Source organism: Somniosus microcephalus, chromosome 11, assembly GCF_052327205.1.
Source record: "Somniosus microcephalus isolate GS21.2 chromosome 11, FLI_Smic_1.0, whole genome shotgun sequence".
NCBI lineage: Eukaryota > Metazoa > Chordata > Chondrichthyes > Squaliformes > Somniosidae > Somniosus > Somniosus microcephalus.
This window is the reverse complement of record NC_140997.1, coordinates 64,676,329-64,820,507: the sequence shown is the minus strand read 5'-3', so window position 1 is coordinate 64,820,507 and position 144,179 is coordinate 64,676,329.

Here is a 144,179-nt window from a genome sequence, read left to right as displayed (position 1 = left end):
ACCAAGGCCCTGTATAACTGTAGTAAGACATCCTTGCTCCTGTACTCAAATCCTCTTGCAATGAAGGCCAACATACCATTTGCCTTCCTAACTGTTTGCTGCACCTGCATGTTTGCTTTCAGTGACTGGTGTACAAGAACACCCAGGTCCCACTGTACATCAACATTTCCCAATTATCACCATTTAAATAATACTCTGCCTTTCTGTTTTTCCTACCGAAGTGGATAACTTCACATTTATCCACGTTATACTGCGTCTGCCATGTATTTGCCCACTCACTCAACTTGTCTAAATCGCCTTGAAGCCTCTTTGCATCTTTCTCATGACTCACAATCCCACCTAGTTTCATGTCGTCAGCAAACTTGGAAATATTACATTTGTTCCCTCATCCAAATCATTGTGCATAGCTGGGGCCCAAGCACTGATCCCTGCGGTACTCCACTAATCACCGCCTGCCACCCCAAAAAAGACCCATTTATCCCTACTCTCTGTTTCCTGTCTGTTAACCAATTTTCAATCCATGCCAGTATATTACCCCCAATCCCATGTGCTTTAATTTTGCACACTAACCTCTTATGTGGGACTTTATCAAAGGCCTTCTGAAAATCCAAATACACCACATCCACTGGTTCTCCCTTATCTATTCTACCAGTTACATCTTCAAAATACTCCAGTAGGCTTGTCAAACACGATTTCCCTTTCATAAATCCATGTTGACTTTGTCTAATCCCGTTGATATATTCTAAGTGTCCTGTTATCACATCCTTTATAATAGACTCTAGCATTTTCCCTACTAATGATGTTAGACTAACTGTAGTTCCCCGTTTTCTCTCTCCCTCCTTTTTTAAATAGCGGGGTTACATTTGCCACCCTCCAATCTGCAGGAACTGTTCCATAATCTATAGAATTTTGGAAGATGACAACCAATGGCTACCTCTTTTAGTACTCTGTGATGCGGATTATCAGGCCCTGGGGATTTATTGGCTTTCAGTCCCATTAATTTCAGCAGCACTATTTTTTTTACTAATACTAATTTCCTTTAATTCCTCCTTCTCACTAGATCCTTGGTTCCCTAGTATTTCTGGGAAGTTATTTGTGTCCTCTTCCGTGAAGACAGAACCAAAGTATTGTTTAATTGCTCTGCCATTTCCTTGTTCCCCATTATAAATTCTCCCGTTTCTGACTGTAAGGGACCTACATATGTCTTCACTAATCTTTTTCTTTTTACATACTTGTAGAAGCTTTTACAGTTCACTTTTATGTTCCTTGCAAATTTACTCTCATACTCTATTTTTCCCCTCTTAATCAATCTCTTGGTCCTTTTTTGCTGAACTCTAAACTGCTCCCAATCCTCAGGCTTGCAACTTTTTCTGGCAACTTTATATGACTCCTCTTTGGATCTAATACTATCCTTAATTTCTTTTGTTAGCCATGGTTGGGCTGCTTTTCCTTTTGTGTTTTTGCGCCAGAAAGAAATGTATAACCGTTGCAATTCATGCATTCGTTCCTTAAATGATAGCCATTGCCTATCCACCATCATGCCTTTTAATGAAGCTCCCCAATCTATCATAGCCAACTCACTCCTCATACATTCATAGTTTCTTTTGTTTAGATTTAGGACCCTAGTTTTGGATTGGACTTCTTCACTTTCCATCTTAATGAAGAATTCTATAATGTTATGATCACTGTTCCCTAAAGAAACAACGAAACATTCTAGGAACAACAAAATATTTTTTTAAATTAATCAAAGAATGTTATTGATAAAGAAGAACTTTAAAGTGCATTCCCTCTTATCGTCACCTTAAATTATAATTTAACTTAAGCAAAACTTGAGAAACTTTAATGAAATGCATGCAACATATGATTGGAAGCATCATATCAGTGATGAGCATTTCTGGTTTTGCCTTTCACAACCTCAGGATGTCCCAAGGCACTTCATAGCCAATAAATTATCTTTCAAGTGTAGTCACTTATTTTATTCGTTCCTGGGATCTGGGCGTCACTGGCAAGGTCAGCATTTATTGCCCATCCCTAATTGCCCTTGAGAAGATGGTGGTGAGCCACTTTCTTGAACCGCTGCAGTCCGTGTGGTGAAGGTACTCCCACAGTGCTGTTAGGGAGGGAGTTCCAGGATTTTGACCCAGCGACGATGAAGGAACGGCGATATACTTCCAAGTCAGGATGGTGTGTGACTTGGAGGGGAACTTGCAGGTGATGGTGTTCCCATGTACCTGCTGCCCTTGTCCTTCTAGGTGGTAGAGGTAGTGGGTTTGGGAGATGCTGTCAAAGAAGCTTTGGCAAGTTGCTGCAGTGCATCTTGCAGATGGTACACACTGCAGCCACGGTACGCCAGTGGTGGAGCTAGTGAATGTTTAATGTGGTGGATGGGGTGTCAATCAAACGGGCTGCTTTGTCCTGGATGGTGTCGAGCTTCTTGAGTGTTGTTGAATTGCACTCATGCAGGCAAGTGGAGAGTATTCCATCACACTCCTTACTTGTGCCTTGTAGATGTGGAAAGGCTTTGGGGAGTTAGGAGGTGAGATACTCGCCGCAGAATACCCAGCCTCTGACCTGTTCTTGTAGCCACAGTATTTATGTGGCTGGTCCAGTTGAGTTTCTGGTCAATGGTGACCCTCAGGATGTTGATGGTGGGGGATTCGGCAATGGTAATGCCATTGAATGTCAAGGGGCGGTGGTTAAACTCTCGCTTGTTGGAAATAGTCTTTGCCTGGCACTTGTGTGGCGCAAATGTTCCTGCCACATAACTTCCCAAGCCTGAATGTCATCCAGGTCTTGCTGCATGCGAGCATCGACTGTTTCATTATCTGAGGAGTTGCGAATGGAACTGCACACTGAGCAGCCATCAGCGAACATCCCCGCTTCTGACCTTATGATGGAGGGAAAGTCATTGATGAAGCAGCTGAAGATGGTTGGGCCTAGGACACTGCCCTGAGGAACTCCAGCAGCGATGTCCTGGGGCTGAGATGATTGGCCTCCAAAAACCACAACCATTTCCCTTTGTGCTAGGTATGACTCCAGCCAGTGGAGAGTTTTCCCCCTGATTCCCATTAACTTCAGTTTTACTAGGGCTTCCTGATGCCACACTCAGGCAAATGCTGTCTTGACATTAAGGGCAGTCATTCTCACCTCACCTCTGGAATTCAACTCTTTCATCCATGTTTGGACCAAGGCTGTAATGAGGTCGGGAGCCAAGTGGTCCTGGCGGAACCCAAACTGAGCATTGCTGAGAAGGTTATTGTTGATTGATTGCCATTTGCTAGCACTGTTGATGACAGCTTCCATCACTTTGCTGATGATTGAGAGTAGACTGATGGGGTGGTAATTGGCTGGGTTGGATTTGTCATGCTTTTTGTGGACAGGACATACCTGGGCAGTTTTCCACATAGTCGGCTAGATGCCAGTGTTGTAGCTATACTGGAACAGCTTGGCTAGAGGCACGGCTAGTTCTGGAGCACAAGTCTTCAGCACGATAGCTGGGATGTTGTCAGGGCTCATACCCTTTGCTGTATCCAGTGCGCTCAGCCGCTTCTTGATATCACGTGGAGTGAATCGAATTGGCTGAAGACTGGCTTCTGTGCTGGTGGGGACCTCAGGAGGAGGCCGAGATGGATCATCCACTTGGCATTTCTGACTGAAGATGGTTGCAAACGCTTCAGCCTTGTCTTTTGCACTCACGTGCTGGGCTTCACCATCATTGAATATGGGGATGATCATGGAGCCTCCTCCTCCCGTTAGTTGTTTAATGGTTAACCACCATTCAAGACTGGATGTGGCAGGACTGCAGAGCTTTGATCTGATCCGTTGATTGTGGGATCGCTTAGTTCGGTCTATAGCATGCTGCTTCCTCTTTTTAGCATGCATGTAGTCCTGTGTTGCAGCTTCCCCAGGTTGGCACCTCATTTTTAGGTATGCCTAGTGCTGCTCCTGGCATGCTCTTCTACACTCCTCATTGAACATTGTAATGTAGGAAACGCAGCAGCCAATTTCACAGAGCAAGGTTCCACAAACTGCAATGTGATAATGACCAGATAATCTGTTTTAGTGATGTTGGTTGAGGATAAATATTTACCTGGCAATGAGGGAGAACCCCTCTGCTCCTTTTTGAAATAGTGCCTTGGGAACCTTTTACATCCACCTGAGAGAGAAGATTGGTTTAACATCTCATCCAAAAGTTGGCACCTCCAACAGTGCAGCACTCCCTCAGAACTGCACTGGCGTGTCAGCATAGACTTTGTGCTCAAGTCTCTGGAGTGGGACTTGAACCCACAACCTTCTGACCCAGAGGTGTGAGTGCTACCAACTGAACCACGGCTAACACCTTTGTTATACATAAGGTGGCGTAGGACAATGGGGCAGATTTTAACCTTGCTGTCCAGGTGTTAAATTGGTATTGCAGATCAGCCGCCCCTTATAGAAGCTGCTTGATTGGGCAATTTCAGTAATGGGCAGCTGATTCGTAGCGTCAATTTTACACACGAGAGGCAAGTTGAAAATCCATCCCGTCGTGTCCAGGCACAGACTGTATCAAGGTGAAACCCTTATGTTGCTAGGGGTAACAGACTCCCGTAATCTCTTGCATGCTCCAGCAGCCCTGGATAAGAAGTAATGGTTAATCCTGCAGGAACAGCAGTGGCTGAAGCTTTGCTGCAGGCATTTCATGTTGATACTTTGCTTTTTACTAAATAAAACTGCATTACTAAAAAGATACTCACTCACACATTTGTTCAAAATATTTACCCTTCGGCCGTAATAAAAATTAGCACCAAGAATACACATTCAGTTTTGAAGGAATGTTCTTAATGCCATTCTGTAACATTGAAATGTTGTTAACATCCTTCTTTGTCATCTGAAAGAACATATAGAAGAATTAGAGTGACAAATGGAGGCAATCATTTGAGTGAGAATTAGTTGGTTTACAAATAGGTGATAAAGAAAAATTGGAACAGTCTCGGAAACAGCACAAGAACTGCTAACCTCAGGTCCTGAAGAGCAGAGATAATCACATGAAAACAGATAAAGTATAATAAATCACAGCCTCACTTCTTGGAGCTGTAGACCTTGCTACTCGGCCAATTAATCTTTTCTTTGTGTTGTTTAAACACTGCTTAGAAACTCTGCACTGTAAGCAAGTACTCTGATAAATTATGCGAATTAAATAAATTCAGAAGTGTGAACATTATTCTTGTAGGGACCAAAGCTGTTTTGCATTTATTAGCATCGTGTGAGAGTGTTTAGTACATCATTAAGAGCAGCAACTCCGAACAAGTGAATGCTTTAGACTTTCGCAAAGTGAGCAGAATATAAAGAGAATTTGTTAAGAGAGTTTTGGAAATGTCGGATAGCTTGGGGTTTTTATAGAACCTTCTTTGCTTTCAACAGAATCATAGAAGTTTCCAGATGCCAACCTTGTAATGTCTCTGCTCTGCTCCTTTATCAGGTCGTCCATGATACAGAAGAGGGGAATGCCCAGTGAACAGGCCTTTGAAATCCTTCCACCTTTTTCACACATAGAAAGAGGTGAGGGCTCCTCAGAGTGTTGGCTTCAGATACTCACAGGACTCTGGATGGCAAAACTGTAAGGAAAAGAAAGCCGAAACTGAGAGAACTAGAAAAGAAAAAATAGGAGTGCAAATTCCAAACTGCTGGGGTGAGGTTCCACAGCTTTAATGGTCTCTGTGTTGGCCTCCCAGGTTGAGAGTTATGTGTGGGCTGTAAATCACATCAATGCCAGGTCACCTGCATCAGTATTTTTCAGTCCCAGTTGCTGTGGTGATAAGACTGGCAAAAATACAGGATATTCACAATAGGTGAGGGTGTTGGCGCAATGCCAGGAAATTATGGCGCAGCGTAAATAATGGTGTCACTCATTTAGGCCAATAGTTCCAGGAACTTTTCATTTGGAATAAAGTTGCGTGCCGTAATGGCGCAAGTTTTCAGCAAACTCCGGCCCGATATTTAAAGTAAATTAAACTCGTAGCACAAACTTTGCTTTACTGGATCAGGGACATGATATGAGAGTTCCTGTCACTGCGATTGGATATAACGCAGTGAAAAACTTTCATTCTTCAGCACTGTCGTGCCTCATCTTATTGAGTAAAGCAAAGAAGGAAGGGATTGATTAATCATACTGTCAGTCAAGAAATTTTAGTGTAATCCTTAAAACAATATGAATTCAGTGGTTTAAACAGTAAATTTCAGCTTTGACATGCGAGCATTGACAATTTCAGCTGAATAAAATCAACATGATACACTACTAAAATAAGCAGCTGAACATTGACTTGGAGTGTGCAGTGTCCTGTACACTTCCTTGTCCTTTATAGTTGAGTCATATGAGTTCAGTGGTTTAAACTTACTCTTTTTCCCCTCACAAGAAGTAACACTTGGTGTGATTTTAAACCAGCCCCCTCAGTGGAAACCAGGCAGGTAGGGAGTTAAAATTACTGGTGGGACTCACCCAGTGACGTCCCGCACCGATCCTGTAGGTTCCGAGAGGGACACCCGCCAGACACCAATAGGGTCCTTCTTTAAAGGTGCAGATTGGGCTTCAATGATGTCCTCGGGGCTCCGCTGCTATTTTAGCCATAGGTCTGCACAGGGAGGCTATTGTAACTATCCAGCCAGGCCAAGGGAAGGAAATAAAGTTTTTCTGCAGACTAGCAGCCTTCCCTTTAATTACCGCTCCCCAAGTGCCCAGCCTTCTGAACAACGCCTCCTGCAAGCTGTCAGTGTTATCGCCCGGCGATGCTGCAGGTGGTGGAACTGAATTTCGGGCCCGGGGGCGCTGCGTAGCTGGATGACGTCACGATCTCTGGGCGCAGGAAATCATGGTGCTAGGGGTTACCGTCGCCGCAAACTTCTGGGTGAATTTCGCCGGCGGCAGTACTATCGCCGCACCTGGGCTGTAAGTCGTTAGCACTCCATTATCGCCCCCCCCAAAGGCGCTAACGGGAGGCACTAAGGTACTGAATTTCTCCCCCATAGTTTCTGAAAAACCTTTCTTTTGAACACTTTTGTTCATTAGTTATAAAAATATCGGACATGGGGAAAAAAGACTGATAGTCAAGAGTCATCCAATAAGATAAAGAAAAGTCTGCTCGCTTTCCAATTGGTGTAGGAAGGCGGGACACCGCAGGTATGTGCATGTTGGGCGACCGATGAAAGAAAGAAAGACTTGCATTTATATAGCGCCTTTCACGACCACCAGACATCTCAAAGCGCTTTACAGCCAATGGAGTACTTTTGGAGTGGAGTCACTGTTGTAATGTGGGAGAAGTGTGGGGGCGGGGCGGTTGGAGGCAGGGCCTCCAGGAATATGTCTAACCTGAGTTGGCAAGCCTACAGAGACCAGGTGTAATGGGGTCCGTGCCTTTTTCTGGTGGGTACTGCCTGTCACCCACTGGGGTAACAGCAGGAGACTGGCGGAATGCCAGCGTAGGGCCTTTGTGGCCTCTGACTGCACCAGCTAATTTTATTGTATGGCGTCACTGTCCCAATTCACTGTTGTGAATTGAAACCGTTAGGCCATGCAATTCAGCAAAGATTGGAATTCAGTCTTCGAGTTAGTCTTTTGAGTTTTGGTGGACACTAGGACCATGAAGATATCGGCACTGTATGGCTTAAAGACTATTTAATGTTTTTGTCTTTCCTGCTGGGTACAGCACACTGGGGGATGAGGATGATCATAATATTGCTCGTTTATGAGAAAAATGTAATTAAGAATATTTAAGTGTAAATTAAAAGAAGAAATGATTCGTACTTAAAAATCAAGCCTTTTACTCAAATGAGGCTTGTCTCAAGTTCTTCCAATTTCTAACTCATCAATGATGAGCAGAACTAGATGCAGATTTGAATGTGTTGAGCCGTCACTACCAAAGACAATCTGTAAACACAGTGTGAAAATACTTTTGAAATGTGACAATTTAATACACTTCTTAATCAAAAATCAAAATATCAGGGTGAGTTTTTTTGGGCCAATTTGAATGTAGTTACACCCAGATCTTGGCCGGTTTGTAGCTCAGGGGATGGTGACTGAACAATAATTTGAGCCCTCATACACAGCAAAGCGAGATAAGAGCCTCAAGTCAAAAGTGACACAAAGTCAAGCTTGAAAAGTGTAAAAGAAGCAAACAGTGTAGGGGCGATTCTAATGGAGTAATCCAGCCCCCCTTGAGATAAAGGCCAACATTCCATTGGCCCCTTTGATTGTCTTTTGTCTACTGGCTTTTAATGATTTGTGTACTTGGACTCCCAGATCTCGTTGCTCCTCTACAGTTCCTAATTTCTCACCATTTAGAAATTAGTCCAATTTATCTTTCTCAGGTCCAAAGTGGATGACCTCACATTTGCTCACATTAAACTATTTTGCCCACTCATTTAATGGCCCACTCACTCTCATCACTGGAGATTGGGATTGGGGGAGGGAGGCTGGAGATTAGGGCTGGGGGAGGGAGGCTGGAGATTAGGGCTGGGGAGGGAGGCTGGAGATTAGGGCTGGGGGAGGGAAGCTGGAGATTGGGATTGGGGCAGGGAGGTTGGAGATTAGGGCTGGGGGAGGGAGGCTGGAGATTAGGGCTGGGGGAGGGAGGTTGGAGATTAGGGCTGGGGGAGGGAGGCTGGAGATTAGGGCTGGGGGAGGGAGGCTGGAGATTAGGGCTGGGGGAGGGAGGCTGGAGATTAGGGCTGGGGGAGGGAGGCTGCAGATTAGGGCTGGGGGAGGGAGGCTGGAGATTAGGGCTGGGGGAGGGAGGCTGGAGATTAGGGCTGGGGGAGGGAGGCTGGAGATTAGGGCTGGGGAGGGAGGCTGGAGATTAGGGCTGGGGGAGGGAGGCTGGAGATTAGGGCTGGGGGAGTGAGGCTGGAGATTAGGGCTGGGGGAGGGAGGCTGGGGATTAGGGCTGGGGAGGGAGGCTGGAGATTAGGGCTGGGGGAGGGAGGCTGGAGATTAGGGCTGGGGGAGGGAGGCTGGAGATTAGGGCTGGGGGAGGGAGGGTGGAGATTAGGGCTGGGGGAGAGTGGCTGGAGATTAGGGCTGGGGGAGGGAGGCTGGAGATTAGGGCTGGGGGAGGGAGGCTGGAGATTAGGGCTGGGGGAGGGAGGCTGGAGATTAGGGCTGGGGAGGGAGGCTGGAGATTAGGGCTGGGGAGGGAGGCTGGAGATTAGGGCTGGGGGAGGGAGGCTGGAGATTAGGGCTGGGGAGGGAGGCTGGAGATTAGGGCTGGGGGAGGGAGGCTGGAGATTATGGCTGGGGAGTGAGGCTGGAGATTAGGGCTGGGGAGGGAGGCTGGAGATTAGGGCTGGGGGAGGGAGGCTGGAGATTAGGGCTGGGGGAGGGAGGCTGAAGATCGGGGCTGGGGGAGGGAGGCTGAAGATCGGGGCTGGGGGAGGGAGGCTGAAGATTAGGGCTGGGGGAGGGAGGCTGGAGATTAGGGCTGGGGGAGGGAGGCTGGAGATTAGGGCTGGGGGAGGGAGGCTGAAGATCGGGGCTGGGAGAGGCCGAAGGCTTCCTTGAGGGGCCTGGGGGAGCACCCTTGCTCCTCCTAGCCCAGAAGGAGTGCTAAAAGAGCCACTTACTTTGGGGAGATGGCAGCTCCTGCCTCGGTTCTGGTTTCGGGAATCCCAGCAGCTCGGGCTTCCCCCTCACTTTCTGTTAAATTTAAGTTGTGGTGCCGATGATGTTATCAGGCTGCGACTTTGGTATGTTAATTAGGCCCCTGCCTGCCTTTCGTGAGAACCTTGTCCTTGGCCTGATTCCTGCACTTTAAATTTAAAGGGGCGGGAATGGGGTTGGGTTGTGGTCGGGTTGCCCGGTCCTGATATTTTAACCGCCCTCTATCCTAGATGCTCTCCTGCCCTTTGCAGAGGGGTGGGTTAAAATCGAGGCTATTATACCTAATTTCCTCACTAGAATCTGCTAACAAACAGCATTGTTTCAAGCTGATTTGGTATGGGCAAAATATTGCTTCTCCAGCTGGTTTGTCTGGATCTGATCGGGCATTCCCAAAGTCTTGTGTGCTCTGCGTATTTAACCCCACGTGTGCTGAATTCAAATGAATAAAAATGACCCAATTTCTCCTCGGTCAAATAGCCGGAAATTCCAAAATGTGACAGTTACCAACATTTACTTTTAGCCCAGCAATTCTCAAGATAAAATCAGAAAATTAGTCTATAAACGTTAATCTATCTTTTCACTTTCAGACACCGACAGAATTGCTGCAGAATTCCAGCGTCTTCTGCCAGGACTTACGGTTTTCTTTTTCATCGAGCGCCCTCTATTCCTAAAGCAATGGTTTTAGCATTAATAGCCTAGTAAACGAGCCTGGCGCAAGGAATGGGTTAACTCATCTTTTTAAATACTTTTCATGCCTTGATTTGGAATTTGTGCTCAGTGTTTTCCTTTGCAAATTGCTGGGCTTTTGCTCTTAGTTGCTTTCCCTGATGCTGTTTATTTTTCTAAGACAGCTAAGTGCCTGGCCTCTTCATGTCTTTTATACTTCGTGCTCCTTTTGGTGTTTGCACTGGCGGTTGCTATTTAAAGTGCATTAATGAATATTCTCCAGTTTTATAAAGCACACAGAGACACGGACAGATCTCTCTGAGCCTGCTGAGTGTCCTTATTGATGTGAAAGTCTCATAGAGATCTCTTATCATTGAAGCTATTCAATCAGTTATTATGTATCATCTGTTTTAGTGGCTCTAGAATTCCATCGCTATACAACATACAGACAAGAAAAATGTGATTACTGTAGCTTCTCGTGGTATATAAGTACACACCGGCCCAGAATTTCCTGGACCTTTTCGATGTAACTATGTCCGCCGAAAACCACTGCTGCTCATTTACATAGCCCCGCCCCATGCAAAAAAAAACCCAGCTCACGCGAGTTTCCTGCATTTACGCCAGGAATGCATGGCGTAGATTTATGCTCAAAAGTTTAGGCGCAGCGCAGCCCAAAGTCACCTGAGATCGGCATAACTTGAGGAGTAACTGCAGTTCTCAGGTCTGAAGCTTTCATTTATTTAGGAAGGAGACACTGTTATAACCATCAATGCTTTCTTGTTCAGAAATACCGGCCTGGGCCTGGGCGTTCGCCATCATTGCCCCTCTGAAACTGACCGCAACTTCGGGATGTCGTGCATGCGCATCTAAATGTGGAAATCCCGAAGTTGAGGTCAGTCATTCACTGCTCTGACACTGGTTTCACTGTGCTCCCCTGCCCCCCGCACGCCCCCCCCACCCCGCCCTATAGCCGGCAATCAGTGTAATCAGTAAAATCAGTGGAACTGATGGAAACTTGGGCTTTTCCACGCTGCTATTGCTGTTAAATACCCCATTAAATGTTAAGCCATGTTAGAATAGGTGTAACTGGGGGTTTTAACAGCATATTGACTCCTAAACAACTGTTCTGTCCCTGAAAAACTAATTTTTATATTTGTGTAATGTCAAATTTCTTCATTATGACAAAAATTACAATTTTTAAAAAACATCTTTTTTAAAGTTTGTTCATGATATTTCAGCTTCTTCCTTATCCCCATTGTAATTCTCGCAAAATACAGGCAGTTCCCCCCCCCCAAAAATTACTTAATTAAAAGAGACCCTGGTTGGACTGATTTAAAAAATCCAGGGGCACACAAAATGGCTGCGGTCAACCTCGTGACCAAAAGCCTGTAAGTTCCAATTGTGGACTCTGTGACAAGCTAACAGCTTGGGTATTTTTGATGTCTGTGAGATTACGAAACCAGACAGAACTTTTACATTTATGTATTGGGAGCAAACTCAGTTACATTCAGGCCCCCGTTTACAGGCCATCAAGCTTGTTTACTCAAATGATCCAAATGATCAGCGGAGCCATCCAGGTTAGGCTGGCCCCATCAAGGAATCTGTTGAACAGTTATGGGACCGTTAGAAGCTATTACTGGCCATCTAAGTCGATGGGCCAAAATCAACACCTTTTGTTCAATTCCAACCCGCTCAAATCAGACAAAGGATGAGCTGATTTAGCGAGTGAGATAAGGGCTACCGAGAGGAGTATAACTATAGCCCCTCAGGAAGCCATGCTCTCTCTCTCTCCTCACCTCCCATGCCCTGCCTGCCACCACCCCAGGAAGAGGACCTACGAAGAAGAGCCCATCCCGAGAGGTGAAATACCCTGCCAGAGACTATTTTATTACTGGGGTATTTTCACCTGGACGGTACCCTGTGCAGCATTGAAACCACGTGGCATCGAAAGGCAGCAGGGCAAAGAAGCAAGATTCTCATCTGTTTAAATGACTTGGACTGGTGAGCATGGAATTCTGACCCCTCATAAGATAGCCTAGTGAGGTTTAGGGGGCGGGAGTTAAGGGGATTGCTAAAATTGTCATTTTAGTCATTTTCCCTCGATGTGCCGTTTATTTCCCATCCCTGTTAAGTGTAAGTGTACTGCATCCATATTATCCTTTGTATAGAATCGTTCTCTGGTAATAAAATCTTGGTTTTTCTTTGCACCAAACCACTGGTCTGCTCGTTTTCTATATCGCTACCTGCAAATAAGTCCGGTGGTCAGAACTCAAAGGGGCGAGCGATTCGAACCGCTCAAAGGGGGTAGTCGGAGGCATAACTGACGAACCCAAGACACTGTAAGGGGTTTTAGATCACAGAGGTTTCTCTCTCTAGAGGCCTCTCTCTCTTGCACAGTAAAACCTTGAGTGGTTCGACCCACTCGCCCCTTAGATTCTATACTCTGGACTTTGGGACAGGAACTACTATGTAGAGAAAACTCTTGTAGACCAAGTTTGATGAAACGAAATGAAATTTTATTGCATATGGAAAAATAAATCAAATGCAAACAGATAAGAGAGTATATGGGAGGGAAAAAAACACAAACAAATCATAACGACAATATACTAACTAAGGCAAATACAGGCATCCTATACTCTACAAAGATCATCATGAAATAAGGAAACACACGGAACATCGAGGGACAACAACTCATGTTAATTGTGCCCTTAAATCCACCCCCTTAAACCTATCTAGATCTGATTGTGAAGGGCCAGAAACATGCTCACCAATCCAACGAGGAAGTGCAATGTTTTGAACCAGTCTGCGTTTGATCCTTTCAGGCGTTCCGTCTCCACGTGGATCGTGGAGCCCCAGCGAGCTGCGCCACACCTCTCTCCTGAGGTGGGGGTCGCAGGCGGCTGGACACCGGCTGGTTCTGGATGTCGGCGGGGTCGGGGATCGTCGGCTCGACCCCGGTCAGAGGAGCCTTGGGCTGGCTCCCATCGTTTCTTTTGTTTATTTTTGTCTCTTCTCCCAAGTTGGCTCGATGGCCTCTCGTTTCGGCAACGGCCCGGGGATGGTCGATGATCTCCCAATGTTTTTCCCCGGGGCGGGACGCCGGCTTCGAACGGCCTTCTTGATGTTGGCTTAATTCTTCTTCCTCCTCCGATGGTGGAGAGGAGTTCGTTGATCTTCTCCCAAACCAACTCCTCTTGTTCCACTGCCACTCGGTCGTGTGTCTCTCTCCTCCGAGTGTGTGTCTGTCAGAGTGTGTCTCGTACAACTCCAACTCCTCCAGTTATACTTTTCCCCCAGAAGCTTCCACTTCCCGCCCAAAATCAGGTTAATCTTTGTTTAACTTTTGGCGGGCTGGGAGCACAGCGGGGTAGTTATTATATTTTTTAATATTTTAAATGGCCGGTAAAGGCCCATCTCTGGTCTGGAATGACCTTCATTGTTTTTAATGTCCTGCTGATCTCGTTATCTAGTCCTGGGTGCTGTTCTCATGAATATGAAATTGTCCCCTTTTGTCTGGGTCAACATTTAGATGGCCTCTGTCTCCAGGCCGATCTTGACTGGATCTGCATCTAATCCATATGTATATGTGTGGGTCTGGTTTCGTTCTCTCAGAAACGGCTTCCAGAACTTACTGTGGGTTGAATCCACAAAGTTGTCTGAGGTTTCGCAGGAACCATTTTAAAGTGTCCCAATAAGCCGGTCACGTGGTATGGCAGCCATTTTGTATGCCCCTTTTTCTGGGCTTCTTTTGAAACAGTCTTTAAAATCATGGCCTCTTCTGCCATTTGACCCTTATTAATACAAAGTCCAATTTTGCGAATCCTACTCTCCCTCCTGATGATACTGTAACTTGCTTGAAGTATCATAATTCTGGGTGAGCAAAATGTTCTGTCTTTCCACAATCTAACCATTCCCAGTATTTACCTATCTATGACCCATGCATTTCCCATTTCAGAAAAATCTAGTGTACATTGAGCCTCTACAGATGGCAATACCTTGGAGTTAAAATCTAACAACTTACTTCCAGGCGTGAAGGGGGTCCTTATACCCGTACATCACCTAGTGCATACACATTACCCTTTTAATAACAACAACACATCTAATTCAAATGCAATAAGAAAGTAAAATGCACACACGAAAATCAAAATGCACATGGATACATATCAAAATAATACAGAGGAGGGAGGGAAAGTTTTAACTTTATACAGAGCAACAAAAACCAAAACGGGTGTCTCTTCTTCTACCCGCACATAATGCTCCCTCCATTCCCCTCTATTCTCGTACTTTTGTGAATGCTTGACCTTTTTACATTGTACAAACAGTAAATAAACTATAATGACAACCTGGCACACTGCAAGAATGTGGGAGGCTATCCTAATCCAAGAAGGGACTTCTATATTAGTGAACAGGTCCCACCGCAGTGGGGTCACTATGTCCAATATGTCTGCCCCTATCTCTAAAGTCTTCTGCTCCAGTGTGTAGAAGTGTTTCTGTGAAACAACAACGGCTTTTAATATCTTGGTGAGGTGTTCAGGGAGAGGGGGAATGATATATCCAAAATGTGCAATGAATCGCTGCAGATCGGTGAAATTCTCTTTTACAGTGATGTGAACAGTGGAAGGTTCAGGAATGGGGACAATTTGCTCTTGGGCCACTTGAACTTCTGCCCTGGGCTTGAAACAGAAGCTGCTGTCACTAACCGGACACCAACCGTGCTGTCCATGCTGGTAGTGGGGCGCTGCAATGGTGACACAGTATGTCCCACCTCCTATATATGCCACCTGCGGGGGCGCATGGCCTTGTGCCATTGCTTCCATGGTGCAATTTATAGGCTTCGCGCCAGCAGTTCTGAACCCACATTGTGGTTTTGAATGGGCATTCAAGTGCTGGGGACACAGGATGATGTGTGCTCCCCGGCTCCGGCACCCCGAGAGGTTGGTACCCATCATTGCATGCTCCCATCGAATGACGTAAGGTGGGACCCCTGTGTAGCGAATGTGCGCACCCCCCTGAATGACTCCAATGTTCTCCACCCTGTATACCGGGGCGGGTTTAGCTGTCTTTCCCATCACTGGCATTCTTACTACTATACCCATAATGGTGTGATTAGACCATCCACAGTCCACTGGGACTGGGTAGGCCTCTGAAGCTAGTCTGAGCTGGCACGGACTCAATGCATTCTCAAAAGGGTGGAGGGCTGCGAGGTGCTTGTTGCTGATCCAGGAGGGGACTAAACCTTGCTTTAAATCCTCCAGATTACTGCGGCCCTCGCTCAGTAACCACACCCCGTATAGCACACAAGCTTCGTTCTGCGCAGCCTGATCGGACGCGTTCCGATCCTCCCTGATGAGAGCATTTACCGTTCTGGCGTGTTTTTCCAGCTCAGCTATAATTTCTTTTAAGTGTAGTGTCATGGCCTGGTCCTCATGTAACTCAGAACCCACTACCTTATTCTCGTCAGTCAGTATCTTTCTCAACTGTGTTTTCAAACCATTGATCTGGATTTGCAACTCCACGTCGTCCAGTGTGTTGATGACGGAAGTTCCTGTATTAAAAGCTGTGAAAATATCATTTACTGCGCCCCTTCTTTGTTTCCCTATTCTGTCCAAGACCTCATGTGATGTGGTGTACAATTCGGCTCTGTCGACATTGGAAAGTCGAATTCGTAAAACTGTTTAAACATGTTTGATAACAGGACCTAGTACAATTGCTCCGTTTCCCTGGGGCACCACTCTGGCAGTCGTACCTCGGTGAGGTTTAAAATCACCGAAGCCACCGTGTAGTGTACGCCTTGGTACAGCACCTGACCTGTGGGTACCAATACCAATCCGTTCCCGGGTCCCTTTGTTGTGGTGGGCCACCCTTCCTTGAGGGCTTTTGCTACCGGAACTGTGGGCAGGGGCTTGTGGGGTCGGGTGATGAGCTCAGTGGCGTTTACTGGGATCTGAGAGTATGGGACTCCGCACGCCCGTGTGCTGGCGTCCCACCTCATTCCTTGTCCAGCATCCTGCCACTGTCTTTGGAAAAAGATGGAGATGCTTGTGGGGCAAGCGCGTTCTGAACCCCACATACAGATGTAGATCCCCTCATCTGGTTCCCACCATTTGTCCCAACAGACACTCAACCCCCCATGAGTTCCCGTAATCATCCGATGGGTGTTGTTACCCAGTCTCTCCCAGTCCACAGTGGAGTTCTTCATGGTGCTGCTCAACTTGCGCAGCCACCACCAACGATCCAAAGGTACATGTCCCAAACAGTTCAAACAAATCTTCCTTCCCACGGTGACGCTGATCCTGGGTGCAATGATCCGCACCCTGGGGCACATCAGAGACATTTCTCTGTATGCAAACCCCGTCTGGCTGGAGTATTCAGTAGAGTTCGACCCCAGCCAGCCTGGCCATCTTCCTTCATGGAAGTAGACAGCAGTCTCTTCAGCGTCCCGTGGGCCAGTTCCGTCAGTCGCGATAGGGCCTCTGTTGCTAGAGCACCCGTAAATGGTGGAGTCCTTGGTGCGGCCCCGATAGGCCCAGCTCCATCCGATCAGCATGAATGCGATGAGGACCTCTCTCATCTTTCTCCTGGTTCCTGCAACAAATCACACAATATAGCCAGGCTCCCGAGAGATTCTGGCTTAGGTGACGGCATGATCGGATCTTTCGACCTCGATCCAAAACTACACACATACTGGGCAGATTTCAAAACTACTTAAACTTTAATCCCCTTAATATTTACACACCTTAAACTTAAACTTAACTTGTGTGCAGCACCGCCCATCCCCGGGCGGCTTGCCTAATCCCTGATTGGACTGCAGCTCGCCGCTCCCTGTGGCGGGGCTGCAGTGACCTGTGGCTTGGGTTCCCCGCAGCCTTTTGCTGTTAATCGGGGACTGCGTTTTGTCAAGGATTTCTCAAGTCGGCGTTTACTGGGAGCGGGGGACTCGGGCCAAGGTTTTACTGGCTGAGGCGTTCGAGTTGACCTGCGAAAAGGTATTTTGGGCGTGGCTCCCTTAGCGAGTGGTCCTTCGGGTGGGACCTTAGCTCTCACAGCCCGTGGCTCTTCCACGACTGTGGGCTTCGGCTCCCTCCCCTCAGGCTCCGCCCCTTTGGGATTCGGGCAGGCTCCCTTGGCGAGTGGACCTTCGGGTGGGACTTTAGCTCTCACAGCCCATGGCTCTTCCACGACTGTGGGCTTCGGCTCCCTCCCCTCAGGCTCCGCCCCTTTGGGATTTGGGTCTGTGGCGGACGACTCCTCCTCACTTGTCCCTACAGGTGGAGGATCTCCGCCCCCAATTTCTACCTCCCCCACGCTCGAGTCGAGGGCGGGACCTCCGTCCTCCGACTCCTCCTCCTCCAGAATCGTGTCGAGGGCGGGACCTTGTTGTTCGGGCCCCTCCTCATCCGAGTCCCAGGCCATAGGGGAAGCCTCCCCCCAGGTGGGCGGGACAGCTTCTCCTTCCAAGCAGGCTACAACGCCAGCTTGTGTGGTCTGTGACTCATCGCACGCCTCAGGCTGAGGATCTTTACCCTCAGACCTGGCTTCGGTTGCTGATGCTCTTGCACCCGGTTTAAACAGTTTGCACCGTATTATGTGAAACCACTTGTTGCGTCGGGACACCTCTACTGCGCGACTGGCGTGGACCGGTGGATTTTTCACCGATTCCGGTCTATCCTCCCGGCCTACGGCTCTCTCGCCAGCGCATAGGGTTAGACCCAAGAATTTTACTTCTCGCCAGCCAACCTGCGCCTTCGTTGGGTTTTTCTTAACACTCTCTATCTCTTCCACATTCGTACCCACTCCCCAGAGGCAATGATTTCTCAGGTCCATGTGGATCCCGTGGGCCACCAAGAAATCAGACCCCAGGACTCCCGTTCCACCTCCCACCTCCCACTTCATTAGTGTACACTTCCACGTGGTGCGGAGTGGTCCTAAACGAATGGCAAGGGGAAGGGAATGTGCGCCAGCCTGTTCTTTGCCTGTGAAGCCCGACAGGAGGTATGGGACCCCGGTGGACAGAGGCGAGGCGGTGGGGTTATCTGCGTGGATTACGGTGCACGATGCTCCCGTATCCAACAGATAGGTCCCTTTTACCTCCTCCACCTCCATCTCCACGAGGGGTCGTCTCCATACATCATATCGCAGCGCACACAGGTAGATGGGCTGCGCCGACTCTAGTCATTTGGGCACAACAGTCAGGGTTTCGGGCATGACAAGACCAGTGGTGACAGCTATTTTCCCTTGTGAAATCATCAGAGACCGCATTGTCTCTATGATCGATTCAATCGCAGCGGGATCCATAACTGCACCAGCTCCTTGTGCTGGGGCAGGAGCTATGGCTTGGGTTTGGGCTGGTGCTGGGGTGGTGGTCTGGGCTTGGGCTTGGGCTGCAGGAAATTTCCCTTTATTTTCCTTCCACGGATTTCTACAGTCCTTGCGCCAATGTCCATCCTTCCCACACCCGTAGCAATTGAGCTTGGCTTGGACAGGGCGATTCCCCTCCTGATGCCACTCCTTGCTTGGGGCTGCGGGTTTTGCCTCATGCACCTTTCCTTTCTGGGGAGGTGTTTCCTGACCCCTACAATTCTTGTACACCACATTTTGCTGACGGAGCACCGTCTCCTCCGTGACACCGGGACCTTGGGGATCAAACCAAGATCTGGCTAGGGCCCGTATCTCTGGCAAGCTGTTGGTGACCAAGCAACGGAGCCAATGAACCCACTGTTCGTCGCTCATTGCAGCCCGTTCAGGCATACCCAGACAGCTGCGTCGATACACCAGCCACAGCCTTTCTGTGAAATCCCGTGGGGGTTCTCCAGATAGCTGCACGGTCCCTTCTACATGGTCGAACGGACTACCGTCGTCCACTCCCATTACTTCTAAAACTTCCTCCCTGAGATCCGTATACCCTTTCCGTCCCCTCTTACTCTCATCTGAGAGGCACTGAAGGATTGTGCAATCCAAGGAGAAAAGCAACAGTTTCACCTGTTCCTGTTCATCACAGTCATTAATAGCTGCTGTTTCCTCTATCTCCCTGAAATGAATCGAGGGATCTCCCTTTACTGTGAGTCGTGTGAGGTGGCTCACCATGGACCTTAATTGCGGGGCAGCGTAGGGCACCACGAGCTGGTTCTGGTGGGGTCCGACATCGCCATTGGTGGCGTTGGGACCAAACCTCTGGTGCCGAGCGGGACACATTGGTGCCGGTCCCGGCTTTGCTACCAGTGGTTGTTCTTTCTCACATTCCACCTCGGCTACCTCGTCTTTTACCAACCCCTGTTTCTCCGGCCAAGTCTCACTATAGCTCGGCGGTGCTGAGGGCTCGGTGGCTGGCACCACAACTACCTCAGCTGGAATCGGCTGTTTTGATTCCATCAAAAAGTCCATGTGACTGGCTTTCGGGCTGACGAGACACACCATGCCTTTTGCCTTAACCAGGGCCGTTCTTAGGTCCTCTATGGTCTTTTGGCAGGGGCCGTGGTCTGTGCTCTCGAACCCGTGCTCGAGGGCTAGCTTGTAAGCTGCCTTAACCTCCACTACTCTCTCCTCCTGCGCTCTTAGCTGTTGTGCGAGGCAGGTGTTTTTCTCCCGGATCTTCATTCCATTGATCTTTGCCTCAGTAACCTGGCACTCCAGGTACTCTATCCTAGCCTGATGTTGACTAGCTACCACTTGGCATTCCTGATTTAGCGCTTGCAGCGCTGTGATGAGTTTTTCCCCACCCATGGCTTTTCCTCTATCTCTGCTGCCTGGGTTGTGATCCTGGCTGCCTGTGCTGCAATGACCCGATCCAAGATCTGGACCTGCTTCTTGTAACACATCAACCACACTGCCTTCTCCACTGACTTCTTATGCTCTTTGCTCTCTGTCCACCTGATGGCTGCGTCCACTGGATGCCCATCCAGTAAGAGATCGGAAATCCACTGCTTAGTGAGATTTACCTTGCCAAAGACATAATCCGCTATCCTCTTATCCATTGCATTTCGGCCATTCAAACTTGGATCTACTACATTGCAATCCTGCTGCCAGAGTCCTGCTGCGGTCACCATTTTCTGTAAGGGGTTTTAGATCGCAGAGGTTTCTCTCTCTAGAGGCCTCTCTCTCTTGCACAGTAAAACCTTGAGTGGTTCGACCCACTCGCCCCTTAGATTCTATACTCTGGACTTTGGGACAGGAACTACAATGTAGAGAAAACTCTTGTAGACCAAGTTTGATGAAACAAAATGAAATTTTATTGCATATGGAAAAATAAATCAAATGCAAACAGATAAGAGAGTACATGGGAGGGAAAAAAACACAAACAAATTGTAACAACACAATACTAACTAAGGCAAATACAGGCATCCTATACTCTACAAAGATCATCATGAAATAAGGAAACACACGGAATATCGAGGGACAACAACTCATGTTAATTGTACCCTTAAATCCACCCCCTTAAACCTATCTAGATCTGATTGTGAAGGGCCAGAAACATGCTCACCAATCCAACTAGGAAGTGCAAGGTTTTGAACCAGTCTGCGTTTGATCCTTTCAGGCGTTCCGTCTCCACGTGGATCGTGGAGCCCCAGTGAGCTGCGCCACACCTCTCTCCTGAGGTGGGGGTCGGGGGCGGCTGGACACCGGCTGGTTCTGGATGTCGGCGGGGTCGGGGATCGTCGGCTCGACCCCGGTCAGAGGAGCCTTGGGCTGGCTCCCATCGTTTCTTTTGTTTATTTTTGTCTCTTCTCCCAAGTTGGCTCGATGGCCTTTCGTTTCGGCAACGGCCCGGGGGTGGTTGATGATCTCCCAATGTTTTTCCCCAGGGCGGAACGCCGGCTTTGAACGGCCTTCTTGATGTTGGCTTAATTCTTCTTCCTCCTCCGATGGTGGAGAGGAGTTCGTTGATCTTCTCCCAAACCAACTCCTCTTGTTCCACTGCCACTCGGTCGTGTGTCTCTCTCCGAGTGTGTGTCTGTCAGAGTGTGTCTCGTACAACTCCAACTCCTCCAGTTATACTTTTCCCCCAGAAGCTTCCACTTCCCGCCCAAAATCAGGTTAGTCTTTGTTTAACTTTTGGCGGGCTGGGAGCACAGCGGGGTAGTTATTATATTTTTTAATATTTTAAATGGCCGGTAAAGGCCCATCTCTGGTCTGGAATGACCTTCATTGTTTTTAATGTCCTGCTGATCTCGTTATCTAGTCCTGGGTGCTGTTCTCATGAATATGAAATTGTCCCCTTTTGTCTGGGTCAACATTTAGATGGCCTCTGTCTCCAGGTCGATCTTGGCTGGATCTGCATCTAATCCATATGTATATGTGTGGGTCTGGTTTCGTTCTCTCAGAAACGGCTTCCAGAACTTACTGTGGGTTGAATCCACAAAGCTGTCTGAGGTTTCGCAGGAACCATTTTAAAGTGTCCCAATAAGCCGGTCACGTGATATGGCAGCCATTTTGTATGCCCCTTTTTCTGGGCTTCTTTTGAAACAGTCTTTAAAATCATGGCCTCTTCTGCCATTTGACCCTTATTAATACAAAGTCCAATTTTGCGAATCCTACAACACCCACACAGTAAAGCCCCTTACAGAATGGCGACCGCAGCAGGACCATCAGCAGCAGTAAGCGATATAGCAGACAGTGGTGCGGAGGAAGGAACAGCTATGGAAGAGAGGTTGTCCGATTATGTTTTTAGAAAGGTGAATATCACCAAGAAGTGGATAAGCACTCTGTTAAAGGCTGAGCGTCCGATAGATGCTGCCGCCCAGTGGACAGAGAGTAAGAAACATAAAAGGTCAATAAAGAAACCAGTGTGGCTAATGTGCTACAAGAAGCAGATCCTACTGTTGGATGGAGTTGTAGTGGCACAGGCTGCTAAGCTTAAGGAAGCAGCCCTGGAAGTCCAGGATAAGGAAATAGAGATTCAGGATAAGGCCCTTGCAGAGGAGAAATTGTTAATTGCCCTTAAGACGCTAAATCAGGAACGAGCGCAGACGGCAAGGGAACACCAGGCCAAAATAGAGCACCTGGAGCGCCAGATTAGTGAGGGCAAAAGTAACACGAGGCACAAGCTGGAGTATCTGGAGTGCCAAGTTACCGAGGCCAAGAATAGTGAGATAGGGTTGTGGGAGAAGAACGCTCGCCTTACTCAAGAAATACGAGAGCAGGAGGAGAAGGTTAGGGAGGTAAAGGCAGCGTATAAGCTAGCCTGCGACCGAGGGTTCGAGGTTTTGGTCCATCCCCTTAAGGAGGGAGGACCAGTACAAGTTTGCCTTTACTTTTAAAGGGCAACAGTACACCTGGAACTGCTTGCCGCAGGGCTTTCACAACAGCCCCAGCATCTTCCACCAGTGTATGACAAATAGCTTAAAGGAATTTAGTCAGCCCACCCAGTTGGTGCAGTATGTGGATGACCTGCTCCTGTTTACCGACTCAGTCGGGGAGCATGGCCCGCTACTGGCCGAACTGCTGGAGCTGCTTCAGAATAAGGGTTTTAAGGTAAACCCGAAGAAGGCGCAGATCGGCCAGCGGGAAGTTAAATTCCTGGGCCTGACCGTCCGCGCAGGAGAGAGAGCCATAGATAAGGCTAGGAGGGAAGTGGTCCAAGAGTTACCGGTCCCCAACACAGTGAGAGGTGTGAGGTCGTTCCTAGGGTTAACGGGGTACTGCAGAGACTTCATTGAAGACTATGCAGCCACAGCAGCCCCTCTGCTCCGACTCCTACACAAGGGAGTGGAGTGGTTTTGGGATGAAGGTTGCCAGGCAGCATTTGTCAAGCTCAAGGGAGACTTGCAGACCGCACCAGCCCTAGGAGCCATAGATGGGGGAAAGAGTTCTTTCTGGAGGAAGCGGCTAGCGGGGATAGCCTGAGTGCTGTGCTGCTCCAAGAGCAGCACGGCAGGCTAAGACCGGTGGTCTACTCCTCCAGAGTGCTCACCGATGTAGAGAGAGGCTATTCCAATTGCAAACGGCACCTTCTGGCCACGCATTGGGCTGTGAAAAGATCCTCGATCTTCACAGGCACCTCTCCCATCACCCTCCTCACCCACCACACACCCACCCAGGTGCTTCTGGATGGGCGGATTAAAGATGGGATGGTCAGCAGTGCCTGTATTGCGCGCTGGACCCTCCTCCTCTCGCAGATGGATCTGAAGGTGAAGGGTCTTTGCGAGCCAAAGCTCGCGGCCAATATGGTATATCCTGGAACAGCCCATCGGTATTCCATAGAAGGGGTATGGGAGGTGAACGTAGGTTTACAGGCCGGGATACATCCCACAGGCCGCGAAATCTATGTAGACGGTTCCAGCATGGTATCTGCTGGCGAGCAACTCACGGGGTGTGGAGTTTATGACCCAACGGCAAACATTGCCCTGGCGATCAAGCTCCCCAGCACCATGAGTGCCCAACAGGCTGAACTGTCCGCGGTGGTGTACGTGGTTACCCACCCCGAAATCTTCCCCACCTCGTATATGATTTGTTCGGACAGCATGTTCACCTGCAATTCATGTACGGAATACCTGGCCATATGGTCCCGCCGCGGGTATACCTCCGCCGACAGGAGACCCTTAACCGTAAAGCCCCTGCTGGAGAAAATCCTGGCAGCTGTGGGGGAGGAAGGTGAGGTCTTTATCCACAAGGTGAAGGCCCATTCCTCCACAGAACCCCGCGGCCAGGGCAACCAGCAAGCCGACACGCTGGCCAAGGAGGGTGCACACGTAGGCACTTTCTGGGACGCATATGAGTCCGGGCCCGTGGCAGCAGTTAGAGGCAGGGATGGGACCCAAAGGAGCTAAGAAGTAGTATTAGCCCCAGATCTTAAAACGGTCCAAGCCCAGGACCCTGTCCTGAAAACCGTCATCAGTTCAGTAATAGAGGGTAGGAAGATAGAAGGCCATTACAGTGCAGCGGCCCTCTCCATAAGGGAAGGCATGCTGTTTAAGGAGGGACAGTGGGTAATACCCCAGGAGCACTGGAGGGAATTCCTTCAACTGGCCCATGAGGGACCAGGAGCGGGACACCCAGGGCCTGAGACCACCTGGCAACGGGTGGAATAGGTGGGATGGTGGCCGGGTCTCCGGGAAGACGTCCATGAGTTCTGTGCCGGCTGTCTTGTATGCGCTGCAAACAACCCTGACCCCCACAAAAGGAAGGTGCCCATGGGACACGTTAGGAGGGTGGAGGGATCATGGCAGTCAATCCAGGTCGACTACATCGGGCCCCTGCCCACCGCCCAGGGAGGCTACAGATACTGCCTCGACCTGGTAGACGTGTTTACCAAATGGGTAGAAGCCTTCCCCTGTGAAACAGCTACGGCAATGGGTACTGCAAGGATCTTGGTACGGGAGGTGTTCTCGCGGTGGGGATTACCCCAGCTTGTGGAGTCCGACCAGGGAAGTCACTTCACCGGCCAGGTGATGCAGAACACCCTTATGCTGCTAGGCATTCAGGGGAAGTGGCACGTGGCCCACAATCCAGTCATCCAGGATTGTGGAAAGGATGAACCGCACATTAAAAGAAAGACTGAGGAAGGAGGTAGTGGACTCGCCCCAAAAATGGGCGGAGGTCCTACCTTTAGTCCTTACGGGGTGTAGGGATTTCGCAATAATTTCGAGATTTCCTACAGTTCTGAAGATTAATTTTGATTAAAAGAATACCTGGGTAATATACCTTTAAAAATCCAGGGATCAAAATGGCCGTCAGACCGCATGGCAGAAGATAAAGGCCTTGAAAAGGCAGCTTGTATGTGTCTGTGAGAAAGGTTCAATGGAGCAGTCAATCTGCCAATCAAAGGGGTGGTTCCCTCCCTGCAGAGACAATCGATGTGTTTACAGAAACTGCTACACAAAGGATTGACTGCAGTTTCAGTTGACCACAGGACAATGACTTTCTGTTTACAATACCTTCAAGGCTATTTACTCAAGCAATCAAGGAAATGGACACATGCAAACCACTGCAGCTTTATTCGAAAGCCCATTCACAGACAACGAGGACACATTTAAACTGAAAAGAGGAACAGTTTAAACGAATGGGTAATTCATCCAAACCCATTCTAGACAATGGGACAGTTTGGATCCCTTTTCTTTAGCCCAGATACATCCGGATCTGGGCGGGAAGATTTCGGGCCCCAAATGGGGTATAAAAGATAGCTTCTCAGAAGCTCTCTCTCTCTCTGTGGCCTCGCCTCCGTGCTCTCTACAACGTGGGAGCCTGCCTAAAGGAATGGAAAACCAGCAGTTTACTTTTAAAATACTGGGGTGTTTGTACTTCGGGGCAGTGCAGATCAAAGATCGCAGGGCACGGAGAAAGCGTTTTCATTGGTGAGCATATATTTTTCTGGCCCATTACAAGGCAACTTAGGATAGGTATAGGGGTGGGAATTAAGTGGGAATTTTGTTAGAACTGTGATTTTAGTCGATTTTCCCTCATTGTGTCTGTTTCTCCTCCCCTATTTAAGTAAGACGGTGTTGCACTAGCGGAAAAGTGCTATAGTGAACACTGAGTTCTATATTTAAAGTGCTATTATAAAGGGTGTTGCACGAAGCAGAGAAGTGCTTCAGTGGACACTAAGGGTTCTGTATTAAAGTGCTATTTTTAAGTAAAAGCCACTAAGCAAAGGTGCTGTAGTGAGCAAGGTGTTTCTATATTAAAAGTGCTATTAAAAAGGGTGTTGCACGAAGCAGAGAAGTGCTTCAGTGGACACTAAGGGTTCTGTATTAAAGTGCTGTTTTTAAGTAAAAGCCACTAAGCAAAGGTGCTGTAGTGAGCAAGGTGTTTCTATATAAAAAGCACTATTAAAAGGGTGTTGCACTAAGCAGAGAAGTGCTTCAGTGGACACTAAGGGTTCTGTATTAAAGTGCTGTTTTTAAGTAAAAGCCACTAAGCAAAGGTGCTGTAGTGAGCAAGGTGTTTCTATATTAAAAGTGCTATTAAAAAGGGTGTTGCACGAAGCAGAGAAGTGCTTCAGTGGACACTAAGGGTTCTGTATTAAAGTGCTGTTTTTAAGTAAAAGCCACTAAGCAAAGGTGCTGTAGTGAGCAAGGTGTTTCTATATAAAAAGTGCTATTAAAAGGGTGTTGCACTAAGCAGAGAAGTGCTTCAGTGGACACTAAGGGTTCTGTATTAAAGTGCTGTTTTTAAGTAAAAGCCACTAAGCAAAGGTGCTGTAGTGAGCAAGGTGTTTCTATATTTAAAAGTGCTGTATTTAAATAAAGGAGTGTTGCACTGAGCAAAGAGCGCTCAAGTGGACACCATGGCCTAGAAATTCGGTTGTTTGCGCCAGCGGTTAGCGCCTAAAGAGACCGAGAATTGGGGCGTTACCTAATGTTGGGGCGGGCGCAATGAAGATAGCGACAACTCCCATATTGACTATACATTTAACGCCTGCACTAAGTGTTTGCGCGCGCCCATGAGCGCAAGCAGATCATGATGTCATTTCATTGTGCAACGCCTTTTAGGGGCGACTGAGCGGATATTGGGTGGCGCCGGAGCCTTTACGCCTAGCGCTATTAGTGACAGTTCAAAGGAGCGTTAGCAGGCCCTTCTCGGAGACGGGGGGTGCTATTTAAAGGGGACAGCTCTAGTACAGAAGCTTCAGCCACTTGGCCTGTTCATTGCGATCATTGGTGGAGAGAGTTGGTGAGCTACTGTGGAGCAGAGTTTTTGGAATTTAGCATTAGAGTACTTGGGACCCTCAAACCTGTCCAGAGCAGTTGGAGCACTAGACCTAACAGCCTTTTGACCAACTGGCATTGGAATGGGAGATGCTTTGGAGGGCGACGGCCTCATGGCCGAACACTATGAAGGGGCAGAGAGACGGCGGGAGAGAGGGCCGGGATTGGCCAGAAGGAGGAGGGGCAATGGAGGTCGGCCAATCCGAGGGTATGCTGCGAGGGTCTTTAGGCAGCAGGTGTCATACCTTGACATGTTGGAGGAGCAGTGTGTGCGAAGGCTCCGATTCGGGATGGACGTTGTTACTGAGCTGTGCCACCTGCTTACTGAGGATCTGCAGCCACGTCTACGGTGCATGACCTCTCTGTTGGTGGCCGCTAAACTGACTGTTGGCCTCAATTTTTATGGCAACGGATCCTTTCAGTCAGCCATTGGGGACATCGCGAATATCTCTCAGGTTGCAGTCCACTGCTGCATCCAGCAAGTTACAGCTGCCCTTTATAGGCGAAGGCGCCAATTCATCACCTACCCTCTGACCCTGGAGAAGCAGGCGGAGGAGGAGGAGGAGGAGGAGCATGCGGACGAGGAGGAGGAGGAGGAGGAAGATGGAAGGGCTCCTGAAAGTGGAAGGGCCATCCGTCACAGGCTCATGAGGACTCGTATCGAGGCCCCTCTGGCTGAATGATGAGTGTCTTAACTGCTGCGCACTTTGGATGTTTGAAAGCCTCTGAAGGCCAGCATCACTGTAATTAGTCACGTACACCATAGCACATTTAAACCTCTTTATTGTCACAAAAGTCTTTCATTACAGCAAAACAACGTCATGTCAACAGAAACCATAACTAACAAAATAACAGTTAACTCTTCGGCAAAGCCGCAAAACTAAACAAACTATTTCCAACAATTCCAACAGGTGAGGGTCTCCTTGATTTAGGCCAAAGAAACGTCTCAGCACCTCCCTCTACTGCTGGCCCCTTGATGGAGAACGACTTCTCTTTCGCGCTCGGGCCCTTCCCTCCCTGCTGCTCCTACGTAATTGAACCCCAGTGGCGGGGTGAAGGCTTTGGGACGCCTGCTGACTGTCTGGAAGCGCAGAAGCCCTTGAGGGACGGCCTGGCCGACCTCTGGGCTTGGAGGGTGCGGACGCAGGATGCTTGATCTGAGCATGGCTGGAAGCAGTGTGCCCTGCAGGTGGTGGCAGCTGCACTGCAGACGTACCAGCAGTGGCATGTGGAATGGTCACCTGCCGAGAGAGGACACCTGCACCATTGTCGGACGACACACTGGCTCTCTGAGGGGACCGGCTCGGCTCATCCGCCACAATCGCATGCTCCACTGATTCCTGGCCTTGTATGGGACTGGAAGGGCCCGGGGTGATCCTAGCTGATGCAGATAGGGTGGCTGCAGTGAGAGTTCACGTTGCCTCAATCTGGGTGTGGACGAGGCCGGCAAGTGACTGCGTGGCAGCAGTGAGGACCTGTGAGCCAGGTGCCAGTGCTTCGGAGAAGCCCTGGACAGTTCTTTCCATTGCTTCAGGCAAGGCCGGTGCCGACCGCGCCACTGCCTCGGACAAGCCCTGGACAGACCTTTCCAGGGATTGTCCGAAGCCCTGAACAGTCCTTTCCATAGCGGCCTCGAAGCCCTGGACAGTCCTCTCCATTGTTGGGCCAAAGCCCTCGACAGACCTCTCCATTGTTGCCCCGAAGCCCTGGAGAGTCCTGTCCATTGTTGCCCCGAAGCCCTGGAGAGTCCTGTCCATTGTTGCCCCGAAGCCCTGGTGAGTCCTCTCCATTGTTGCCCCGAAGTCCAACACACTCTTTGCCAGTGTATCTATTGACTGAGGCATCCTCCCCACTGCAGCCATCAGCTCAGTGTGCCTGAGCCGGGCCTGGGTGCTCATTTCAGCCAGGCGACGCACCTCCTCTGCACTCTGTGCAGCAGTCATCACTACCTGCCTTGCCCTCCGGGGAGACGGTGGCCGAACTTGCCTACCCCCCTTGCGTTGCTGCATGCCGCTTGTTCCGGCAACTGCCTGATCCTCAGAGCCCCCCCACTCCCCTCCAGGGAACTACTATCCCCAGTCTGTACATGTGTATGCTCCCCTGAGATTGGAACGGATGGTCCGGCTTCCTCCTGATCCTCGCCTCCGGAGGCACTGGCACTGGCAGCTTCAGGGCGTGGAGCCCCAGTTGGTGATGCATCATCTGAAAGCAGGGAGGTGGAAGAGTGGCTTTAGCAAAAGGACAGGCTGGCGGAAAGGCATGGCAGATTGCGGCACACTGAGGAAGCATGCTGGCGGGGGGACCAAGTGGAAGGAGACAGCTGCAAAAGGTGAGAGCCTTACCCTCGCTGTCGAGAATGGGGTCGGCAGCTGCAGTGGTAACAGGACCAGACAGACGTCCTCCAAGAATCTGGTGCACTCTCTCCTCGAGATCCGTCAGAGTGACCACTTGTGGAGGTCCGCCACCGGTTCGACGCTGCTCCTTTCGCATCGTCGCCAGCTTGGACTGCAGGGGAAAGAAGGGGAAATTCTGTAACATGATGCCTTGAGAGATCATCTCATGCCCCCCATGGTGCAAGAGCCATTACATGATGCCTTGAGAGATCATCTCATGCCCCCCATGGTGCAAGAGCCATTACATGATGCCTTGAGAGATCATCTCATGCCCCCCATGGTGCAAGAGCCCTTACATGAGGCCTTGAGAGATCATCTCATGCCCCCCATGGTGCAAGGGCCCTTACATGTGGCCTTGAGAGATCATCTCATGCCCCCCATGGTGCAAGGGCCCTTACATGTGGCCTTGAGTGAAATGTCCATGTGTGTGCCCAGAAAGGACCATGGGTGCTTGCTGACAGATGGCCATTGGGGCATCATGGCAACAGAGTGCTCGAAGTCAGGTGCAGGTGGAGGGAATCAGAAGTTTGCATAACCAACACTCACCCTAATGACCCGAGTGAGGTCGTTGAATTTCTTTCTGCACTGAACAGGGGTCCTGGTCGCCATGCTGTTGGAGTTGACCCTCTGAGAAACCTCCCTCCAAGATTGCCTGTAAGCCTTTTGATTCGGCCTCTTGCCATTGTCAGGATACAGACCATCTCGACGGCGCTCAACTGCAGACACCAACTGGTCCAGAGCCTCAGTGCTGAAGCGCTCTGCTCTCTGTCTCACCTTCTCCATCCTCACCAAGTTTATTGCGCCAGAGAAGGGCGAGCGCCGATTCTGAGGCCTACAGGGCGTTGAGCGTAGCAGCTCAGGCTGACTGACCCACCCCTTTAAGAGCCGGCCGGCGCCTGGAAGTCTCGTGGTTTCCGGTAATTGAGATCACCTGCGCTGCGCCCGTCCACGCCGATATTGGGTAGCGCCTGAACTTTTGCGCCTTAGGAGCCCCGTGCAACGTCTGAGTTCGCGCCTCAATCCCCTTTGGGGGCGATGCAACCCAATATCTCGCCAGGCAGCGATAAGTTTCGTCTGGCTATAAACTTTGCGCAGCGCCAGTTCTAACGCCTCAAGCGGGGCTGTACCCAATTTCCAGGCCTAAGTGTACTGCGGTAAGCAAAAGTGCTGTACCAGGCATAGCTGTGCTGTATCGATTTTTAAGTTGTTTCTTTCTTTTTGTAACAATAAATACTGATCTGTTTTGCACCCAAACCACGTGTCACGTTTTTCTGTCTACATCGCTACCGAATAAGTCCGGCGGTCAGAACCAGGAATAGGGGAGCACTTCGAAGCCGCACGGGGGTCCCTGGAGCAGCTCAGAGGCTTCTGACTGGCCAGAGACAAATAACCCCAACCCCGCTGTTAATTCCTACAGGGGATCCGGGCCAGCCAGTCCAAAAGTACAGGATATTCCCCGTACGAGCTAATGACTATGCGGACCCCCACCCATGTCCTAGCCCCGGTTCTCACTGAAGGGCAGTTTCGGGAAGTAAATCGGGACAAATTCGCCCAAACCCTCCTGGAGCGCCTGAAGCAGGCCTACGAGCAGGCCGCAGGGAGCATGGGGAAGCAGCATCGGAATAACCGATTGCTGCTCATAACTAACAAAAGTCACCAGTGGGAGGTAGGGGACCAGGTAATGGTGAGGAACTACGCCCGAGTGGGGGGTTTAGAGCCACTGTACATGGGGCCCTATAGCATAGTGGATAAAGCCAGCCCCATGGTGTATGCAGTAAAATTGCCCTGGCGCACAAAATGGTTTCATGTAAACCAGTGCAAGCTGTTCAGGCCGGAGGCAAAGAAACAGGCAGCCGGGGTCCAACCCGAGGTTAAAAATCCCCAGCCTGCAGCAAGTTCAAGTACACAGGCTGTGCAAGCAGGCGCAGTCGCGGGCGTCAGGGGAGGAGTCACCCAACCCCCTGTTCAGACCACTCCCCCCATCTTCTGGGATTCAGGTGGGGAGGAGGAGGAGCCCGAGCCAGATGACCCCGCCTATAACACAGGTTTTGAACCTGAAGGCGGAGACCCTCAGCCACCGGCAGCCGGCAGCGAGGGATTACCTGTCCCCAGCTTAGGTTTGGGAGGGGTGGGACTCAAGGGAGAGGACCCTCAGCCAGCGGTCGTGGGGAACCCACAGGCCGCGCCCACAAAGGCTGGGGTCAGAGCAAAAGGTTCACTCACCAAGGTGGCCCCATCAGTCGCCCTCCCTAGAAGGTCCCCTCAGACACCCCAGCCCAGAAAGGTATGATCACCGGTTCCCCAGCTTAAAACGACAGCCTCCCAAGCCAGGGAGAAGCCGAAAGACAAAGGTCCCCAGCTAGCAGCTACAGACTGCAAGGGACCGGAAGTGCAGATCAGTGCAGCCACGCCACAGGGAGCAGCCTGCAACAGCCCAGACAGGAATTAGAATGGCCGCTCGGAGACGGGCGGCAGATGTATATAGCTTTAGTAGTTTAAGTTTATAGTGTTAAGTTAGGCTATTTTAATTTAATTCTAAGTAAGGAAAAGTTAGTTTCAATTTAAGTATGAAGCCGTCTCAGAGTATTGTCCATGTGAGTCGAGGTCACGGGACCCGACCATACGTCACCCGAGCCAGCAAGTCTCCAGGGAACCTGGCTAGATGCCTTTATGTCTATTACAGGAAATTTCGGAATGTACAGAGGCGTAATCCTGCTCGCCCTGCTCGGGCTGAGCATCGGTAGGAGAGGGGACGTTGAGGACCAACACATCTTCGGGTGCTCAGGGAACAGGGCGCCGGTGGCGGTCGACGGTAGCGGCGTATGGGAGGCAGAGGAGACCACCGCTTACTTCCACAAGGGAACGTGGCCGGGGTGGCTGGGATCCAATTCGTCCCATACTCCAGCCAGACTGGGTTCACCTACAGGGAGGCCTCCCTCCTGTGCCCCAGGATACGGATCGTTACTCCCAGGATTAGCGTCACCGTGGGCAAAAGGATATGTTTAACATGCAAGGCACACGTTCCCCTGGATAGGTGGTGGTGGCTCAGGAAATTAAGTAAAGGCATGGGGAACCCCAGAGTTGAGTGGGAACGGTTGGGGAACGACACACACCGGACTATCACAGGGACCCACGGGGGGTTAAGTGTGTGCTGGGATAAATGGTGGGAACCGGATCAGGGGATCTATGTCTGTATGTGGGGATCAGAGAAAGCCTGCCCCACAGGCATTTCCATCATTTTCTGCAGCCAGTGGCAAGATAACGGGAGGGGGATGGACTGGGAGTCTCGCCTGGATGCATGCGCGATCCCATACTCCCCAATCTCAGTTAATGCCACTGAACTAGTGACCCGCCCCCGACAGCCCCTGCCCACGACCGCGACATCACAGACGAGAGTAGAGAGATACCCCGCCACCACCAAGGGACCAGGGAACGGCTTGGTGCTAGTACCTACAGACCAGGTGCTGTATCAAGGGGTGCACTACGCGGTAGCCTCCGTGATTTTAAACCTCACCGAGGTACACCTACCCGTGTGGTGCCCCACAGAGACCGCGCAGTTGTATCAAGCCCTCGTAAAAGATATGTTCCGTAAATTTCATGAGTTTGATTTTTCAGATGTTGACAGAACCGGACTATACACCCACGAGCTTTTGGACGGGATTGGGAGACAAAGAAGGGCTGCTTTTAACGATGTTTTAACTGGTTTTAACACGGGGTCTTCTGTCATCAACAGCTTAGAAGACATCGAGCTGCAGACCCAATTAATGGTTTAAAAACGCAATTAAAGAAAATATTAACTGATGAGAATGAGGTGGTGGGTTCCGAGTTGCATGAGGACCAGGCCATGACACTCCACTTAAAGGAGATCATAGTGGAGCTGGAGAAACATGCCAAAATGGTTAATGCTCTCATTAGGGAGGACAGAAACACTTCTGACCAAGCTGCGCAGAATGAGGTGTGCGTGCTGTATGGGGCATGGTTGCTGGGCGAGGGCCGCAGCAATCTGGAGGATTTAAAGCAAGGTTTAGTCCCCTCCTGGATCAGCAGCAAACACCTCGCAGCCCTCCACCCTTTTGAGAATGCATTAAGCCCGTGCCAGCTCTGGCTAGCTTCGGAGGCCTACCCAGTCCCAGTGGACTGTGGGCGGTCCAACCACACCGTCATGGGTATAGTAGTTAGGATGCCGGTCATGGGCGAGATGGCCTGACCCGCACTGGTATACAGGGTGGAGAACATTGGAGTCATTCAAGGGGGTGCACACATTCGTTTTACAGCGGTCCCACCATACGTCATAAAATTGGAGCATGCTATGATGGGTACCAACCTCTCAGGGTGCCGTAGCCAGGGACCACACATCATCCTGTGTCCCCAGCACTTGAACGCCTATTCCAAACCACAGTGCGGGTTCAGAGCTGCTGGCGCGAAACCTATAAATTGCACCATGGAAGCAATGGCACAAGGCCATGTTCCCCCACAGGTAGCATATATAGGAGGTGGGATATATTGTGTCACCACAGGAGCGCCTCACTACCAGTACGGACAGCATAGCTGGTGTGCGGTGAGTGACAGCAGTTTCTGTTTCAAACCCGAGGCAGAAGTTCAAGTGGCACAACTACGAATTGTCCCCATTCCTGAACCCTCCATTGTTCACCTCACTTTGAAAGAGAATTTCACCCACCTGCAGAAATATGTTGCGCATTTCGGTTACCAGAATCCCTCTCTCCCAGAACACCTCACCAAATTGCTGAAAGCCGTTTTAGTGTCACAAAAACACTTCTATACTCTGGAACAGAAGACTGTCCAGATAGGGGCCAACATTTTAGATATTATGACCCCACCCTGGTGGGACGTTTTTGAAAATATAGAGGTCCAATCCTGGATCTGTATGGCATCCCACATCCTGGTGGTGTGTCAGTTAGGGATAGTTCTCTACCTGGTGTGCATCCAGTGTAGGAGAAAGGGTCCTAGATTAGAGTTTAAAACTCAAATGGTGTGGAAGGAACATTATGCATGGGTGGAAGAAGAGACATCCATTTGAGTTTTGCATTGCATCACTTAAACGTGATGGTCGTTATTTGTTATTTTTAATAAAGATTGTTTCTTCGTTTTATTGCATTATTTTAATAAAGACTGTGACTGTTTGATACTACAGAATAAAAAATTTGTAATGTACCAAGTGGTGCAGGGGTGTTGGACCCTCCGCACTTGGATTTTGTAATGAACCGTATTTTCATCTATAGATGCCTATCGCACACTGCGCTTTCTCTAAGTACGGGAAATACATGTGTCGAGGGATTATGGATAGGTAAATACAGGGGAAGTTTGTTTATGGAGGGTCAGAAAATTTTGCTCATTTTTGGAACATGGATACTGCAAGCAAGTTTTAGTATCCTAGGGAGGACTGTAAGTCTTGCAAAATTCAGGCAGTTCCCCCCACCCCCCCGAAGATTATTTAATTAAAAGAGACCCTGGTTGGACTGGTTTTAAAAATCCAGGAGCACACAAAATGGCTGCAGTCAACCTCGTGACCAAAAGCCTGTAAGTTCCAATTGTGGACTCTGTGACAAGCTAACAGCTTGGGTATTTTTGATGTCTGCGAGATCACGAAACCAGACAGAACGTTTACATTTATGTATTGGGAGCAAACTCAGTTACATTCAGGCCCCCGTTTACAGGCCATCAAGCTTGTTTACTCAAACGATCCAAACGATCAGCGGAGCCATCCAGGTTAGGCTGGCCCCATCAAGGAATCTGTTGAACAAAGGAGAACAGTTATGGGACCGTTAGAAGCTATTACTGGCCATCTAAGTCGATGGGCCAAGATCAACACCTTTTGTTCAATTCCAACCCGCTCAAATCAGACAAAGGATGAGCTGATTTAGCGAGTGAGATAAGGGCTACCGAGAGGAGTATAACTATAGCCCCTCAGGAAGCCATGCTCTCTCTCTCTCCTCGCCTCCCACGCCCTGCCTGCCACCACCCCAGGAAGAGGACCTATGAAGAAGAGCCCGTCCCGAGAGGTGAAATACCCTGCCAGAGATTATTTTATTACTGGGGTATTTCCACCTGGACGGTACCCTGTGCAGCATTGAAACCACGTGGCATCGAAGGGCAGCAGGGCAAAGAAGCAAGATTCTCGTCTGTTTAAACGACTCGGACTGGTGAGCATGGAATTCTGACCCCTCATAAGATAGCCTAGCGAGGTTTAGAGGGTGGGAGTTAAGGGGATTGCTAAAATTGTCATTTTAGTCATTTTCCCTCGATGTGCCATTTATTTCCCATCCCTGTTAAGTGTAAGTGTACTGCATCCATATTATCCTTTGTATAGAATCGTTCTCTGGTAATAAAATCTTGGTTTTTCTTTGCACCAAACCACTGGTCTGCTCGTTTTCTATATCGCTACCTGCAAATAAGTCCGGTGGTCAGAACTCAAAGGGGCGAGCGATTTGAACTGCTCAAAGGCGGCATAACTGACAAACCCAAGACACCCACACAGTAAAACCTCTTACACCATGTGTATGTCCCAATCTTTATTTTGATCTCTGTAACATTTTTTAAAAGTGCATTTAATCAGTGCTTTTCATTTCCTGGTTTGCTGTCTGAAAATTATTCAAAGTGATTGACTGCTTAGATAGATGATGTATTGCTGCATCGTGCTAGGAGTCCCCTATTGACAGTGCTACAATTAATTACACGTTGAGAAACTTAAGGTTTTCACCACAGAGATCACTGTGGGCAGCTTTCTTTGAGGTCAGCGGTGATCGCCGTAGCTTCACTGCTGACTGCAAATTACGGGCCACCATTTTTATTTCCTTCTATGTAAATAATTTTAACTGTTGATTGAAACTGCAGTGTCTGCCCTAGAGAGTTCATGACTTTTTCAAGTTCCCCTCCAGTGTGGCATCAACTTATTTAAATGGACATTCAACCAGAATGCAGAAATTGTAAGATTCAGAGGATTTTCCATTGAATTGTATTAGTGCACATGTGCCATTTCTAAAGAACTGTGGTCATTGTACCACTTCTGTTTTGTAAATATCCAAAGCATAACTGCAGAGTTCTTAGGATCACTTACTTCTTTGTTATTATGTAATTTGCTGAAATAGAGATTGATGCATCAGATTTCACTAGTATATATCAAGATAAATAAATACTGGTCCAGTTCAGCAAAACAATTATAAAGATGATTGTATGAAACCACGTGATCTAGTTGCAACTATTATTCTTCAGCCTGGCGCAAAAGCCAAGGAGGATTCCCCTCAGGCCCCAGTTAAAATGTAATCGGACCCTGATTTGTATAAATCCGTGAGGCCCCCGCTTTAGGCAGACGTCTCATCCGCCTGATGAACCCTGTAGGTTAAAATCAGCAATGTCAGGAAAGAGTAATTTTACAAGTTGGTAAGTAACCCTCTCGTTTTTAACAGCCTATCTGCCTAGTTAGCCAGGAAGGGCTGAAATTAACCCCACAGATTAGTGAAGAACAGAGTTTAGTCTATTAGCAAGTTTGATCATTTACAGAAATATACAATGGAGCATACAGGGCACAGTTTTGATCAACTTAATTTGGACATGACTATAACAATCATTAATTTCAGCCTTTGTCCAGCCAATTAGAATATAGAAATTAAACCGCAAGATGATACCGCTGAATTTCCGCTTGTTTTATGCCAGTTTTTACATTCCCAAATGAGCTCTACAGGGAATTTGGACGTAATTTCCAGTCAGCAAAATTGGCACAGAAACCAATGTAAATTTCAGTGTAATTTTGGCGTAAGTACGATTTCAGGAAATTCCAGACCATTGTGCCTGAATTGCTCAGTCATGGTTAGCCATGAGGTATAAATGATATTATAATTCAGCAAACGTTTTAGTAATTTATTTTGCTACATTATGATCCAAGTTCAAACTATGTTTTACACAGCTGGCATTCCACTTGTGATGTGAACAACAAACAGGAGAACATCCATGAAATGGAATGGCGAGTGCAGCTGTACAGATAGACCTGGGGTGCAGAGACTACTCTAGACATTCCAAGGGACTACATACAGAACAACAGATAGTGAGGAGCCTGTTATAAACCATTAAATATTGAAGAGTTCAGATGGTGCCATAAAGCACAATTACAGCTTGGCTTCTTCATGAATAATATCTGGACATCCTGATGTACTACTGACTTTGAACAGCCTCGTACCGATTTATTTTCCTTTATCGTGCAGGGAACAGATATGGTTTGGGGAATAAATCTAGATATGGAAGGACCAATGGAATTGCGCCTAGCTTCGTCCCGAATGAGCAGTGAAAATTCATTGTGGATACACCGTCACTCAAACTAAAGTTTTAGTGTACAGTTTGACACAGGAAAATAAAGGACTTTCTATGAATTATACAGAAAATGAGTTCTTGTTTATCGTGTATCCAGTTCATGTGTGCTTATTAATATTTAGTTTTAGGGCCCGCTTCTGTGCCAGCAGTGACTGACTGTGTGATTTCCCTGCCAATACAGCGTGCTGTTTGTTGTACTCTTCACACTGGAAGATTAATAGTTATCATGACTTGAAGTTTATTGAGAAATAAGTCAATGTTGGTTATCAGGAACCCTTATGGCTCATGTATAACATGAATGAAGCATATTATTGGAGGTAAATGGCTTAACCAATAGTTTGTATCTGATTTGTTTGAAAGCAAATCTTGGAAGTATAGTGAACAGTGAGGAGGACAGTGATAGACTTCAAGAAGACATAGACAGGCTGGTGAAATGGGCGAAGTATTGCGTCCAGTTCTGGTCACCACACTTTAGGACGGATGTGAAGGCCCTTGAGAGGGTGCAAAGGAGATTTACCAGAATGGTTCCGTGGATGGGGGATCTTAGCTACAAGGATAGGTTGGAGAAGCTGGAATTGTTTTCATTAGAGCAAAGGAGGTTGAGGGGTGGTTTGATAGAGGTGTACAAGATTATGACGGGCTTGGATAGGTTAGATGGGGAAAGGCTGTTCCCACTCGTTGATGGTACAAGGACTAGGGGACACAGATTTAAGGTTTTGGGCAAGAGATACATGGGGGATGTGAGGAAAAACGTATTTACGCAGCGAGTGGTGAGGACCTGGAATTCGCTGCCAACGGAAGTGGTGGAAGCGGAGACACTCAATGTTTTCAAGGGGAGACTGGATAGGCACTTGAGGTAAATAAACTTGCAGGGCTATGGGGATAGAGCGGGGGAATGGGACTGACTAGATTGCTCTACAGAGAGCTGGCACAGACTCGATGAGCTGATTGGCCCCCTTCTGTGCCATATGACTCTATGGGGGAAAAATACAGTATCGCGCCGTTTGGGGCGCGATTATCGGCCGTGCGCAAAGTTTAGCGCCTGCCGCTAATTATCACCTCCAACTGCAAACTTGGCTTTTATCACCCCTGGAGGTGATTGGAGCACTAAATCAGGTGCTACACACCTGTCTTAAGGCGCAAAGGCCGAGGAGCGAGGCGCTAACTCAGAGCACGGGAGCAGGCAGGTGATGTTAGCGATGGAACACAGACACACTGGCGCCGGACAGTTCTTAAAGGGGAAGGTCAATCTTGCTCTCCAGCCACACCCTGCTCATTGGAGCCTTGAATCTCGGCCTGGAGAGACCTGTGACTACATTCCCAGCCAAGGACTATGGAGAGGGTGAGAGAACGAGCTCAGCGCTTCAGCGAGCAGGCCTTGGAGGATCTGGTTGGTGCAGTGGAGTGCAGAAGATCTATACTCTACCCTGAGAGTGGCAGGAGGCCTTTGCCGCATGACTACAGAAGAGTGTGGAGGGAGGTGGCTCAGAACGTCTCCTCCAGGAGCATGGTGCCCAGGACCCATACTCAATGTCGCAAAAAGTTCAACAACCTCACTCGGGTCGTCAGGGTGAGTGGCTTTTTTTCAATACCTCTCCATCCCTCCATCTCAACCTCACTCTATGGCCAGCGGGTCTTAAAACCCCAATGCCCAACACTCATCCAACACCTCTCATAAAAAACACATGCGCATTCCACACTTTGCATACAGTAAGGGCTATTCAATTATGGGAGGCACATCAGGCAAGACCATGGCTGTATATTTACTCATATGTACACCAAAGCCTGGTGACATTGGCTGGGTCCTGAGGATTGCCAGTTTATGCAGCATGCAGCACACAACTATGAAGAGGGAGACTCGCTCAGGCGAGTACTGCAGGGCTCCTCCTGAGTGGTCCAGACAGCGGAACCATTGTTTGAGCACGCCGATCATCTGCTCAACGATGTTCCTGGTGGCGAGATGGCTCTCGTTATACCGCAACTCAGCAGGTGTGTTGGGGTTACGGAACGATGTCATCAGCCAGGTGCACAGTGGATAACCCTTGTCCCCGAGGAGCCAACCACTTGGGTGATGTGGTGCCTGGAAAAGTTCTGCCACAGCAGTCTGGCACAGGATGAATGCATCGTGGCTGTTGCCAGGATAGCGGGCATTGACAGCGAGTATCAGCACCCCCTGACTTACCACCGAACGTTATGTCCGATGGGGTTAGGGGGGCCTACCTGCGGCCGGGGAGGCGCTATTAAAAGGCGAGGTGTGGGGCGGCCATTTTTGTTGCTGGCCGCCTGCCAGCACCTGCCGGCGCTCCCGTCCCAGGCCTCCTGAACCGCCCCCCCGCGGAGTGCCAGCTGCACTCCAAGAGCCCGGCACTTTTCTGGAGTGCCGGGCTCTTTTGCTGCTCCTCCCGATCCCCGAGGGCCCAGCTGGGCCCCGGGTTGCGCTGCACTGGGCCCTTGGTCGTGCATCGCATGGTCCCTCCCCTTTAAGAAGGGGAGGAAGGCCTGCAATACCGCGGTGCACTGCGGCACGTAGCAACGCGATATTTGCTCGCAGCGCCCCAAGAGGGATGCAGGGCACTTCCAGTAGCACCCCTCCTCCCTCTTGGGGCGCTTGCACTCAATTTCCGTCGCGGGGGCGCTAATTTTTCCGGGGCGAAGTTAGTGCCCCAAAGGGGGCACTTCTCAATTTTTAGCCCTATGACTCTATGACACGTGGCAGATGAAATTTAACGTAGAAAAGTGCAAAATTATACATTTTGTTAGGAAGAACGAGGAGAGGCAATATAAACTAAAGGTTGCAATACTAAATGAGGTGCATGAACAGAGAGACCTGGGGGTATATGTGCACAAATTGTTGAAGGTGGCAGGGCAGGTTGAGAAAGCAGTTAAGAAAGCATACAGGATCCTGGGCTCCATAAATAGAGGCATTGAGTACAAAAGCAAGGAAATTATGATGAACCTGTATAAAACACTGGTTCGGCCTCAACTGGAGTATTGTGTCCAATTCTGGGCACTGCACTTTAGGAAGGATGGGAAGGCCTTAGAGAGGGTGCAGAAAAGATTTACGAGAATGATTCCAGGTATGAGGGACTTCAGTTACATGGATAGACTAGAGAGGCTGGGGTTGTTCAACCTTAGATCAGAGAAGGTTGAGAGGAGATTTGATAGAGGTGTTCAAAATCATGAGAGTATATAGAGAGAAACTGTTCCCATTGGCAGAAGGGTCGAGAACCAGAGGACACAGATTTGAGGTGGTTGGCAAAAGAACCAAAGGCGACATGAGGAAACGAGTGGTTAGGATCTGGAGTGCATTGCCTGAAAGGATGGTAGAGGCAGACTCAATCATGTCTTTCAAAAGGGAATTGGATAAGTACCTGAAGGAAAAAAATTTGCAGGGCTATGGAGAAAGGGCGGGGAAATGGGACTAGCTGAAGTGCTCTTGCAGAGAGCCGGCACGGGCTCGCTGGGCCGAATGGCCTCCTTCTGTGTTGTAACCATTCTATGATTCTATGATAAGTAGAGTGCTCTGGTGACACTTCAGATACAGCGTCTTTCCCTGGGGTTAACTTTTCCCTTGATTGCTTAGGCGGTAAACTGTTGGAGCAGATTGCCCGTCCATTATAGAATCGGTCCAATTGGAAATGAAAATCAGATGGGTTCTTTAATGGGCGGGCGATCTGCTCCACTAGTTTACAGCCCAAGTGGTGAAGGTGACAATTACACATATTTGCAATGCACTATGTTTATAATCTCTCACTGAGAGACAATAAGAATGGTTGTTGTTGGCCACACTGGTTGGGCACTGTTCTGTGATTGGAGTTCACAATTTTGTTTTACTCATGTTTACTTTTTCCTCAATTAGCAAAGCCAGGAATTGGGCCTTAATTCCATGAATGATACTGAAATAGCTAAAGTCTTAAGGGGGAGAAATTGTTTGGGGCGCTAACTTTTGAAATCTTGAAAAATTAGCGCCAGGCGCGAATGATTGTGAGCTTCCAGTAAATTGGCTGTTAGCATTCCAGGATGGAAGTGGAGCATTAGATCAAGTGCTACCACTTCCCTTGGAGCGCTAAAGCCGGCAAGAGGGGCGGTAGCGGTGTAGCGCTGCCCAATGTCGCGGGCAACGCTGCCGGGAACGGAGGCTCCTATCCTCCCTTAAAGGGAAGGGCCATCGCTGCAGGCTCTGCATTGAAACAAGATCCCTCATCGCCAATGGCAGTTGCAATCCGACACGAGCAGCCCCAAGCGCTCTAGCAGAATGAAGGGCTGATCGATCATGGCCGAGAAAAATGCTGAAAAATGGACATAAGACATTAAGAACATTTTAGTTTCATGCAACAATCATCACCGTTAAATACCCAAGTGGCCGATCTCCCTGACAACTCCTCCTGCAGCTGTCGGTGTTGTCGCCCAGCAAAGCTGCAGGGGGCGGAACCGAATTTTGGGTCCGGGGGCACCACTGGGGCGATGCGCAGCACGATGACGTCACGATCTCTGGGCGCAGGAGATCGTGGCGCTACGTGTTACTGTCGCTGCAAACCGCGACGGGAATTTTGCGGGCGTCGATACTCTCGCTGCACCCGGTTGCAAAGCCGGTAGCGCCTTGTTATTGCCCCCGGAGGCTCTAAAGGGAGGCGCAAAGGAGGTGAATTTCTAGCCCTTAGTAGATGCTAAGCTAAATATGTCCAACCAGTGCAGAGCAGCAATGAACAAAGCGAATATCATGCCTGATTTCACACCCAAAACAGTAGAAGTCAGACAAACACCTGTAATATGTGGCAGGTTTGCTAACTTCACTCATGAGGTCCAAATTAAACAAAAGCTCCAGCCAGTTGAAAAATGAAATCATTTGTCAGTGTGCAACCTCTGCTTTCTTGCTGTGGTCTGCTGCAGTCCTTTCATATCCATTGATTTAGCTCAGGCAATTGTTTATTGTTATAAAAAACATGAAGGAGTGAGCAACTTCAGTAGTACCTTCACCACACGGACTGCAGCGGTTCAAGAAGGCAACTCACCACCACCTTCTCAAGGGCAATTAGGGATGGGGAATAAATGCTGGCCTTGCCAGCGACGCCCACATCCCAGGAACGAATAAAAGAAAACTACCGGACAAGAGCATAACATAAACAAGCCTCAAACAAGATTTAAGATTAGGAGGATTATCCCACCCTCCCCCGCCACAGAGTAGTGGATCTATGGAGCAGATTCCCAATGACGGCAGTTATTGCCATATCAATTATCATATTAAAAAAAACTCTAGTTCGGAACAGGATTGAGGACTATAATGAGAAGTACAAGATAATTAAATGTTCAGTAGAATGTAATGGTTGCTGAGCTACTGCGATAATTGGAATACTTTGCCAAGAAAGGCATCTGGGAAAGAATGAGCGATGTAGGATGTAAGGTTAGATAATCTAAAACTGAAACAAGAAAAAAGAGAGGCAATTTGATTTAACTGAGGTGAGAATTTAAAGAACTCAAACTAAAAGAAATCAGTATTGAACAGATGAATTAACCTTTATATAAACAGAAAATGCTGGAAATACTCAGCAGGTCAGGCAGCATCAGCGGAGAGAGAAACTGAGTTAACGTTTCAGGTCATTAACTCTGTTTCTCTCTCCACAGATGCTGTCTGACCTGCTGAATATTTCCAGAATTTTCTGTTTCCATTTCAGATTTCCAGCAGCCTCAGTATGTTGCTTTTAAATTAGCCTTTATAAGTGGTCCCAAACAGCAGAGCCAGCTAAATCATAGAATCAAAGAAACTTACAGCACAGAAGGAGGCCATTCGGCCCATGGTGCCTGTGCCGGCTCTTAGAAAGAGCAGTCATGCTTAGTCCCACACCCCCGCTTTTTGTCTGTAACCCTGTAAATTCCTCATCCTCAAGTACCCGTCCAACACCCTTTTAAAATTATTTATGGAATCAGCTTCCACCATCTTTTCAGATCGAGCGTTCCAGATCCCGACAACTCTCTGAATGAAAACATTTCTCCTCCTCTCCCCTCTAGATCGTTTGCCAATGATTTTGAATCTATGACCTCTGGTTATTGACCCACTCACCAGAGGGAATAGTTTTTCTCTATCTACTCTATCAAAACCTCTCATCATCTTGAAAACCTCTATTAGGTCACCTCTTAACCTTCTCTGTTCCAAGGAGAACAGTCCTAGCTTTCCCAACCTCTCCTCAGAAGTGAGGTCTCTCATCCCTGGTAACATCCTGGTAAACCTCCTCTGCACCCTTTCTAAGGCCTTTATATCTTTCCTGAAGTGTGGTGCCCAGAATGATCCACAATACTCCAGCTGAGGCCTAATCAGTGATTTATAAAGTTCTAGCATGATCTCTTTGGGCCAGAAGGCTTTTACTCATTCCCAATCTCTCATATCCTTGTGTCCAAGTGAGTCAGTTTCATTGGAATGGTCTTGCTGGAGATAATACTACACCCTTTTCATATTGACAGCTGTATGGTTATTTGTGGTGTTATTCTTATTTCTGATATAATTACTACAAACTGCTGTCTTGCAGCAAATTCAATGCATTAGTGCACAACAGATAGAAACAGGAAAAAAAAACTGACATTTACATGGCACTGTAACATGTTCTCAGGATGTCTCAAAGCTCTTGACAGCCAATTGTGGGCTGAAGTGCAGTCATTGTTGTTATATCATCAAATATGGCTGCCAATTTGTGCACAGCAAGAGCCCAAACAAAAAGTAAGTGAACAAATGCTCTAATAATTAGTTTCTTGATGGTGTTTGTTGAGGGAGGAATGATGGCCAGGAACTCTGGGATCTTCTTCGAATAGCGCCATGGGATCTTTCTTGTCCACCTGGGTCTCAAAGTAACATGCCATCTGAAAGTCGGCGCCTCTGACAATGCAGCACCTCCTCGATACTGCCCTAAAGTGACAGCCAAGGCTGTCTGTTTAGGTCTGTAGTGGGGCTTGAAACCACCAGCACTGACTAAAGTACAAATAAACCAACCAGTTATTTTCTCTATCGTATAACAGTGTAATACACATAGGACACTGTTATTATGAGGAAATTATTTCTTCACAACAGGTTCCTTTAGCAGTGTCATTTACAGCAGCCTCATATTATGTGTCAGCATCCATCTTACAGCAGCAGAGAGCTAACAAAGGCATGAGGAGAAGCTAGAGGATGAGGTATTATGCTTTTGAGAAGAATTTGAAAGCAAAAAATGAAACCTTTGCCTTTAGAAGAACAGCAGTTTATATATATCAGCTTCACCTCAGTAGAGGTAGGCTTGCTGTTATGTTCCTTTGGCAGGGCTAGTATTTTATAGTGACTGAATAAGTCAGTCAATTTTTATTACATAGGATTCCAATATCTTGGGGATTGCATTTCATGATTCTGTCCATTTACATCAGGAACACTGGCTTATGATGACTAAATGAATTAAATTCCATTTTTATTACTTGAGATTATGGGATTTACTGATGTTTGGGGATTATTATCCATGATTTCATCCATTTTTTAGTAAAAACCTCAAAACATTGTCCTTGGTTAATGGTTCTACAGACCTGAATTGCCTTTTTTGATACATCTGTACTGCATGGTGCTGAGACGGTCACTGGCTCAAGGGATGAGGTACTTCAAATAATACAACTCATTTTCTGTTAGTAAGATAAAATGTTCTTAATGATTTGAGTTTTCACAAATGTGGCTTGTTGGTATGAAAATCTCTTCCTACAAGTGCAGTCTGTATAATTTGTGTCAAATGTGTACAACGAAGTGGAAACAGTCATATTTAGTGCAATTGTCGTTTATCAAGAACACAAGAAAAGGGCATTTAGCCACAGACCATGTGCGTCTAGAACTCCAGCTCACCCAGCCTAGCATCCAACTGCATCATGAACCCCCCTAATATCTTTGATTCCACCACCTTATCTGGGTAAATCATTTCAAACATTAATCACTCTTTGAGTAATTTTTTAAGCTCTTTTTTAAATTTACTTTTCACTAATTAATGTTTGTGCTGTCTTGCTCTACTGACCTCAGAGTAATGGGCCACATCTTCCTAGAAAAATAACAGCACGTTAACGACGCACGCCGTTATTAATGTGCAAATCAGCCAACAAGTTCAGGGGAAGAAGAGATGCGGCGTGAGTTGCGAATCTCCAGACTCGCTGATGATATACGCCACTCCGCTGTTTGCCTCGCATAAACGGCATCTCGCCCTTAGCATCCCTGTTAGTTGTAAGAACTTGCTGGATTTGCACATTACTTGCCCATTAAACTCTCTGGAGAAAGTTAGGCATCATAATTAATAGCATAAGTAAGTACCCTTTTAACAATGTGATAATTGTTAATGCAATGCTAATCAATCTCTGTGACCCAGAAAGGGAACAATTTAAACTGTTGAGTCTCATTCTTGCATGTAGTAAATTGTGGTTAGAGATTTTTAAAATGTCAAATTTAAATTTTAAAATGTTTTTCTTACTTTTTCTTTCTGTCTCATTGGCCGGAATTTTCTGTACCTGGGCGGGTCGGGTGCGGGCAGTCGCTGTGGTGGGTTGCAACCCCGTTCTTCATATCATACCGCTCCTGGGATCGACTTTCCGTTAATGGGGCCTATTAAGTCTGCCCTGCACATTATCCAGCCCAATTAAATGATGCAGGTCTGATGACGTCAACGATGATGCGTTTTCAGCTGGGATATTTAAAGGGCCATGGCCACATTGCATTTGAAGGTTTGTCTAGGAGTGTGCAGGCAGCACACTGCACCATTGGACTGGTACAACGAGTGCCAAACATCATTGCACTGAGACAGAGGGCTGCAGGTTCTCTGATGACTCCCTCCATATGCTTGTGGAGGGAGTGAGAGCACATAAGGAGGTCCTCTTCTCTTCTAATGGGTGGAAGAGACCTCCACATGAGACAAAAGGAGCCTGGCTCCAAATAGCCGAGGAGGTCAACAGCAGGGATGTGTTCAGGAGGACCTGGTTGCAGGGCTGGAAGCGTTTCAATGATCTCATTAGATCAGAAAAGGTGAGTACAAAACCACACTCAACTTCATCCTGCTGCGCCTCCCATCATATCCCCATCACTCTGCCTTCCCAAACCTACTCCTGCACATCCTCACTCACACCAACATACCTTGCACGTCCACCCATCCCTCTCTCTTTTTCTACATTCTCACATCCCCATCTGACTAGCCACTCCTAACACTCACCCTCATCCTAGTGTAATCATACCAACTAACAACACTCAAGGAGGCCACTTGGCATTGCCACCCCATTGCATCATAGTCACCCTCTGCAGATGTAACCCATCCATTCCTTACACTCATTCCATCACTCTCACTCAACCTTCTCTTCTTTCCCTCCTTGCAGGAAAAGAGAGCCCACAATAAGAGGGAGATGGAGAGAACAGGAGGTGGCCCTCCATCATTGGCCACCTTAACATCAGCAGAGGAGGCTGCCTTGGAAGTGTCTGGAGTTGCCGAGCAGCTGGAGGTGGGAGACAGAGAGAGGGGGATATCTCAGCAACCTGGTGACAGAATGACATATCATACAGCTACATGGCACATAGCAGTCACTCATATGGGCACTGATGTCATCAGCCACTGAATGGTCATCATGTGCATAATGGTATCTGTACCCATTCTTCATACGGCATATCTAACTCATCGCTTTACTCTCCCACATGTCCATCAAGAGCCTCCCAGAACTGTCCAGGCAGAGGAGGAAGACAACTCCTCAGAGCATCCTCCAGCCTCTGAGGGTGCAGCATCACCAGACATAAGCGCACCCAGCACCAGCGCAGATACGCACACCTGGGTGGGTCCCACGCGAGATCGAGTAGTGTTGTCACCTGGTGTCTCACGAGTCACAGGTGAGCAAGAGCAGATGGTATGGAGACAGGGACAGCAGTGGAGACTCCTCGCCAGAGGGCGCAGGGAGCTCCCAGTTCTGCTCAGCTGCATGCAGACGCCGAGCCTCGGGGGCCATCCAGAAAGAAGGCGATCCTGGAGGTGCAGCAAGAAGTGCAGGAGGCTTCGACAGGTTTTGCGACCATGATGTCTGCAAATGTCCAGAGAATGGAGGAGTTCATCTCCAACATGAGCACCACCATGTCGCAGGTGATGGTGACTGTAGGCTATTTCAAATTTCCCACCCGACCCACCTCCAATTGCGCCTGCACGGACCCCAGAAAATTCCGGCCAATTCCAATCTTTCTTCCCCTCTCTTTATTTCTCTTTCTTTACCTGATTTGACTCTATTTCACCCCGTTGGTCCCATCGTGCACCAAGGTCCCAGATGCCCCGATGCCCCGTTATCAGCTCGCACTTCCAGCAAGTTATGGTGCAAAGAAGTTTTGGTGCAGGAAAATGTCTAACTAACGCCGCACAAGTGGGGCACCCGTTGTGGCCTTCCCGCTGAGTGACGATAACGAGCAGAGGATCTGGAATCAGAAGAGGCCATTTTAAGGGGAGTTTAGGCCTCCCTTGCCCCGGACTCCACCCCCTCCCTCTTGTGAGACTGTCCTGAAACACCGTCCTGGTGACTTACCTTCTTCCCGGTGAGTCTTCCTTCAGTGGTGGCTAGTGGCCTCCTGCCACCTGAACCTTCGCTCATGCCCGCCTGCCAACTGCCACTTTCCGCCTGATTTAGTTAGGTGACACAGTACCACTGACAGATACCTCTACCTCCATAACACTTGTGTCCTCCATCATCTCAGTGGAGGGTATACTCGCTTTGGTCCTCAGTTCAACAAATGTGACAGAGTAGCCAAAGGACACCCGTTGGCCGATCACCCCTCATCCTGGCTAAGATGTTCTGAGCATTTCTATAACACGCTCTGAACAGCTTCTTGGAACCCATATATCTGACTGAGGCCAGTCTGGATGACATCCTGAATTTTTACTAATCCCACTCACAGCAAAGGCGAGAAGTCATATTTCATGTGGAATAAACGAGCAACATGTTGAACAGACTGTAGACCACCCATGTCAGTTAAACCAACACTCAAATGAACTAACGTTCTGCAAAACTGGATTCCAAGCTACCTCTGTGATGCCTTTACATCATACCTTACACAGTGGCCATAGTGTGTCAGGTCTGCTTAGTTGGCAACACTTCTGCCTCTGAATTTGAAGATTGTGGGTTCAAGACTCATAACAAGGCTTGAGTACATAAACTAGACTGACACTCCAGTGCAATACTGACAGAGTACTACATTGTCCGAGGTACTGTCAGAGGAATGGATTATGAGACCTGCTAAACAATGTAATTGTTGGACATCAGACTGAATCAAATAGAACCAAATAAATTTGTGGTGCTTCATTTAGGAGGAAGATTCTTATTTCCTTTTCCAGAACTGGATTGAATTCAAATCTCCGCAGATGAAGGAGAATCATGACAATATATAGGTAACACTCAAAGTACAGTATTTGCTTTAACACAAAGGGGGAAAAATTCAGTTGGTAGCGCCACCCGTTAGCGCCTTAAGAGGGCGGTAAGTGGGGCGCAAACCAACAAGCGCCCGGGCGCGGCGATATCTGCACCGCTTGTGAAATTGACCGGACATTTTGCGGCGGCGCTAAACAAGACCGCCCGCTCTCCTGCGCACGCAGATCTTGACGTCATTCCAGAGTGCAACGCCCTTGGGGCGCCCCGGACTGGAAATTCAGTGGCGCCCCCCTCCTTTCCGCCTGGCGCTACCAACGACAGGTTGACTGGAACGCATCCCAGTCGCTGTGGGGCTGGGGGCGGGGCGCTATTTAAAGGGGGCCTCGTCCTGGCTTTTGTGTGGTAGCCATTTTTGCACCACTCGTTCTGAGAGAGAGAGAGAGATTTGCAGAGAGACAAAGAGAGAAAGAGAGACTTCTGCATTGAGTCAACGCGGTCTGAGGTAGTTAGGGCTTCTGACCATAACTTTGCAGGTACTTTGCTTTTTGACGTTCATAACTTTGATTGCCCAGATACTATGTGGGCTGCAATGGATGGGAACGTCGTCCTTCTCCATCACATTTGGAGGGCACAGAGACACAGAGAGAGAGTGGCAATCATGGCCAGACGGAGGAGGGCCAACATGCCTCGGTACAGGAGACCTTACCCTCCCAGGGTTTTTCACCAACAGTTCTCCTACGTTAATATGTCTGAGGAGCACTGTTTGTGAAGGCTGCAATTCAGCAAGGAGCTGGTCACTGAGCTCTGCCACCTGCTTCAGCCAGATCTGCAGCCTCAACTGAGGAGCAAGACGTCGCTGTCAGTGGCAGTGAAGATAACAGTGGCTCTCAACTTTTATGCCATCGGCTCATTTCAATCAGCTACTGGTGACATCGCCAATATCTCCCAGTTCGCGGTGCATTGCTGCATCCGTCAGGTAACAAATGCCCTCTTTAAAAGGAGACGAGAGTACATCTCTTTCCCCATGACCCCGGACAAGCAGCAAGAACGCACAACGGGCTTTGCTAGGATATCGGGCTTCCCCATGGTGCAGGGCGCCATTGACTGCACGCATGTGGCTTTGCGGGCGTCGCAAGAGAATGTCGAGGATTTCCACAACCGAAAGGGCTTCCATTCCTTAAACGTCCAGTTGGTCTGTGACCAGAGATAGCTGATACTCGCTGTCAATGCCCACTTTCCAGGCAGCAGCCACGATGCCTTCATCCTGCGCCAGACTTCCGTGGCAGACCTTTTCCAAACACTGCATCACCCAGGAGGTTGGCTTCTCGGGGACAAGGGATATCCTCTGTGCACCGGGCTGATGACACTGCTCTGTACGCCCAGCACCCCTGCTGAACTGCGATACAATGAGAGACATCAAGCTACCAGGAACATCATTGAGCACACAATCGGCGTGCTCAAGCAACGGTCCCGCTGTCTGGACCATTCTGGAGGAGCCCTGCAGTACTCGCCTGAGCGAGTCTCCCACTTCGTTGTTGTGTGCTGCATGCTGCATAACCTTGCAATCCTCAGGACCCAGCCAATGCCACCAGACATTGGAGCACCACCAGAGGAGGAGGAGGAGGAGGAGGAAGATGAGGAGGATGATCATCAGCAGCACCAAGGCGGGAGGGAGGCACAAAGTGGAAGGGCCGTCCGTCAAAGGCTCATAGCAAGTCGCTTCTAGGCCCCTCTGAGGGAATGGCTTCTGCCATTCAAACAACCTGAATGAAAGCATCCCGCAACCCCTAAGCTGGTCAAGGCAACAATGAGTGCAAAGACCAAACATGTACATTTTGAATACAGACACTTCTTTATTTCACAAACTCTGTATGTCTCATTTCTGCATGACAAAGTAATAGAAAGAAACACAAAAAAAAGCAGTCATTCACATAACTGGCTCTCACAACCTGGAGACAATGTCCAAAACAGTAACAAAAATTTGACCACAAACCTCGGACTTCAATAAAACAATGAAAAACATTTTGCCACACCTCCTACTCTTTTTGCCCTTCGAGGGTGATCTGCTTCTCTTGCGAAATTGCCCCCTTCCCACCCTGCAGCTCCTCTGTAATGGGACCCCAGTGGCTGGAGCAAGGCTGGGGGAAGGCTGCTGAGTGTCAGAAACTGAGAGTGCAGATGCCCTTGAGGGATGGCCTGGACCAGCTCTGGGCCTGGAGGGCCTGGCTGCTGACTGCACCAACTCTGCATGGGTGGCAGCAGTCTCTCCTACAGGTGGTGGCAACTGCAGTGGAGAAGTGCCAGTGGTGGCAGCAGGAATGCTGTCATCTTGAGAGAGGACAGCAACTCCCTGCTCGACCGACACACTGGCACTCCCATGGGGCAGCACTTCAGCATCCAGAGTAGTCTGATGGAGCACAGATTGCTGGCCTGCTGCGGCGCGGAGAGAGCCCCGGGGAAATCTGCCCAATCCAGCGAGGGTGGCAGCAGTCAGTGCTCACGTGGCCTCAATCTGCATCTGCATGAGACCAGCCACTGACTGCATTGCAGCACTTAGCATTTGCGTGGCAGCCGCCTGTGCTACAGCGAAGTGCTCCACACTCCTTGCCAATGATTCAATGGATTCGGGCACCCTTGTCACTGCAGCCATGAGCTCAGTGTGCCTGTGCTCCGCCTGGGCGCTCATTTCAGCGAGGACCCGTTCCTTGTCTGCGTCCAATGCAGCAGGACTCGAAGCCATACTCTCCCTCCGGGGAGAAGGCCCCTGAGCTTCCCTACCCCCATCGCGTTGCTGCAGCCTGCTGGGTCCTGGAGCTTCACCCTCATCAGACCATTCCCCCCTGCTCCCCTCCAGGGAAGGCATGTCCCCAGTATGGACATGGGCTGCCTCGGTTGAGGGTGGTGCTGATGGTCCGGCTTCCTCTTCAGCCTTGCCTTCAGCTTCACTCTCACTGGCAGCTTAAGGGCCCGTCTCCTCACCTGGCGAATCACCATCTGAAAGCAGGGAGGTACAAGAGTGGCTTTAGAGTGAGGACTGGGTGGCAGCAAGGGAGGCATGAGTGCAGCGATTTAGTGATTTGGATTGAAAGTGTCAAAGGCTGCTGTAGTGAGGAACAAGTGGAAGGAGAGAGGACAAAAAGGTGATGACCTTACCATTGCTGTCCAGAACGTGGTCGGCGTCACCAGTGGTGACGGGACCAATCACCCGGCTTGCCACAATCCTGTGGACGCGCTCCTCAAGATCGCTGAGGGGTTGAAACTGAGGCCGCCCTCCACCGGTGTGTTGCTGCTGTCTCCTATTATGAGACAGCCTGGCCTGCAAGAAAAAGGACGGTGTCTGAGTACATATACAGCCATGGTCTTGCCTGATATGCCTCCCATAGTTGAATAGCCCTTACTGTATGCAGCCATGGTCTTGCCTGATATGCCTCCCATAGTTGAATAGCCCTTACTGTATGCAAAGTGTGGAATGTGCATGTGTGTTTGATGAAAGAGCCATAGGTGTTGGATGAGTGTCGGGCATTGGGGCTTTCAAGACCCTCTGGCCATAAAGTGAGGTTGAGATGGAGGGATGAAGAGGTTTTGACGAGTGAGGTCGTTGAACTTTTTCCTACATTACACATGGGTCCTAGGCACCATGCTGCTTGAGGAAACGCTTTGAGCCACCTCCCTCCACACTCTTCTGTACTCGCGTGGCAAAGGCCTCCTGCCACTCTTTGGGTACAGAATGGATCTTCTGAGCTCCGCCCCGCGAACCAGAGCCTCCAAAGCCCGCTCGCAGAAGCGCTGTGCTCGCTCCCTGGCCCTTTCCATAGTGTCTGGCTGCTAGATTTAGCCGCAGGTCTGCCCAGGCCGAGATTCAAGGCTCCAGTGAGCAGGGTGTGGCTGCAGGGCAAGATCGATCCTCCCCTTTAAGAACTGACTGGCGCCAGTGTGTCTGTGTTCAATCGATAACTGACAGCACCTGCGCTGCGCCCACCCTCTGAGGTAGCGCCTCGCTCCTCGGCATTAGCGCCTTAATAGAGTTGTGTAGCACCTGATTTAGCGCTCCAATCACCTCCAGGGATGATAAAAGCCAAGTTTGCAGTCGGAGGTGATAATTAGCGCCAGGCGCTAATCTTTGCACCCAGCCAATAACTGCACCCCAAATGGGACGATACCGAATTTCTCCCCCAAAGGCTTTAAATTTGGGCTAGAAATTCGTTATAGCCAAGGAATGGGTGGTGTCAGTAGAAAAGTTGGAGAATTAGCGCCAGGCGCAAATGCTTTAGACTGCACGCAAAATTCATGCTCACTGCTCAATAAAATGATTGGAGTCCTAAATCAAATCTTAAAACCCAAGGGCCTAGAAATTGGGTTTTGGCTTAGCCAGGGCTTTAGCGCCGGAAGTTAGTGCCGGCGCTAAGTCCCCCTGCGCGCGCCAAAAATTCAGTTGCGCCGCGCCCAAACGGCTGCCGGCGCTACTGAAGGGTCTTAGCGCCTGGAAAAGGGCGCTAACTGCCGTTTAGCGCCGCAATTCCGGCGCTGCGGCACCCGATGCGGTGCGGCAGGCTGGGGAAGTGCAGGCCTCCTCCTTCCGTTAAGGAGGAGCTGCCTGCACCCGGCCGCGGCCCGCGCAAATCTGTTTAAAAATGAGCCCGGCACCTCGGACAAGTGCCGGGCTTGCATCTGTTCCGGGGGGGGGGGGGGGGGGAGAAGTCCGGGGAGGGAGCTGCGGGCAGGCGGCCGGCGGGAAAGCGGCTGGCCGCCACGGGGCCTTTAATGCGCCTGGCCGCCACGGGGCCTTTAATGCGCCGGCGCAAACACATGTTGGACTCTGTTGCCAGAGTCTTAGTTGCGGCTGCCACGGGCGAGGCGGCCGCAACTGAATGTCGGCGCTGGGGCCCGTCGGCATGGCAACCGGGACGTTGTGCACACCGGTGACGTCATCGGTGCCGGCGCAGCGCTACCGGTGCAACGCCGCTTTAGGGCCCCAGGGAATTTTTCAACTGGCCATAACTCTGGCGCTAGTCCCTCTAGCGCCTCAAAAGCGGCGCTAAGGCTAGTGAATTTCTAGCCCAAGCTCATTGGCGTTACACTTAAAGGGTGGACCAATATCAGGTGCAGTCTAATTGCAATTCATCATTGCCACAGGCTTTTTTCACTACTTAAAGGGGAGGTTCATTGATGCTGCAGCACTCCATTCTCAGCATTGCTGGCTGTGCAGTTGCCTCAGCAAGCAGAAGCAGAACAAGGAGAAGGAGCTGGAGGACTGAACCAGGTGTGCTCATGGCAGGTCCACGCCCCAGGGAGAGAGCCCGCAGATTTTCCGATGAAGCATTGGAGGCATTGGTGTTTGCTGTGGAGAGACGGTGGACGATGCTCTACCCGGCAAGTGGCACAAGTCTTCCACACCATGTGAAGGGAGGTAGCGCAGCACGTCTGAGGCAGCACTATGGTCCCCAGGACCCATACCCAGTGCAGGAAGAAATTTAACAACCTCACTTGGGTGGTCAGGGTGAGTGAATGCGTCAACAAATACTACATACCACCATCTGTACCACAATCTTCATACACTGCCCAAAGATCCACTCCCCCAGCACTCACTCACCAACAATCTTTACCTAGCAACACTTACACCCACATCTCACACCTTGCACGCAACGACAGCTATTCAACTATGGCAGGCACAAGGTTCATTAGTTATTAGAATTCATGTGTGATATGTTTATAGATTAATTTATTAATTGTGTTTGGAACATCTTGTGGTCTCTCTCATTTCACCTTTGCACCCAGGAGGATGCTGTGATATGCCACAAGACAGGGATTGTATGATGGGGATGTGGTGAGCTACGGGGATCTGGGGTGTCATGCATGTGAATCGGAGTCTGATGAGCTGGTCATGGACAGCCCATCCAGAAGGCCAATTGTCTCACTGCCTCCTCCCTCCCTCCATTTCCTCCTCATTCTCCTCTGCCTCTTCCTCCTCCTGAGGTGGTCGCGCAATCCCTGCTGGCAAGGGCTGCACCCTCATGATGGCCAAGTTGTAGAGCATGCAGCAGACCACCACGAAATGGGACAGCTGCTCTTGCGAGTACTGGAGGGCTCCTCCTGTGTGGCCAAAGCAGCAGAGCCAGGTGGAGAGCAGATAACCCTTGTCTCCGAGCAGCCACCCTCGAGCTTGGCGTGGTCGCTGGAAGAGTGCTGGCACACCGGTCTGGCGCAGGATGAAGGCATCGTGGCTGCTGCCCGGATAGCGGGCATTGGCAATAAGGATTCATACAATGGTTACAGCACAGAAGAAGGCTATTCGACCCATTGAGCCCATGCTGGCTCTCTGCAAGAGCACTTCAGCTAGTCCCACTCCCCCGCCCTTTCCCCGTAGCCCAGCAAATTTCTTTCCTTCAGATACTTATCCAACTCCCTTTTGAAAGCCGTTATTGAATCTGCCTCCTCCACCCTTTCAGGCAGTGCATTCCAGATCCTATCCACTTGCTGCGTCGCCTTTGGTTCTTTTGCCAATCACCTTAAATCGGTGTCCTCTGAATCTCGACCCTTCTGCCAATGGGAACAGCTTCCCTCCATCTACTCTGTCCAGACCCCTCATGATTTTGAACACCTCTATCGAATCTCCTCTCAATCTTCTCTGCTCTTACGAGAACAATCCCAGCTTCTCCAGTTTATCCACGTAACTGAAGTCCCTCATTTCTGGAATCATTCTCGTAAATCTTTCCTGCTCCTTCTCTAAGGCCTTAACATCCTTCCCAAAGTGTGGTGCCCAGAATTGGACACAGTACTCCAGTTGGGGCCGAACCAGTGTTTTATACAGGTACATCATAATTTCTACACTTTGCCCTGCCACCTTCAATGATTTGTGCACACATACCCTCAGGTCTCTCTGTTCGTGCACCCCCTCTGGGCACATGTTCCTGTATTTCTCGCTGCCTACGTTCCCTCTGCCATAGATCCTGTACAGCCCCCATTAATGTTGCCAAATGCAGTGATTTGAATCTTTGAAGAATAAATGTAACTATTTTTTAGTTGCCCAAAGTCTCCTGATACAAAAGAACCTTGAAATTACTGAATTAAACTGTTGCAGTGGGTGAAACTTAGAAAAATCCATTGCAACTATACTAACCTGACAGCTGCGAGTGATTACTGATGATCCCTTTAAATAACATCCCTGGAGCTGGCTTCCTGGTGCTGAATGCCAGCTCTCCCTGTCGGTGTTTACTCATGGTGGTGAGGTAAGTGGTGAGAATCAATTTTGCAAGTCGGGCAGTCAGTGAGCGTTGCACACTCACTGATGTCATGATCTACTTGGTATTGACGTTCCTGGTGATACCTCTTACTGGCTGCGCTATGGAGGGTGGATTTGGCATGTGGCCCTGGATTCGCCTCGTCCCGGCGATACTGGTCTAGTGCCCCATTAACAGCATCTACTGGCACTAACGGGAGGTGCTAAGCGGCCGAATTTGTCCCCAGGCGGTTTTAAAATTGATTCATTCCACTTAAGTAATATTTATAGGTGTAACTCTTAAACATTTTCACTGTGCAGATGTAGTTATTCCCCATATATCAATGATTGTGTAGTGAATGGGTTAATATAGACAGGTTCTACAAAATGGGTTGTCTTTACATCTAAATTGCCTTATAAACTGCGCTTGAAATCATATATTCTGAATTCAAGATGCATTGCTCCTCTCTGATTCAACACTCCTATGTAGTTCAAATATCCTTATAATAATTGTAAGTAAATGTTCAATACCATTTTCATTTCTCCAATTATCAGATCAAACAGCCTCACTTTCTCTCAAGGGTACAGTTTTAATCAACTAAATCAGTGGGAACCCATTTTAATCACTCTGAAAGTAGAAGGAAGGGCATCAGTAGCAGCAGAATTGTATACTGTCACAATCTGTAACCTCATGGCCCGGCATATCCCTCACTCTGCCATTACCATCAATCTAGGCGACCAACCCTGGTTCAATGAGGAGTGTAGAAGAGCATGCCAGGAGCAGCACCAGATGTACCAAAAAATGAGGTGCCAACCTGGTGAAGCTGCAACACAGGATTACATTTATGCTAAACAGCGGAAGCAGCATGCTATAGACAGAGCTAAGCGATCCCATGACCAATGGATCAGATCAAAGCTCTGCAGTCCTGTCACATCCAGTCGTGAATGGTGGTGGACCATTAAACAACTAACAGGAGGAGGAGGCTCCATGAACATCCCCATCCTCAATGATGGCAGAGCCCAGCACGTGAGTGCAAAAGACAAGGCTGAAGCATTTGCAACCATCTGCAGCCAGAAGTGCCAAGTGGGTGATTCATCCGGCCTCCTCCTGAGGTCCCCACCATCACAGAAGCCAGTCTTCAGCCAATTCAATTCACTCCACATGATATCATGAAATGACTGAGCGCACTGGATATAGCAAAGGCTATGGACCCCAACAACATCTCGGCTATCGTGCTGAAGACTTGTGCTCCAAAACTAGCCGCGCCTATAGCCAAGCTGTTCTAGTACAGCTACAACACTGGCATCTACCCGGCAATGTGGAAAACTGCCCAGGTATGTCCTGTCCACAAAAAGCAGGGCAAATCCAATCTGACCAATTACCGTCCCATTAGCCTACTCTCAATAATGAGCAAAGTGATGGGAGGTGTCATAGACAGTGCTATCAAGCGGCACTTACTCACCAATAACCTGCTCACCGATGCTCAGTTTGGCTTCCACCAGGACCACTCGGCTCCAGACCTCATTACAGCCTTGGTTCAAATATGGACAAAAGAGCTAAATTCCTGAGGTGAGGTCAGAGTGACCGCCCTTAATATCAAGGCAGCATTTAACCGAGTATGGCACCAAGGAGCCCTAGTAAAATTGAAGTCAATTGGGGATCAGGGGGAAAACTCTCCATTGGTTGTAGCCATACCTAGCACAAAGGAAGATGGTTGTGGTGGTTGAAGACCAATCAGTACAGCCCCAGAACATCACTGCAGGAATTCCTCAGGGAAGTCCTAGGCCCAACCATCTTCAGCTGCTTCATCAATGACCTTCCCTCCATCATAAGGTCATAAGGGGATGTTCGCTGATGATTGCACAGTGTTCAGCGCCATTCAGAATTCCTCAGATAATGAAGCAGTCCATGCCTGGACGAAATTCAGGCTTGGGATGATAAGTGGCAAGTAACATTCATGCCACACAAGTGCCAGGCAATTACTATCTCCAACAAGAGAGCATCTAAACACCACCCCTTGACATTCAATGGCAATACCACCATTAAATCCCCCACCATTAATATCCTGGGGGGTCACCATTGGCCAGAAACTTAATTGGACCAGCCACATATATACTGCGGCTACAAGAGCAGCTCAGAGGCTGGGTATTCCGTGGCGAGTGTCTCATTTCTTGACTCTCCAAAGTCTTTCCACCATCTACAAGGCACAAGTCCGGAGTGTGATGGAATACTCTCCATTTGCCTGGATGAATGCAGCTCCAACAACACTCAAGAAGCTCGACACCATCCAGGACAAAGCAGCCCGCTTGACTGGCACCCCATCCACCACCTTAAACATTCACTCCCTCCACCGCCGGTGGTCCTCGAGAAGGTTTCAGGGGGTCCACTATAGATAACCTCCGGGATTTAAAAAAAAAGAAAAATACACAGTCACATAAAGGTGGGATCGAGCTGAGCAAACTGGTAGCTCCGGCCCCGACTCAGACCTCTGTTTCCCCCCTCCCGAACGTCTGTGTGAGGACAGCGGCAGCTGCCACTGAGCTCAGGCCCCCGCTCACTGAGAAAGAAGCGAGGTGGCGGTCGTTGGTCGCTGAGCACAAATCCCCGGGCTCCAACTCTCCGTCCTCTGCTCTCCTCTCCTGAGGTCCCGCTGTATATTTTGTTCCCCCCACACTTGTCCTAACACCACCATGCGTGGGTTGTTAATCCCCCTCCCCTGGGCTAATTGGGGCAGTTGCTCTTCTACTTTCACCCCTCGCTCCCTGAATCCTCTCACTGCCATATGTCACCAGCGGCAACTGTAACCCATTCAGTTCAAGTATCCCATGGCTATTGACATCAGCCAATGGCAGCTCCATGCGTGCGTACGCGGTTCCGTTTCAGATTTGATTTTTTTTGTCCTATTGGCCCAGAACTTGGTGTCGGGGGCTTGCCGCGCGTGCAAGCCCCCGATGTGCACTTACCCGGCGCGCTGACATCTGAAACCTGGCCCGCAGTGGGTTTCCTGTCAGTGGCCCGGTTCTGATGTCGGCGCGCTGTGCTAACCTGACCCAGCGGCGTAGTTAGTGCGATGTGCCGGCTGGGATCAGGTGAGCACTGTTCAGCCAATCAGGGGAGGGGAAACTTCATTCATAAGTTTGAGAGTAAGAACTGTCAAACTCATGAGAAGTACTGCACCCCAAAACACTACTTAAACTTTAAATAAAATTTTAAAAAACATCCCTGTGATGAAATATTCCATTCACCACTGCCTGTGACTGAGATCGGTTTCAGTGTCATTTCCCTTCCCCCAGACCTCATTGTATTGTGTACTGGAATGTGCTGTATTGTATACTGGAATGTGCTGTGTGTAGGGCTCCGCCCATACCTGGCCCCGTTTGTAAGCTAGCTTCAGTCTGGCCTCAGTCTCCAGAAGGAAGACATCTCTCTCTCTTACGTGTTACTTTCTAAGTTAATAAAAGCCTTGTTTTTGTTCTGTTAACTTCGAGTCTCGGAATTATTGAGGCACATCAATCCCAATCATTAAATTAAGTATGAATAAGTTTTAAAAAATAATTTAAACAATATTTTCTTTTCAAAAAAATGCTCCCTACAGCGCACGCGCTAGCCTCTTCACCTCTTGGGTTAGAGGAGAGGAAATGCCGGTTTTCAGCGCATGCGCTGTGCATGCTGAAGACCGGCATTTCCTCCGGCCAGACGCGTGAGTACCCCTTCCGTACTCACGCGTTTGGGGAGGAATTACTGCCCCATTGTTGTTATTCGCGCGGTCGCGATTGTCAACCAAATGACGAAGGGGCAAGGAAATAGGCGGCAGCTGCAAGGAGGAAAGGAGCTGCTGGGGTCAAAAAGTGAGTCGCTGTCTTCGTGGAGGAAGAAGAGCGGAATATGTCAACATTAGGAAACTATGAGGATTGACACTTATTACCAGCTAAACTGAAACAGTTTGGAAACTCATTTAAATATTCCGCACTGTCTAATTTTCCCCCTATTTTCTCTCCGGCTATCTTCAAAGTGTTGACTCGCCCTGTAGTATAGTTACAAGGGTGCTGGCTGCCCTTTGGTGCCGAACCTCATTCATTCTTCACCTGCGAGCCGATACCTTGAGTGTTAGCAGTCTTGTTCTACCAAGGAGAGCTTCACAGGCGGGCCTGATTGTTCACTCCCAGTGTTGGTCTCCAGCTCGGATTTCAACCTTCCAGGACTGTCCTGGAATCACCAGGAATAAAACATTAATCTGGACACCGCTGAGAGCAACTGGGGGGAAAAATCGTACCGGACTTAAAAAAAATGTTTTTTTCATTTTCATTGTACAGTTCTGTTTATAATTGATAAAAATATTGGCAACGGGGGAAAAAAGTGCTGTTTGACTGCCTGAAAGGGTGGTGGAGGCAGATTCAATTGTGGCTTTCAAAAGGGAATTGGATAAGTACCTGAAGGAAAATTCTTTGCAGGGTTACAGGGAAAGGGCAGGGGATTGGGACTAGCTGAAGTGTTCGTGCAGAGAGGTGGCACGGGCTCGATGGGCTGAATGGCCTCCTTCTATGCTGGAACCATTCTATGATTCTATGACTGACAATCAAGCAGAGCACCGGAATTGGCTGATGTGCCAGGAACAGTTAGTGAGGGAGTCGGGGGTTGCGGGGAAAAGACAGAGCCTGGGGTTCAGGAGGGAAAGAGGGAGTGGGATGGGTGTGGGGGACCAGTATTCTCTGCAGTGCCGGGATAGCAGCAGCAGCAACATGGTGAATGGGAGCAGCGCTGAGAGAAGTTTCATACAGAAAAAATACTTCTGTTGTGTTCCATGGGATTTTTATAACACGGGGTGGGGGCCTCAGAAGCAAAGAGGTTGAGAACCCCTGACCTACAAGATGCACTGCAGCAACTCGCCAAGGCTTCTTCGGCAGCACCTCCCAAACCCGTGACCTCTAGCACCTAGAAGGACAAGGGCAGCAGGCGCATGGGAACACCACCACCTCCAAGTTCCCCTCCAAGTCACACACCATCCTGACTTGGAAGTATGTCATCGATCCTTCATCGTCGCTGGGACAAAATCCTGGAACTCCCTCCCTAACAGCACTGTGGGAGTACCTTCACCACACGGACTGCAGCAGTTCAAGAAGGTGGCTCACCACCACCTTCTCAGGGGCAATTAGGGATGGGCAATAAATGCTGGCCTTGCCAGTGACACCCACATCCTGTGAATGAATCAAACAAAAATTAAAACAATGTTTGTTTCTGGGTATGAGTTTGTGATAAAAGAGGATAAAAGGGCTTTTATATTTGTGCAACTTAAAAATGCAAAGTACTTCTTTCTTCATCATGATAATTGTCCAACTTCAATCGATTTATGATAAAGTATTTAATGTGCTACATGAAAGACAATCTGATGCAAAAATACCACAGTGCGCGATATATAACTCATAAATGTATCTTTCTCTAAATTAATTATATATTTAAGGGAGATTAGATAAAAATGTCCATTTTGTGCTGCAAGTGATCTGACCTGGAGGATTCAGCTTGAGGCACTTTTGTTGCTCAATGCAACAATGGCTGTATGGATCAGGTTAAATCCATTTTACTATGGGAACCCATGCCTTGATGGTGCTGAGTAGCCACAGGTAGGTGCAATAGGATCATCGTGGGTTTGGTTGTAGAAGCTACCAAATTGCACAGTCTTGAACTTTTTCTAAAATATTGTTGAGAACACCACACTCACGAAGTAACTTTAAAAAAATAAATCCTCTTCCACTGCACGCAGCCAGAGTCCTGCCCTCAATCAGCTAGGGTCCAAGTATCTGGTCATCCACTTTAACAGTGCAAGGTGGGTGCATCGAGGGGAGATAATGGTGTGGTCTTTGCTGCTGGCCTGAATAACTGGGCTGTTTAAAATGGCCGAGTATCACCAGCAGAGTAATTAAATATGACAGTGGTTCAAGTTGAAGGTGTGCATTAGCACTGGCAGCAACTGCAGGCAGTTATATGATGGCCATGATTAGCCATTTTACTCTCTGACTGCTGAAGTTTCTGATGACAGCTGGGGAAGGCATGGGCTGGGGAAATGATAGTCAGGTTGTGGCCTCCATAAGCACCATCAAAAACTGTCTCTAACGTGGGTTCTGTCGCCTCTGCAGGTAGCATTGCTGCTCATTTACCTTAAAGAAGTTGGGCTGTTGTTGGCAAATTATTTTCTGCTTCCATTAAATGCCTAATCCCTCATCTTTTGAAGCTAACCAAGATTATTTTGCACACTAAACAAATTTAAAACAGGTCTATGCAGGTTACAGTGATTGTTTATAAGTTTTGGCAATAAATGGCCAGGATCTGATGCAGTACTGCAAACCTACTCAGCTTCTCTACTGAAGCTACACAACATACAGTGCATTCGAATTGCAATTTAACATGAGCCAATTAATTTGAACCAACACTGAATACTACATTAAAACTTGCATTGTTTGGTGCTGATCCAGTAAGTAACTTTTTTTTGTATTCGTTTTTATGAGATGTGGGCATCGCTGGCAAAGCCAGCATTTATTGCCCATCCCTAGGTGCCCTTGAGAAGGTGGTGGTGAACCGCCTTCTTGAACTGCTGCAGTCCGTGTGGTCAAGGTACTCCCCACCGAGGGCCCAAGTTTCAGTCCCCAGCTTGTGCTAAGTTCCCATTCAGAATAGTGCCTGGGATGGACTACATTTGACCTCCGCCCCACTGGGTCAGGGGAAGGAAAAATTGGCCAAGGTTTCCACTTTTGATTGATATCCAGCGACCTCTGCTAAAAGAGTGTGCTGACATCAAGCGAGAATAGGAACGGGCTCAGTTGTGATGCCCTCTGTGTTTGAATCACTAGCTGACACTAGCAAGGCTCGCACATGAATAATAACCACTAGGGTAAGGGACTGCAGACCACATTGGGGCCTTGAAATTATAGGATAAATTTACCCCTAGTATGGAACTTCACCTGCTTGGAGCACAAATGGTAATTTAGATGGATAATCCTGAGGGCCCAGGCCTGAGTTCTTGCTATGTGCTCAGCAGAACTATCCCTTATATTCCAGCAAGATGTGAATCAGGCACAGCTGCAGAAACTTAAATGGCTACAGCAACCATGTGGATGGTTCAGGAGACAAGCTGGACCAGGCAGCCAACATGACAGCAGATGTGGCAGGAATGTTAGTAGGCTCATCTCATGACAAGGAGGCACGGGATCATGAAATCTCTGCAGGCACACAGCAGTCAGCTACCTCACTTACCCCTTGCACTGGGGAAGTTCCTAGAAGGATCACAATAATAGGAGCCAGAAGACACACAGCATCACCAAGGGCAAGCACTAGGGTAAAAATTACTTGGCATACATGCGCTGCATTGAACACATGCAGGGAAATAAATTGGGTTAACGTTATTACCACTTTATTGATGCAGAGTCAATATAGCAGTAAATGCAAGGTTGGGCTTCCATGGATTTTGATGAAGTGTAGAGGTCAAAGTTGGGGATGGTGTTTAGAGCCACTGCTTAGTACTGTTAGTGAAAAGGCCGGCTCAGGCACACTGGGGGTGAAATTAGCACAAAACGGGTTCATAGTGAATTGGCAGCTCGTTTTACACTGCTCCCGATCTGCCTTTCCATTGAAGTCAATCGGACGTGGGTAAAACAGACTGCCGAGTTTCTGGGAGCCCATTCCACACTACTGGTGTAGACCAATTTACCCCCATAGGTACTTTCTGAATGAAGATCTGAAGCCATGCTCATCTGCCAGCACTGCTCCATCTGCTGCTCCATCTACCACTTCCCTCAACCTTTGCAGCTCAGACAGGGGGGATCTCTGTAACATAAGCCAGGGATCAGTAAGGGCCCTGCACACGCCAGTTCGCTGATACCCTGTACAGCAGAGTTGCTCACTTCATTAACTTTGGCATCATAGCCAGGCAGCAGAGAGAAAGGGGCCATACAGTTCTACAGGCCAGACATTTTTCTAAAAGGTGCAGCAGTAAATCACATTCAGGAATTTCTGGGCCATTGTCTATTTCTGGTTTTCTTCCTCAAGAGGACGATCGTGAAATGGGGATGCTTCAAAGCTCACTGGTCAACTCCTCTTTTCTAACATTGATGACAACTATGTTATAAACTTTGCCTGTGTGTTGAATTGGAATTATTCTGAAGGATTTCCAGAGATTCTGCCCAGGTAATCAGAGATAGGATTCCTGGAAACGCTTCATCTTGGGATAGTTTAAAAATTGTTGGTTGGAATATTGGCCTGTATATTCCGATCCCTATGGGTGTGTTCGCGCTGTGTACACACCCGTAGGGATATCGGAAATGCCGATTTCAGGCATGCAAAGCGCATGCGCTGAAAACCGGTATTTCCGATCTGTCCAGAGGAAAAGGGCCTCTGCGGGTGGATAGTTCTGCTTTCTGCAGAAACTCCGCCCACTGAAAACACTTCAAAATCTTACGCCTGGTAAAAGCAGCCATAAGGCCTGCTTTTACCAGCATAAGAGTTTAAGGGGGGATTATTCAGTTGGTTTGTGCCTCCCATTAGCGCCCTAACTAGAGTTTTTGCGGCGGCACAAAGTTTAGCGCCCCGATCTCCTGCACCCGCAGATCATGACGTCAGTCGAGCGTGCAATGCCCTGGCTACGCACCGGACCGGATATTGAGTGGCGCCCCCTTCCTTTCCGCCTGGCACAAGCAATGACACGGAGACTGGAACGTTTCCCAGTGGTGAGGGGCTGGGGGGGGGGGGGCGCTATTTAAAGGCGCCGTCTTCCTGCCTTTTCCTGTGGTAGACATTTTTGTACCACTCATTCTGACAGAGAGAGAGAGAGAGAGAGAGACTTCTGCATAGAGTCAACGCTGTGTGAAGTAGTTTTGGCTACTGAGCAGCACTTTGAAGGTTCTTTTGGATTTGACCTTCATTACTTCGATTATCAAGAGACTATGGGGGCTGCACTGATTTGGGGCGTCGTCCTGTGCCTGCCGAATCGGAGGCAACAGAGCCGCAGAGAGAGAGTGGCAATCATGGCCAGACAGAGGAGGGCCAACAGGCCTCTGCACAGGAGACCTTACCCTCCCAGGGTATTCCGGGAACAATTCTCCTACATTCATTTGTCTGAGGAGCAGTGTTTGCGCAGGCTGTGCTTCAGCAAGGAGGTAGTCACTGAGCTCTGCCACCTGCTGCAGCCAGATCTGCAGCCTCAACTGAGGACCAGGACGTCTCTGTCAGTGGCAGTGAAGGTCACAGTGGCTCTGAATTTTTATGCCACCAGCTCCTTTCAAGCAGCTACTGGGGACATTGCCAATGTCTCCCAGTTCGCGGTCCATTGCTGCATCCGTCAGGTCACAAATGTCCTCTATAAAAGGAGACGCCAGTACATCTCTTTCCCGATGACCTGGGCCAAACAGCATGAACACGCACTTGGCTTTGCGAGGATAGCGGGCTTCCTCATGGTGCAGGGCGCCATTGACTGCACGCATGTGGCATTGCAGGCACCGCATGAGAATGCAAAGGTTTTCCAAAACTGCAAGGGGTTCCACTCCTTAAACGTCCAGTTGGTCTGTGACCACAGACAGCTGATACTCACTGTCACTGTCCGCTATCCTGGCAGCAGCTACGATGCTTCCATCCTGCGCCAGACTGCTGTGCCAGAACTTTTCCAGGCGCCGCATCAGCCAAGTGGTTGGCTCCTCGGGGACAAGGGTTATCCACTCTGCACCTGGCTGATGACACCGCTCCGTAACTGCAACACCTCTGCTGAGCTGCGGTACAATGAGAGCCATCTCGCCACCAGGAACATCAGAAGAATAGGGAGGTCACTTATCACTTGGAGGATGCGAGTCTAGGTGGGGTAGAGGAACAAAGGGATCTCGGAGTACAAATACACAAATCACTAAAAGTTGTGACACAGGTTAGCAAGGCCATAAAAAAAGCAAACCAAGCACTAGGGTTTCTTTCTAGAGGGATAGAATTGAAAAGTATGGAAGTTATGCTAAACCTGTATCGAACCTTGGTTAGACCACATTTAGAGTACGGCATACAGTTCTGGTCGCCATATTATAAAAAGGATAGAGAGGCACTGGAGAGGGTGCAGAGAAGATTTACAAGGATGATACCAGAAATGCGAGGGTATACATATCAGGAAAGGATGAACAGGCTGGGTTTCTTTTCTCTTGAAAACAGAAGGCTGAGGGGTGACCTAATAGAGGTCTTTAAAATTATGAAAGGTTTTGATAGAGTGGATAGAGAGAGAATGTTTCCATTGTGGGGAAGAGCATAACTAGAGGCCAATAAGATAGTCACCAAGAAATCGAATAGGGAATTCAGAAGAAAGTTCTTTACCCAAAGAGTGGTGAGAATGTGGAACTCGCTACCACAGGGAATGGTTGAAGCGAATAGTATATAATAGCATTTAAGGGGAGGCTGGACAAGCATATGAGGGAGAAGGGAATAGAGGGTTATGCTGATAGATTTAGATGAGGAAAGATGGGAGGAGGCTCGAGTGGAGCATAAAAGCCGGCATGGACTGGTTGGGCCGAATGGCCTGTTTCTGTGCCGTATATCCTATGTAATACTACGTGATGTGCCTCAATTATTCCGAGACTCGAAGTTAGCAGAACAAAAGTAAGGTTTTTATTAACTCAGAACATAACACGTAAAATAGAGAGATGTCTTCCTTCAGGAGGCTGATGCCCGACTGAACTTAGATTACAAAGGAGCCAGGTATGGGCGGAGCCCTGCACACAACCAGTTCCAGCACATTCCAATACATAATACATGAGGACTGGGGGAAGGGAAAAGACACAGAAAGCAGGCAGTTACAAGACACAGAAAACAGGCAGTGATGAATGGAATATATTTCATCACACTACGTAAAGTGGCTATTTAGTTTAATAGGAAAGATTCACAACACTGTGACACTCTACACCGGAAACTTACATCAAATCTGCAGGACAGTATGAGATTTCAAACGGGTTACAATTGTACTGTAGAACTGCAATCAGAGCTATTTTCAAAATGGCTTCACATTACCAGTAATGGTGTCCTGGGGGTGTGATGTGTCATGGCATTTCAAGCAGAAAACAAACATTGATGGATGAATAACTGACTGTGCCAATGGTTTTCAAAATGGATCCCACTTACTGACAAAAATAAAAATGACAGCTTAAGAGCAAAAATTACTTTTTAGCTATCATACATCATTAACAGGAGGGTTATAGAGCTTCTATTACTACACCAGTAGAATTCTGATGCCTATTTTTAACACAAATGTAAGGAATTTTGACAAATTAGAACTGGCAAGTATTTAAATGTCAGTTATGTTAAGTGTAAGATCTGGATGCAGCCCTGAACTAGTTCCTTACTGACATTTTATAAAATGCTGGCACCCGTTACTCCCACTGTCAGATATATATATACTTAAAATGTTTGTATATTTAAATATAAGCGTTGAGCCCATTTTTCGGGTGTAAAACGTCCTGGGCAGATGTTTAAAACAGGCGTTAGGTCCCTTAAATATGTAATTTGAGGGCCTAATCCCTGTTAAAGGGCCCCTTTATCAAACTTTGTGGATGTTGAGCGAGGCTGGTGTCGGGCCTACTCTGCTCAGGATTCATCACCAGGCCCTGCGGCCACCAACGCCAGCTTTCATCTTTCTTTAAAACCCATCCTGTGGATCCAAAAGGAGCAGGAATGCTCTTCTGACTGCACAGGAGTCACGATCGCGCCCCCCCCACCCCGCCTCGACCCGCACCCGCCCCCCCACGATAGCCAGCTGTAATATTCCTATCCGGGACTTGCCTGTGGAACGCTGCCCATGAGGCATGTTGGCTTGACATTGATCACATCACTCGGGCAAAAATGGGCCCAAACCAAAATCTACTTCAGTGACTTTACTATAGCATTGTGAGCACAGACTGGACATTAGACTTTAAGCCTTGCAGCAATTTAATTAAATTGGACGCATTTGTGTGTTTTCTTTTTAATATAACTCTTTCGGGGAGAAATTCGGTATCGCCCCGTTTGGGGCCGGTAACGGTTGAAAGCTGGAAAACTTAGCGCCAGGGGCTAATGATTCCTAGCTTTTTCTAAATCCAGTGTTTGCGCTCCAGGAAAGAAGTGGAGCACTAAATCAAGCACTCCACTTTGTTCCTGGAGCGCTAAAGGAGGCAGGTGGGGTGGTAGTGGTGCAGCGCTGCACAATGTCCCGTGCAGCACTGCCGTGATCCGAGGCTCCTTCCCTCCATTAAAGGGAAGGGCCATCGCTGCAGGCTCTGCATTGGGACCAGTTAGCTGCTCCTCGACGGTGGCCGCGATCAGCCCCATGCATTCCAACAGAGCGCCGGGCTGATCAATCGCGGCCCAGGAGAATTGAAAAAAATTGACATTTTTTTTTAGAAATTTTGCTACTTACCTCAGCAACTTCCCCTTTAACTTCCGCCCCTGAAGCACCCGGCCTCCCGAACAACGCCTCCTGCAGCTGTTGGTGTCATCGCCCGGCGATGCTGCAGGGGGCGGAACTGAAGTTCGGGTCGGGGGCGCCACCGGGGCGATGCGCTCAGCAATGACGTCACGATCTCCGGGCGCAGGGGACCGTAGCGCAAAGTGTTACTGCCGTTGCAAACCTCCCGGCCAAGTTAACGGGAGTCGTTCATCTCACCGCGCCCAGGTGGTAAGTAGTTAGCGCCGTGTTATCGCCTCCTGGATAACAGGAGGCGCTAAGGAGGCCAACTTCTAGCCTTATTATAGAACTACCTGCTTATGAGACAAAATGAATTCACCTTATAATGAAATACAACTTCATAGAACATGCTAAAGATTCCAACCTGCTCTTATCTGTCTGATCATGTGTAGCATTGACAAGTGTCAGAAGACTGTTGAAACTGCTGATATAACCTGAAGCCATGCAGCAGTCAGCAAGAAAGATGGTTAATTGAAGTCTGCCTTCACTAGAAACATTTAAAAAGAACTGACTAGCTTTATTGTTTGGAGTATTTCTTTATTCTATTTTATTATTCTCCATTTTACTGTAAATTCCTACGGTTTGAAGAAATTAGCTGTGAATCAGTACAACCTTATACAAATATTCTGGGGAATTGGACTAAGCCTGACCAAATCTACTACTTGTACAGATTTCCTGTCTCACCGGCCCGCTCCTGTGTTTGAAGAGTGGTGAAAAATTTCAGCCACATCTCCCTCTGCTTCTGTCCTCAGTTTCCTCAAGTATTCTTTGAGACATTTCATCTTATGCTTCTTGTCTAATGAATATTCAAGTGCTCCAGTTTTTCATGACCATTTCATTACTAATCTCCATCTTCTACATGAATTGAGATGCACTTCTTAATTGCCTAACTACCAGAAAGGTTCACTATTGCCAGCACTAAAAAAGGTTGTAAATGATCAATTAAAATCTCCCCAGATTCTTTTCCTCTCCTAATATCCAACCTCCCTTATCTTTAAAGGCTGTGTTTCTTTCATACCTTGCTTTCATTTTGGTCACTCATGCACATTTATTATCCTATTTTTGCTTATAATTTCAACATTTTTAATCTAGTTTGTTATATTATCCAATCTCCCTTCTCCCTGATTTCCTTAAATCTTTTGAAACATTTGTATTTTCTTTTGTAGCATATTAAACTTACCCATTTATCAAGTTTTAGATTTTAATAAAACAATCTGTACTTTTAAAAATAATTTGAAGCCCTCAAGATATTTGCCTTCCTGCACCAATTTTGAAGCACAGAATAGACTTATAGGGGGGCATTTTCCGGGGGTCAGCGGGCACGATTGGTGGCGGATCGGGTGGGAATTTTTTTTTTGACAGCGGTTCGGGACTCCGCTGTCAACCTGCCACCATGCATCTTTCCCAAATGTCGGGTCTGTCAGCGCTGAGCAGACCCGACACGCAGCGCGGGGGAGGCAATTCAGGTCATTTTGACCTTGTTAACAGAGCATTAAGAACTATTTTCAGCTCACCTTCAGATTTTACCTGGTGGCCCACGGGGTCCACACTGCTCGGGGATCACATCAGGTAAGCAGGGCGGGAGTTGAATGGCTATGGAATCATCTCATTACTTGACAGCTGCAAATGTGCTATAAAAGCTCCCATCTCACAGCTGTTCACTTTCCAAGTTCAGAAGCTGTTGCTTACTGCATTTGGAAGACCTAGTAGTCTTTAGCAGCTGTCTAAAAACAGAGGTCACAAATTTTTTGGTCTCAGTTTCTTTTCAGCAGGGCAGGAACCGGGAGGAGCGGGAAGTCGGCGTAGGACCAAGGGGACAAGACCGGGAAGTCAGTGAAAGACCAGGGAGGTAAGACTAACTGGTAAGTACTTTCCTCAAACCTTCCTAGAAAGTAAAACCAAAACTAGTGGGATTTGGTTAGTTTAAAAAGGAATAAGAGGAGTACAGTATACATTGGTCTAAGTAAGCTTCGGGAAAACAAAAGTCGATAAATAAACTAAAACTAGAAAATTAAAAAGTAATATAAGGGTTAAGTCATGGCAGTAGAGCTCGGACCTGTGTCATGCTCCTCCTGTAACATGTGGGAAATCAGGGACGCTTCCTGTGTCCCTGACGACTACGTGTGCGGGAAGTGTGTCCAGCTGCAGCTCATGTGGGACCGCATGACGGCCCTTGAGCTGCAGATGGACTCACTTTGGAGCATCCACGATTCTGAGAGGGGTGTGGATAGCACATTTAGTGAGTTGGTCACACCGCAGGTTAAGGCCAGCGTAGACAGTACATGGGTGACCAAAAGGCAGAGCAAGGGCAGGAAGGTAGTGCAGAAATCCCCTGGGGTTGTCTCCCTTAGCAACAGGTTCACCGTCTTAGGTACTGTTGTCGGGGGGGGTGACGCATCGGGGGAAGGCACCAGCAGCCAGGCTCATGGCACCATGACTGGCTCTGTTGCAAAGAAGAGAGGGAAAAAGAGTGGCAGGGCTATAGTAATAGGGGATTCGATTGTAAGGGGAATAGATAGGGGTTTCTGTGGTCGCGACCGAGACTCCAGGATGGTATGTTGCCTCCCTGGTGCAAGGGTCAAGGATGTCTCGGCGCGGGTGCAGAACATTCTGGAGGGGGAGGGGGAACAGCCAGTTGTCGTGATACATGTTGGTACCAACGACGTAGCTAAAAAAAGGGAAGAGGTCCTACAAGTAGAATTTAGGGAGTTAGGAGCCAAGCTAAAAAGTAGGACCTCGAAGGTAGTAATCTCTGGATTACTACCAGTGCCACGTGCTAGTAAGAGTACAGAGAACAGGATAGTTAGGCTAAATACGTGGCTTGAGCAGTGGTGTAAGAGGGAGGGTTTTAAATTTTTGAGGCATTGGAACCAGTTTTGTGGTAGGTGTGACCTATACAAAAGGGACGGTCTACACCTGTGCAGAGATGGAACTGATGTTCTCGGGGTAATTTTTGATAAAGCAGTTCGGGAGCATTTAAACTAGTATGGCAGGGGGCTAGAAACCTATGTAGTGAAATAGAGGAAAGTGAAAGGCAGACAGAAATAAATGGTAAAAGGGTGAGGAACAAAAAACAAAGGGCCAAACTAATTCATAAAAAATGTGAGCATAAAAAAAGCCTGAGGGTTTTATACCTTAATGCGAGAAGCATCAGGAACAAGGTAGATGAATTAGCTGTGGAAATAGAGGTTAATAATTATGATCTAATTGGGATTACGGAAACATGGTTGCAGGGTGAGCAGGGCTGGGAGCTTAACATACAGGGGTATTCAGTATTTAGGAAGGATCGACAAAAAAGAAAGGGAGGAGGGGTAGCATTGCTAGTAAAAGAGGGGATAAATGCAATTGAAAAGAAGGATATTAACTCAGTTAATACAGAATCTATATGGGTGGAGCTAAGAAATAGCGAGGGGCGAAAAACATTAATAGGAGTGGTATATAGGCCTCCAAATAGTAAAATAGAGGTTAGGGAGGGCATCACGAGGGAAATTAGAGAAGCGTGCAATAAGAGCACAGCTGTCATCATAGGTGACTTTAACTTACATATAGATTGGACTAGCCTAATCAGTAAAAATAATGAGGAGGAGGAATTCCTTGAGTGTTTAAGGGATGGTTATCTGGATCAATATGTCGAGGAACCAACTCGGGAACAGGCTATATTGGACTGGGTACTGTGCAATGAGAAGGGACTAATCAGTAATCTTGTTGTACGGGGACCCTTGGGTCAGAGCGATCATAACATGATCGATTTCTCACTCGAAATGGAGAGCGAAGAAATTGACTCAGAGACTAAGGTCCTGAATTTAAACAAGGGGAATTATGATGCCATGAGACGGGAACTGAGTAGGTCTGATTGGACAACGTTCCTGGGAGGACTGGAGGTAGATAAACAATGGCAAACATTTAAAGATAGAATGACAAAATTGCAAAAATTGTTTATACCAATCTGGCATAAAAGGAAATCTAAAAAGGTGACTCAACCGTGGATAACAGGGGAAATTAGAGACAGCATAAAATCCAAAGATAGGGCGTATAAAATAGCCAAAAAAAGCGCCAGAGCGGAAGATTGGGAACAGTTTAAGATAGAGCAAAGGAGGGCAAAGGGCATGATCAAGAGGGGCAAAATAGCTTACGAAAACAAGCTGGCGGAAAATATAAAAACTAACTCCAAAAGCTTTTATAAATATATCAAAAGGAAAAGACTGGTGAAAACCAAAGTTGGTCCATTGCAGTCAGATACGGGGGAATATATAATGGGAAATAAGGAAATGGCAGATCAACTAAATGCATACTTTGGGTCAGTCTTTACGAAGGAAGACACAAAAAACCTCCCTGGGATATCGGGAAAAATAGGGACATTGGCAAAGGAGGAACTGACGCAAATCAATATCTCTAAGGATATGGTGTTAAGGAAGCTAAAGGGATTGAAGGTGGACAAATCCCCAGGGCCTGATAACATGCATCCTAGGGTACTGAAGGAGGTGGCCCTAGAGATAGCGGATGCACTAAGGATGATTTTTCAGAATTCATTAGACTCGGGAACAGTGCCGATGGATTGGAGGGTAGCTAACGTTACCCCACTATTCAAAAAGGGGGGTAGGGAAAAAGCAGGTAATTACAGACCTGTAAGCCTTACATCAGTTGTGGGCAAAATGCTGGAGTCCATCATTAAGGATGAAATAGCGGAGCACTTAGCAAATGGGGACAGGATAGGACAGAGTCAACATGGATTTACAAAGGGTAAATCGTGCTTGACTAATCTATTGGAATTTTTTGAGGGAGTAACTGGTAGAATAGATGGGGGAGAGCCAGTAGATGTGGTGTACCTGGACTTCCAAAAGGCCTTCGATAAGGTCCCACATAAAAGATTAGCATGGAAAATTGAGGCTCATGGGATAAAGGGGAAAGTTTTGGCGTGGATAGGGAACTGGCTGTCAGATAGAAAACAGAGAGTTGGAATAAACGGCTCATTTTCTGAATGGCAGGCAGTAACAAGTGGGGTACCACAGGGATCTGTCCTGGGCCCCCAGCTGTTCACAATTTACATTAATGACCTGGATCAGGGAGTCGGATGCAGCATTTCCAAATTTGCAGACGACACTAAACTAGGAGGGGGGTGGGCTCAGAGGAAGAGACCAGGAAGCTCCAGAGCGATTTGGACAGACTGGGCGATTGGGCGGATAAATGGCAGATGCACTATAATGTGGACAAGTGCGAAGTTATCCACCTTGGGTGCAGGAACGGGAGGGCAAATTATTATTTAAATGGCAATAGATTGGGAGAGGGGGAAGTACAGAGAGACCTGGGTGTTCTTGTACACCAGTCACTGAAGGCGAGCATGCAGGTGCAACAGGCGGTCAAGAAGGCAAACGGTATGCTGGCCTTCATAGCAAAAGGGTTAGAATACAGGAACAGGGATACCTTGCTGCAGCTGTACAGGGCACTGGTGAGACCACACCTCGAGTACTGTGTACAGTTTTGGTCGCCTCATCTGAGGAAGGATGTTCTTGCCATGGAGGGGGTGCAGCGGCGATTCACCAGGCTGATACCAGGAATGGCGGGAATGACCTATGAGGAGAGACTATGTAGTTTAGGGATGTACACACTGGAGTTTAGAAGATTGAGAGGGGACCTCATAGAAGTGTATAAAATTCTGACAGGTCTAGACAGACTGGATGCAGAAGGAATGTTTCCCTTGGCGGGTGAGAACAGAACTAGAGGACATAATTTAAGGATAAGGGCTAAACCATTTAGGACAGAGATGAGGGGGAATTTCTTCACTCAGAGAGTGGTGAACCTGTGGAACTCATTGCCACAGAGGGCAGTGTACGCCAGCTCATTAAATATATTTAAGAGGGAATTAGATGTATTTCTACGGGCAAAAGGGGTTAAGGGTTACGGAGAGAAGGCGGGGACGGGATACTGAATTAAAGGATCAGCCATGATCTCATCGAATGGCGGAGCAGGCACGAAGGGCCGAATGGCCTACTCCTGCTCCTATCTTCTATGTATCTATGTATCTATGTAAGACAGATTGAGCTCTATGCAGGTTACAAGTGTTTGGAGCAAACTCTCTATCCAGTTTCACCTCATTGGAACAACCTCTCTCACTATTGACAGATCGCTTCTGTCATCTCAAGTTCACCTGTCATCTAATCCATCAGCATCAGTGCCCTTGAAGCTATCCCACCATGATCAGCCCCAACACCAGGCACACCAGTAGCACCAACAACAACACCAAACTTCTCCGCAATCACCTGATGCTGCACAGGACACAGGACATCAGCACCTGACCACATTGCTGCCTGGGAGGCCAGGGATAGCCTCACCATGGCCAGATTTCCTTCCTTTGACACGTACACCCTGGCTGCCACATGATGCACCAGGTTGGCACCACCCCACACCAACACCATAAAGCATCCCTACAATGCCCAAGCCATTCCTTTCACACTCATCACCATTGCAGGGGGTACCATTATGGCTCACCATTCACTGCAAATCACTAAGCCACTTCCAAATGTGCACACAAATCTGCCCAAGAATGCAAAGTGTAAAATAAAGGTTTCAATGTTTGACACCACATTGACAGAAACTTTACATGAACCCTTGTGTGTTGTTAATTGGTATGACTGCACTAGGAAGAGGGTGAGTGTGAGTGGTGGCTAGTGAGATGGAGAAGTGATAATGTAGATAGAGAGGGATGGTTGGAGGTGTATGGTAAGTTGGTGTGAGTAAGGGTGTGCAGGAGTAGGGTGGGGAAGGCAGAGTGATGGGGATGTGATGAGTGGCACAGCAGGATGAGGTTGAGTGTGGCTTTACAGTAATGTTTCGTGATCTACTGAGATCATTGAAAGGTTTGTGCCACTGCAGCCTGGTCTGCCTGACGACATCCCTGCTTGTGCCCTCCTGTGCAATGTGCAACCAGGCCGTGTTGATCTTCTGGGAAGGTCTCTTCCGTGCTGTGACTCCCTCTATAAGCATATGAAGGGAGTCATGGGAGAGCCTGGTTGCAGCCCTGTACTTCTGTACAGTGCTTGTCAGTGTTTGCAGCACCTCAATACTATAGGACACTGACAGCACAACTGTCAAAATCAATTCCACATGGTCCCTTTAAGGAAACCAGCTGATAATGCATCATCAAGTGATGTCCTCAGACCTGCTTCCTTCAACTGGCCGGCAAACGCGATGGGTGTGCTTAAAGCCCAATCAGGAGAAAATAATTTTGGACAGCGGGCTGGAGCCAGCAGCGAGGCTGGGACGTGCCACCAACGTCGCCTGCCACAGCCCCAATGAGGTTGGTAAAATCCAGCCCATAAAATCTCTGGGGGAAAAATTTGTCCCCTTAGTGCCTCCCGTTAGCACCACTAGATGGCGCTAATGGGGCACTAAAGCGGTATTGCTGGGGCGAGGAGAATTCAGTGCTGCACGCCAAGTCCGGCCCCCCCATAGCGACATTGGAAAGAAGTATCGCTGGGAACATCAATGGCAGGTAGAGTGTTACGTCCGTGAGTGTGCAACGCTCACTGACCGCCCAATTTGCTAACTTGATGGTCACCACCTACCTCAGCACCTGGAGTAAACATTGACAGGGAGAGCTGGCATGCAGCACCAGGAAACTGGCTCCAGTGATGTTATTTAAAGGGATCATCAGTAATCACTCACAGCTGTCAGGTTAGTGCAGTTTCAATGGTTTCTTGTCAGTTTCACCCACTACAACAGTTTCATTCAGTAATCTCAAGGTTCTTTTGTATCAGGAGTGATGTAAGAAAACTACTAGGCACTTGGTCTAAGCGTTAAACAAAGCTTTAATCAACTGTTTTACAACATGGAGGTCTAGTTGTGTCCTTCACTAGTTCCTGTTAAGAATGTCCTGCGCAAGATGGGCCCGTGCCCAAGTATTTATACTCTCCCTGGACAGCGCCACCCTTAGGCTGCTCAGTATTATTTCATAAGTCTTTCTTCCATGAATGACTGATTCATGTCAAGGAGTCTTCTGGTAACTAAAAGGTAGCTACAATTATTCTTCAAAGAGTCAAACTGCTACACTTGGTAACATTAATGGGGGCTGTACTGACATGGCACCTCACCCTCCAGGATCTACGGCAGAGGGAGCGTAGGCAGCGACAAATACGGGAACATGTGCTCAGAGAGATGAGGAGGGATGTCAGGGGTCTCACTAGGAGTCCTTACCCTCCGAGAAGCAGTGTATTTGACGGCTCTGCCTCACCAAGGAGGTGGTCATGGAACTCTGCCACCTCCTCCAAAGAGACTCCAGCCTCACACCAGGACGACTTAAAGCCCAGATCCCTTTGCTCACCACATCCCCATCATTCCATTCAAATGCAAAGCTGAAATGACAGACACCACAAAAGAATGGTAAGTGAATTAATAAATTTATCAAAAAATCAGTGAACACATATTTACAACAAAAATATTAACTATTCACCCTTAGTGCCTCTCATTACTGTGCCTTTGCCTACTCTAGTGCTCCTACAAAGTGTTGGCCCAGTGGCTGCAGCACGGCTGGTGGAAGGCTGCTGAGTGTCCATGCGGGAGACTTCAGATGGCCTTGCAGGACGCCCTCGACCAGCTCTGGACCTGGAAGGCCCGGCTGTAGACTGCACCACCTCAGCATGGGCAGCAGCAGTCTGGGCTGGCTGGATGACAGGCAGCGACAAGGGCAATGGTGAAGTGGCAGCGATGGGGGCAGGAATACTGTCATCCTGAAAGAGGACAGCAGGTTGCTGCTCCATTGATCCACTGTCACTCCACTGGGGCAGCACCTCAACATCCCTAGCAATCTGCTGGAGCACAGATTGCTGACTTACTGCGATACCGTGAAAGCCCCGGTCAATGGTGGTAGACCCAGCCAGAGCTTGCGTGGCATCAAGCTGAGACTACATGAGAGCAGTCTGAGAGTGAATGCCACCAAGCATAGACTGCATTACAGCACTAAGACATTGTGTCGCTTTCGCCTGTGCTACAATGGAAGCTGCCAGATCGCCCATCACACGCGGCATCAGGTCTGCGTCACCATGGTCTCTCTGGGAGTCTACCATCCTTTGCAGACTGGAAATGATGGGCTCCATGGTGTGCGCAGAGCTTTGTGCAATGTTGGAAGTGGACTCCTCCACGCTCCTTACCATTGCCCAGAGGCTCTCGGGCACCCTTGCCATTGCACCTATCATCTCCGTGTGCATGCCCATCACCTTTCTTCTAAAGGCCTCGCCATCGAGGTCAACATCTGAGTCCTGTGCAGCAGAACTTGCACGTGAACTCGCCCCCTGGGGAGCTGGCCCCCAAGCTATCCTTTCCTCCTGGCCTTGCTGCAGCCCACTCGTCCCCGGTGCCTCACCCTGTGCAGATCCTGCTCCTATACTAGCCTCTAAAGAATGCGTAGTGCCAGTATCTGACCTGGTGCCTGCGGATGAGACATTCAGTGATGCGGTGTGTTCTTCCTCTTCCTCTTCTCCCGCCTCACGCTCTACAGTGCCCTCAGGGACAGGCTGCTAAGCTGCTTGTTCATTATCTGAAAGCATAAAGGCACAAGAGTTGGGTTAAGGAGAGTGGGGGCGGGGGGGAGGGGGCAGGAAGGGAGAAAGGCATGCATACTGCATGATTAACTGGAAATTGCAAAACGCTTGTGGGGTGAAGGGGAAGTGGGATGTGAGAAGAAGGAGTAGGGATGAACATACCGTTGTTGTCTCCAAAGGGGGTCAATGTCGCCAGTGGCCACGACGCCCACCACCCGGTGCCCAATAATCTGCAGCACACGGTTCTCCATCGCAGACAGTGGTTGGGTGTCAGGTTGTCCCCAGCCTGTGCACTCCTGCTCCCTCCTGGTGTGAGCCAACTTCCAACTTGGCCTGCAAGAGAAAGGAAAGTGTGTGAGTGAGTGTGGAGCAATGTCTTTGGGTGATGTGCCTGCCATAGTTGAATAGCTGTCATTTTGTGCATGTTGTGAGATGTGGGTATGAGTGTTGGTAGGTAGAGATTGTTGGTGGGTGAGTGCTGGGGCTGTGGTGCTTTTGGCAGTATGTGTAGTTTGTGGTTCATTTGTTGAAGCATTCACTCACCCTGACCACCTGAGTGAGGTCATTAAATTTCTTCCTGCACTGTGTGTGGGTCCTGGGGACCACAATGCTGCCCAAGACGTGCTGTGCTACCTCCCTCCACATGGTGCAGAACATGGCGAGGGCCTCCTGCCACTTGTCAGGTAGAGCACCGCTCTCCGTCTCTCCACAGCGAAAACCAATGCCTCCAATGCTTCATTGCAGAATCTGCGGGCTCTCTCTGTGGGGCATGGATCTTCCATGGGCACACCTGGTTCAGTGCTCTGGCTCCTTCTCCTTGTTCTGCTTCTGCTTGCTGAGGCAGCTGCACAGCCAGCAATGCTGAGAATGAGGTGCTGCGGCATCAAGAACCTTCCCTTAAAGTAGTGAAAAAGCCTCTGGCAATCATGACTTGCGATTAGACGGCACCTGATATTGGTCCACCCTTTAAGTCTAATGCCAATGAGCTTGGTTTTTAAGACATAATTTAAGACTCCAATCATTTTATTGAGCAGTGAGGATAAATTTTGCGTGCAATCTAAAACATTAGCGCCTGACGCTAATTCAGCAGCTTTTCTACTGACACCACCCATTACAGGAAACTCTCTTTTAACCGGCACCTAAATAACTGGAAATCTCTGTTAACCGGCAAAATTCAGGAGTAGGTTCAGGTAAGTTTTACTTCATATTAGTGGCAGTTCCTGGATCTGTGGCTGTGTAACTGGGGTTTGTGCACTTGTTGCTATGCAACAGGGACGCTTGGTCTGTGGCCGGAGTTCCTGTACATGCTGCTAAGCAACAGGGAAGCCTGGATTTGTTGCTGTGTATGGAGCTCTCGTACCTTTTAAACTATACCTCTCTGTAATCCGGACTTTTTGATAAACCGGCATCACGCCGGTCCCGTTGGTGCCGGATAATAAAAAGTTTCCTGTACTTGGTTATAACAAATTTCTAGCCCTAAAAGTTTATAATAAGAGTTCCTTACTTCGGTACTGATAATTTTATTCTCTACGTTCAAACTGGCCAGCTGATGGCCAACACTTGTACAGTGCGAGGGAGAGTCTGGAATACAGTATGATAATACACAGTATGTAAAGTCTGTTACTCTGAATGTAAAACATGCAATTTGATCGGTGTAGTGTATGTACCTTTAAGGGGAGTACTACTTTTTACAGCTCCTGTATACTGTAGTACCGGCAGTGACCACACCTGTATATAAACCCTGAGTAGGGATCTGTACTGTTAGTTTTAGAGTAACCCTCATCCAGTAAACACCTGTTGATTGTTACTCTGCAGTTTCTGTCTATTTATTGAAGGACACCATACATCAAGATTCACGGATTTAACCTTGGCGACGAGTCGATTCGAACCTACCTGCAACTCTGCAGAAGAAGGCCGATTCCAGGGGCACGGGCGTCGACCATCCGGCGGAGACTCCAGCGAGACGGGCTGGCAGCAGGTACAGCGCAGACCCTTCCCGGACGGCGGCGGCTGGAGCCGACAGACGGCACAGGGGAAGGCCGAGCAGTGTCGACGGGGTAAAAGAGAGAGAGAGTAGAGCACACGGGGCACAGCCGGGGTTCAGGACCGAGCAGCGTCAACGAGAGAGGAGCGCAGGAAAACGCGCAGAGCGCAGCCGGTGTTCACGGGCCGAGCAGCGTCCGCGGGGAAGAAAGGAAGCGCGGGAGACGCCATTTGAGCCGCAGCAGAGGAAAAGGGAGAGTACAGGAGATGCCATTTTGAGCTGCAGCGGAGAAGAAGGGAGAGCACGGGAGACGCCATTTTGAGCCACAGCGGAGAAGAAGGGAGAGCGTGGGAGATGCCATTTTTAGCCAGTCTAACCACACCCGGGGATGCCGAAGAGTGGCAGTGTCACAGCGTTTGACAATGAAGTCGAAGATTGGGCGACATATGTCGAACGCATAGAAGTGTACTGCAAGGTGAATAAAGTGGCAGATGACAGGAAAGCACTGGTATTGTTGAATTCCATGGGTGCAAAAACGTATGGCTTACTGCGAAACCTAGTAACCCCAGAGAAGTCAGTGTAAAAGGATTTTAAAAACATAGTGTCAATCCTCAGGACCACTTAGACCCCACACCGCTGCTGATAGCGGAAAGATTTAAGTTTCACAAAAGGAACCAGCACAAAGATGAAAGTAATGCTGAGTTTTTAACGGAACTGCGCAAGCTATCGAAACACTGCCAGTTTGGAACGGGACTAGCAGATACTTTAAGGGACAAGTTTGTGTGTGGGCTTCAAAGTGAAGGAACCCAGAAACGGCTTCTATCAGAAAAGGATCTTACGCTGGACAAGGCTTTCAGCATGGCAGTATCATATGAAGCAGTAGCATGGGGCGCGGCAGAGATACAACGGAGACCGCAAGAATATGGCACAAATGAAATGTCATACGGAACAGTGAAGTGCTATCGCTGCGGCAGAACAACACACGACCATAAGGATTGCTGGTTCAAGGACCAAGTGTGCAGACAGTGTGGAAAAGTAGGACACATAGCAAGAGTCTGCAGGTCAGAAAAGAAAACCAGCAGCAAGAAATCCCCACAGGAGAAGTACAAGAAGGTACATAAGGTGATGGAGAGTAGTTCAGACAAACAGAAGAGTGATACAGACTCCGGAAGCAAGGAGCTGGGTTGTCTGAAACTACATAATGTGATCAAAACGGAGGATCACCAAATTATCTGGGTCACGCTCAAGATAGACGGAGTCCAAGTGAAAATGGAATTCGACACAGGATCAGCCCTAACAGTCATAAACCGAAGGGACAACAAGCGCCTATTCTCACATATACTCTTGAGAGATACAGAGATTGTCTTGAAGACGTACACGGGGCAAAAAGTCTACCCCAAAGGAAAAATAAGGGTGAACGTTATATATAACGGCAACGAAACACCAAAAATGGACCTATATGTATTGCCAGATGGAGGACCACCACTACTAGGACGTGAATGGATCCAGAAGATACAGCTAGATTGGCACTCCATACAAGCACTGACTGTAGATGCTAAAAAGGATGATGACGTCACACCTGGACGACTGTCAAAAATGCTAATTGACGCACAAGAAGTGTTTCAGGAGGGACTCGGAACACTAAAAGGCATAACAGCGATGATCAAAATAGAGGAAAATGCAAGCCCAAAGTTTTTTAAGGCCAGACCGGTGCCTTATGCGATCCGCCCAGCCGTCGAAGCAGAGCTGGAAGGTTTGGAACGTTCAGGAGTACTGTCCAAAGTGGACTGGAGCGAGTGGGCTACACCCATCATTCCTGTAATGAAGAGGTCGTTGAGTAATACGCCTGGGGAACCAAAGAAGGTTCGCATCTGTGGGGACTTTAAGGTGACAGTGAACCCAGTCCTTCACACGGTACAATATCCGCTTCCGCGGATTGAAGATATTTTCGCCTCGCTATCTGGAGGAAAACGCTTCACTAAGATTGATCTGGCCCAGGCGTACCTGCAAATGGAGGTAGAAGAAGCCTCGAAACAGTACCTCACGATCAACACTCACAAAGGTCTCTACCAATACAACCGGCTGGTGTTCAGGGTACCATCAGCTCCGGCTATTTGGCAAAGGGCAATGGATCAAGTCCTGCAAGGGATTCCAGGGACCCAATGTTATTTGGAGGACATCCTGGTCACGGGCGAAAATGACAGTGATCACCTCGCCAACCTGGAGCAGGTGCTCACTAGATTGAAGGAATACGGGCTCCGAGCTAATCGCCGCAAATGCGAGTTTTTCCAGAAGCAGATCTCGTATTGTGGCCACGTTATTGATGAAGAGGGGTTACATAAGTCCCCTGAAAAGATTGAGGCAGTAGTCAAGGCTCCAGCACCGGAAAATGTGTCACAACTGAGGTCGTTCCTTGGGCTGGTGAAGTACTACCATAAGTTCTTGCCGAATTTGTCTACAGTACTACACCCACTGAACACCCTACTGCAAACGGGAGTACCATGGAAGTGGAATGACGAATGTAAACGAGCTTTCCAGAAGTGCAAAGAATTGATCACATCAAAAGAGGTGTTGGCTCATTTCAACCCAGCACTACCAATTCGGTTGGCGTGTGATGCATCACCCTATGGTATTGGAGCGGTGCTGTCGCACAAATTCCCGGACGGCTCGGAGAGGCCAGTAGCCTTTGCGTCTCGGTCACTAACCTCAGCCGAGCGTAACTACGCCCAGATTGACAGGGAGGCCCTCAGCCTAGTGTGGGGAGTGAAAAAGTTCAACCACTATCTGCACGGGCAGAAGTTCACCTTGCTGACTGACCACCAACCACTCGTCTCCATCTTTAATCCAAAGAAGGGTGTTCCGGTGATGACTGCGCAACGGCTACAAAGATGGTCCCTTTTTCTAGGGGCGAACCAATATGAAATAGAATATAAGGGCACGAAACAGCATGGTAATGCTGATGGGCTATCATGCCTGCCACTGCCTACTGCGGAGGAAGCACCAGCAGTGGACCCTGTCGAAATATTTTATTCGACTATAATTGAACGCTTGCCAGTAACTAACGCTGGTATAGAGAAGGAGACCCGAAATGACCCGACACTGTCTCGGGTATATGAATTGACGGTGAAGGGATGGCCAACACATGGCGACTCACTGTTGCCAGCATTCTCATCCAGAAGAGAACTATGCCAGGGGACCATGATGTGTGGATCCCGAGTGGCAATTCCACCCAAGTTAAGGGAGAGAGTGCTCAATGAGCTTCACGAAGGCCATCTGGGAGGGGTGAAAATGAAAAACCTTGCTAGGGCTTATGTGTGGTGGCCGGGGATCGATCAGCAAATCGAGGACCTGACAAAAAGCTGCTCAGGATGCCAGAAGGTCCAAAATGCACCACCACATGCCCCTCTACACCCATGGGAGTGGCCCTCCTCTCCATGGCAATGGGTGCATATTGATTTTGCTGGTCCATTCATGGACTCAATGTTTTTAATAGCCGTGGATGTGCACTCGAAATGGCCTGAGGTGATCAAAATGTCCTCCACCACCACGGAGAAAACGATTGCAGTCCTACGGACCATATTTGCCAGGAACGGCTTGCCAGAGCAGATTTGCTCTGATAACGGACCACAGTTTGTGTCCGAAGAGTTTCGGAAATTTATGAAAAGGAATGGGGTAAGGCATTACACATCCACCCCGTATCATCCAGCCTCAAATGGATTGGCTGAGAGGTTCGTACAAACCTTTAAAAAGGCAGTAAGTGCCATGTACGATGACGACATTCCACTGCAGCATAAGGTGGACAATTTCCTGTTAGCCTACAGAAATGCGACTCATGCAGTCACCAACCAGACCCCGGCCATGATGTTCTTTAACCGAAGGTTGAGATCTCGTCTGGATTTGCTCAGACCAAATGTACGAAGAGATGTTGAGAATAAGCAATTCCAGCACATCAATGAGAAGCCGACAAGGAGCTTCAATATAGGGCAACCAGTCTTGGCCCGCGACTACCGAACAGATAAATGGCAACCAGGAACGATATGCACACGGCAGGGGCCACTAATGTACACAGTGGATGTTGGGGAGAACATTGTGAGACGCCATGTCGACCAGGTCCTAGAGTCACAGGAACGAGTCAACCCCATGTCTCGCGTACCTGGTGATGAACCCGACATATAGGTAGCATCTACCCCAGAAACAGTAGCATCGGAAGCTGATGAACGAACCGATGGAAAGGGGCCAGAATTGCCTCCGCACCAAGAGCAAGACACTCAGGAAAGGCGCTATCCAGAAAGGATCAGGAAGCCGCCCCAAAGACTGAATTTATAAATGGACTATTTTCAGTTAATGTTGCATGTTAAAAGTGTTAATTGTTAAATGAATGTTATGGTCTGTTAATCTAAAAGGGGAGGAATTGTAGTGTATGTACCTTTAAGGGGAGAACTACTTTTTACAGCTCCTGTATACTGTAGTACCGGCAGTGACCACACCTGTATATAAACCCTGAGTAGGGATCTGTACTGTTAGTTTTAGAGTAACCCTCATCCAGTAAACACCTGTTGATTGTTCCTCTGCAGTCTCTGTCTATTTATTGAAGGACACCATACATCAAGATTCACGGATTTAACAATCGGGAGCACAGACTTCTGACTAAATTTCATGTAATACAAAAGCAAAATACTGTGGTGCTGGAAATCTGCAATAAAAACAGAAAATGCTGGAGATACTCAGCAGGTCAGGCAGCATCTGTGGAGAGAGACAGAGGTCAATGATCTTTCATCAGAGTTCTGCGATCTTTTGCACTGGTTTAAAAAAACATCGTGCTGGAAGCCGGCCCCGCCCACAAAACTGGCCACTCCCCCAGATCTAATGACTCACTGTGGTGAGTTTCCACTAATTGCTCGAGGAGGCTCTTAGAATTGCGCCTCTTACTCTGGTCACCAGGGACGCAAAAAGTAATCGAAGTGTGACGTCACCAAGAAGCAGGTAAGTGATTGGTTGGTGAGTATTTTCTTTCTAAATTTTTCTAAACTTAAATTTTGTGGTTTCTAAGGTCTCTGTTGTGTAGCGGGGACTACTATTAAGCAAGGGCCTTTGAGTATATCATTTAATTGAAGAGAAATTGGTGGGATTCATTTAATTTTAATTAATTAATTAAAGGGTAAGTCATGGCAGGACAGCCCGCCCCGTAGTATGCTCCTCCTGCTCTATGTGGGAAATCAGGGACACTTCCTGCGTCCCTGACGACCATGTGTATGGGAAGTGTGTCCAGCTGCAGCTACTGACAGACCACATTGCAGCACTGGAGCTGCGGATGGATTCATTTTGGAGCATTCGCGATGCTGAGGACATCGTGAATATCACATTTAGCGAGTTGGTCACACCGCAGGTAAAGAGTGTACAGGCAGGAAGGGAATGGGTGACCAGCAGGCAGAGTAAGAGGCGCAGGCAGGTAGTGCAAGAATCCCCTGAGGCCATCCCCCTCTCAAACAGATATACCACTTTGGATACTGTTGGGGGGGATGACTCATCAGGGGAAGGCAGCAGCAGCCAACTTCCTGCCACCATGGGTGGCTCTGCTGCACAGGCTGGGAGGAAAAAGAGCGGAAGAGCTATAGTGATAGGGGACTCAATTGTAAGGGGAATAGATAGGCGTTTTTGCGGCCGCAATCGAGACTCCAGGATGGTGTTTTGCCTCCCTGGTGCAAGGGTCAAGGACGTCTCGGAGCGGCTGCAGAACATTTTGGAGGGGGAGGGCGAACAGCCAGTTGTCGTGGTGCACATAGGCACCTACAATATATGTAAAAAATGGGATGAGGTCCTAAAAGCAGAATATAGGGAGTTAGGAGGTAAATTAAAAAATAGGGCCTCAAAGGTAGTAATCTCAGGATTGCTACCAGTGCCACGTGCTTGTCAGAGTAGAAATAGGAGGATATTTCAAATGAATATGTGGCTAGAGGAATGGTGCAAGGGGGAGGGATTCAAATTCCTTGGACATTGGAACCGGTTCTGGGAGAGGTGGGACCAGTACAAACGGGATGGTTTGCACCTGGGCAGGGCCGGGACTGGTGTCCTAGGGGAAGTGTTTGCTAGTGCTGCTGGGGAGGGTTTAAACTAAAGTGGCAGGGGGTTGGGAACCTGAGCAGGGAGACCGAGGAAAGGGAAACAAGGAAAAAAGCAAAAGACAGGAAGGAGAAAAACAAAATTAGAAGACAAAGAACTCAATGGTTTAAATCAAACATGGTCACAGTAAATAATAATTCATATAGGTCTGAGAGCGTTAAAAAAAACAAGCCTGAAGGCTTTGTTTCTAAATGCAAGGAGCATTCGGAACAAGGTGGATGAATTAGCTACGCAAATAGATGTAAACGAATATGATTTGATTGGGATTACAGAAACATGGCTCCAGGGTGGCCAAGGCTGGGAACTCAACATCCAGGGATATTCAATATTTAGGAAGGATAGGCAAAAAAGAAAGGGAGGTGGGGTAGCATTGCTGGTTAAAGAGGGGATTAACACAATTGAAAGGAAGGAAATTAACTCTAATGATGCGGAATCTGTATGTGTGGAACTGAGAAATATCAAGGGGCAGAAAACGTTAGTGGGAGTGGTATATAGACCTCCAAACAGTAAGGCGGAGGTTGGGGATGGCATTAAAAGGGAAATTAGAGAAGCATGCAGTAAGGGCACAGCAGTCATCATGGGTGACTTTAATTTACATATAGATTGGGCTAACCAAATTAGTAAAAATACTGTGGAGGAGGAATTCCTAGAATGTTTACGGGATGGTTTTCTGGAACAATATGTCGAGGAACCAACCAGAGATCAGGCCATCTTAGACTGGGTATTATGTAATGAGAGAGGATTAATTAGCAATCTTGTTGTACGAGGCCCCTTGGGTCAGAGCGATCATAATATGATAGAATTCTTCATTAGGATGGAAAGTGAAATAGTTGACTCGGAGACCAGGGTCCTGAATTTAAATAAAGGAAACTACGATGGCATGAGGCGCGAATTGGGTAGGATTGATTGGAGAATGTCACTCAAAGGGTTGACGGTGGATAGGCAATGGCAAACATTCAAAGACCGCATGGATGAACTACAGAAGTTGTTCATCCCAGTTTTGGATAAGAATAAAACAAAAAGGGTGACTCAACCATGGCTAACAAGGGAAATTAGGGACAGCATAAGATCCAAGGAGAGGACATATAAATTGGCCAGAAAAAGCGGTAACCCTGAGGACTGGGAGCAGTTTAGGATTCAACAAAGGAGGACAAAGGGATTAATTAAGAAGGGGAAAATAGAATATGAAAGTAAGCTCGCAAGGAACATTAAAGCTGACTGTAAGAGCTTTTATACATATGTGAAGAGAAAAAGATTAGTGAAATCAAGTGTAGGCCCCTTGCAGTCAGAAGCAGGGGAAGTTATAATGGGGAACAAAGAAATGGCAGACCAATTAAATGCATATTTTGGTTCTGTCTTCACAAAGGAGGACAGAAATAACCTCCCAGAGATGTTGGAGAACATTGGGTCTGATGAGAGGGAGGAACTGAAAGAAATCAGTATTTGTAGGGAAATGGTGTTAGGGAAATTGACAGGATTGAAGGCCGATAAATCCCCAGGGCCTGATAATCTACATCCTAGGGTACTTAAGGAGGTGGCCCTAGAAATAGTAGATGCATTGCTGATCATCTTCCAAAATTCACTGGAATCTGGAACTGTACCCATGGATTGGAGGGTAGCTAATGTTAACCCACTATTCAAAAAGGCTGGTAGAGAGAAAGTGGGGAAATACAGACTGGTAAGCCTGACATCGGTAGTGGGGAAAATGCTAGAGTCCATTATAAAGGATGTAATAGCTGAGCACTTGGAAAACAGTGACAGGATCGGACAAAGTCAACATGAATTTACAAAAGGTAAATCGTGCTTGACTAATCTACTGGAATTTTTTGAGGATGTAACTGGTAAAATAGATAAGGGAGAACCAGTAGATGTGGTGTATTTGGACTTTCAATAGGCTTTCAATAAGGTCCCGCCTAAGAGATTAGCGTGTAACGTTAAGGCACATGGGATTGGGGGCAAGGTATTGACTTGGATAGAGAACTGGTTGGCGGACAGAAAGCAGAGAGTAGGAATTAACGGGTCTTTTTCCGAGTGGCAGGCAGTGACTAGTGGGGTACCGCAGGGATCGGTCTTTGGACCCCAGCTATTCACAATATACATTAATGATCTAGATAAGGGAACTAGATGTAATATCTCCAAGTTTGCAGACGACACAAAGCTGGGTGGGCGTGTGTGCTGCGAGGAGGATACCGAGAAACTCCAGGATGATTTGGACAGGTTGGGTGATTGGGCAGAAGCGTGGCAGATGCAATATAACGTGGATAAATGCGAGGTTATCCACTTTGGTGTCAAAAACAGAAAGGCAGACTATTATCTGAATGGCAATAGATTGGGAGAAGGGGAAGTGCAACGAGACCTGGGTGGCCTTGTGCACCAGTCGCTGAAGGCAGTGAAGAAGGCAAATGGTATGTTGGCCTTCATGGCAAAAGGGTTTGAGTACAGGAGCAAGGATGTCCTGCTGCAGTTGTACAGGGCCTTGGTGAGACCACACCTTGAGTACTGTGTGCAGTTTTGGCCGCCTTATCTGAGGAAGGATGTTCTTGCCATGGAAGGAGTTCAGCGAAGATTCACAAGGCTGATCCCTGGGATGGCAGGAATGATGTATGAGGAGAGATTGTGTCGATTGGGCTTATACTCGCTGGAGTTTAGAAGAATGAGAGGGGATCTCAGCAAAACTTATAAAATTCTGACAGGTCTGGTCAAACTAGATGCAGGTAGAATGTTCCCAATGGTCGGAGAGTCCAGAACCAGGGGTCATAGTCTAAGGATAAGGGGTAAGCCATTTAGGACAGAGATGAGGAAGAATTTCTTCACCCAGAGAGTGGTGAACCTGTGGAATTCTCTACCACAGAAGGCGGTTGAGGCCAAGTCTTTAAATATATTCAAGAAGGAGTTAGATATGTTTCTTAGAGCTAAAGGTATCAAGGGATATGGGGAGAAGGCAGGTACGGGGTTGTAATGAAATCTGTTTGTCTTGATCCTGTATTCGTTTTGCACTCATGTATATTATCCTCCCCCACTGTGTATAGTTTCACTTCCTCTTTCCCGACTAACCTGGGAGGTTCCAGGTCTTGGCTCTTGGCTCCACCCCTGACTTCTCTTACATAAAGATCCCAGGATCTGTATGACTCATTCCTGTGAACCAGTCGGCGTGTTGAGATGTTAGCTCTGATCTTAGTGATTAAAAGCCAACTTGTTTAAGTCTATAACTTCTAGTTTTGTGGTTATTGAAGGCCCATCAGGGGTACTGAATTTGGATGATCAGCCATGATCTCATCGAATGGCGGAGCAGGCTCGAGGGGCCGAATGGCCTACTCCTGCTCCTATCTTCTATGTTTCTATGTTTCTATGAATTAAGCTTTTTTTAGGCACTAGGGCACTAATAGGCACCTTTTAAAAGCTTTTAAATATTTGTTTTTAATTAATTAAGAAGCTGACTACTATACTCCAGTGTAACTAGTGGATGCTTCTGTATTGTTTTTTAGTCATTTTCAGTTATTTAAAATCTGGTTACTCACAGGTGGTGGACTAGACATTCTGATTAAAAATGCTTATTTTTTGTGATAAACCCATTTTCAGCTGTATTAATAAAGCTGAACCAGGTTACCACTCTTAAATATATTAAGGAATATTTTTAATGCAAAATCCAAAAAAGAATTAAATTCTAAAATGCTTCCCGATTGCGTTGGTTCATGGAAGATTTTACAAGCGGCAATATGCAAATAATTTTGAGCAGAAACTTGAGCAATAAAAACTTCTTAAAACTAGCGCAATTTTGGCCGCAATTTGCTCCCAGATCACCCATTGTGTCCAAAGCAGAAACCCTTGGCTCTGATGTTTGACACAGGAAAATCTGCTTCAGAAAAACTAAAGCAATGTCATTTTAATCCATCACTTCTCTAACCCAGGTAAGCAAATGGATTTTCACAACTCTCTCTAGGTCCATACCATACCCTTTCCCAACTGAGTGTGTTTCCCAGGCATCTCACTCACACAGCTTACATGGACAAATATAACCCAAGGTTATGAAACAAGAATAAAAAAAATGCTTCGAAACACTCAGCCAGTCAGGCAGCAGCTGTAGAGAGAACAAACTAGTTTGTACTTTTCATCAGAGCTGGAAGATGTTACAGATGAACAGCATTAAAAATGGAACAGAACAAGGGGAGTGCGAAAGAACACACGCACACAGAGAGGGGAAAATAGAATGACCTGTAAAGTGCTTAAATGCAAAAACAAGAATAGCAGAAGTAATATAAGTGTGAGACAATAGGACGCATAATGAGATAAGTCAAGGAAACAAAATACAGGTATGAGCCATAGAGAATCTGCGAATAGTTGAAGGGTTGGGGGATAGGCAGGTGAAAGGGAAGTAAGAAAAGCACATTTGCATATCGGCGAGTGTAAAATCTTTCATGAACCTGTGCAATCAGGCAGCACTTTACAGCTGGCTCCAGTGGCCCAGGAGCCTGGTGGAAGATAAAGCAAATCAGCATTAAGGGTGCAGACCACCCTGCCAGCATGGTGTTCCAACAGGAGGTCGCCACCCCAAGCACCAACATGCTGCTGTACGCCCCCCCCCCCCCCCACCCCCATCCCTAGAAACACTGCCCTGCCCAGCCCACGCTGTCAGCACTTTAGACAGAAAGTGAGACTCACAGTTGAGGTCTGAAGTTGTTAAAGTCAATAATATTATCCAAGGCTATAACTAACTGAAATTACATTTACAGTAACAAAATACTGCGGATGCTGGAAATCTGAAATAACAACAGCAAGTGTTCAAAACATTCAGCAGGTCAGGCAACATCAAGGAGAGAGAAACAGAGTCAATGTTTCAGGTTGAACCCTTCGTCAGAACTGGAAAAGTTTAGGGAGGAGAGATTTTTAAGCAGGGGCAGGGATGAGGGGAGGAAAGAGCAAAGGGGAGGTCTGTAATAGAATGGAAGGTTCTTCTCTCCCTTCCTCCCTGCCCCTGCTTAAAAATCTCTCCTCCCTAAACTTTTCCAGTTCTGACGAAGGGTTCGACCCAAAACGTTGACTCTGTTTCTCCTCTCGTCGATGCTGCCTGACCTGCTGAGTGTTTCCAGCACTTTCTGAAATTATATTTACGCGGACTAAAAAAAATTCCTTTTTTGACGCAGAAGGACTCTCCATACTCTCCTGTCCCCCTCCACTTGCTGGGTCAAACTTTGCTACAGCACGGCATCTCTCGATGTTAGTTAGACTTTAACCTTCACCTTTCAGTTCAAAGCATTTTTTGCACCGTAACTTGCTGGAAGTGTGAGCTGATAATGGCTCAGCGAGGGCAGCGGGGCATCTCAGACCTCAGTGAACAGCGGGACCAACAGTGAGATTTAAGGATTGAGAAAGAAACAGAGGAAGGACTGAGAAGGAGGGTGTAGAGTCAAATCGTGTACAGAAAGAGAAATAAAGAGAGCGGAAAGAAAGATTGGATCAAGAGAGAGAGAGAAAAAGAAGAGACAGAAAGGAAAAGTAAGAAAAAAACATAAAAAGATCAAATTTGACATTGTTAGAATCACTAACAATAATTTACTGCTGTGTGTCTCTTCATCCCCTGAACTTTGCTGGCCAACTTACGCATTAATAACAGCTTGCGCCGTTAACATGCTGTTACTTTTTCAGGAAGATTTGGCCCCTAGATCATGGTTCAGTGCAGCACAATAGCCAATAAAACTTGGCCTTTGCTGAAATATATCCTCACCAGCAGAGAAATTTAACCAAACTCTTGAGTATTTCTTCCCAAAAAACCATACCTAAACTTCTTCCACTTTAACGAATGTTAATGAATAGTAATTTAATGCACAGTTACTTTTAGTAAAGAAAGTGGATTTATCTTGCTGAATAACGTATATGAATTATAATTATTCAGAAAATCAAAATAATTCTCCTCACTCCTTGCACATTCATTACTGCACAAGGCAGTCAAGGTCAATAAATGCAAACATTATACAAACACTTGAGTTCCATATTCTAATAACATCATTGTATTAGAATAGATTTCCTATAATAAAAATAATTTTTTTCAAACACAAACGTAATAGCTTTCTGGCTCCATCTTTCATTGTCAGATGCTAGATTTGTCTCGCTGATTGATCTCAGACTGCATTCTTTCACAAACGTGATGTTAATAATTTGCTCTGGTGTTTTAAAATGTTTTACCCACCCATTTATTATGGGAATATAAAAGGCACTGGGGCTAATTTTGACTTTGTAAAAAGGGCGATATCGATTCCGCCGCCCGTTATGCATTTCACCCGATTTTTATTTCCACTCTTACCCAAAGTCAATATTACCCCCACTATTTGCATATACCACTTGGTGTAACGTCAAACTGAAAGTGCAAACATAAACAGTGTTCATGGTTGGCTGTGCATTTGAGAGCAAAAGATAGTGGTTTCTAGCCCTTTCCTCATTATAATCCTGTCTAGAACATTTCTCCAAAGATAATGCACATAGATTTTTTTTAATTGGATTTGTGTTCCTTCTGTTTTTGCAATCAGTAAAATGTAGTATTCTCAGGATGAATTGGGGATAAGGCAAAGGGTTTGAGTTTGACAAGCTCTTTTAATTTATTCTGTCGTCGAATTTATCATCATCCCACTGTTATCCCTATTCCTGGGAACTTGCCGGATGGAATTGATTGCAGCTCTGCTGATTGTTTTGGGCTGGACTGAGTGGCTTCATCCTTTCACTGCTGAATGTCCTAAGAACAAGATTTCATCAGCTTTATGTGTGATCTCTCTCGGTATATATCTTCAAAAAGTACCCAGCACACACCAAAGCTGAGTTGTTACTTTGGGGGTAATTTTAACCCACAAAAACGGGTGGGTTGGGGTCGGGTGAGATGTAGAAATAAAAAAAAACTCAAACCCAACCCCAACCCGCCCACTTCCGGGTTTAACAGAGGTGGGACAGGGGACGGGCAGCCAACCCGCTCCCAGGAGGCAAGCTGTCCATTTAAATGTTATAATGAGGCTGGGAGCCTCACATTTACCTATCTTACAGGTTTAACGCTGTCCGGCCGAGTTTCCCAGGCCTCAGGAAACCCAGCAGCTCAAGGGAGGCGAAGGCAGCTTCGGAGAAAAGATAAGTGCTTTTACAGCACTGCTTGTGGGCCAGGAGAAGCAGAAGTGCCTCACCCCAGCCCCCCCAAGCTTATCTTGTTCACTGCCATTGGACACCCCCCCCCGCCAACCTGGAATCAGGGATCTGAATCCTCTCCAGGATTAGGCATCCCTCCATCCAATGTCCCCACCCCCTTGGGATACTACCACCCCCCCACACCCTCCCGGGATCGGGGATCGGCTCCCCCCAGCCCCCGCACGCTCCCACTAACACAGCAGCAGCTTCCTTACCCGCTCATGGGACTGTGGCCTTCTCAGAAGTGCTCCCCGCCCGACAGGGAACCCAGCCTGTCAATCAGGCTGACTTCCGGGCAGGGATCCTGTAGGGAAAAAAAGGACGCATGCTAAAACTCCACAGCATGCAAGGAAACCCGGACTCCCTGACCAAAAACTCCTCTCCACCCCTGCCTACACAACCCGCCCCTGTTAATATCGGGGCCTTTGTTCTTCTATTCATCAACTATTGGTGTCTATATTTTAACAAAATGTTAGCTGAAGGACAGGAGGTGCCAATATCAAAAGTTTAATAGTGGGGGAGAAATTCAACTCATGGCTGCCTGTTTTGTGCCTGAAAAAACGGGAGTGGTGGGGGTTGGGGCAACTGGGCCATTGACGCCAAGGCCTCCCTGATGGACCTGTAAATGAAACAGGGAACTGGAAACAGGCATAAGGCTGCTTGAATGTACAAATCGGGTGTACAACTACAACACAACAACATACATTTATCCAGCTCTGCCGGATGTAGGGCCCTGATTTGAAAATTCAGCTACCAATGGGTGCACCGGGCGTTGAGCAGCCTAACCTGCAGTTGTAAGTGCAGGGTTCTCAAAATTCCCGCACTCCCCAAATTATGGATCAAGGGACCCTGTTTGGACAAGTTATTAAAAACAGGGTACCCAAAATGGCTTCTGTAACCTCGTGACCAGAACCGACAGGATTTTTAAAACAGGGCTCTGCAGACAGGCAGGCCCGGAGACGAAATTTAAAATGCAGGAATCTGTGAAAAGGACTCTCTGGAGCCAGCCAGCTAAAGTAAACACAGAATATGCATTCATTCGACTTGAAATAGATCAAGCTAGAATGGGCCTAGAATCGAGGCCATTAGGTTTCTGCATATTTAATCGGTAACAGCTCACAGTAGCCATCAAGTCAGGATGGGGACAATTAAGTCTTATCCATGACAAACAACCAGGATATCGGGGCCATTAGACCCGGAGACAACCACTCCAAAAGTCGTTGAAGTAAATGGCTGTAATCATTTAAACAAGCCCATCAAAAGTTAGACAAAAGGACTGACCTGATTTGGCGCACAGATAAGGAGTTGAAGAACAGGTATAATTGTAGGCCCATCAGTGGCAATCGCTCTCTTATCTCTTATCGCTCTTGTCTCTTGCCTGTGGCCTTGGCCTGCTGCCTCTCGTTCGCATGCTCTGGCCTCGTGGTGGGCTCTCTTCTCGCTCCCCGTGCCGCTCAACAACCAAGGATGCCCATTACACCGGGACCAAACGTGGGAGGAGAACGAGACCCGAGTTCAAAACCACACAGGACACACAGGCCACAAGCGGGCAGACGAGATGAGACGAGACGAGGAAGAACGTAAACCGGTAAAGGCAGAGAAGGGCAGCAGAAAGACACATTTGGGGACAAACGCCCAGTTATAAGCTGGTGTTTGGTGAATAAGTTGGCGTTACAGTAAAACCCCATTTTAAGAATATGCTGGCATTCGAAGGATGGGTAGCAAAATCGAGACATACAGCCTAGTTATAAGCTGGCGTTTGTCACATGGACAGTAATAGCTCGGTTAAAGAATAAACTGGCGTTCGAAGCATGATAGCAAAATCATTTAGATGGTAAAGACCGCCAATCAACCCCCGACCGTAACATTACCGCTGACGACCACCCGAGGGAGAAGAAGAAGAAAACCCATCGCGACTCGACAACGAAGGTAACTGTGGAAAAGGAGGGTGCTTCGCATCAACAACTTCAGCGCCGTGCCCTGAGACCACGTGGCGACGGGATACCCCAAAGGATAGCAAGAACAGACCCCAAAACTCACAACCGTTAAAGCAACAGGTTTTGGATTGGTGAGCATGAATTCCTGGCCCCTCATAGCTTAATCTAGTTAGGTATAGGGGGTGGGATAAGGATAAGGGGATTGGTTAATGTAGTTGTTTTCCCTCGATGTGCCGTGTGTTCCCCATTCCCATATAAGTGTAATTGTTTATGCCTGTAATTTTCATACCAGTAATTTTCATAAGATAGTTTTATCCTGCTTTTAATAAAATTTTGGTTTTCTTACACCAAACCACTTGTCTACTCGATTTTCTGTATCGCCGCCTGTACCTAAGTCCGGTGTCTAGAACCCAGGGGTGTGGGAGCGATTTGAACTGCTCAAAAGACAGTCAGAGGTGAAGCTGACTGGGCGCACACCACCCCCTACTGAAATGGTGACCACGGCAGGACTCCGGCAACAGGGGTGCGATACTGTGGACAATGGTTCGGATGAGCAAACCATGATGGAGGGAAGGATTTCTGATTATGTGTTCAGTAAGGTGAATATCACAAAGAAGTGGATCACCACTCTGTTAAAGGCTGGGCGTCCGGTAGATGCAGCAGCTAAGTGGACAGAGGGGATGGAACACAAGAAATCCTTAGAGAAGGCAGTCTGGCTGATGTGTTTCAAAAAGCAGGTCCAGCTTTTGGACAGGCTCGTTGCAGCACAGGCAGCCGAGTTAAAGGAGTCAGCCCTGGAGATCCAGGACAAGGCACTAGCAGGGGAGAAGTTACTGGTAACATTGCAGGCCCTGAATCAGGAGAGGATGCATTTAATGGGAGAACATAAGGCTAAGTTGGAATACCTACAGTGCCAAGTCACCAAAGCCAAGGGTAATGAGTTGAGGTTGCGGGAAAAGAACGCCCGCCTGGCAAGGCAAGTTAGAGAACAGGAGGGGAAAGTAAAAGAGGTAAAGGCAGCTTACAAGTTAGCAAGCGAACAAGGGTTTGAGGATGCAGATCATGGCCCCTGCAAGGAACAGATAGAAAATCTGAGCTTGGCCCTGAGGAAGGCAAAAGGCATGGTGTGCCTCATAAGCCCGAAGGCAGGTCAGGCAGATTTTATGGGGAACGAGGGGAGGACAGTTCAAACATCACTGGTAGTGCCTAGGGACGACCCGGTTGAGGGACAGGAGGTCTCACGACCACCACCCGTAGCGCCAGGTTTCAGCGAGGTCTGGCAGCAAGCGGGGATGGAGCCAGAGGTGGGAGCGGAGGTGGAACAACCCCCGCCAGAGAGGTCGGAGCCAGGACCGATGTGCCCAGCCCAGCATCGGAGGTTCGGCCCACCCGTCAATGGCGACGATGAGGGACCCCTCCAAAACCAGTTCGTATTACCCTATAGCACCCAACAGCTTAGGGCTATGGTGAGCCATATCCCAAAGCTCTCCGAAAAGGGGGACCTCTCAATCCACTTCAGGGACATAGAGCAGGCAGCCAGCATCAACGACTGTGATGGCGCTGAGCAGGCCAAGATGCTGCTATTCTCCCTGGAGAGTAGGCTCCTCCAATCCCTCTCTGACGAGTGTAAGAATGAGCAGAGCGGGTATGAGGCGCTCAGGGATGAAGTTCTGGAGGCAATGGGGATGAATGAGGGAAGTCCTTTCTCCTGTGTGGAGAAGATGGTCCAGCTCACAGGGGAAACCCCGCAGGCTTTCGCGGACAGGTTATGGCCGGTTTAACGGAGTGCCTGTCCGGGGACACCTAACCAGGCATTCCTGAACGGGGATCCACTGGCCCATTGGCTCCGTTGCTTGGTGGCAAACAGCTTGCCACAGGTCCGGGCCAAGGCGGAAGTCTGGTTCGACCCCAAGAATCCCCAGACCACCGAGCTCACGGTGCTCAGACAGTTGACCCTAGCCTATAAGAATGGTAGGGGAACCAATGCACACCCACCCAAGGGGAAGGTGCATGAGGTAAAACCCGGACAGGGTAGGAAAGAGTGGCATCAGGAAGGGAATAACCCCCCCAACACAAAGACGAATTGTTACAGGTGTGGGAAGGATGGTCACTGGTGGAAGGAGTGCAAAAACCCTTGGAAAGACAACAAGGGAAAGAATTCCACAGCCCCAGCCCAAAAGGCGGAGGCAGCAATCCCTCCCGCCGCGGTCGAGTCATTTTTGGACACCATGAGGTCCTTATTGACTGGCCACGGGAGGGTAGCAGCCGCTACCGGTGCTCTGACCCCGTCAGCCCCATCGAACCCACAGCCCTGACTAGAGCCAGCGCAGCCTATTTACCTGTGTTCCCTTCGGTATGATGAATGGAAAAGACCCCTCATGGAGATGGAGGTAGAAAAGGTGAAGGGGACCTATGTGTTGGACACGGGGGCATCATGCACTGTGGTCCATTCAGCTAACCCCACCACCTCGCTTCTATCTAACGGGGTCCCATACAGTCTGTCGGGATTCACAGGCAGAGAACAGGCCGGCTCATTTTCCATCCCGCTCGCCATTCGTTTAGGACCGCTCCGCTCTTAGTGGACCTGTGTCCTGATGAAATGGGAAGTGGAGGGTGGAAGAGGGGTCCTGGGAGCCAACTTTATTGTAGGCCACGGGATCCTGGTCGATTTAGGAAATCATTGCCTATGGGGGGCAAGTACAGGAAAGGATAGTGAGGTAGTAGTCATCCCAGGGAAAGAAGGGAAGGGGACCCTATGCAGCATGAAGCCCAAAGAGGGTTATAACCTCGAGCTCATGGTCAGTAACACCCCACAGGAGTTCCAAGCATTTGTGCAGGCCCACCTGGCCACATTTGCCACACACAAACATGACTGCGGGAGGGTCAACTGGTTTGAGGTCAGCGTAGACGGGGACCCCATGGCCCGACCACAGAAACAGTATAACTTCCCCAGGGAAGCGGAGCCAGACATGGAAGCAGCCATGTCCTCTTTAGTACAGCAGGGGGTTCTGAGAACGATAGCCACCCACGTAAACTCTCCACTGTGGCCGGTTAGAAAGCCGGACAATTCCTGGAGGGCCACGGTGGACTATCGGGTGCTCAACAGTAACATCCCAGCCTGTGCACCCACGGTAGCAGCAGTTGCCGACCTGATAGGAAGTATCCCAGCATCCGCGACCACTTTCACGGTGCTGGATATTTCCAACGGGTTTTGGTCCATCCCTTTAAGGAGGGAGGATCAGTACAAGTTTGCCTTTACTGTTGAGTCTGTGCTTTCAAATGTAATAACTGGACACAGACAACAGAATACTTAAACAGGTCTTTAGTAACTGAGGGTCAGGGCTGAACTGAAATACAATTTGCTCCACAGGGTTTATACACCGGTACTACAATATACAGGAGCCATCAGAAAGTAGTCCATCACCTTAAGGTAGTCTCTTAAGGTGGTACAGGTTACATACACTACATTTACGTTTAAAGGGCAACAGTACACGTGGAACTGCTTGCCTCAGGGTTTCCACAACAGCCCCAGCATTTTCCATCAGTGCATGGCAAACTGTTTAAAGGATTTCATTCAGCCCAGACAGTTGGTACAATATGTGGATGACCTGCTTCTCTTCACTGATTCGAGAGAGGAGCATGGCCCACTACTGGCCGAACTGCTGGAGCTGCTTGGGCAAAAGGGTTTAAGGTAAAACCCAAGAAAGCGCAGATCGGCCAGCAGTAGGTGAAATTCCTGGGCCTGATTGTACGCGCTGGAGATAAAGGTAGGAGAGAAGCGGTACAAGAGTTACCAGTCCCCAACACAGTCACGTGTATGAGGTCATTTCTAGGGCTAACCAGGTACTGCAGGGACTTCATTGAAGACTATGCAGCCACAGCAGCCCCTCTGCTCCGACCCCTACACAAGGGAGTGGAGTGGGTTTGGGATGAGGGTTGCCAAGCAGCATTTGTCAGGCTCAAGAAGGACATGCAGACCGCACCAGCTCTAGGGGCCATAGATGGGGGGAAAGAGTTTTTCCTGGAGGTAGCAGCCAGCAGGGACAGCCTGAGTGCTGTGCTGCTCCAAGAGCGGCATGGCCGGCTGAGGCCGGTGGTCTACTCCGCCAGGGTACTCACGGATGAGGAGAGGAGCTACTCCAACTGTGAGAGGCACCTCTTGGCCACACATTGGGCTGTGAAAAGATCGCTGATCTTCACAGGCACCTCTCCCATCACCCTCCTCATCCATCACACACCCACCCAGGTGCTCCTGGATGGGAGGATCAAAGATGGAATGATGAGCAGTGCCCGCATTGCTCGCTGGACCCTGCTTCTCTTGCAGATGGACCTAAAGGTGAAGGGTCTCTGCGAGCCAAAACTCGCAGCCATAGAAACATAGAAACATAGAAGATAGGAGCAGGAGTAGGCCATTCGGCCCCTCGAGCCTGCTCCGCCATTCAATGAGATCATGGCTGATCATCCAAATTCAGTACCCTGTTCCTGCCTTCTCCCCATATCCCTTGATCCCTTTAGCCTTAAGAAATATATCCAAACTCCTTCTTGAATATATTTAATGAATTGGCCTCCACTGCCTTCTGTGGTAGAGAATTCCACAGGTTCATCACTCTCTGGGTGCAGAAATTCCTCCTCATCTCAGTCCTAAATGGCTTACCCCTTATCCTTAGACTATGACCCCTGGTTCTGGACTCCCCGGCCATCGGAAACATCCTTCCTGCATCTAGTCTGTCCAGGCCTGACAGAATTTTATAGGTTTCGATGAGATCCCCTCTCAATCTTCTAAACTCCAGTGAGTATAAGCCCAATCGACACAATCTCTCCTCATACATCATTCCTGCCATCCCAGGTATCAGCCTGGTGAACTTCACTGCACTCCTTCCATGCAAGAACATCCTTCCTCAGATAAGGTGACCAAAACTGCACACAATACTCAAGGTGCGGTCTCACCAAGGCCCTGTACAACTGCAGCAAGACATCCTTGTTCCTGTACTCGAACCCTCTTGCTACGAAGGCCAACATGCCATTTGCCTTCTTAACCGCCTGCTGCACCTGCATGCTTACCTTCAGCGACTGGTGCACAAGAACACCCAGGTCTCTTTGCACTTCCCCTTCTCCCAATCTATTGCCATTCAAATAATAATCTGCTTTCCTGTTTCTGCCACCAAAGCGGATAACCTCACATTTATCCACATTATAGTGCATTTGCCATGTTTCTGCCCAATCACCCAACCTGTCCAAACCATACTGGAGTTTCACAACATCCTCCTCACAGCATACCCTCCCACCCAGCTTTGTGTCATCTGCAAATTTGGAGATATTACATCCAATTCCCTTGTCCAGATCATTAATATATATATTGTGAACAGCTGGGGTCCTAGGACCGATCCTTGCGGTACCCCACTAGTCACTGCCTGCCACTTGGAAAACGACCCGTTTATTCCAACTCTTTGCTTTCTATCCGCCAACCAGTTCTCTATCCAAGTCAATACCTTTTCCCCAATCTCATGTGACTTAATTTTGCACGCTAATCTCCTATGCAGGACCTTATCGAAAGCCTTCTGAAAGTCCAAATACACCACATCCACTGGTTCTCCCTTATCTATTTTACCAGTTACATCCTCAAAAAATTCCAGTAGATAAGTCAAGCACGATTTACCTTTTGTAAATCCATGTTGACTTTGTCCGATCCTGTCACTGCTTTCCAAGTGCTCTGCTATTACATCTTTTATAATGGACTCTAGCATTTTCCCCACTACCGATGTCAGGCTTACCGGACTATAATTACTTGCTTTTTCTCTACCACCTCTTTTGAATAGTGGGGTAACATTAGCTATCCTCCAATCCATGGGTACTGTTCCAGAGTCTATCGAGTTCTGGAAGATGACCAGCAATGCATCTACTACTTCTAGGGCCACTTCCTTAAGTACCCTAGGATGTAGATTATCAGGCCCTGGGGATTTATCGCCCTGCAGTCCCATCAATTTTCCAAACACCATTTCCCTAAAAATACTGATTTCTTTCAGTTCCACCCTTTCATCAGACCCTATGTTCCCCGGCATCTCTGGGAGGTTATTTGTGTCCTCCTTTGTGAAGACAGAACCAAAATATGTATTTAGTTGGTCTGCCATTTCTTTGTTCCCCATTATAAATTCCCATGTTTCTGACTGCAAGGGACCTACACTTGACTTCACCAATCTTTATCTCTTCACATATCTATAAAAGCTTTTACAGTCAGTTTTTATGTTCCCTGCAAGCTTACTCTCATATTCTATTTTCCCCTTCTTAATTAATCCCTTTGTCCTCCTTTGTTGAATCATAAACTGCTCCCAATCCTCAGGATTATTGCTTTTTCTGGCCAATTTATATGTCCTCTCCTTGGATCTTATGCTATCCCTAATTTCCCTTGTTAGCCACTGTTGAGTCACCTTTTTTGTTTTATTTTTATGCCAAACTGGGATGAACAAATGATGTAGTTCATCCATTCGGTCTTTGAATGTTTGCCATTGCCTATCCACCGTCAACCCTTTGAGTGACATTCCCCAATCAATCCTACCCAACCCGCGCCTCAGACCATCGTAGTTTCCTTTACTTAAATTTAGGACCCTAGTCTCTGAGTCAACTACTTCATTCTCCATCTTAATGAAGAATTCGATCATATTATGATCGCTCCGACCCAAGGGGCCTCGTACAACAAGATTGCTAATTAATCCTCTCTCATTACATAATACCCAGTCTAAGATGGCCTGATCTCTGGTTGGTTCCTCGACATATTGGTCCAGGAAACCATCCCATAAACACTTCTTTAATTTCCCTTTGAATGCCATCCCCAACCTCCGCCTTACTGTTTGGAGGTCTAGATACCACTCCCACTAATGTTTTCTGCCCCTTAGTATTTCTCAATTCTACCCATACAGATTCCACATCATCAGAGCTAATATCCTTCCTTACAATTGTGTTAATCCCTTCTTTAACCAGTAATGCTACCCCACCTCCCTTTCCTGTTTGACTATCTTTCCTGAATATCGAATACCCCTGGATGTTGAGTTCCCAGCCTTGGCCATCCTTGAGCCACGTTTCCGTAATCCCAACCAAATCATATTCGTTTACCTCTATTTGTGCAGCCAATTCATCCACCTTATTACGAATGCTCCTCGCATTAAGACACAAAGCCTTCAGGCTTGTTTTTTTAATGCTCTTAGACCTATTAGAATTACTATTTACTGTGGCCACGTTTGATTTAAACCGTTGATTTCTCTGACTTCCACTTTTGTTTTTCTCCTTCCTATCTTTTGCTTTTATCCTTGCTTCCCTTTTCTCTGTCTCCCTGCTCAGGTTCCCAACCCCCTGCCATTTTAGCCAACCTGGTATATCCTGGAACAACCCACCGGTGTTCCATTGAAGGGGTTTGGGAAGTGGACATAGGTTTACGGGCCAGGACACATCCCACAGGCCGCAAGATCTATGTGGATGGCTCCAGCACGGTATCTGCTGGCGAGCGTCTCACGGGGTGTGGAGTTTATGACCCAGCGGCAAACATTGCCCTGGCAATTAAGCTCCCCAGCACCATGAGCGCCCAGCAGGCTGAACTGTCCACGGTAGTGTACATCATTACAAACCCCGAAATCTTCCCCACCCCATTCACGATTTGCTCAGACAACATGTTTAAGTGCAATTGGTGTACGGAGTACCTGGCCATCTGGTCCCGCCGCAGATACACCTCCACCGACGGGAGACCCCTCACAGTAAAACCCCTGCTGGAAAAGATCCTAGCAGCAGTGGGGGAGGAAGGGGAGGTTTTCATCCGTAAAGTGAAGGCCCATTCCTCCACAGAACCCCGCAGCCAAGGCAACCAGCAGGCTGACATGCTCGCCAAGGAGGGTGGCCGCAAAGGCACTTTCTGGGACCCGTATGGGTCCAGACCCATGGCGGCAGTCAGAGGTAGGGACGGGACACAAGGGAGTGCAGGGGTAGCTTTAGCCCTGGACCTTAAGACGGTCCAAGCCCAAGACCCCATCCTCAAAGCAGTCCTCAGCGCAGTGACTGAGGGAAAAAGCGTAGACGGTCCTTATGGCACAGCAACCCTCTCCGCCAAAGAGGACATGCTGTTCCAGGGGGAACAATGGGTTGTGCTGCAGCAACACTGGAGGGAATTCCTTCAACTGGCCCATGAGGGTCCAGGAGCGGGGCATCCCGGGCCTGAGACCACCTGGCAGCGGGTGGAACAGGCGGGATGGTGGCCAGGACTCGGAAGATGTCCGTGAGTTCTGTGCCGGCTGTCTGGTGTGCGCTGCTAATAACCCTGACCCCCACAAAAGGAAGGTACCTATGGGACACATCAGGAGGGTAGAGGGACCATGGCAGTCGATACAGGTCGACTACATCGGGCCCCTGCCCACCGCCCAGGGAGGCTATAAGTACTGCCTAGTCCTGGTAGATGTGTTCACGAAATGGCTGGAGGCCTTCCCCTGCAGAACAGCCACAGCTCTGGGTACTGCCAGGATCCTGGTCTGGGAAGTGTTCTTGCGGTGGGGGCTACCACAGTATGTGGAGTCCGAACAAGGGAGTCACTTCACCGGACAGGTGATGCAGAATACCCTTATGCTGCTAGGCATCGAGGGGAAGTGGCACGTGGCCCACAACCCGCAGTCATCAGGGATTGTGGAGAGAATGAATAGGACCCTAAAAGAAAGGTTGAGGAAGGAGATGGTGGACTCGCCTCGAAAATGGGCCGAGGTCCTACCGTTGGTTATGATGGGGATCCGGGCCAGCCAGTCAAAAAGCATGGGGTACTCACCGTACCAGCTGATGACTGGCAGGGTTATGCGGTCCCCCACCCATGTACTAGCCCCGGTGCTCACTGAAGGTCAGCTCAGAGAGGTAAACCGGGATAGGTTCGCCCAAAACCTCTTCGAGCACCTTAAGCAGGTCCATGAGCAGGCAGCTGGGAACATGGGAAAGCAGCATCGGAGTAACCGATTTCTGTTGGAACTCCGAAAGCACCACGAGTGGCAGGTAGGAGATCAGGTCATGGTGAGGAACTATGCCCGAGTAGGGAGTCTGGAACCATTGTACATGGGGCCCTACAGCATTGTAGACAAGGCCAGCCCCATGGTATATGCCGTTAAGATGCCTCGGCGCACCAAATGGTTCCATATTAATCAGTGTAAACTGCTTAAACCCAAAAAGAGAAAACAGCCAGTTGGAGTAGGGCCTGAGGATAGAAATCCTCAGCCTGCAGCAGGAGCGAGTTCACAGACTGCACAGGCAGGCGCTGTGGCTTGCTTAAGGGGAGGGGCCAACCCGCCCATCGATTGAGACACTCCCCCACTCTTCTGGGCTCCAGATGAGGAGGAACCCGAGGGCGAAGACCCCGCCCCTAACCCAGGTGTAGAGAAGGAGGGACCTGAGGTTGAAAACCCCGCCCCGGACCCTGTTTTGGGACATGGGGGCGGAGACTCTCAGCCTGTAGCAACAGGCTGCGAAGAGTTACCTGCCCCTAGCCCAGGTTCGGGAGAGGTAAAGCCTGAGGAAGAAGATCCCCAGCCAGCGGCGGTGGTGAGTTCACAGACCGCACCAGAGGGGGCAGCGGTTCGGGTTAAAGGCCCACCAGCCAAGAAAACCCCACCCGCCAAAGTCCTCAGAAGGTCCCCACAGACGCCCCAGCCAAGGAAACCGTGGTCACCAGCTCCCCATTTTAAAGGGACAGCCTCCCGAGCTCGGGGGAAGTCCAAGGACAGAGGTCCCCAGCCGGCAGCCATAGGCTGCGAGGGACCGACAGTGCAGGACAGTGCGGCCACGCCAAAGGGAGCGGTGTGCCGCAGTCCAAACAGAGATTAGCCTGGCTGCCGGGAGACGGGCGGCGGATGTACATAGTTTAGGTAACGTAAGTTTATATCATTAAGTTTGGGTGTTTAGGTTAAGTTTAATTAAGGTGATGGGCAGTTTTAAATACAGTAGTAGTATTTTTAAGAATTTTTGTATTTGAGTCGAGGTCGCAAGACTTAACTATGCTTCACCCAAGCCAGAGAATCTCCTCGGGACCTGGCTATATGCTCTTGTGTCCCTTTACAGAAAGAGGATTTCAGAATGAAGGAGGGCGTACTCCTACTCGCCCTACTAGGGATGAGCGTTGGAAAGCGAGGCGACGTGGAGGACTCTCACATCTATGGGTGCTCGGGAGACGCTACAGATGCATTCACACCCGTACGACCAGATTTAGGAACAGCTTCTTTCCCAGGGCTGTCATCCTACTGAACTCCACAAATAAACTCTAAAGCCTGCACATCTTCCAATACACTTTATTATGGTTATATTTATGTTAATATACTACAAGCCAAATGTATGTTGAATGTTTAAATGTCTTAATCCAAATGTACACTCTCGGGAGCCGCAAGCCTACATTTCGTTGTACTGCACTTGTGCACGAACAATGACAATAAAAGTTGATTTGATTTGATTTGATTTTGATTTGACCAGTGGTGACTGCTGGGAGCAGCGAGCAAGGCGCGGAGGAGCCCGCCATCTATTCCCACGAGGGAAGATGGCCCGGGTGGTTGGGATCCAACTCCACCTGGTACTCCAGCCAGACCGGGTTCATCTATGGGGAGGCCTCCCTCCCCTGCCCCAGCGTACAGGATGTGGCCTCACGGATCGGGGTCACTGAGGGGAAACGCGTGTGCCTGACCTGTAAAGGACAGATTCCCCTGGGAAGGTGGTGGTGGCTCAGAAAGCTGAGCATGGACATGTGGGATTGTACAGCTGACTGGGAATGGATGGGGAACGACACCCACCAGACGGTCACCGGGGCCCGAGAAGGGACTAGCATATGTTGGGACAAGTGGTGGGAGTCGGAACAGGGAATCTATGTCTGTATGTGGGGATCAAAAAGGGCCTGCCCCTCAGGCTGTAGGGGGTTTCTCTTGCTCGTTCTGGTCTCCTACCAGGCTTCGTGCAATAATTACCCTTGAGTGGTTCGACCCACTCTCCCCTACGGTTCTAGACCTTGGACTTAGGTGCAGGGAACTGTAGTGCAGAGAAAGACTCAATAGACCAGGTTGAATAGCATGAAATGGATGCTTTTATTATTAAACAGTTTGCAGCATTATAAAATACATATCATAAGCACAAATCAAAGCGACTACAAGCATGCACATGTCTATAAACTTGATTCCATGGAAAAGGGAAACACACGGCACATCGAAAAAGGGGAAACACATTACGATTACTCTTACCCTCTCCCTCCCCTAGACCTAAACTAAGTTTCGACTTGAGGAACTCGGGATCATGCTCACCACTTTCAGATTCGCAAAAGAGGGGGGTTCGCAGCCTTTTGGCACAGCTTTCCGTCGTCACGTGGATTTGGAAACTTCTGGCGCAGCTTGTTTTTCTCTCTCAGGCGATGAGGCAGTGGACACAGCCTCGATGAGTGCTCGTCATGGCTGAATCCGTTAAAGTTGTTGATGAATTGGATGCATGGGAGACTCTGCCACCGATGTGATGCTGAATAACTGGATGCACATGGGAGAGTTCGTTTATTTCTCTTTCCCGCCTGGCTTAGGCTTTTCCAGAGGGTGTCTTCTCCTTCGGCCTGGGTCGTCGATGATCTCCCGACAAAAGTACCCGGGCCACCCTCCTTCATCTTCCCGTCGTGGTTGAGCCTTGCCTGGCCGAGCTGGCTTCCCAGCCAAAAGTCTTCTCGTCGTCACCGAAGTTACGAATTGTACCGAAGAAGTGAATCGTCCTACGAATGAATCGTAGCCGTCGAGGTGAAGCGCCTTACGAAATCGCAATCATACTGATGGACTTTTTCAATCCATAGTTATACCCTCTTTGGGACAGTCCTATCTCCCGCCAGATCATAGTCCAGTCTTTGTAATATTTTTGGCGGGCAGAAATCTCTGCAGGGGCGCTTTGTCTTGTAACGGGAGCCGGTGATAGCTTAACTGGCCTTCCTGGCCGATAATGTCTTTTACTTTGTCACCGTAACTCGGTTCGCATATTGATCGGTCTGGAGATTTCCCTTGATGGCTGTTAAACGGTTTTTCCTTTGTACATTAAATGGGTTTAAGTGTTCATTCATTGTCCGCCCCTATCTTGATGGGCCCCATCCTGTTGCCTGAAACTGTCTTGTACTTAGAATCTAATTAAATATGTATGCCCATTTCCCTGAGTTTCGGTTTCCCGATACTGGCTTTCGCGGGCTTACTGTCCTCAATCCACAAGCCTGTCTGGCTTGCAGTAACAGAAATCAAATGTTCCCAGAAAACTGATCACGAGGTCTGGCGGCCATTTTGTATGCCCTTTTATCAAAGGTTTTATCTGTACAAGCTTCTTTTGGTCAGTAAAGCTGTATTATTAATCCTGTTTTCTTGCGTGATTATTCAATGAAAAATTTCGAATCTTACAGTCCCCCCTGTGATACTGATAGCTTGCTTACAGTATCAATAATCCTTGGTGAGCAAATTTTTCTCCAATTCCTCACGTCCAAACATTCCCGGTAATTAACTATCCATGGCCCCCATGACACATGCAGTTCCCATTTCAGAAAATTACCTTGTGTACAATTGGACAATCATAGGCAGTATTACCTTAAACTATAACACATTCATCTTTCAGATGTGAAGGGGCCCAATGCTCCTTGCACCACCTGCATACACCTTTTATTAATCAAAAAAAAACTTCACCACCGGCTATAACATTACAGTATTCACACACTTAAATCATGCAGTGGCTGAAATCTAAGAATGGAGGGACGTTTTAACTTTTAATACTAGCTGCTTACACTGGGGTGTCCTCTTCCCCCACTCGTACATAGCGTTCTCTCCATTCCCCTGTGTTCTCGTGCCTCTGGAGGCGTTTGCCTCTTTTGCAATGCACGAACAATAAAAATATTACAATTAAAACCTGACACACTACTAGGATGTGGGATGCTATTCTAATCCAGGCCGGGATCTCTATATTGGTGAACAGGTCCCACCATGGTGGGGTGACTATATCCAATATGTCTTTTCCTATCTCTATTGTCTTCTGCTCCAGTGTGTAAAAATGTTTCTGTGAAACTATAACGGCTTTTAAAATCTTGGTGAGGTGGTCGGGGAGAGGGGGAATGACATAACCAAAATGCGCAATGAATCGCTGCAAGTCCATGAAATTCTCTTTTACAGTGAGGTGAACGGTGGAGGGTGCAGGAATGGGGACAATCCGTTGTTGTGCTACTTGAACTTCAGCCCTGGGTTTGAAACAGAAACTGCTGTCACTGACCGGACACCACTTGTGCTGTCCGTGGCGGTAGTGAGGCGCTGCAGTGGTGACACAGTATGTCCCACCTCTGATATATGCCACCTGTGGGGGCACATGGTCCTTTGCCATTGCCTCCATGGTGCAATTTATCGGCTTCGCACTAGCGGCTCTGAACCCGCACTGTGGTTTCAAAAAGGCATTCAAATGCTGGGGGCACAGGATGATGTGTGCTCCCCGGCTACGACACCCCGAGAGGTCGGTGCCTGTCATCGTACGCTCCCATCTGATGACATAAGGCGGGACCACTGCGTAACGAATGTGCACACCCCCCTGAATGACTCCAATGTTCTCCACCCTGTATACCGGGGCGGGCCTCGCTGCGGGACCCAACACCGGCATCCTTATTACGATTCCCATGATAGTGTGGTTTGAGCGCCCGCAGTCCACTGGGACTGGGTACGCCTCTGCAGCTAGTCTGAGCTGGCACGGACTTAATGCGTTCTCGAAAGGGTGGAGCGCTTGCAAGTGCTTGTTGTTGATCCAGGACGGGACCAAACCTTGTTTTAAATCCTCCAGATTACTGCGGCCCTCACCCAGTAACCACGCCCCGTATAGCACACAAGCCTCATTCTGCGCAGCCTGATCGGACGCATTCCGATCCTCCCTAATGAGCGCATTTACCGTCCTAGCGTGCTTCTCCAGCTCAGCAATTATTTCCTTTAAGTGTAGTGTCATGGCTTGGTCTTCCAGCTCAGAACCCACTACCTTATTTTCGCTTGTCAGTATGTTCCTCAACTGGGTTTTAAACCATTGATCTGTGTCTGCAGCTCCACGTTGTCTAGAGCGTTGACAACAGACGTTCCGGTGTTAAAAGCAGTGAAAATGTCATTTACAGTACTCCTTCTTTGCCTCCCTACCCGATCCAAAACTTCCTGTGGTGTGGTGTATAATTTGGCCTTGTCGATGTCGGCAAAGTCAAACTCGTAAAATTGTCTGAACATTCGGGTTAACAGTACCTGGTACAACTGTTCCGTCTCCCGGGGACACCACTCCGGCAATCGTACCTCAGTGAGGTTTAAAATCACTGAGGCCACCGCGTAGTGTACCCCTTGGCACAGCACCTGACCGGTGGGTACCAATACTAAACCGTTCCCGGGTCCCTTTGTGGTGGTGGGGCACCCTTCCTTCTGGGCTAGTGCTACCGGGATCGTGGGCAGGGGCTTGCGTGGGCGGGTGATGAGTTCAGTGGCGTTTACCGGAATCAGGGAGTATGGGGCTCCGCACGCCCGAGTGCTGACATCCCATCTCACCCCCTTTCCTTCGTCCTGCCACTGCCTCTGGAAAAAGATGGATACGCCCTTGGGGCAGACGCGTTTCAAACCCCACATACAGACATATATTCCTTCATCTGGTTCCCACCATTTGTCCCAACACACACGTAATTGTCCGTGAGTCCCCGTAATTGTCCGATGGGTATTGTTACCCAGTCGCTCCCACTCAATAGTAAAGTTCTTCATGTCCTTTCCCAGCTTTCGCAGTCACCACCATCGACTTAGTGGTACGTTCCCATTACACACCAAACAGATCTTGTTTCCCACTGTAACGCTGACTCTGGGTGCAAGGATCCTCACCCGAGGGCACGATAATGAAGTCTCTTGGTAGGCGAAACCGAAATTGCTGGAGTATTCCGTAGAATTGGTCCCCAGCCATCCTGGCCATCTCCCTTGATGGAAGTAGGTGGCGGTTTCCTCAACCTCTCGCTTCCCCGTCCCATCCGTCACGATGGGGGCTGTGTCCCCGGAACACCCGAATACGATGACGTCCTTGGTGCGGCCCCGGTAGGCCAGCCCGCACCCGCTCACCGCGATCCCTACGAGAATCCTTTCCATTGTATCCCTGGTCTCTGTAATCAACAAGATGATGTAGACAGGCTCCCAACAGGTGCTGGCCTAATTAAACGGACGCACGGGTCCCTTGACCCCGCTTCCAAACAACCACACATACTGGGCAGACTTTGAAAACTATCCTTTAAACATCCCGTCATCTTAAACTAACATTAAAATTACTTATACTTAACATCATTACCTAAACCTATATACAGCGCCGCCCTCCTTCGGGCGGCCTACCTAATTCCTGTGAGGGCTGTAGCGCGCCGCTTCCTGTGGCGGGGCTGCACTGACCTTTTGCTTTGATCCCCCGCAGCCTGTCGCTGCTGAATGGGAATCGTGCCTTTCTCGGGCTGCTCTGTATCGAGGTTGGGGAAGATAGGGAGAGTTGGACCATTGCTTTCTGGGCTGGGGCGTTCGAGTCGACCTACGAGGGGCTGCCTTGGCTGAGGCTCCCAGGCCTGACGGACCGGGGGTTGGGACTTTCACCGTCACAGCCTGTGGTTCCACCACAGCTGCCGGCTCCGGCTCCCTTCCCTCTGGCTCCGCCCCCCCGGGGCCGGGATTTGTGGTATCCGACTCCACCTCACCTGTCCCTACAGGTAGTGGGTCTCCTCCCCCAATCCCTACCTCCCCTACGCTCGAGTCGAGGGCGGAACCTCCGTCCTCCGACTCCTCCTCCAGAATCGTGTCGAGGGCGGGACCTTGCTGTTCGGGTCCCTCCTCGTCCGAGTCCCAGGCCATCGGGGAAGCCTCCCAGGTGGGCGGGATGGCTCCTCCCCTCAAGCAGGCTGCAACGCCAGCTTGTGTGGTCTGTGACTCTTTACTTGCCTCAGGCTTATTGCTTTTACTCGCAGACCTGGCTTTCCCTGCTGGTTCTTTTGCACCTGGCTTAAACAGTTTACACTGGTCATGAACCATTTTAAAAACCCTTAGCTGACCCTCTAAACTGCCAGCCCTCGCTGTTAACCTGGCGTTCTCCTCCCTTAAAACCTGCTCAACTAACTTAGCCTCCGCAACCTGGCACCGCAGGTATTCCTCCATTTTACAGGAGGTCTCTTCCTGTGCATGTCTTTCTAGAGGACACAGGTCGACAGGCTGCGCTGGCTCTAGTCATTGGGGCGCTGCGGTTGGGGCTGGGGGAGCAACAGGGCCGTTGGCGACTGCCACCTTCCCCTGCGAGGTCATTAGAGACCGCATTGCCTCTAAAACTGACTCGATCGCAGCGGGATGGATCGACACATCGGCTCCTTTCTCCAGGATGGGCGTTTGGGCTGGGGCTGAGGGAGCTTTTCCCTTTAAATCCTTCCAGGGATTTTTACAGTCCCGGCACCAGTGACCTTCCTTCCCACACCCGTAACAACTATTCTTGGCTTGGGGAGGGCGATTCCCCTCCTGATGCCACTCCTTTTTAACAGGAGCTGCAGGCCTCACCTCATGCACCTTTCCCTTCGGGGGAGGCACTTCCTTACTCCTGCTGTTCCTGTAACCTATCGTGAGCTGATCAAGTACTAGTTCCTCCATGGAGCGGGGGTTAGTGGGGTCAAACCATGTTTTGGCCTGCTCCCTCACCTGTGGCAAGCAATTGGCGACCAGGCACCGGAGCCAATGAGCCCTTTGGTCATTATTCAGCCCGGCCCGGGCCGGCCCGCCCGGACAGCTGCGCCGATACACTGGCCACAACCTTCCGGCGAAAACCCGTGGGGGTTCTCCCTCTAGCTGTATCGTCCTTTCCAATCGGAGGAACGGACTTCCGTCACCCTCCCCTATAATCTCCAGGATCTCGTCCCGTAACTCCTCATACGCCTTGTGCCCTCTCTTGCTCTCATCAGGGAGACACTGGAGGAGCGAGCTGTCCAGGGAGAACAGCAGCATTTTGGACTGTTCAACCCCGTCGCAGTCATTAACTGCTGCGGTCTGCTCCACGTCCCTAAAATGGACGGAGGGATCTCCTGACTCAGAGAGTTTTGGGATGTGACTTATCATTGCCCTCAGCTGTTGTGCGCTGTGGGGCATTATGATCTGATTCACGAGGGGTCCATCCTCGCCATCCGCTACGCCCGGGCCGAGCCTCCGGTGTCGAGTTGGACATATCGGCGCCGGCCCCGACTCTACTACCTGGGGTTGCTCTACCTCAGGAACCTCTTTGTCTAACTTCACCGTTTCCTTCCCCGGAGTCCAAGACTCAGTATAGACGGGAGGTGCCGAGGGCTCGGGGGTTGGTACCCTAACTGCCTCCTGTGGAATTGGTCTTTTTGATTCCTTGGCTAACAGTAACTGGCTCGCTGGCGGGTTTATGAGACACACCAAGCCGGTTGCCTTTGCCAGGGCCGTTCTCAGGTCCTCTAGCTCCCGGTGGCAGGCGCTATGGTCGGTGTTCTCAGACCTATCCTGCATGGCCATCTTATATGCTGCTCTGGCCCCCAAGATACTTTCCTCCTGTGTCGCTACCTGTTTAGCTAGGCGGAAACACCTCTTTCTCATCCTACCTTCACTGGCCTTGGCCTCAATGACCTGACATTCCAAATACCCTATCTGGGTCTCATGGCGGTGAGTTACGGATTGGCGTTCCTGATTCAATGCGTTAAGCGACTGAATCAGTTTCTGACCTCCCGTAACCTTTTCCTCTACTTCTGTGAGCAGCCCTTTGATCTGGGCTGTCTGTGCCACAACGACTTGGTCCAAAAGCTGGACTTGCTTCTTGTAGCACATCAGCCAGACCGCCTTTTCTACCGATTTCTTATGCTCTTTGCTTTCTGTCCACTTGATGGCTGCATCTAGCGGACGCCTATCTCTCAGTAGGTCTGATAGCCATTGTTTGGTAAGGTTCACCTTCCCAAAAACATAATCCGCTATCCTCTCACCCATCACATTTCGTTTATTTAAACCTTGATTTAACACGCTACATTCCTGCTGCCAAGGTCCTGCCGCGGTCGCCATTTCTGTAGGGGGTTTCTCTTGCTCGTTCTGGTCTCCTATCAGGCTTCGTGCAATAATTACCCTTGAGTGGTTTGACCCACTCTCCCCTACGGTTCTAGACCTTGGACTTAGGTGCAGGGAACTGTAGTGCAGAGAAAGACTCAATAGGCCAGGTTGAATAGCACGAAATGGATGCTTTTATTATTGAACAGTTTGCAGCATTATAAAATACATATCATAAGCACAAATCAAAGCGACTACAAGCATGCACATGTCTATAAACCTGATTCCATGGAAAAGGGAAACACACGGCACATCGAAAAAGGGGAAACACATTACGATTACCCTTACCCTCTCCCTCCCCTAGACCTAAACTAAGTTTCGACTTGAGGAACTCGGGATCATGCTCACCACTTTCAGATTCGCAAAAGAGGGGGGTTCGCAGCCTTTTGGCACAGCCTTCCGTCGTCACGTGGATTTGGAAACTTCTGGCGCAGCTTGTTTTTCTCTCTCTCTCAGGCGATGAGGCAGTGGACACAGCCTCGATGAGCGCTCGTCATGGCTGAATCCGTTAAAGTTGTTGAAGAACTGGATGCATGGGAGACTCTGCCACCGATGTGATGCTGAATAACTGGATGCACATGGGAGAGTTCGTTTATTTCTCTTTCCCGCCTGGCTTAGGCTTTTCCAGAGGGTGTCTTCTCCTTCGGCCTGGGTCGTCGATGATCTCCCGACAAAAGTACCCGGGCCACCCTCCTTCGTCTTCCCGTCGTGGTTGAGCCTTGCCTGGCCGAGCTGGCTTCCCAGCCAAAAGTCTTCTCGTCGTCACCGAAGTTACGAATTGTACCGAAGAAGTGAATCGTCCTACGAATGAACCGTAGCCGTTGAGGTGAAGCGCCTTACAAAATCGCAATCGTACTGATGGACTTTTTCAATCCATAGTTATATCCTTTTTGGGACAGTCTTATCTCCTGCCAGATCATAGTCCAGTCTTTGTAATATTTTTGGCGGGCAGAAATCTCTGCAGGGGCACTTTGTCTTGTAACGGGAGCCGGTGATAGCTTAACTGGCCTTCCTGGCCGATAATGTCTTTTACTTTGTCACCGTAACTCGGTTCGCATATTGATCGGTCTGGAGATTTCCCTTGATGGCTGTTAAACGGTTTTTCCTTTGTACATTAAATGGGTTTAAGTGTTCATTCATTGTCCGCCCCTATCTTGATGGGCCCCATCCTGTTGCCTGAAACTGTCTTGTACTTAGAATCTAATTAAATATGTATGCCCATTTCCCTGAGTTTCGGTTTCCCGATACTGGCTTTCGCGGGCTTACTGTCCTCAATCCACAAGCCTGTCTGGCTTGCAGTAACAGAAATCAAATGTTCCCAGAAAACTGATCACGAGGTCCGGCGGCCATTTTGTATGCCCTTTTATCAAAGGTTTTATCTGTACAAGCTTCTTTTGGTCAGTAAAGCTGTATTATTAATCCTGTTTTCTTGCGTGATTATTCAATGAAAAATTTCGAATCTTACAAGGCATATCCATCATCTTCTCCGCATCATGGCAGGATAAGGGGAAGGGGGTGGAATGGGATTCCCACCTACACACCTGCATAGTCCTACATTACCCAGCCCCAGTTAAAGCCACTGAGCTAGTGGCACGCGCCTGGAAGCCCTTGCCCACGACTCAGGCAGCAAGGACACACAGGGAGGGGTGCCCCGCCACCACCAAGGGACCAGGGAATGGGCTGGTACTAGTGCCTATGGATCAGGTACTGTACCAGGGGGTACAGTACGCGGTAACCTCCGTGATTTTAAACCTCACCGAGGTAAACTTACCAGAGTGGTGTCCCAAAGAGACAGAACAGCTATACCAGGCCCTGTTAAAGGACATGTTTAAGAAGTTTTACGAGTTCGTTTTCGCTAATGTAGACAAAACCGAACTGTACACCATACACCGCGAGTATTTTGGTAACACAGGGAGACAAAGAAGGGGAGCATGGAATGATGTTTTTACTGCATTTAACACAGGGTCCTCTGTCATCAACAGTCTGGGAGACATAGAGTTGCAGACCCAGATAAATGGTTTAAAAACACAGTTAAGGAAGATATTAATGGATGAGAACAAGGTAGTAGGCTCGGAGTTACATGAGGACCAGGCCATGACGGTCCATTTAAAGGAAATTATAGCCGAGCTGGAGAAGCACACAAAGACTGTAAATGCCCTCATAAGGGAGGACAGAAATGCTTCTGACCAGGCTGCACAGAATGAGGTGTGCGTGCTGTACGGGGCACGGTTGCTGGGCGAGGGCCGCAGTAATCTGGAGGATTTAAAACAGGGTTTAGTCCCCTCCTGGATCAGCAACAAGCACCTCGCAGCCCTCCATCCATTTGAGAATGCATTGAGCCCGTGCCAACTCCGGCTAGCTTCCGAGGCCTACCCAGTCCCAGTGGATTGTGGGCGGTCCAACCACACCATCATGGGGGTAGTAGTGAGAATGCCGGTCATGGGTAGGACAACCCGACCCACACCGGTATACAGGGTAGAGAACATTGGAGTCATTCAAGGGGGTGCACACATTCGTTTCACAGCGGTCCCACCTTACGTCATTAAGTGGGAGCACGCTATGACAGGTACTGACCTCTCGGGGTGCTGGAGCTGGGGAGCACACATAATAATGTGTCCCCAGCACTTGAACGCCCATTCAAAACTATAGTGCGGGTTCAGAGCTGTTGGCGCGAAACCTATAAATTGTACCATGGAGGCAATGGCACAAGGCCATGTCCCCCCACAGGTAGCATATATAGGAGGTGGGACATATTGTATCACCACAGGCGTGCCCCACTACCAGCATGGACAGCATAGCTGGTGTCCAGTAAGTGACAGCAGTTTCTGCTTTAAACCCGAGGCAGAAGTTCAAGTGGCTCAGGAACGAATTGTCCCCATTCCTGAACCCTCCACTGTTGACCTCACTGTGAAGGAGAATTTTACCAACCTGCAAAAGTACGTAGCGCATTTCAGCTATGAAATCCCCCCTCTCCCAGAACACCTTACCAAGATACTCAAAGCCGTTATAGTCTCGCAGAAACATTTCTACATGTTAGAGCAGAAAACGGTAGAGATAGGGGCTAAGATATTGGACATTGTGATCCCACCCTGGTGGGACATTTTCAATAATATAGAGGTGCCTTCGTGGATCAGGCTGGCTTCCCACATTCTTGTGGTGTGCCAGCTGGGGATAGTATTGTATCTAGTATGCACTCAGTGCAAGGGAAAGGGTCAAATACTAGAATTCCGAAACCAAAGGACCTAGAAGGAACATTATGTTAAGGTGGAGGGAGGTTCACCTGTTTGAGTTTTTGTATTTTCTGATTAAAGATTGTTTTTGTGTTTTTTGTTTTTAATAAAGATTTTCGACGTATTGTTTTAATAAAGATGTATGTGTACCAAGTGGTGCAGGGGTGTTGGACCGCTCCATGCTTAGATGTGTGTAAGCGACTGTAGTTATTCTATGTATACTTATGTACACTACATTTTCGCAGAATGGGAAGTGCAGGTATCGTGGGTATCTTAGATAGGTAATTACAGGGGAAGGTTGACTATGGAGGGTCAGAAATTTTGCTCACCTCATCAGGATGATACTTAAAGCGAGTTTAGTATCAAAAGGGGGGAGTGTAAGTGCAGGGTGCTCAAAATTCCCGCACTCCCCAAATTATGGATCAAGGGACCCTGTTTGGACAAGTTATTAAAAACAGGGCACCCAAAATGGCTTCTGTAACCTCGTGACCAGAACTGACAGGATTTTTAAAACAGGGCTCTGCAGACAGTTAGGCCCGGAGACGAAATTTAAAATGCAGGAATCTGTGAAAAGGACTCTCTGGAGCCAGCCAGCTAAAGTAAACACAGAATATGCATTCATTCGACTTGAAATAGATCAAGCTAGAATGGGCCTAGAATCGAGGCCATTAGGTTTCTGCATATTTAATCGGTAACAGCTCACAGTAGCCATCAAGTCAGGATGGGGACAATTAAGTCTTATCCATGACAAACAACCAGGATATCGGGGCCATTAGACCCGGAGACAACCACTCCAAAAGTCATTAAAGTAAATGGCTGTAATCATTTAAACAAGCCCGTCAAAAGTTAGACAAAAGGACTGACCTGATTTGGCGCACAGATAAGGAGTTGAAGAACAGGTATAATTGTAGGCCCATCAGTGGCAATCGCTCTCTTATCTCTTATCGCTCTTGTCTCTTGCCTGTGGCCTTGGCCTGCTGCCTCTCGTTCTCATGCCCTGGCCTCGTGGCGGGCTCTCTTCTCGCTCCCCGCGCCGCTCAACAACCAAGGACGCCCATTACACCGGGACCAAACGCGGGAGGAGAACGAGACCCGAGTTCAAAACCACACAGGACACACAGGCCACAAGCGGGCAGACGAGACGAGACGAGACGAGACGAGACGAGGAAGAACGTAAACCGGTAAAGGCAGAGAAGGGCAGCAGAAAGACACATTTGGGGACAAACGCCCAGTTATAAGCTGGTGTTTGGTGAATAAGTTGGCGTTACAGTAAAACCCCATTTTAAGAATATGCTGGCATTTGAAGGATGGGTAGCAAAATCGAGACATACAGCCTAGTTATAAGCTGGCGTTTGTCACATGGACAGTAATAGCTCGGTTAAAGAATAAACTGGCATTCGAAGCATGATAGCAAAATCATTTAGATGGTAAAGACCGCCAATCGACCCCCGACCGTAACATTACCGCTGACGACCGCCCGAGGGAGAAGAAGAAGAAAACCCATCGCGACCCGACAACGAAGGTAGCTGTGGAAAAGGAGGGTGCTTCGCATCAACAACTTCAGCGCCGCGCCCTGAGACCACGTGGCGACGGGATACCCCAAAGGATAGCAAGAACGGACCCCAAAACTCACAACCGTTAAAGCAACAGGTTTTGGATTGGTGAGCATGAATTCCTGGCCCCTCATAGCTTAATCTAGTTAGGTATAGGGGGTGGGATAAGGATAAGGGGATTGGTTAATGTAGTTGTTTTCCCTTGATGTGCCATGTGTTCCCCATTCCCATATAAGTGTAATTGTTTATGCCTGTAATTTTCATACCAGTAATTTTCATAAGATAGTTTTATCCTGCTTTTAATAAAATTTTGGTTTTCTTACACCAAACCACTTGTCTACTCGATTATTTCTGTATCGCCAGCGGCACCTAAGTCCGGTGTCTAGAATCCAGGGGCGTGGGAGCGATTTGAACCGCTCACAGGCAGTCAGGGGCATAACTGACAGGGCGCACGTGCCATCCGCCACCCCCTACAGAAAATGGCGACCACGGCAGGGCACCGGCAGCAGGGTTACGATATAGTAGACAATGTTTCGGATGAGCAAACCATGATGGAGGAAAGGATTTCTGATTATTTGTTTAGCAAGGTGAATATCACAAAGAAGTGGATCACCACTCTGTTAAGGGCTGGGCGTCCAGTAGATGCAGCAGCTAAGTGGACAGAGGGAAAGGAACACAAGAAGTCTTTAGAGAAGGCAGTCTGGCTGATGTGTTTCAAAAAGCAGGTCCAGCTCTTGGACAGGCTCGTTGCAGCACAGGCAGCCGATTTAAAGGAGTCAGCCCTGGAGAGCCAGGACAAGGCTCTAGCAGGGGAAAAGTTACTGGTAGCATTGCAGGCCCTGAATCAGGAGAGAGTTTATTTAATGGGAGAACATAAGGCCCAGTTGGAATACCTATAGTGCCAAGTCACCGAAGCTAAGGGAAATGAGTTCAGGTTGTGGGAAAAGAATGCCCGCTTGGCAAGGCAAGTTATGGAACAGGAGGAGAAATTACAGGAGGTAAAGGCAGCTTACAAGCTAGCGAGCGAACGAGGGATTGAGGAGGCAGACCACGGCCCCTGCAAAGAGCGGATAGAAAACCTGAGCTTGGCTCGGAGGAAGGCAAAAGGCATGGTATGCCTCATAAATCCAAAGGCAGGTCAGGCGGATTTTATGGGGAACGAGGGGAGGACGGTCCAAACATCACCGGTAGTGCCCAGGGACGACCCGGTTGAGGGACAGGAGGTCTCACGACCACCACCCATAGCGTCAAGCTTCAGCGAGGTCTGGCAGCAAGGAGGGGTGGAGCCAGAGGTGGGAGCGGAGGTGGAGCAACCTCCGCCAGAGAGGTCGGAGCCGGGACCGATGTGCCCAGCATGGCATCGGAGGTTCGGCCCACCCACCAATGGCGATGGTGAGGAACCCCTCCAAAACCAGTTCGTATTACCCTATAGCACCCAACAGCTTAGGGCTATGGTGAACCATATCCCAAAGGTCTCCGAAAAGGGAGACCCCTCGATCCACTTCAGGGACATAGAGCAGGCAGCCAGCGTCAATGACTGCGATGGCGCTGAACAGGCCAAGATGCTGCTATTCTCCCTGGAGAGTAGTCTCCTCCAATCCCTCTCTGATGAGTGTAAGAGGGGGCAGAGCGGGTACGAGGAGCTTAGAGATGAAGTTCTGGAGGCCATGGGGATGAATGAGGGAAGTCCTTTCTCCCGTGTGGAGAGGACGGTCCAGCTCGCAGGGGAATCCCTGCAGGCTTTCGCGGACCGGTTATGGCCGGTGTACCAGAGGGCCTGCCCGGGGACGCCGAACTGAGTGTTCCTGAAGAGGGATCCCCTGGCCCATTGGCTCCATTGCCTGGTGGCGAACAGCTTGCCACAGGTCCGGGCCAAGACAGAAGTCTGGTTCGACCCCAAGAACCCCCAGACCACCGAACTTACGGTGATCAGACAGTTGCCTCTGGCCTATAAAAGCGGTAGGGGAACCGATGCACACCCACCTAAGGGGAAGGTGCATGAGGTAAAACCCGGACCGGGTAGGAAAGAGTGGCACCAGGAAGGGAATAACCCCCCCAACACAAAGACGAATTGTTACGGGTGCAAGAAGGATGGTCACTGGCAGAAGGAGTGCAAAAACCCTTGGAAAGATAACAAGGGAAAGAATTCCACAGCCCCAGCCCAAAAGGCAGAGGCAGGAATCCCTCCCGCAGCGGTCGAGTCATTTTTGTATGCCATGAGGTCCATATTGACTGGCCAAGGGAGGGTAGCAGCCGCTACCGGTGCTCTGACCCCGTCAGCCCCATCCAACACATAGCCCTGACTAGAACCAGCGCAGCCTGTCGACCTGTGTCCCCTTGAAAATGACGAGGGGAGCAGGCTCTGTGTTAAGATGCGGGTGGAGACGGTGCAGGGGAGATATTCGGTGGACACTGGAGCTTCCAGCACGGTGGTCCATTCGGAAGACCCAACCAATCCACCTGGGTCTAACGAGGTCCCATTTAGCCCAATGGGAGCCGCAGGGAATGAGCAGGCTGGGGAAATGGCCAAACTTTTGGCCATAGTTTTAGGATCCCTCCCTACCACGTGGGAGGGTAACCAAAGGACCAACGAGGTAGCCGAGCAGAGGGCCAGGGAAGGAGAGTTCTGGGATCCCTGTAGAGCAGGCCCGGTAGCCGCAGGCCAGGACAAGGGAGGCACACAGGGGGTAGCTTTGGCCCCGGGCCTAAAGCAGGTCCAAGCCCGAGATCCAGTCTGTGAGGCCATCCCGGTAAGGGATGAGAACGGGGAGTCCATAGAAGGCCCGTTCATGGCAGCGGACGACCTTTTAAAACAGGCTGCTGGTTATATTAACCAGTGCAAACTGTTTAAACCCGAAAGGAGAAAACAGCCAGTTGGGGTAGTGTCTGAGGATAGAGATCCTCAGCCTGCAGCAGGAGCAAGTTCACATACTGCACCGGCAGGCTCTGTGGCTTGCTTAAAGGGAGGGGCCATCCCGCCCACCGATTGAGACACTCCCCCGCTCTTCTGGGGTGCAGATGAGGAGGGACCTGAGGTCGAAAACCCCGTCCCGGACCCAGCCATGGGAACTGGGGGTGGAGACTCTCGGCTTGCAGCCACAGGCTGCGAAGAGTTACCTGCCCCTAGCCCAGGTTCGGGAGAGGGCAAGCCTGAGGGAGCAGCGGTTCGGGCAAAAAGCCCATCAGCCAAGAAAACCCCACCCGCCAAGGTCCCTAGAAGGTCCCCACGGACACCCCAGCCAAGAAAACCATGGTCACCAGCCCCCCAGTTTAAAGGGACAGCCTCTCGAGTCAGGGGGAAGTCCAAGGACAGAAGTCCCTAGCCAGCAGCCACAGGCGGCGAGGGACTAACAGTGCAGGACGGTGCAGCCATGCCGGAGGAAGCGGTGAGCCGCAGTCCAACCAGGAATTAGCCTGGCTGCCCGGAGACGGGCGGCGGATGTACATAGCTTAGGTAATGTAAGTTTATATTTTAAGTTTAGGTATCGGGTGTTTAGCCTAAGTTAAGTAAGGTGATGGGTAGTTTAATTAAGTAGTAATCTGCTAAGAGTGTGTGTATTTGAGTTGAGGTCGCGGGACCCGACTATGCTTCACCCAAGCCAGAGAATCTCTTGGGGACCTGGCTGCATGTTTTTGTATCTGTTGCAGAAAGACTTTCAGGATGAAGGGGATCGTAATCCTACTCGCCCTGATGGGACTGAGCCTGGGAGAGAGGGGCGACGTGGAAGACTCCCACATCTATGGGTGCTCCGGAGATAGAGCGCCGATCGCAACCGACGGAAGCGGCGAACGGGATGCAGAGGAGACCGCCGTCTACGTCCACGAGGGAAGGTAGCCAGGGTGGCTGAGGTCCAATTCGTCTCAGTACTCCAGCCAGACCGGGTTCACGTACGGGGAGGCCTCCCTCCTGTGCCCCAGGGTACGGGTCGTTACCACAAGGGTCAGCGTCACCGTAGGGAAGCATGTATGTTTAACGTGCAAGGGACATATTCCTCTGGATAGGTGGTGGTGGCTCAGAAAGCTGAGCAAGGATATGAGAAACCCCGCAGTCGAGTGGGAACGGTTGGGGAACAATACCCACCGGACGATTACATGGACTCATGGGGGAATTAAGCGTGTGTTGGGACAAGTGGTGGGAACCGGATCAAGGGATTTACATCTGTATGTGGGGGTCAGAGAAGGTCTGCCCCTCACGCATATCCATCATTTCCCACCAGCAGTGGCAAGACACCGGGGAGGGGATGAAGTGGGATACCAGCCTGAAGGCGTGCGCAGTCCCATTCTCCCCGATCCCAGTCAACACCACAGAGCTTGTTACCCACCCCTGAAAGCCCCTGCCCACGGCACAGGTGGCGAGGTTAACCAGGGAAGGGTGCCCCACCACCACCAAGGGACCAGGGAATGGGTTGGTACTAGTGCCTACCGACCAGATGCTGTACCGGGGGTACACTACGCGGTAGCCTCCGTGATTTCAAATCTCACGAGGCACATTTACCGGAGTGGTGTCCCAAAGAAACAGAGCGGCTATACCAGGCCCTATTAAAGGACATGTTCAGGAAGTTTTATGAGTTCGATTTCGCCAATGTTGACAAAACCGAACTGTACACCACACACCGCGAGTTTTTGGGTAATACAGGGAGACAAAGAAGGGGAGTATGGAATGATGATTTTACTGTGTTTAATACTGGGTCCTCTGTCATCAACAGTCTGGATGAAATAGAGCTGCAGACCCAGATAAACGGTTTAAAAACACAGTTAAGGAAGATATTAATGGACAAGAACAAGGTAGTGGGCTCGGAGTTACATGAAGAGCAGGCCATGACGGTCCATTTAAAGGAGATTATAGCAGAATTGCAGAAGCACGCAAAGACGGTAAATGCCCTCATAAGGGAGGACAGAAATGCTTCTGACCAGGCTGCGCAGAACGAGGTGTGCATGCTGTATGGGGCGTGGTTGTTGGGTGAAGGCCGCAGTAATCTGTAGGATTTAAAATAGGGTTTAGTCCCCTCCTGGATAAGCAACAAACACCTTGCAGCCCTCCACCCGTTTGAGAATGCATTAAGCCCGTGCCAACTCCGGCTAGCCTCCGAGGCCTACCCAGTCCCAGTGGATTGTGGGCAGTCCAACCACACAATCATGGGAGTAGTAGTTAGGATGCCGGTCATGGGTAGGACAGCCCGACCCGCACCGGTATACAGGGTTGAGAACATTGGAGTAATTCAAGGGGGTGCACACATTCGTTTCACAGCGGTCCCACCTTACGTCTTAAAGTGGGAGCACACTATGACAGGTACTGACCTCTCAGGGTGCCGGAGCCGGGGAGCACACATAATCCTGTGTCCCCAGCACTTGAATGCCTATTCAAAACCGCAGTATGGGTTCAGAGCTGCTGGCGCAAAGCCTATAAATTGTACCATGGAGGCAATGGCACAAGGCCATGTTCCCCCCACAGGTAGCATATATAGGAGGTGGGACATATTGTGTCACCACAGGCACATCTCACTACCAGCATGGACAGCATAGCTGGTAAGTGACAGCAGTTTCTGCTTTAAACCCGAGGCAGAAGTTCAAGTGGCCCAGGAGCGAATTGTCCCCATTCCTGACCCCTCCACTGTTCACCTCACTGTGAAGGAGAATTTTACCAATTTGCAAAAGTATGTAGCGCACTTCGGCTATGAAATTCCCCCTCTCCCTGAACACCTTACCAAAATACTCAAAGCCGTTATAGTTTCGCAGAAACATTTTTACACTCTAGAGCAGAAAACGGTAGAGATAGGGGCTAAGATATTGGATATTGTGATTCCACCCTGGTGGGACATTTTCAATAACATAGAGGTCCCTTCGTAGATCAGACTGGCTTCCCACATTCTCATGGTTTGCCAGTTAGGGATAGTGTTGTATCTAGTCTGCATTCAGTGCAAGGGAAAAGGTCAGATGCTAGAATTCTGAAACCAGAGGATCTGGAAGAAACATTATGTGAAGGTGGAGGGAGATACACCTGTTTGAGTTTTTTTGTATTTTTGATAAAGATTGTTGTTTTTTGTGTGTTTGTTGTTTTTAATAAAGATTTTGCGATGCGTTGTCAATAAAGATGTATGTGTACCAAGTGGTGCAGGGGCGTTGGATCCCCTCCATGCTTGGATGTGTGTAAAAGACTGTAATTATTCTATGTATGCTTATGTACACTACATTTTCACGGAATGGGAAGTGCATGTGTCGTGGGTATATTAGATAGGTAATTACAGGAGAAGGTTGACTGTGGAGGGTCAGAAATTTTTCTCACTTTATAAGGAAGATACTTCAAGCAAGTTTTAGTATCACAGGGGGGAATGTAAGATTCGCAAAATTCCCACATTCCCCCAAGGTTATTAATAAAAGGGACCCTGCATGGACAATTTAAAAAGGGTACCCAAAAAGATGGCGCCCGCATCTCATGACCAAAAGCCTGTAAGATTTTTAAAAAGCTTGGACTCTGTAGCACAAAACAGGAAACTTAAAATGCATTTCTGTGAAAAGGACTTTGTGTTTGAAAAGCCAGACAGCCAGGCAAACACTGAATATGCATTGCTTCAGATTGGAACAGATCAACCCAGTTAGGCCTAAGCATGAGGCCATTAGTTTGTCTGCATAAATAATCGGAAACAGCTTAAGGAAGCCACCAAGGCTGGACACGCCGATTAGAATGCATTAATGACAATACAACTCAGACATCAAGCCATCAGGTGCGATAAATGGCCATCTAAAGCCAGTTAGTTTAGATCAGTATAATCATTTAAAACAGCCTGCCAAAAGTTAAACAATGGACTGACCTGATTTGGCGCGCAGATTAGGGCCTTCGGAAGGAGTATAATTGTCGGCCCTCAGTAGCAATCGCCCCTGACTCTCTTGTTCTGCCCTCTTGACTCTGACCTCTTGGGCTGCTGCCGCCCGTACTCGTACCCTGGCCTCGTGGCGGGTTCTCTTCTCGCTCTCCGCTTTGTTTAACAACCAAGGACATCCATACCAAGCGCGGAGAGGGGAACGAGACCCGAGTCCAAAGTCACCCAGGACACACGGGCCATGAAAGAGGGCAGATGAAACAAAGCAAAACGAAACGAGATGAAGAACAAGGTAGAGACCCAACAAGAGCAGAGAAGGGCAGCAAAAGACGCATTGATAAAAGCCAAACGCCTAGTTATAAGCTGGCGTTTGGGGAAGAATTGAGATGAATAATACCGGCGTTCCAAGAATGGGTAGGAAAACCTAAGCAGTGAAGACTGCCAACCATCCCACAAACGCAACGGTACCGTCGACGAGCGCCCGAGGGAGAAGAAGAAGAGAACCCATCGCGACGAGACAACGACGGTAGCTGAGGAGAGGAAAGGTGTGTCACAGCAACAGCTCCAGCACCACGCCCTGAGACCACGTGGCGACGGAGTACCCCAAAGGACAGGAGACTAAACCTCAAAACTCGCAACTGTTAAAGCAACAGGCCTTGGATTGGTGAGCATGAATTCCTGGCCCCTGATAGCTTAATCTAGTTAGGTATAAGGGGTGGAATAAGGATAAGGGGATTGTTAATGTAGTTGTTTTTCCCTCGATGTGCCGTGTGTTCCCCATTCCCTGTATAAGTATGGTTATTTGTTATGCCTGTAATTGTTTACCAGTAATTTCTCATAAGACTTTGTTTTTATTCCTGTTTTAATAAAATCTTGGTTTTCTTACACCAAACCACTTGTCTACTCGATTTTTTCTGTATCACCGCCTGCACCTAAGTCCGGTGTCTAGAACCCAGGGGCGTGGGAGCGATTCGAACCGCTCACAGGCAGTCAGGGGCATAACTGACTGGGCACACGCGCTACCCGCCACCCCCTACAAAACTCACAACCGTTAAAGCAACAGGTTTTTGGATTGGTGAGCATGAATTCCTGGCCCCTCATAGCTTAATCTAGTTAGGTATAGGGGGTGGATAAGGATAAGGGGATTGGTTAATGTAGTTGTTTTCTCTCGATGTGCCGTGTGTTCCCCATTCCCATATAAGTGTAATTATTTATGCCTGTAATTTTCATACCAGTAATTTTCATAAGATTGTTGTATTCTGCTTTTAATAAAATTTTGGTTTTCTTACACCAAACCACTTGTCTACTCGATTTTCTGTATCGCCGCCTGTACCTAAGTCCGGTGTCTAGAACCCAGGGGTGTGGGAGCGATTCGAACTGCTCAAGGGACGGTCAGAGGTGAAGCTGACTGGGCGCACACCACCACCCTACACAGTCCTCAAAGAGATTGCCCAAAAAGAGGCCCAGCAAACTTTGAGTTTTTATTTTTGTCAGCTCAGGAGAAGTAGGAGTGCTCCTAGTGGGCCTGCAAAAAATAACTCTGGCCCGCTGCCAGCCCACTCCAGTATCGCCTCCCCCCTCCCAGATTTAACCTGTGGGCCGGCCGACTCAACATAAGAGCCAGACGATTTCCCGACCTCGTCGATCGGCGAGCTGCAGCAGGGCACCTGGTTGGTACCAGCAGCTCACTGGCAGCATTTAAATGAGGCCTGAAGCCAAGTTTGGCTTGGGAGGCTGGTATGGATTGGCACGCGGAGCATTCGCTCTGCCGACGTTGTGCTCGGGCTGGACACAAGTCGAATTTCTTCCCCTTATTTTATCTATAATTTGACCACTCACAGGTAGAAACATTGGAAAATAGTTTACAGAGGTGCTGTCCTGAAGAGAATCCTTATCAAAATAATTAATTCTTACATTACACACTACCATTATCAAACCTCGTCGTGTGGCCTGTAACCATCTGCATAGCTGCAAACTGAGGCCATCTGCTGTACTCTCAGGATTAGAGGCCACAGTAGGAGTGATGGAAAAAACTGCATTCCAGAAATAAAGGTGCTCCTGTATTTTACTGTATAATCGAAAGAACATCAAATTCCAGCATTATTCTAAGCCATCTTCTGCTGCCAATCATCTTACTCAATTTCAAAATGGCCACCAAGGATAGCTGTTGAGGCTTTGAGATTTTTGCCTACTTTCTGAGGCGGGAGGAGTGGAGGGGGCTGAGGGGCCGAGGGTGGGGGGTGGAGGGGCTTGGGGGGGGTGGAAACGGGGATGTTAGTGGCCATTTTAAAACAGGCAATTCACAATCCAAAAGTAGCATAGTCATAATATAAAGAGTGTGGTTTACCTGCTCCCTGAATTTTAATGTATTAGAAACATAGAAACATAGAAGATAGGAACAGGAGTAGGCCATTCGGCCCCTCTAGCATGCTCCGCCATTCAATGCGATCATGGCTGATCATCCAAGTTCAGTACCCGGTCCCTGCTTTCTCCCCATACCCCTTGATCCCTTTAGCCTTAAGGAATATATCCAAACTCCTTCTTGAATATATTTAATGAATTGGCCTCTACTGCCTTCTGTGGTAGAGAATTCCATAGGTTCACCACCCTCTGGGTGAAGAAATTCCTCCTCATTTTTGTCCTAAAAGACCTACCCTTATCCTTAGACTGTGACCACTGGTTCTGGATTCCCCGACCATTGGGAACATCCTCCCTGCATCTAGTCTGCCCAGTCCTGCCAGAATTTTATAAGTTTCAATGAGATCCCCTCTCATTCATAGAAATCATAGAAATCATAGAAACCCCACAGTGCAAGTACAACCCCGCACCCCACTCCAGCGAGTACAAGCCCAATCATCCCAATCTCTCCTCATACATCATTCCTGCCATCCCAGGTATCAGCCTGGTGAATCTTTGCTGAACTCCTTCCATGGCAAGAATGTCCTTCCTCAGATAAGGTGACCAAAACTGCACACAATACTCAAGATGTGGTCTCAGCAAGGCCCTGTACAACTGCAAAAAGACATCCTTGTTCTTGTACTCAAACCCTCTCGCTATGAAGGCCAACATACCATTTGCCTTCTTAACCGCCTGCTGCACCTGCATGCTTACTTTCAGCGACTGGTGCACAAGGACACCCAGGTCTCGTTGCACTTCCCCTTCTCCCAATCTATTGCCATTCAGATAATAATCTGCCTTCCAGTTTTTGAAACCAAAGTGGATAACCTCATATTTATCCATGTTATATTGCATCTGCCATGCTTCTGCCCAATCACCCAAGCTGTCCAAATCATCCTGTAGTTTCTCGGCATCCTCCTTACAGCACACACGCCCACCCAGCTTTGTGTCGTCTGCAAATTTGGAGATATTACATCTAGTTCCCTTGTCTAGATCATTATTATATGTTGTGAATAGCTGGGGTCCAAGGACCGATCCCTGCGGTACCCCACTAGTCACTGCCTGCCAGTCGGAAAAAGGCCCGTTTATTCCAACTCTTTGCCTTCTATCTGCCAACCAGTTCTCTATCTTAGTCAATACTGTTATGTCTGACATTGGTGATAGGTACTCGATTGCATTGGCCTGAGCACATGGAATTTGATAGTGCTGTTATCGTTGTATTGTGTCTGACATTGGATATAGGTATTCGATTGCTTTTGCCTGTAAGAGTGTGTTTTGGATCAGCCATTAAAAGTAACATGAATTGAGCTCTGCATACGGCCTCTGGATTATCTTTGCAAACGCAACATTTGGTGACGAGGATGGCTGAAATCTCTCTTCCACCACCTCCTCCCTTCCTCGCACCACCCGGTGAGCCCCCAATCCCATGGGTTCACTGGTTACACTCTTTTGAAACCTACCTCACCGCTCTCGGACTAGAAAATGTGAGTACAGCACAGAAAAAGGCACTGTTATCCCATTGCTTGGGAGCGGAGGGCCAGCATGTTCTTGGGACATTAGGCATAGCAGACTCAATTCAAACATATGATGTGGCTGTGGCTCTGTTAAGCACACACTTCTCTGCCCCACAAAGTGCCCTCCTGCGGCGAGTCATTTTTAGACAGCGTCACCAACTTCCCAGCGAGTCTGTGCATCAATACGTGGCGAATTTGAGGGGGTTAGCTAGCTCGTGCAAGTTCGGTGCACTACAAGACGAGATGGTGCGTGATCAACTAATAGAGCACACCAACAACGTGAGAGTGCGTGAAAGACTGTTACTCGAGTCCGACGATCTGTCTTTGTCACAGGCAGTTAACATTGCCTTTCAAGTGGAGTCTGCAGCCGAATGTACAGCTAAACTAGCACACACACCCAGTGACGGCGCCCTCGGCCCCGACAGCCCTGACACTGTAATACTCGCGCGACGGCAGCAACGCGCGCTACCGCGGCAACAGTGTGGAAATGTGGATCTCGTTCACATGCTACCAGAGCGCAGAATTGCCCCGCGCGCGGCCAAGCCTGTCGCAATTGTGGAAAACAAAATCACTTTGCCAATGTCTGCCGCTCTGCCCCGTTTGCTACAAATGAACACTCTCAGTCCTCAAGCACGATAATTCACAACGTGAGCTCTGGACCAGTAGTGGCTTTCAAGTCATGCACAATTAACCTGAATGATGTGTGCATCCCTCTGTTGTTGGATACCAGCGCCAGTGTCTCACTGCTGAATGTGGACACATTCAAACGTTTTTTCAGCTCCCTGCCACTCTCTGCGCCCTCCACTGCCCTTTGCGGGTATGGTAATTCGAAAATTGGACTCGTGGGCTCAGTCAGCCTCACTGTACGCTATGGAACGAAAGTTTTGCCAGATTTTTGTTTTCATGTGGCACGCCAAGGAGCTAACCTGATGGGACTGGATCTTTTCACTGACCTGGGTTTTTCTCTCTTGGACACCGGCGGGTCTGCGATTCTGCATGTCGCCCCACCGTGGCGCCAAACATGGCCAGCACTCTTCGAGGGTCTGGGCTGCCTGACTGCCTTCACCAACCAGCCCATGGTTGACTCCACCGTTACCCCTGTCATTCAGCCACTGCGCTGCATCCCGCTTGCTCTCCGTGACGGGGTCACAGCTGAACTAAAGCAGCTACTGGAAGCTGGCATCATCGAACCAGTTGATGCCTCCCCATGGGTCTCCAACCTAGTGGTTGCAAAGAAAAAGTCAGGTGGTCTACGCGTCTGTGTCGATCTTCGAGCAGTGAATAAGGCCATAATCCCTGACAAATATCCACTGCCCATGTCAGAGGAACTCACAGCGCAGTTCTATGGCTCCATCCTGTTCTCGAAACTGGGCCTTCAACAGGGCTATCTACAGGTTCCCCTCCACCCCAGCAGCAGGGACCTCACTGCTTTTGTGACACATGCTGGCGTCTTTCGGTACACCAGGATGCCATTTGGACTTAGCTCGGCACCCAGCTGCTTCCAAAAAGTGATGTCCTCTGTGCTCGCGGGCATTCCTGGGGTGGCCATCTACCTGGATGACATCGTCGTGCATGGGCCCTCAACCTCCACTCACGACGAACGCCTTCACAGAGTTTTCACGGCTCTAGCAAAACACAAGCTCACACTGAATGGCGAAAAGTGTGTCTTTGCTGTTTCAGAGATCGAATTTGTGGGGTTTCGGTTGTCGGCTGACGGTATATCCCCACTCCAGTCAAACGTGGATGCTGTAATGATATCAGCAAATAGTGATGTTATTTGCCTGTTTGATTATGATGCCTTACCAGCATGTTTGCAGGTATTGATTACTTATGCCTGACCAGCAGAGGTCATGTGACCGAGACAAGCAAGGCAGTTGAGTTTAGTTTCAGTTTCATTCTAGATGCATCACTAGCAGGATGTCTCCTGAAATGCTGTATAAAGAGTTGAACAGACTTTTGATTAAAACTCATTCTCTTTCATAAATGTCTCGTCATTGAACCCACAAAGAAATCAATACATGGTGTCAGAAGTGATTGAAAGAGATGAAGAGAAAAAATTTGAAGTTAAATCAGCTCTCCACAAATTAGCAAGCCAAAAGAGAACATCGTTGCTTACCATTGGAGAATAGCTAACGAAGTGAAAAAATGGAAGGTTTACACCCACCGGCGACGCTTCAGTTGACAGGTAATGTGGCTGAAAATTGGAGGAGATTCAAAAAACATGTGGGGTTGTATTTATCAGCAATCGGAGCTGACGAGAAAAGTAATAAACATAAATCGTCAATGGTCTTACATGTCGTGGGTGATGAAGCGCTGGAGGTGTATAATAACTTCACATTCGCTGCTGATGGAGACAAAATGAAGCTAGATAAAATAATGGAACAGTTTGAGGCCTACTGCATACCTAAACGTAACGTGACGTTTGAGAGGCACAGATTTTTCACATGTGTTCAGAAAACGGGTGAGACTATTGATCAGTATGTGACTGAACTGAGAAACCGAAGCAAAACATGTGAATTTGGGGGACTGACAGACTCGCTGATAAAAGACAGACTGGTGTGTGGTATTCCAGATAATGGTCTAAGGGAAAGACTGCTAAGAGAGCAAGATCTAGACCTGGGAAAAGCCATAGCACTGTGTAAGGCTACAGAGACTGTGAAGTTGCAGGCAAAGGAGCTGTTCAGTGACAATAGCTGCAACGTGGATGCAGTGAGAATGAACGGACATAAACCGTTTAACAAAAAGAGTGCCAATGTGAAAAAAGAGGCGTGGCCAGCGAACGAAAATGAAAGGGACAATCGAAAGACATGTAGTCGATGCGGTACACAGCATCCACCAAAAAAGTGTCCAGCATATGGTAAAAAATGCAATAGTTGCAGCAAAAACAACCATTATGCCCGTTGCTGTAAGAACCAAGCGCAACAAAGCAAGGTCCATGCAGTAGAGGAGTTCTATGTAGATGTTGTGTCTGAAAACAAAAAAGAAGAAAGAGACTGGATGTTGACACTAAAAGTGAATGACATACATATTCCATTTAAATTGGATACTGGAGCACGTTAATGTGATATCAGAGACTGATTTTAAGAAAATTAGACCCAGACCAAAGATACATGGAATCAAAGTGAAAGTGACAGGATACTCAGGTACTGAAATGCCAGTGAAAGGAAGATGCATTGTCAAAGTGACACACAAGGACAGAGAGCACACGCTAGCATTAATCGTGGTGCCAAAGGATGTGCAAGCCATACTAGGTTTAAAAGCCTGTGAGAGACTGAACCTCGTAAAGAGAGTCCTCATTGTGGAAAGCGAAGGAGAGACAGTCTATGATGAACTGAATGTTGCGTACACACCGGGTAAGCTGATGTATACAGCAGACACGTTGTTCAGAGCTGTTGACCCAGGAGAGCCCGCAAACACAGTGAAAAGACGGATGTACAAGGCAAAAGACAGTGGAACTGACTTTTACCAGAGCATGCTTGTATACCGCACAACGCCGCTCGAGTGTGGTATGTCACCAGCCCAACTCCTGATGGGACGTCGGCTAAGGTCAAACCTACCCATCCCGGAGAACCTCCTGAAAACAAAAGAGGGGGAGAAAGTGAGGAAGTTCAAAGAGCAACAGAAAGAAAAGCAAAAGTACTACTATGACAGAGGAACACAAAACCTACCTGAACTCCACACTGGTGACCAAGTAAGGTTGAAAGACAAAACAAACACATGGACTCAGAAGGGAACTGTCCTGAGTGAAGTTCAACCAAGATCATACACCATTCAGACAGATGAGGGTGCTGTTCTGAGAAGAAATCGTCAAGATCTTCTCATGGGACCAGCCACAGCAGGTCAAGAGACTGATACTGTTGAACAACCTGATCACACAGCTGAGAACCAATCATCTGAGGCAACAACTCAGATTCAAGGACAATCAATCAAAAATCCTCAAGACACATGAAGCCTCCTGAGAGACTCATTGAGCAAATTTAAGGACTATTGTTATAGATGGAAGTAATGTTATCTTATTCTTTCTTCAAGTTCTAGTGTATTGACATATTTCATGTGAACACACAAAGCAAGGTTAAAAAACCTTGATCATGATAATGATAATGTAAGTTCATTAAGTGTTACAGTTAAAATGCAGATTAATACAAAGAAAACATGTTGTTAGTTAAAAGTAAAATACTTTTGTTTTAAGAAAAGGAGATGTAATGATATCAGCAAATAGTGATGTTATTTGCCTGTTTGATTATGATGCCTTACCGGCATGTTTGCAGGTATTGATTACTTATGCCTGACCAGCAGAGGTCATGTGACCGAGACAAGCAAGGCAGTTGAGTTTAGTTTCAGTTTCATTCTAGATGCATCACTGGCAGGATGTCTCCTGAAATGCTGTATAAAGAGTTGAACAGACTTTAGATTAAAAGACATTGGCCTAGAAATTCAGCTGTTTGCGCCAGCCGTTAGCGCCAGATTTCCAGCGCTATCCACTTAGCGCCCGGGCACCGCCGGATCTGCGCCTACGCTGAAATTCAGCTGGGCTTTAGCGCCGGCGCAAAGTGTTAGCGCCCGCTCAGCTGCGCGCGCATCTTATGACGTCATTCCGTCGTGCAACGCCGTTTGTGCGCCCCAAACCGGAAATTCAGTGGCGCCCGGCCGATGTGGGCGTGGCGCTGCTAAGAACTGTGAAATGGAACTCAACAGAGGCCCTGTGGGATTCGGGGAGCGCTAATTAAAGGGCACATCCACTCACCCATAAAAGCCAGCCATTTCGCTGCAATGACTTGACTGGTTTGGATTTCTGCACAGAGAGCAAGGCACAGAGATTACTGATTTCGGACACCATAGGAGAGGTATTTTTGGCTTCTAGCCAGTGCTTTGACATTTGCATCCTTGTGATTTTGCTGTTTGGAACTTTGTAATGGGGGCTGCATGGGGGGCCAACCCTCAGTTGCTACATTTTGTGCGAAGGGCTCGCAGACGCTTTGAGAGAGGGCCAGGCATGCCTAGATGCAGAGGGGCCATTAGGCGTCGCCAACGTAGGCCTTACCCAGTCAGGCAATACCGGGAGCAGGTCTCATATCTCACCATGACTGCGGCGCATTGTGTTAAGAGGCTGCGCTTCAGAAGGGAGGTGGTTGGAGAGATCTGCCAGCTGCTTCATGCAGATTTGCAGCCACAGCTCATGTCCAGGGCGTCTCTCTCGGTGGAAGTGAAGGTCACGGTGGCTCTCAGCTTTTATGCAAGCGGCTCCTTCCAAGCCGCTGCTGGGGACATTGCGAACATCTCCCAGTTCGCCACGCATCGCTGCATCCGACAGGTCACCGAAGCACTTTTCGCGAGGAGGCACCAATTCATCTCCTTCCCCATGACCCAACACAAGCAGGAGCAGCGTGCAGTCGGATTTGCCAGGATCGCGGGCTTCCCCATGGTGCAGGGCGCCATTGACTGCATGCATGTGGCTATGCGGGCACCTATCCACAATGCCGAGCAATACCGCAACCGGAAGGGCTACCATTCTCTAAATGTGCAGCTGGTGTGTGACCACAGGCAGCGCATCCTAGCTGTCAATGCCCGCTTCCCAGGAAGCAGCCACGATGCCTTTATCCTGCGCCAGACTACTGTGGCTGACATGTTCCAGGCACAGCCTCCACCAAGGGGATGGCTTATCGGGGACAAGGGCTACCCTTTGTGCAGATGGCTCATGACCCCGCTCCGCGCACCCAGGACCCCAGCGGAGCTGGCATACAACGAAAGCCATCAAGCCACAAGGAACCTAATAGAGCAAACGATAGGCGTCCTCAAGCAACGGTTCCGTTGCCTGGATCGTTCGGGCGGGTCTCTTCAGTATTCGCCGGATAGAGTCTCCCAGTTCGTCGTGGTGTGCTGCATGCTCCACAACCTGGCTATCCGCAGGACTCAGGCACTGCCACCTGACATTGCCCCACCACCTCAGGAGGACGAGCAGGAGGACCCTGAGGAGGAGGAGCACCAGGCCAGGAGGGAGCGACAAGGTCCAAGGGCCGTCCGCCGGGGGCTTATTGCTCGACACTTCTAGGCCCCCTGTCAGGGAATGGCCTGGGCCACTGAACGCAGCCGCTCCGCAAGCCCTCAGCCGGTTAACCCAACAACCACTTGAAACATGACACCTGCACATGGTGAATAAATAAACATCTTTATTTCAAAAACTCAGGGCCCTTCCCACATGGAAGAGCAAAACAGAGAAGACCCCCAAAAAACAGTCACAAACTTCTGTCACTCCCAAAACCTGGGGAGGACTAACAAAACATCACCATCCAAATGGCCTTCCTCACTGGCCTAACAAAAACAAGCCCCCCCCACAACACAAACACCCCCATAAAACCAAACAACATAATGCCCCCCAGAACAGAAGCCCCCGCATCACCCAAACCCTCGCTCAACACACTCTATTCGGTGTGGCGAGAGGGCGAGTCTGTCGACAGCCGTCTTTTGCCCCGGCCCGCCCTGCTGCTGCGCCTCAAGCTGGGCCGTGAGGCTGTGGCGAGGCTGGGGGAAGGATCTTCAGGGCGACAAGGCGTCTCGCCAGATGCCCTTGGGGGTCGGCCTACACGAGGGCGGGCCCGGGAGGGGCCGGCTGGTGGCTGCTGCAGCTGTGGGTGGCCCTCTTCACTGCCTGCAGCAGCTCCTTGCACCCTGGCTGGGGGAGTGGCAGGCTCGCCTGCACCAATGGGGACAAGGTGGGTGATGCCAGGCGCGCGCTGGTCGCCAGACACACGTGCACTCGAGCGGCCTGGCCGGGGAGCAAGCGCGCCAAACTGTTGGTCGCCAGACCGGTGTGCGGCAGCAGGGCGGCGGCTGGCCTGGCGACGCCTCCGCGCCAGTGCGAGGGTGGCAGAAGTCAGTGCCCCAACTGCGCCGGCATGTGCCCGCATCTGCAGTGCCATTGTCTGCCCAGCACCTCTCAGCTGGCGACTGGCGTGCTGCACTGCCTCGAGTTGTTGCACCCCCCTCTCATGCGCTGCCACAAGGAGCTCCACCCCCCTGGCGTGCGCTGCTGCGAATTGCTCCAGGCCCCTGGCCTGGGATTGGCCGAAAGCCACCACACTTTGTGCGAGGCTTTCGATGGCGTGAGGCATCTGTGCCACCACCTCCATGAATTCGACGTGCCGCCGCTCCGACGCCGCCGACATCTCGTCCAGGAGGCGCACCTCCTGGGCGACATCCGAGTCCGGATTGGAGGGCACCTCCACCCTCTGGCCAGAAGGCTGGCGTGCCGCCGGAGCCTTGCCGCGTGCGGCCACGCCACTGGGACCAGGTTCTGCCCTCCCCTCCACCGCCTCCCCCCTCTGGGCAGAAGGCTGGTGTGCCGCCGGAGCCTTGCCGCGTGCGTCCATGCCACTGGGACCAGGTTCGGGGCTCCCCTCCCCCGCCTCCCCCTGGCTCTCCGGCACGCCAGACGTCTCCCCTTCATTGCCATCTCCTGGAGCGGAGGAGGGTTCCCCCGAGGTGGCGCCTTCCTGCTGCTCCTCCACGTCCTCCTCCTCTGAGGGCCTGGCTGTCTGGGCTTCAGGGAGCACCTCCTCCTCACCAGCTGAAAGCAGGAAGGCACAAGTGTAGCTTTAGAGTGAGGACAGGCCGACAGCGAGGGAGGCCGCACTGGTGCATTATGCGCATTTTTCGGCCAGTGGGGAAGGATGTAGATCTGATGCGCGAGGGCAAGGAGAGAGGTGCACCCGGTCCTGTCCTTACCAGTGGGTTCCAGTATAGGGTCGGCGTCGCCGAGCGCCACAGGCCCAATCACCGGGTGACGCAGGAGTCGGGCCACCCTCTCTTCCAGAACCGTTAGCTCCTGGTAATCGCGAGGGCCTCCACCAGTGACACGCAGGCTCCTGGCGTTCCTCGCCAGCTTGGCCTGCAAGAGAAAGGAGGGCGTCTAAGTACAGTGTGGTGCCCCGTTGTTGTGTGTGAGTCCTCCCATGGTGGAATAGCTTGCACAGTGTGGTGCCCTGTTGCTGTGTGTGAGGCCTCCCATGGTGGAATAGCTTGCACAGTGTGGTGCCCTGTTGCTGTGTGTGAGGCCTCCCATGGTGGAATAGCTTGCACAGTGTGGTGCCCTGTTGCTGTGTGCGAGGCCTCCCATGGTGGAATAGCTTGCACAGTGTGGTGCCCTGTTGCTGTGTGTGAGGCCTCCCATGGTGGAATAGCTTGCACAGTGTGGTGCCCTGTTGCTGTGTGTGAGGCCTCCCATGGTGGAATAGCTTGCACAGTGTGGTGCCCTGTTGCTGTGTGCGAGGCCTCCCATGGTGGAATAGCTTGCACAGTGTGGTGCCCTGTTGCTGTGTGTGAGGCCTCCCATGGTGGAATAGCTTGCACAGTGTGATAAGTGCAGAAAGAGCTATTGATTAACATGCAAGTGCCATTGCAGCGGCAGGAGGGCTGGGCATTAGACCTTTGATGTCCCTTTGGCCCTAATGGGAGGTGCACATGCAAGGATGAGGGGGACACTGGAAAGGGTACTCACCTTGACCAGCCGACATAGGTCATTGTATTTCTTGCGGCACTGGTCCGCACTCCTGGGAACATCGGAGTTGGAGGAGACCCTCCGGGCAATTTTGGTCCACGCCTCCCTGAACTGGCTCCTGGGAGCCTTCCTGCCACTAGCCGGGCACACGACCCGTCTTCTCTTGCGTACCCCACGAAGGAGCACACCCAGCGCATGCTCAGAGAACCGCTGGGCTCTTTCACGGGCCCTCTCCATGACCTCCAGGCGTTGATTTGGTACACAACCAGTCCTGAGGCCTAGTTGCAGGGCTACAGCATGCAGGGCGTGGCTGCAGTCAAAGTTGACCCTTCCCCCTTTAAGAGCTGGCCGGCGTCAGGGTGTCTGCTGACACTCACCACATGATCGCACCTGCGCTGCGCCCGGAATCGGCGTTATCAGGTTGCATCGCCGGATTAGCACCTGAACACAGGGTTCCAACGCCTTTTGCAGCGCTCGGCCAAAAAGTTGGCCAAATCTACTGAATTTCGGCGAGCTCGCCTGCACTTTCCGGCGGCCGCTAAATTTGCCGAGCGCCCGACTTTAGCGCCGCAATAGCGTCCGAACTGAATTTCTAGGCCATTCTCTTTCATAAATGTCTCGTCATTGAACTCACAAAGAAATCAATACAGATGCCATTCACAGCATCCCAGAACCCAGCTCTGCAGCACAGTTTGCCTCCTTCCTTGGCATGACTGGGTACTACCTGAAGTTTTTACCCCAGTACTCAGCCACCACAGCCCCACTGCGCCAGCTCCTGCGAAAGGATGAGCCCTGGGTGTGGTCACAAGCCTGTACGGAAGCTGTTCACCTCCTCAAATCGCAGCTCACGTCGCCTCCAGTGTTGGCTCACTTTGGCGTCGCCAGCCCCACCCTCGTCACCTGCGATGCGTCCGCTGCAGCTGTGGGGGCAGTGTTATCGCAGATACAGAATGGAGTGGAGAAACCAATCGCCCTTGCCTGCCGAGCCCTTAGCCCCACTGAACAGAAGTACTCAGTAGGCGAGCATGAGGCGCTGGCGTGCGTCTGGGCATGTGAGCGGTGGCACCTGTACACATATGGCTGTGCCTTCACCCTGCGAACTGATCACCAGGCTCTCACTGCCCTGCTGTCGACATCCGGCATGGACCTCAGACCACTGCGTCTACACCGCTGGTCTGACCGCCTCCGCCAATACAATTTCAGTCTCCAGTTCACACCAGGACGTGACAATGTTGTTGCAGATCTGCTCTCCCGCACTGCCTCTGCCCCAGCCCCACTCGTCGGGTTTGAACATGTGGAACAGGATATCGTCCAGATGCTGCACATACCCCTCCAAACCACAGTCTCTCTTCAGGAGCTCAAAGAGGCTTCTGAACAGGATCCGGCCCTCTCCCAGCTGTGCACCTTCATCAGAGATGGCTGGCCTCGCAAGGTGCCTGAGGGACTGTCTGCCTACTTCAGAGTTAAAGAGGAGCTCTCCTGCTGGAATGACTCCTGTGTTGCACGTGGGCTCTGCACTGTGGTCCCAAGTGCCCTTCGTGCGCGTGTTTTATCCATGGCGCACGAGGGCCACTTGGGCATAGTGAAGCTCAAACAACGATGCCGAGACCTAGTGTGGTGGCCGGGTATCGACAGGGAAATCGAGGCCCTGGTCAAGACTGTGCAGCCTGCCTTGTAAGTGGCAAGACTGGCCACCAAGCTCCTCCACCCCTGCAACCCCTTGCCTGGCCCTCTCAGCCCTGGGAGCACCTGCAGCTGGACGTCTGCGGGGAGATCCATGGTGTCCCCCACCATCAATGGTTCCTAGTGGTGACCTATGACCTGCACTCAAAATGGCCAGAGGTCACTGCCATGGGCTCCGCCACCTCTCGGGTCATCATCGATATCCTTGAATCCCTCTTCTCCCGCTGGGGGCATCCAAAGGCCATCACCACAGACAATGGGCCCCAAATGGTCTCTTCGGAACTCTCTTCTTACCTTGAGAGCAAGGGCATCTGTCACATATGCACTACCACCCCAAGTCAAATGGGGGGGTGGAGCGTTTTAACCAGACACTGAAAAATGGCCTCAGAGCACACCTATCCCAGGGGTGTGCGTTTGACAAGGCCCTCCTCCACACACTGCTGCACTACAGAGCCTCCCAGCATTCCACTACAGGGGTCTCACCTGCATCCCTCACGCTAGGCCGTGAGCTCATGCTGCCCCTTGGCAGGCTCCGCCCCTCGCTAGCTCAGAGCCCTGCTCCACGGGCTCAAGCCACAGTCGCTAGACAGCAGGAGAAGATAAAACTCCGCTTTGACCAGTCGAAGAGGGCCAAGGCGCCCAACATCTCAGTCTCCGATTGGGTCAGAGTCCGCAGGCCTCACCGCAACAATAAGATGGCCCCATTCTGGTCCTCGCCTCTCCAAATCAGCCGTCAACTTGGACCAGCCACTTTCTGCCTCACTGACGGCTCTCGGTGGCATGCCAGCCACCTTCGGAAGGTGCCAGCACCCCCTGATGCGGGATTATACGGATCTAATCCCCAAGCCTTACCCCCAGAGTGGTGGGATGCACATGTGGCTCAGCCAGCCAACCCTCAAGCAGATATTGTGCCTCAGCCTGCTCCTCACCAGTCCCCACCTCGGCCTGCTCATTACCAGACCGCACCTCGGCCTGTTCGTACACGTTCTCGCCCTGGCCACCTACAGGACTTTGTCACTACATTTCATGTTTGAAATTCTGTGAGGGGGGAGGAAATGTTATGTCTGACATTGGTGATAGGTACTCAATTGCCTTGGCCTGAGCACATGGAGTTTGATAGTGCTGTTATCGTTGTATTGTGTCTGACATTGGATATAGGTATTCGATTGCTTTTGCCTGTAAGAGTGTGTTTTGGATCAGCCATTAAAAGCAACATGAATTGAGCTCTGCACACGGGCTCTGGATTATCTTTGCAAACGCAACATACCTTGCCCCCAATCCCATGTGCCTTAACTTTACACACTAATCTCTTATGTGGGACCTTATCGAAAGCCTTCTGAAAGTCCAAATACACCACATCCACTGGTTCTCCCTTATCTATTTTACTAGTTACATCCTCAAAAAATTCCAGTAGATTAGTCAAGCACGATTTACCTTTTGTAAATCCATGTTGACTTTGTCCGATCCTGTCACTGTTTTCTAAGTGCTCTGCTATTACATCTTTTATAATGGACTCTAGCATTTTCCCCACTACCGATGTCTGGCTTACCGATCTGTAATTCCCTGTTTTCTCTCTACCACCTTTTTTGAATAGTGGGGTAACATTAGCTACCCTCCAATCCATGGGTACTGTTCCAGATTCCATCGAATGTTGGAAGATGATCAGCAATGCATCTACTATTTCTAGGGCCACTTCCTTAAGTACCCTAGGATGTAGATTATCAGGCCCTGGGGATTTATCGGCCTTCAATCCCATCAATTTCCCTAACACCATTTCCCTACAAATACAGATTTCTTTCAGTTCCTCCCTTTCATCAGACCCTATGTTCCCCGACATTTCCGGGAGGTTATTTGTGTCCTCCTTTGTGAAGACAGAACCAAAGTATGTATTTAATTGGTCAGCCATTTCTTTGTTCCCCATTATAAATTCCCCTGATTCTGACTGCAAGGGACCTACGCTTGACTTCACCAATCTTTTTCTCTTCACATATCTATAAAAGGTTTTACAGTCAGTTTTTATGTTCCCTGCAAGCTTACTCTCATATTCTATTTTCCCTTTCTTAATTAATCCCTTTGTCCTCCTTTGTTGAATCCTAAACTGCTCCCAATCCTCTGGACTACTGCTTTTTTTAAACATGGAAGAGAGCCAAAAATAAAAGTACAAAGAGCAATTCAGAAAGAGTGAGAGTGCGAGAAAAAAATTAGAAAGAAAAACATGGACGCATCCATGGTTGGATAAGTCAACTGCTGACTGATCAGCAGCCCCAGGGTGACCATAAAGTAGTTCCTGGCCTAGACAATCTCAGCAGAGTGAGGAAGCTGGCACTGGAGACAGGATCATTAACAGTTTGCGATAAACATTATAAGCAAAATACTTTTAACAGTTTATTGGGCCAGTAATTCCGGTCCCAACGCGTGAGTACGGACGGGGTACTCACGCGTGGGCCCGTTGGAAGTGCCGGATTTCAGCATGCACAGCGCATGCGCGGGAAACCGACATTTCCTCCAAGGGTTTCAGAGGTCCAGCGCGTGCGCGCAGGACTCAGCGTGCACGCGTTGAACTTCCTTCTTTTTGACAGGTTTGCCCGTGTGCAAGGGCCTGAACTTTTTAGACATATAAAAAGGAGGCGTAAGGACTGGATTCTTGAAGGTAAGTGGTCTATTATTTAAAATTATAAAATTTTTTCCACAGCTTTATTGTTTTTAAGGACTTTACAGTAAGGTAAGTTTATTTTTAGACCTGATTTCTTAAAAAATTATTTTTTGCAAAAATTTGATTAATTGTTTAAAATAGTTTTTTTAAAGTTATTTTATAGTTTATTTAATTATTGGGATGTTTTTTAAAATTTTATTTAAAGTTAAACTAGTCTTTTGGGCGCCCGTACTTTTCATGAGTTTGACAGTTCTTACTATCAAACTCATGAATGAAGTTTCCCCTCCCCTGATTGGCTGCACAGTGCTCACCTGATCCCAGCCGGCACATCGCACTAACTACGCCGCTGGATCAGGCAAGCACAGCGCGCCGACATCTGAACCGGGCCAGTGACAGGAATTCCAAGCAGGCCCAGGCTTCAGATGTCGGCGCACCGGGTGAGTGCACATCAAGGGCTTGCACGCGCGGCAAGCCCCCGATCCTAATTTCTGGCCCATTGTTTTCAATTCTCCTTGTGCATTCTCAGGAAGCAGGGTGGGTGTGGGCTGCATGTTCAACAATATACAGGGGGAAACGTGAAGGGAGCCAACTCAGTACAGGAACAATCTGATCAGGCTCTGACAGAAGTAAGAATTCACTTGGTACTTTTTGTCAATTTATTGGCTGGGCATGTCGTACACCAACCAATTTAATTTGGAGCATTTGCACAGTGCAACCATATCCTACGACATGAACCATGCCACCTGTTGTCATCCTTTCAGATGCTTCCAGCAATGTGAGTTTGTAAACAGACTGATGGATGATAATGTATTGACAACCACATGTGTACACTTAACTAATAGGGCAGCACATGGCCAGTTTGGAAGTGGCCCGAGCTTTCCCAGATCGGTCTCAAACACCCGGATTAGCTAGCAGAACAGTTCAGTGCCTTTAACAACATCGCACTTTCACTGCATTAAGACATATGACGAGTCATTGCTGACATTCAAAGTGTGAAAGAATACACTGCTGTTCTTCAGTAATGTTTCCTGCTAATTTGCACACACCCAGATGGATTGCAATTGTTACTAAAATTGGAGCGTTTTGTAGTGCAGGCAATCAGTTTGTTCTGAGCCCAAATTGATTTCTACCAGATCTTCCTCTTTCTACTGTTAACAATTGGTCCAAAAATGGTAGAAATTATTAAATAATCTGTGAAATGTGAAAATATTTTGATATTTGATACTCCCGACACTTGCTCATAAAATCTTATTGAAATCTTTTACAAATAGTTAATTAACATTGGGAGTCTTGGATTTTTTTTGTAATGTATTAAAATTTATTGAAAACAGACATTAATCAACAACTTAACATTTGTTAAAAGAATATGCAGGTTACTCACATTTGACATTTCCTAATAGCAGTCTTTTTAAGACTGGTTAAATTGGTAGTGATATCTTATAGTAATTATCAACAAAGAGCAGTCCTTTGTGGCTGCAATTCTTTTCCTGTGTTCTGGCGGTGCACGTGCGCAGGAATGGGGAGAGAACCAGGGGGCGGAGGCCTTTGATCCAATTTTGCGCTTGCACCTCTTTTTCTGATGGACCTGTGCTAGGGATCCAGGAAGCTTCCAATGATCCATGATACAGTTCTCATTGGGGCATTCATTAATTCAGATGCATTGCACCCTTACCACAAGATAAACTCTGTGCATTTTAAAAATTGGAGCAAAGCACACTTCTGCGGGACCACTGCCAGCAAGAAGTACTTTTAAAGCTCTTCCATTGGATGCTTTGTAGTGAATTAGCAGAATTGGTTGCATTTTTATTGGCTCATTGGTTTTTGGATTGGACATTACAACGTTTTTTTTTAGTTTTGAACTCAAGTTTTACTTCCGTACTAATGAATATATTTTGCCTATGCAACAGCCTAGACATTCCTTTAGAAATGTCTCTTGCCCAAAGTGAGATGGAGGATGAAGAGAAGTTTTATAGCCAGCTGCAAAGCCAGTGCAAGTCCCCTCTCCAATGAGGAGCACAGAGTATCTAAGGTTAGTTCTTCCAAGCGTGTCAAGGGCTTGACATCTGATCTGCCTTCTATAGTTTGCATGCTCCCTTCTATTGTTGGCTCCTTTTGTCTACAATCGTAACAAGATTGATGAAATAACTCTGCTGTTGGCCACTGTACTTCCAAAAGCAAGAGTGCAAGAACATGTAGGTTGCAGGTGGGTATTGGGTGAGTTTTTAATGGCACTAATTGTAATGTATGTACCTTCAAGGGGGGAACTACTTTCTACAGCTCATGTATACTGTAGTACCGGCAGTGACCACAC